Source organism: Bipolaris oryzae, assembly GCF_000523455.1.
Source record: "Bipolaris oryzae ATCC 44560 unplaced genomic scaffold scaffold_7, whole genome shotgun sequence".
Lineage (NCBI taxonomy): Eukaryota > Fungi > Ascomycota > Dothideomycetes > Pleosporales > Pleosporaceae > Bipolaris > Bipolaris oryzae.
The window spans coordinates 1-132,587 of NW_006911283.1; the positions used below are offsets into that span (position 1 = coordinate 1).

The 132,587-nt window shown below is 51.7% G+C and overlaps 49 protein-coding genes across 49 annotated transcripts in view; 26 read left to right on the plus strand and 23 right to left on the minus strand.

Annotated features, from left to right (window-relative positions):
- Positions 1–614: 614 nt before the first annotated feature.
- On the minus strand, positions 615–1,453 carry COCMIDRAFT_48868 (uncharacterized protein; the record flags this gene model as incomplete). Its single annotated transcript, XM_007685105.1, has 2 exons — positions 615–935; positions 995–1,453. Coding segments are annotated over 2 exons (780 nt in total), but the record flags the coding sequence as incomplete, so codon positions are not given.
- A 4,190-nt stretch (positions 1,454–5,643) lies between these two features.
- COCMIDRAFT_82490 (uncharacterized protein) lies at positions 5,644–6,435 on the plus strand (the record flags this gene model as incomplete). Its single annotated transcript, XM_007685106.1, has 1 exon — positions 5,644–6,435. The coding sequence occupies one exon, from the start codon at positions 5,644–5,646 to the stop codon at positions 6,433–6,435; it is 792 nt and encodes a 263-aa protein (XP_007683296.1).
- Positions 6,436–7,260: 825 nt separating this feature from the next.
- COCMIDRAFT_1091 (uncharacterized protein) lies at positions 7,261–9,082 on the minus strand (the record flags this gene model as incomplete). Its single annotated transcript, XM_007685047.1, has 2 exons — positions 7,261–8,371; positions 8,433–9,082. The coding sequence occupies 2 exons, from the start codon at positions 9,080–9,082 to the stop codon at positions 7,261–7,263; spliced, it is 1,761 nt and encodes a 586-aa protein (XP_007683237.1).
- A 334-nt stretch (positions 9,083–9,416) lies between these two features.
- On the plus strand, positions 9,417–9,647 carry COCMIDRAFT_82766 (uncharacterized protein; the record flags this gene model as incomplete). Its single annotated transcript, XM_007685107.1, has 1 exon — positions 9,417–9,647. One exon carries the CDS (start codon positions 9,417–9,419, stop codon positions 9,645–9,647), a length of 231 nt encoding a protein of 76 aa, XP_007683297.1.
- Positions 9,648–10,285: 638 nt separating this feature from the next.
- COCMIDRAFT_82484 (uncharacterized protein) lies at positions 10,286–12,485 on the minus strand (the record flags this gene model as incomplete). Its single annotated transcript, XM_007685108.1, has 5 exons — positions 10,286–10,722; positions 10,774–11,869; positions 11,934–12,123; positions 12,180–12,296; positions 12,361–12,485. 5 exons carry the CDS (start codon positions 12,483–12,485, stop codon positions 10,286–10,288), a joined length of 1,965 nt encoding a protein of 654 aa, XP_007683298.1.
- A 1,204-nt stretch (positions 12,486–13,689) lies between these two features.
- Positions 13,690–15,678, plus strand: COCMIDRAFT_22241 (uncharacterized protein; the record flags this gene model as incomplete). Its single annotated transcript, XM_007685068.1, has 3 exons — positions 13,690–14,130; positions 14,607–14,821; positions 14,874–15,678. 3 exons carry the CDS (start codon positions 13,690–13,692, stop codon positions 15,676–15,678), a joined length of 1,461 nt encoding a protein of 486 aa, XP_007683258.1.
- An 80-nt stretch (positions 15,679–15,758) lies between these two features.
- COCMIDRAFT_82781 (uncharacterized protein) lies at positions 15,759–15,950 on the plus strand (the record flags this gene model as incomplete). The annotated part of the gene is made up of 1 exon (XM_007685109.1): positions 15,759–15,950. One exon carries the CDS (start codon positions 15,759–15,761, stop codon positions 15,948–15,950), a length of 192 nt encoding a protein of 63 aa, XP_007683299.1.
- A 981-nt stretch (positions 15,951–16,931) lies between these two features.
- COCMIDRAFT_82769 (uncharacterized protein) lies at positions 16,932–18,764 on the minus strand (the record flags this gene model as incomplete). Its single annotated transcript, XM_007685110.1, has 1 exon — positions 16,932–18,764. The coding sequence occupies one exon, from the start codon at positions 18,762–18,764 to the stop codon at positions 16,932–16,934; it is 1,833 nt and encodes a 610-aa protein (XP_007683300.1).
- A 370-nt stretch (positions 18,765–19,134) lies between these two features.
- COCMIDRAFT_22243 (uncharacterized protein) lies at positions 19,135–20,270 on the plus strand (the record flags this gene model as incomplete). The annotated part of the gene is made up of 2 exons (XM_007685069.1): positions 19,135–19,605; positions 19,665–20,270. The coding sequence occupies 2 exons, from the start codon at positions 19,135–19,137 to the stop codon at positions 20,268–20,270; spliced, it is 1,077 nt and encodes a 358-aa protein (XP_007683259.1).
- Positions 20,271–21,139: 869 nt separating this feature from the next.
- COCMIDRAFT_1096 (uncharacterized protein) lies at positions 21,140–22,000 on the plus strand (the record flags this gene model as incomplete). The annotated part of the gene is made up of 1 exon (XM_007685048.1): positions 21,140–22,000. The coding sequence occupies one exon, from the start codon at positions 21,140–21,142 to the stop codon at positions 21,998–22,000; it is 861 nt and encodes a 286-aa protein (XP_007683238.1).
- Positions 22,001–22,434: 434 nt separating this feature from the next.
- On the minus strand, positions 22,435–24,486 carry COCMIDRAFT_22245 (uncharacterized protein; the record flags this gene model as incomplete). Its single annotated transcript, XM_007685070.1, has 1 exon — positions 22,435–24,486. One exon carries the CDS (start codon positions 24,484–24,486, stop codon positions 22,435–22,437), a length of 2,052 nt encoding a protein of 683 aa, XP_007683260.1.
- A 601-nt stretch (positions 24,487–25,087) lies between these two features.
- COCMIDRAFT_82736 (uncharacterized protein) lies at positions 25,088–26,425 on the plus strand (the record flags this gene model as incomplete). Its single annotated transcript, XM_007685111.1, has 2 exons — positions 25,088–25,716; positions 26,296–26,425. 2 exons carry the CDS (start codon positions 25,088–25,090, stop codon positions 26,423–26,425), a joined length of 759 nt encoding a protein of 252 aa, XP_007683301.1.
- A 321-nt stretch (positions 26,426–26,746) lies between these two features.
- On the minus strand, positions 26,747–28,994 carry COCMIDRAFT_82797 (uncharacterized protein; the record flags this gene model as incomplete). Its single annotated transcript, XM_007685112.1, has 6 exons — positions 26,747–26,927; positions 27,012–27,918; positions 27,968–28,032; positions 28,246–28,468; positions 28,608–28,636; positions 28,720–28,994. 6 exons carry the CDS (start codon positions 28,992–28,994, stop codon positions 26,747–26,749), a joined length of 1,680 nt encoding a protein of 559 aa, XP_007683302.1.
- A 1,459-nt stretch (positions 28,995–30,453) lies between these two features.
- COCMIDRAFT_82580 (uncharacterized protein) lies at positions 30,454–31,899 on the minus strand (the record flags this gene model as incomplete). The annotated part of the gene is made up of 3 exons (XM_007685113.1): positions 30,454–31,037; positions 31,117–31,431; positions 31,488–31,899. The coding sequence occupies 3 exons, from the start codon at positions 31,897–31,899 to the stop codon at positions 30,454–30,456; spliced, it is 1,311 nt and encodes a 436-aa protein (XP_007683303.1).
- A 1,544-nt stretch (positions 31,900–33,443) lies between these two features.
- Positions 33,444–34,811, plus strand: COCMIDRAFT_82508 (uncharacterized protein; the record flags this gene model as incomplete). The annotated part of the gene is made up of 4 exons (XM_007685114.1): positions 33,444–33,833; positions 33,887–34,421; positions 34,473–34,715; positions 34,768–34,811. 4 exons carry the CDS (start codon positions 33,444–33,446, stop codon positions 34,809–34,811), a joined length of 1,212 nt encoding a protein of 403 aa, XP_007683304.1.
- A 197-nt stretch (positions 34,812–35,008) lies between these two features.
- COCMIDRAFT_1102 (uncharacterized protein) lies at positions 35,009–35,629 on the minus strand (the record flags this gene model as incomplete). Its single annotated transcript, XM_007685049.1, has 2 exons — positions 35,009–35,177; positions 35,226–35,629. The coding sequence occupies 2 exons, from the start codon at positions 35,627–35,629 to the stop codon at positions 35,009–35,011; spliced, it is 573 nt and encodes a 190-aa protein (XP_007683239.1).
- Positions 35,630–36,110: 481 nt separating this feature from the next.
- Positions 36,111–37,944, plus strand: COCMIDRAFT_82756 (uncharacterized protein; the record flags this gene model as incomplete). The annotated part of the gene is made up of 3 exons (XM_007685115.1): positions 36,111–36,250; positions 36,318–37,104; positions 37,153–37,944. The coding sequence occupies 3 exons, from the start codon at positions 36,111–36,113 to the stop codon at positions 37,942–37,944; spliced, it is 1,719 nt and encodes a 572-aa protein (XP_007683305.1).
- Positions 37,945–38,406: 462 nt separating this feature from the next.
- Positions 38,407–39,207, plus strand: COCMIDRAFT_22251 (uncharacterized protein; the record flags this gene model as incomplete). Its single annotated transcript, XM_007685071.1, has 3 exons — positions 38,407–38,414; positions 38,499–38,751; positions 38,842–39,207. The coding sequence occupies 3 exons, from the start codon at positions 38,407–38,409 to the stop codon at positions 39,205–39,207; spliced, it is 627 nt and encodes a 208-aa protein (XP_007683261.1).
- Positions 39,208–42,471: 3,264 nt separating this feature from the next.
- Positions 42,472–43,949, minus strand: COCMIDRAFT_82586 (uncharacterized protein; the record flags this gene model as incomplete). Its single annotated transcript, XM_007685116.1, has 3 exons — positions 42,472–43,291; positions 43,349–43,729; positions 43,900–43,949. 3 exons carry the CDS (start codon positions 43,947–43,949, stop codon positions 42,472–42,474), a joined length of 1,251 nt encoding a protein of 416 aa, XP_007683306.1.
- Positions 43,950–46,133: 2,184 nt separating this feature from the next.
- On the plus strand, positions 46,134–49,087 carry COCMIDRAFT_1105 (uncharacterized protein; the record flags this gene model as incomplete). Its single annotated transcript, XM_007685050.1, has 3 exons — positions 46,134–46,505; positions 46,576–47,595; positions 47,660–49,087. 3 exons carry the CDS (start codon positions 46,134–46,136, stop codon positions 49,085–49,087), a joined length of 2,820 nt encoding a protein of 939 aa, XP_007683240.1.
- Positions 49,088–50,689: 1,602 nt separating this feature from the next.
- Positions 50,690–53,314, plus strand: COCMIDRAFT_82712 (uncharacterized protein; the record flags this gene model as incomplete). The annotated part of the gene is made up of 1 exon (XM_007685117.1): positions 50,690–53,314. One exon carries the CDS (start codon positions 50,690–50,692, stop codon positions 53,312–53,314), a length of 2,625 nt encoding a protein of 874 aa, XP_007683307.1.
- Positions 53,315–58,210: 4,896 nt separating this feature from the next.
- On the plus strand, positions 58,211–63,647 carry COCMIDRAFT_1107 (uncharacterized protein; the record flags this gene model as incomplete). The annotated part of the gene is made up of 5 exons (XM_007685051.1): positions 58,211–58,367; positions 58,429–58,752; positions 58,825–58,997; positions 59,071–63,012; positions 63,060–63,647. 5 exons carry the CDS (start codon positions 58,211–58,213, stop codon positions 63,645–63,647), a joined length of 5,184 nt encoding a protein of 1,727 aa, XP_007683241.1.
- Positions 63,648–69,349: 5,702 nt separating this feature from the next.
- Positions 69,350–69,565, plus strand: COCMIDRAFT_82644 (uncharacterized protein; the record flags this gene model as incomplete). Its single annotated transcript, XM_007685118.1, has 1 exon — positions 69,350–69,565. The coding sequence occupies one exon, from the start codon at positions 69,350–69,352 to the stop codon at positions 69,563–69,565; it is 216 nt and encodes a 71-aa protein (XP_007683308.1).
- Positions 69,566–73,212: 3,647 nt separating this feature from the next.
- On the plus strand, positions 73,213–75,579 carry COCMIDRAFT_32481 (uncharacterized protein; the record flags this gene model as incomplete). The annotated part of the gene is made up of 2 exons (XM_007685086.1): positions 73,213–73,365; positions 73,420–75,579. 2 exons carry the CDS (start codon positions 73,213–73,215, stop codon positions 75,577–75,579), a joined length of 2,313 nt encoding a protein of 770 aa, XP_007683276.1.
- A 3,143-nt stretch (positions 75,580–78,722) lies between these two features.
- Positions 78,723–80,640, minus strand: COCMIDRAFT_22257 (uncharacterized protein; the record flags this gene model as incomplete). The annotated part of the gene is made up of 2 exons (XM_007685072.1): positions 78,723–80,483; positions 80,536–80,640. 2 exons carry the CDS (start codon positions 80,638–80,640, stop codon positions 78,723–78,725), a joined length of 1,866 nt encoding a protein of 621 aa, XP_007683262.1.
- A 1,239-nt stretch (positions 80,641–81,879) lies between these two features.
- On the minus strand, positions 81,880–83,257 carry COCMIDRAFT_32483 (uncharacterized protein; the record flags this gene model as incomplete). The annotated part of the gene is made up of 3 exons (XM_007685087.1): positions 81,880–82,128; positions 82,171–83,055; positions 83,180–83,257. 3 exons carry the CDS (start codon positions 83,255–83,257, stop codon positions 81,880–81,882), a joined length of 1,212 nt encoding a protein of 403 aa, XP_007683277.1.
- A 677-nt stretch (positions 83,258–83,934) lies between these two features.
- Positions 83,935–84,496, plus strand: COCMIDRAFT_22259 (uncharacterized protein; the record flags this gene model as incomplete). Its single annotated transcript, XM_007685073.1, has 2 exons — positions 83,935–83,946; positions 84,011–84,496. 2 exons carry the CDS (start codon positions 83,935–83,937, stop codon positions 84,494–84,496), a joined length of 498 nt encoding a protein of 165 aa, XP_007683263.1.
- Positions 84,497–84,702: 206 nt separating this feature from the next.
- Positions 84,703–86,293, minus strand: COCMIDRAFT_32485 (uncharacterized protein; the record flags this gene model as incomplete). The annotated part of the gene is made up of 3 exons (XM_007685088.1): positions 84,703–85,262; positions 85,314–86,097; positions 86,150–86,293. The coding sequence occupies 3 exons, from the start codon at positions 86,291–86,293 to the stop codon at positions 84,703–84,705; spliced, it is 1,488 nt and encodes a 495-aa protein (XP_007683278.1).
- A 202-nt stretch (positions 86,294–86,495) lies between these two features.
- COCMIDRAFT_82589 (uncharacterized protein) lies at positions 86,496–87,077 on the minus strand (the record flags this gene model as incomplete). Its single annotated transcript, XM_007685119.1, has 1 exon — positions 86,496–87,077. The coding sequence occupies one exon, from the start codon at positions 87,075–87,077 to the stop codon at positions 86,496–86,498; it is 582 nt and encodes a 193-aa protein (XP_007683309.1).
- A 258-nt stretch (positions 87,078–87,335) lies between these two features.
- Positions 87,336–89,054, plus strand: COCMIDRAFT_82585 (uncharacterized protein; the record flags this gene model as incomplete). Its single annotated transcript, XM_007685120.1, has 2 exons — positions 87,336–87,494; positions 87,540–89,054. The coding sequence occupies 2 exons, from the start codon at positions 87,336–87,338 to the stop codon at positions 89,052–89,054; spliced, it is 1,674 nt and encodes a 557-aa protein (XP_007683310.1).
- A 1,910-nt stretch (positions 89,055–90,964) lies between these two features.
- On the plus strand, positions 90,965–91,210 carry COCMIDRAFT_1115 (uncharacterized protein; the record flags this gene model as incomplete). The annotated part of the gene is made up of 2 exons (XM_007685052.1): positions 90,965–91,058; positions 91,110–91,210. The coding sequence occupies 2 exons, from the start codon at positions 90,965–90,967 to the stop codon at positions 91,208–91,210; spliced, it is 195 nt and encodes a 64-aa protein (XP_007683242.1).
- A 1,524-nt stretch (positions 91,211–92,734) lies between these two features.
- On the minus strand, positions 92,735–93,143 carry COCMIDRAFT_32488 (uncharacterized protein; the record flags this gene model as incomplete). The annotated part of the gene is made up of 3 exons (XM_007685089.1): positions 92,735–92,832; positions 92,941–93,033; positions 93,125–93,143. The coding sequence occupies 3 exons, from the start codon at positions 93,141–93,143 to the stop codon at positions 92,735–92,737; spliced, it is 210 nt and encodes a 69-aa protein (XP_007683279.1).
- A 1,335-nt stretch (positions 93,144–94,478) lies between these two features.
- Positions 94,479–96,107, plus strand: COCMIDRAFT_82775 (uncharacterized protein; the record flags this gene model as incomplete). The annotated part of the gene is made up of 3 exons (XM_007685121.1): positions 94,479–94,685; positions 94,739–95,663; positions 95,722–96,107. The coding sequence occupies 3 exons, from the start codon at positions 94,479–94,481 to the stop codon at positions 96,105–96,107; spliced, it is 1,518 nt and encodes a 505-aa protein (XP_007683311.1).
- A 214-nt stretch (positions 96,108–96,321) lies between these two features.
- On the plus strand, positions 96,322–97,125 carry COCMIDRAFT_32490 (uncharacterized protein; the record flags this gene model as incomplete). Its single annotated transcript, XM_007685090.1, has 1 exon — positions 96,322–97,125. One exon carries the CDS (start codon positions 96,322–96,324, stop codon positions 97,123–97,125), a length of 804 nt encoding a protein of 267 aa, XP_007683280.1.
- A 987-nt stretch (positions 97,126–98,112) lies between these two features.
- COCMIDRAFT_82667 (uncharacterized protein) lies at positions 98,113–99,258 on the minus strand (the record flags this gene model as incomplete). Its single annotated transcript, XM_007685122.1, has 1 exon — positions 98,113–99,258. The coding sequence occupies one exon, from the start codon at positions 99,256–99,258 to the stop codon at positions 98,113–98,115; it is 1,146 nt and encodes a 381-aa protein (XP_007683312.1).
- Positions 99,259–99,817: 559 nt separating this feature from the next.
- On the plus strand, positions 99,818–101,023 carry COCMIDRAFT_32492 (uncharacterized protein; the record flags this gene model as incomplete). The annotated part of the gene is made up of 1 exon (XM_007685091.1): positions 99,818–101,023. One exon carries the CDS (start codon positions 99,818–99,820, stop codon positions 101,021–101,023), a length of 1,206 nt encoding a protein of 401 aa, XP_007683281.1.
- Positions 101,024–102,419: 1,396 nt separating this feature from the next.
- COCMIDRAFT_32493 (uncharacterized protein) lies at positions 102,420–103,466 on the minus strand (the record flags this gene model as incomplete). The annotated part of the gene is made up of 1 exon (XM_007685092.1): positions 102,420–103,466. One exon carries the CDS (start codon positions 103,464–103,466, stop codon positions 102,420–102,422), a length of 1,047 nt encoding a protein of 348 aa, XP_007683282.1.
- A 293-nt stretch (positions 103,467–103,759) lies between these two features.
- On the plus strand, positions 103,760–105,605 carry COCMIDRAFT_32494 (uncharacterized protein; the record flags this gene model as incomplete). The annotated part of the gene is made up of 4 exons (XM_007685093.1): positions 103,760–103,846; positions 103,904–103,976; positions 104,027–104,070; positions 104,124–105,605. The coding sequence occupies 4 exons, from the start codon at positions 103,760–103,762 to the stop codon at positions 105,603–105,605; spliced, it is 1,686 nt and encodes a 561-aa protein (XP_007683283.1).
- A 592-nt stretch (positions 105,606–106,197) lies between these two features.
- COCMIDRAFT_32495 (uncharacterized protein) lies at positions 106,198–108,586 on the minus strand (the record flags this gene model as incomplete). The annotated part of the gene is made up of 4 exons (XM_007685094.1): positions 106,198–106,316; positions 106,358–107,180; positions 107,260–107,942; positions 108,055–108,586. The coding sequence occupies 4 exons, from the start codon at positions 108,584–108,586 to the stop codon at positions 106,198–106,200; spliced, it is 2,157 nt and encodes a 718-aa protein (XP_007683284.1).
- A 1,800-nt stretch (positions 108,587–110,386) lies between these two features.
- COCMIDRAFT_22270 (Glucooligosaccharide oxidase) lies at positions 110,387–111,950 on the minus strand (the record flags this gene model as incomplete). Its single annotated transcript, XM_007685074.1, has 2 exons — positions 110,387–110,641; positions 110,697–111,950. The coding sequence occupies 2 exons, from the start codon at positions 111,948–111,950 to the stop codon at positions 110,387–110,389; spliced, it is 1,509 nt and encodes a 502-aa protein (XP_007683264.1).
- An 806-nt stretch (positions 111,951–112,756) lies between these two features.
- Positions 112,757–113,968, minus strand: COCMIDRAFT_32497 (uncharacterized protein; the record flags this gene model as incomplete). Its single annotated transcript, XM_007685095.1, has 3 exons — positions 112,757–113,052; positions 113,106–113,337; positions 113,402–113,968. 3 exons carry the CDS (start codon positions 113,966–113,968, stop codon positions 112,757–112,759), a joined length of 1,095 nt encoding a protein of 364 aa, XP_007683285.1.
- A 403-nt stretch (positions 113,969–114,371) lies between these two features.
- On the plus strand, positions 114,372–116,468 carry COCMIDRAFT_32498 (uncharacterized protein; the record flags this gene model as incomplete). The annotated part of the gene is made up of 5 exons (XM_007685096.1): positions 114,372–114,434; positions 114,488–114,658; positions 114,717–114,953; positions 115,011–115,659; positions 115,708–116,468. The coding sequence occupies 5 exons, from the start codon at positions 114,372–114,374 to the stop codon at positions 116,466–116,468; spliced, it is 1,881 nt and encodes a 626-aa protein (XP_007683286.1).
- A 503-nt stretch (positions 116,469–116,971) lies between these two features.
- Positions 116,972–117,876, minus strand: COCMIDRAFT_82618 (uncharacterized protein; the record flags this gene model as incomplete). Its single annotated transcript, XM_007685123.1, has 2 exons — positions 116,972–117,120; positions 117,195–117,876. 2 exons carry the CDS (start codon positions 117,874–117,876, stop codon positions 116,972–116,974), a joined length of 831 nt encoding a protein of 276 aa, XP_007683313.1.
- A 313-nt stretch (positions 117,877–118,189) lies between these two features.
- On the plus strand, positions 118,190–118,714 carry COCMIDRAFT_32500 (uncharacterized protein; the record flags this gene model as incomplete). Its single annotated transcript, XM_007685097.1, has 4 exons — positions 118,190–118,310; positions 118,377–118,425; positions 118,530–118,663; positions 118,710–118,714. The coding sequence occupies 4 exons, from the start codon at positions 118,190–118,192 to the stop codon at positions 118,712–118,714; spliced, it is 309 nt and encodes a 102-aa protein (XP_007683287.1).
- Positions 118,715–118,993: 279 nt separating this feature from the next.
- COCMIDRAFT_22274 (uncharacterized protein) lies at positions 118,994–121,133 on the minus strand (the record flags this gene model as incomplete). The annotated part of the gene is made up of 4 exons (XM_007685075.1): positions 118,994–119,023; positions 119,174–119,493; positions 119,588–120,795; positions 120,925–121,133. 4 exons carry the CDS (start codon positions 121,131–121,133, stop codon positions 118,994–118,996), a joined length of 1,767 nt encoding a protein of 588 aa, XP_007683265.1.
- Positions 121,134–121,884: 751 nt separating this feature from the next.
- On the plus strand, positions 121,885–123,123 carry COCMIDRAFT_32502 (uncharacterized protein; the record flags this gene model as incomplete). Its single annotated transcript, XM_007685098.1, has 3 exons — positions 121,885–121,930; positions 121,982–122,878; positions 122,933–123,123. 3 exons carry the CDS (start codon positions 121,885–121,887, stop codon positions 123,121–123,123), a joined length of 1,134 nt encoding a protein of 377 aa, XP_007683288.1.
- Positions 123,124–125,810: 2,687 nt separating this feature from the next.
- Positions 125,811–127,888, plus strand: COCMIDRAFT_82636 (uncharacterized protein; the record flags this gene model as incomplete). Its single annotated transcript, XM_007685124.1, has 6 exons — positions 125,811–125,924; positions 126,067–126,131; positions 126,261–126,515; positions 126,577–127,251; positions 127,311–127,554; positions 127,679–127,888. The coding sequence occupies 6 exons, from the start codon at positions 125,811–125,813 to the stop codon at positions 127,886–127,888; spliced, it is 1,563 nt and encodes a 520-aa protein (XP_007683314.1).
- Positions 127,889–128,867: 979 nt separating this feature from the next.
- Positions 128,868–129,980, minus strand: COCMIDRAFT_82648 (uncharacterized protein; the record flags this gene model as incomplete). The annotated part of the gene is made up of 1 exon (XM_007685125.1): positions 128,868–129,980. The coding sequence occupies one exon, from the start codon at positions 129,978–129,980 to the stop codon at positions 128,868–128,870; it is 1,113 nt and encodes a 370-aa protein (XP_007683315.1).
- A 613-nt stretch (positions 129,981–130,593) lies between these two features.
- COCMIDRAFT_82613 (uncharacterized protein) overlaps positions 130,594–132,587 on the minus strand; it is a gene marked incomplete at both ends in the record, with an annotated part of 2,356 nt that continues 362 nt past the window's right edge. Inside the window, 3 exons of the mRNA XM_007685126.1 lie at positions 130,594–131,526; positions 131,580–131,828; positions 131,876–132,587. The exon at positions 131,876–132,587 is cut by the window's right edge and continues 39 nt beyond it. Coding sequence (XP_007683316.1) covers positions 130,594–131,526; positions 131,580–131,828; positions 131,876–132,587 — 1,894 coding nt within the window. The remainder of the gene's footprint in view (positions 131,527–131,579; positions 131,829–131,875) is intronic.

The window sequence follows — 132,587 nt, forward strand, 5'->3', positions numbered from 1 at the left end:
TTCCTTGCCGATCTGTGCTTCCGTGCAAGCACTGATCAGTGTTGGCACGATAAAGGTGTCACGGGGGTGAATCAACTTGCAGCTGCAATACTATGGTGAGGAAGCGGATTGATTGTCTTGTAGCTTCTATCGTGTCGAGTATCTACAGCTCCTACGCGCACGGGCCAATAGGCGGTGACAACGCCTCTGCCAGTGCCCGTGTCGACCAATCAGTGTCGCGGATCAGTAGGACTCAAAGTCGAGTCCTAATTGATTCCAACAAAAGGATTCCGAATCATTTTAACAAAAAAAAATTGAACTAAAACATTTTTTCCGCATTTGCTGGTGTCTAAATCTGGAAATAAAACTACATTAAGGAGGAGGTGAAGAAAAAAAAGAGTATGTGGCCATGTAACAAATGCACACAAACCACAAGAAATCGCCAAAACATTATACCATGTCCTCTCCCTTTGCCTTGCCTTTTTCCCTATCAAGGCTAGCAAAGACCATGGACATTAAATCTTGCGCTTTCGTCTGGTATCAATGACAATCATGAAAAAAAAGGTGTAAAGAATCGAATAACAAAGAAAACCCCGCAATGGAGTGTGGGTAGCCTTTGTTTACAAGGCAAAGATAGCAGCAGCGGCAGCGGCGAAAAGAGCACCTACGCCACCAACAGTCTTGGGAGCAGCACCGGGGAACTCTGCTGGGCTTGAAGATGTGGCCGAAGGCGAGCTAGGGAAGGTGGGCTTGCCAGCAGTAGGCGCGGGAACAGTGCCATTGTAGCCAGCGGCACCAGTGGGGATGCTGTAGCCGGTAGAGGCCAAGGTCGAGGTGGAGCAGTCTTCAGACTTTGGAGGCTCCTCGTTTGACTCGCCGTCGGCGACCTTTTCGAAGTTGGCACATCCAATGCGCGTCTTGTTGGCAAGATGGAGAACAAATGAGAGCGAACCAAACTATTACAATGTTAGTCAATCATGGCCTCTTATAGTCTTGCAAGGTTTGGGTAACTTACGAAAGCAGGATCGGTAGGCAGAGTAGCAGAGTACAAGTCTGTGTACTCGGCGGAAAACTCTTGGGTGCTGAAGTTTCCGTACTTGCCGCTCAAGTCACCAGTCTGGCAGGTCTCGGGGGCGCTGGGGTTGCACGGCTTGGTCTCGCCGTAGTGGTAAGGGTCCAAGTGAGCACCAGTGGCAGTGCAGTTGCCGTCGGCAGGGACGGGCTTAGCATGAAGGTGGTACATGAACGGGCCGCCAGTAGCTGGTAGACCGGCAAAGTGAACGGTAAACCTGACGCCCTTGCCGTCGGTAGCGGTGGTACCCTCAATGGTACCCGAGAGGGGGCTGCCGTCCTTCTGAGGAAGCGTAGCAACGTACTTTGCGCCGATGGGGTTGTTTGCTACTACGGGGGCGTTGGTAGACTGAGCGGTGACGGCGGAAGCCGCGGCCAGGATGGAGATGACGGAGACAAGCATCTTGATTGTGTGTGTATGTAACGGCAGTATGTTGAAGCAGACAAAGCGAGCGACTGACTGTGGAGTGATTTAGTAAAGTGAAGGTGGAAGAGGAAGCAATTTGTAGGCAAAGGGTATGTGAAGGAAATGAAGTGGAGCAGGTGCCAAGTATATGTATATGAAGCGGCACAGCGGGAGTGCGACGAGGAAATTAGGAAAGCGCAACCCTTGTGACAGGAAGGAAACACAAAAGAAAATAGGGAGAAAAAAATCGACGTCATACTGGGGTCGGGGAAGGGAAGGAGCAGAGGAGGCCAAGCAGAGCCGCGGGCAGGCTTACCGATATTAGAGCCTGGAGGGGACAAGTGTGTATACAGTAGTGTAGTACTTATTAGTGTCTACACGAGGCGGCCGAGGGTTGGAAGCAAAAGGGATTGGGAGAGAGAGGAAGCTGTACAGGAACGAGGTGAGGATGGAAAGGGAGATAGACGGGGGCGAAAACTATATAGGCGTGTGTACACAGTAGTATGCTGAGAAGAGGCACGGCAGCAGCATGTCCACGTCGGCGGCAGTACTCTACTGCTAGTAGCAGAGCCAAAAGCAGACGGGCCCTGCCACACGCCGCCTCTGGCGTGCACCCGTCGTAGGTGTACGTGCCTCGAAGCTTCGTCAAGGCGACTGTGGCCTAGCAGCGAGTCGTTTTGGGCGCCGTGGGCGCTGTCATTGGCGCAGTGTGTCGGGGCTGACAGGGCATTGGCTTGAAACCATGTTGTTTGTCGTGGGAGCTTGTGCATATCGACTGGTAGTTTCGAAACATCGAGGCGCATGGGCGCTTTGCCGGCCAATCGTTATGGCGGCGGGCCTGGTTCCTGAGCCCCAGCTAACCCCAGCCAACCTCACCTACGCATACGCAGCCTGCAGGCCCGTCGCCTCCCAGCCAGCTGTGTCTTCAGCCACCCAATGCCTATTACCAACCTTCCTGGAGGCTGGAGTCGGCCAGGTCTCATGCAGCCAGTCCCCCTCTGCTTACTCGTGCTTCTGTCTCTCCTCACAGCTCGCCGTGTCCTTTTTGTCGCACTGCCGTGTCTGCCACTGCTTTTGCGCAAACGTCGCTTGTTTGGTGGTCATCTTCTTGCGCCTGTCGCATCCCACCCGGCTGCGGGGGCCTAAGCTCCGCCAACTGCCGCGCCAGCGCCATGCATCAGCCTTGCAATCAATCCAATTTTAACCCCATACACGGCCAGCGCCTTAGGGAAACACTTTTTTCCTCGCGCTAGCCCCTCGCCCGTTTCGACCACCCAATACACCGTAACACACGCCAAACAGGCGTTCCTCAAGCCAGTGTTGCAAATGCCTTTTTTTCTTGCTCCTCAGTCCTGTTGCTGAGGCACGACCACGGAGAGATCCACGGCACGGCAACAACGGATGTGAGATGAAGCGAGTCACCACAGTATTGCCGGTCAACTGACACCAAGCTTTATCGCCCAGTGTGACTCGCCCAATCACACCGCTTTGCCGCCTACAAATCACGCAGCCTAATATACACCATTGATTGATTGATTCCATCTGCTATACTTCACACCTTAGCGTCCACAAACACACCCCTCTTTCCCAAACAATCCAAGAGAAACACTTACAAGAACAACGCCACGCTCAATTGTGGATGCAGAAGCCACTGCAATAACCCCCCCCCCCCCAGCCCGTGCCACACTGCTTGACACTGATACGCTCTCGTCATCCCATTACAACTAGCCTTCTACCACTTTCCTTGCTGACGACGCACATGTGGCCCTTGTCGTGGCTGGCAGCTGCTACCACATCGTTTCTTGTCAAGATGCTCGATCGCTCCGATAGTATTACGTAGCTAGCTTCCCATGCCTATACGGCCAGCTCTTGACCACTGCCGCGCGAGGGGAAAAAATCCAGTTCCAGTAGAAGCAGCGGTGTACCGGATGGGGAAAGACCTTTGGTTGCTCTCATGGCAAGTGCACAGTTGTGGAGCCAGCGAAGGACAGTAGAGTGGCTAGAGCGTCAAACCCCATAGTTGAGTTGGCTGATCTTGTGAGACTAAATGCTTTGTGAGATACTGAAAAGTTAATTCCTATGACATTGAGCGAGTGGCAGAGACTCATGCTGATGATCGAGAGACCGAGCACAAATATTCGTACATACGTGATGCCATGATCTTTGCTCGATTGTGCATACATGGCATAAGTAGTACACAACCTCTTGCGTGTCCATGAACCTGAGGTCTCTGCTGCTGACGTGAGCAAGACTGGTTCATGCATGAGTCTTCAGAGGAACAGCATCGGAGCGTATTTGGTATCCTTGGCGCCTCCATCCTAGCTTTCGGCCAAATCAAATCTTTTTTTATCGTCTCTTGCCACCAAGGCCGTATGCCCCAGGCCCATTTACGTCAACGTCTATCGTATTCGACTTTGTAGCTGATCTTGGCACCGCACTACTCACCAACGCTTGAACGTACTAGATGCAGTCTGACAGTCCTGACATTCAACTTGCTACTACTTTGGCTCCGGGCTATTCTTTCACTATCAGCGTATGCTTGCCACAAATAACTCGACTTGGCCACTTTTGTCTGTCGGGGCTTCACAGCGGATTGGCATCTATGTTTGTGTGAGAGAGCGTCGAGAGTGCTTTCCCTATGCAGGTAGAGGTATTCTTCTGCTCCGGCTTGGCGTATCCTTGACTCGGTCATACTGGAATTCGATACGAGACTCTCTCAACCAACGGCACTGGAAGAGAGTGTGACACGTGGTCTACGTTATTGTGCTATATTCCAACCATTTTGTGTCTCTGCAATGTCCTGTTTCACTGTTGGCGAATTGACAAAATGTCTGTCAGCGTCACCGATGATTAAGCGGCCCAGAGTCCAATCCTTGTGACTCTTTTGTGCACTTGATTTCAGTGTCATTGTCCTCTTGGAAGGGAAATCATGTTTCTGTTCCATAGTTTCCGAGAATGATGTGTCTGGTTGCCGGGGTCCTGGGTATAATGCGAGGTAGACATGTTCCTGGTTTGGATGGGTGTTGATATCGAAAAAGGGTCCTTCTTCAAGGACTCTAATCTTGGCAAAGTGTCCGTCCATCCAAATAGTAAGCCTCGATGCAGATCCGATTGGCCGATGATATGAAAAATGCTGCTAATCATTGTACGGTAAGTAAAAGAGGGCGATTCAACATATAAGATGCGAAAAGTTCAAATGCGTACTTTGCGTTTATATATGCCTGGGAGATTGATAGCAAGAGATTGGCTCACGCGATTATCACGCGCAAACCTGCTCAAGCCCCAGTACGTACGTACTGCTTACCATGCACATCTAGCTCCACTGCGTATAGCATCTACAAGATCTCCATCTATTGAGATGAGTATTATCAGATCATCTCTGATATGGATTCTTCAGTCTGCTACACTTAGTGGCTCTTACTCAGAATCTCTGGTAAAGACCCTGGTCGGTTTCCTTAGGCGAAGCTTTGACTGGGTAAAAGTAGCTTTCCACACACACACACACGTGCACGGATATAGGATGAAGTCCATAGATCAACTAGTGTGACGACAGAAATAACAATTGATTCTCACGGAGAGTGTTTCGTATCTGAAGCAATGTTGGACGTTGGTGTTTGTGCCTGACAGCGCATGAGGTGGTGCACATGTGGGCGGCGTAATCGGTCTACTGCAAGCAGGCGCAGCGCATCCGCAGCGCATCTTGGCTGTCGCTCGCAGGTTACGACAAAGACAAGTTCGGGGCAAGTTCGTCAGAGTTGCAAGCGTAATGGCGGGCGCAAGTAGGAAAAGATCATCAGGGCCTTGGACGTTGCCATGCACGTGTTGCGGGCCAGAGCCGTCGAATCCAGCGGTGAACCAATCAGGCTTTACGTCACCGTGCCAACGAATCCAAGCTGGGCAGAGACACCACAGCCGCACCGGCCGCGCGCCCATCTACACATCAACCTTGGCCAAACCGCACCACCTACTCTCTCCCGCTACTGTCAATTGTGTGCCACTTAGCGCACCCATTGTTCTGTATTCCCACTGCTCGCCCGCAACTTGTCTTGTGTGCTTGTCCGCTTCCCCAGCCATCTCCATATCGATAAATCGCTCGTTCTCCTGCCACACCGCAGCCTTTACTGGCGCAAGTCGCATCTCTTCTCTCGCACAACGCTCGCTCAGCCCACGACATCACCTCCTCGAAAATGCGTGCCGCCTTCGCCCCGCTGCTACTGGCACCGCTGGCTGCCCTCGCCGCACCCGATCTTGTCGCCGACTTTGAGCCCGCCGTCGAGGGACTACAGAACAAAGTATACGACTCGATGCCCACGGCCCCGGCAAACGTACCAGCCGAACTCCTCAAGAGACAGGGCAACGCATGCGCAAACAACTACTTCGACTGCGCTCGCCTCGGTGCTCCGGGCCTCTGCTGCCCTCGAACGGCAGTGTGCTCCGCCGACCAGGCCGGCCATGTAGCATGCTGTCCTCAGGGCGCTGCATGCACCGGAGCTCTCGCCGCCCCAACAGCCAACCCCACTGCAACTACGTCAGTGCCCTTTGTGATCGCCAGCACAACCACGGGCGGGCCCTTCGTGCAGCAAACGAACGGCGCAAACCACGGAAGCACGGTACAGAACCAATTCTACCCTTTCCCGTACATACCGACGACTTATCAAAACGCAGCTGCCTGCTCGTCCGCTTATACAAGCTGCCAAAGCGATGCTGCAAGCTGTACAAGTGCTCTTGCCAATGGCGCCCCGGGCGTAACCGTTTCCGCTCCCAATGGCGGCGCTACCATTACTGCCATTCCGAGCGTTGGTCTCTCGTCTGCACAGAGCATTTGCTCAAGCTTGAGTAGCTTGGGCTGCTCCCAGTTGACTGTCGAGGCTTGTGCCGCGTTTGACGGTAGTGGAAACGCTGCGTGGAGGGCACCTTGCCGTGATTACCTCATGACTGCCGGAGTTGCCATCGGTATAGCCGGTCAGCTTCTCACATAATTTCCGGTTTTGAGAGCGAGCGAGAGAAATGCAGTCTAGTCACTTTCGATTCTAATGTGGATACATAATGGCTGGAATGTCGAGGTGAAATTTTCCTTTTTCAAAATACTTGTCAACAGACTGGGGACAGAGTTGGTTTCAAAACCCAGCAACTCGTGCTTCGGCACTCGAGGTCATGTGGTTTTTCGCTCTTTGTTTCCGAGTCTGTTTCTCTCTGTCTCCTTACTCGTTCTTTTTTTTGGCATTCTTTTTGGCGTTTTTTACGGAAGCGACTTTCTCCCTCAGCGATGTTTTCATGTGCCAATTGACAGATACGAAGTTCACAAGAGAGTGAGAGAGAATGTAGCTTATGCCTTTGTCGCCGTATATATATATATGTACTGCATGAGTAGTTTTTGTAGATATGTGTGCACAATCAAAATGTTTTATCCATCTACTTTTTACTCAGAACTGGTGATGATGTCATGACAAAGGGTGATTAGGTGATCGGTTTCCGTTTGTGTCATGTTTGATCCGGTCGCGATAACACCAGAGACATGTCCGTATATCATGTATATTGGCCAATAGATGAGAAGAATAGACGTGTATTTTTCAAAAGAAATAGAATGGAGTCAAAGACAGAAAATAGCTACTATGCTGTAAAATTCTACGTACTTTACATAACGGTATCACAATATAAACATCTGGTACTTTTTCCTTCCTTTTCCTACTATATACACCACACCAATGCAAACATCCATAGACTAATCGCAGTATGACCTACATCACCACTTACTTTTTCACATTATCTACTCATACACACACACACACACACACACACGTCCTTCAAAGCCTCTGAACCGGCTCCACCCTACTCCCCGCAACAACCCCATCAATCCTCTCAAAACTACTCTTCCGACTCTCCTCCTCCTCCACCGCCCCAGAATCTTTCTGCTTCAACTCCCAACTCCCAATCCTCTCATGCCCCTTTTTCGCACCCGCGGCACCCTCACTCGTAAGTCTCAAATCGGCATCGGACGCAAGTTTCGCCACACCCTTGAACCCTCCCAATCCCCTCCCTTTACCAGCACCATCACCATTACCATCGACGCTGCTGCGTCGCGGCCGATGCACCCTCACACCCCCGACCACCATGATAATTGCGAAGACAATCGCAGCAACAACGAGCGTGACGACCGCGCCAATGATGCCGCCTACGACGGGGGAAAGCCGGGATTTGAGTTCGCGGATGGAGGAAGGAGAGGACGAAGGTATATCGTCCAGACTCTTTTTTGCTTCGGCGCCCCAGCAGAAGAGACTGCCGCTGTTGCAGGTGCGGCACCAGTCTGCGATGCCGGATACGGCCATGGCGCTGAATTGGCGCGAGAAGTCGGGCCAGGACATGGCTGTGTTGGAGGCGCTGTTGTTGAATAAAGGGTAGGTGACGAGTTGCTCGGCGTCTGCGGTGGCGTTGTGGAAGGAGAAGCGGACGAAGAGGGTGTCTGGGCTGGGGTTTTGGTCGGTGGTTGTGCTGAAGAGTTCGAAGATGAGGGAGGAGGCGTAGGAAGGGATGGATTTGAAGTTTGGGGATCTGGAGTCGAGGTTCAGGAGGGAGATGAGGCCTATCATTGCGTCTTCTTCGCCAAAGTAAAATGTTAGGCGCGGGGATGGAGAGGTCGAGTTACTTGGGCTGGCTCGGTCGGCGATTTGAAGTTGGAAAGAGTTGAGGATGGAGCTAGCGAGTGTCTTGCCTCCGATGGCTTGGTAGTTTGCGTCGGTTGATAGGTTGGATGCGTTACCGTAGAGGTGCCAGGCAACTTCGTCGGCAAGGGAGCCGAGTCGGTCATAAGCACCTGTATAGTCAGAGTCGTTTGCTGAGAGGGCCTTGTAGACGCTAGAATTGTGCGAGTATTGGTAGCGTATGTAGTCGGATATCTCAAGAGCCGAGCGGGCATTACTATCGACACTGTCAGCTTCTCTCTACAGTAGATACGAACTCATTTGATGGGTGAACTTACAAATATGCCTCAGGAAGTGTGCCCTCCAGCCAGTCGATGTTCAATTTCTTGAACAAATCGGCATTCGCCGCCTCCGTTTCCTTAAACTTCTCTGTTTCGAAAAACTTCAATGCAGCTACTTGCGCAAGAGGACAGTTTTGCGATCCAGAAACGAATCTTGAATCTGGGTCTTCCAGCGCAGCAGCTTGGATGCCAACATACTGGTATCCGTTGAGCGGGTAATCAACCTGGGTGCCATCTGCAAGGCGGCTAGTGACTTGTCCGGTTCCGTTGGAATTGCTGTTCGGAGGATATAGACCCTGCATAAACGCTTGTGCAGAAGAGACGAGGTATGATTTTTCCAACGTTTGAACCCTTATTTGGTCATTGTCTATGACATCGACTGACATCCCTGCAACATGCTCTACACCAAGCTTGTTTGGTGAGTCGCCAGCAATATATCTTGTTCTGAAATTTTCTCCGAGCGTGTACATTTGTTGGGCGCCTAGCGCCGTCAGGACCTGGGTATTATTTCGTAGAATGGGCGTCCGCTCTCCAGTTCGAATAAAGGCGAAAGAGGCAAGGGTGTGGTGAGTACTATCATCTGAAGAAGCTTGCGCCACGACAAGCCCGGCCGAAGCCACAGCTATAACAGAAATGCGCATGAGCATGGTGACAGCTTTTGGAATTTGTATAACCTAGCGCCAGGGACAAGCCTGAGCATAGGTACTGGGATTGCATCTTTATTTATTCTTAATGATTGCGGCACAGGCAACTAGCTGCATATCCACCTTCAAGGCAAACCGGCAACTAATTAGGCTACCCGCCAGAAGAATCAAGCCACAGGCTCGAAGCTCCCCAATTACCGCGGTGACTAGTGACCTAAAGAAGAAGTAGCGCAGAATCAAATCCCATCTATTTACGCGCTGCATGTCTGAGTGGGGCGCATTGCGGCGTATTGTCCCGCCCTGCAGTAGTAGTGTTTTCTGTGTCAACAAAAAACCGATGCGTAGACTGACAACTTCAACGGTGCGTAGCTCAACCTCGACGGTTGCACGAGCGAGGACGATGCATGGCGTGGTGTTTATGGGCTTCCATGTCAGCCAGATTGCATGTCAGTATCATGGAAAATGGTATGACTGTTTCGTCTTGAAGGATCCAACTGGGCTGTCAAATATGGTGGGCCGGGGCCGAGTAGCAGTGCAGTGGCTAGTGTCTGCTGGTCCTAAGCTGTGATTGACTGTCCTTATACAAGGCCATGGCCGCCATACCGTATGTGGCTACTTCTCCATGTAAGTGGACGCTTCTTGGCACCATCACCGACCACCGGTCAAAAGAAACACGCCATGTCTTCAGGTACAATTCGAGTCACGACACATGGGAATTACTATTTGTCGCATGTGGACGGGCAGTAACCACAAATGTACACTGCATGCAGCCCGGCCATGGACTATTTGACCCTGCGCAGGACGCCTTTTATGGATCCATGTACATGCGGTGTACTCACCACAAGCTTTACTGACGTGAAATTGGGTGAGTTTAAATGTAAAAGCGGCCCATCTCAGCCTAATTTTTCACACAGTCCAGCTCACAGCTGGGCAAGGCTGGACCTGTCATTGAATTGAGGCCTCCCACTAAGCTCGCCACAGGCTGCCGACCCACCCGGCTTCAAAGAACTCTTTTCGCATAGCAAACTCAGTTACTTGTTTGTTTGATATTAAATAAGATATCTCCGCCAACAATTGGCAGGTATTGCTACAGCGGCCTTGCGATGCACTTCAAGACCTTCGTCCACCGCGCTCAAAACGCCTATTTCGGTCTACTATCAAGCGACTAGAACCGGACATACCCTTGGCTTTTCGTCAAGCACTACTCTACAAGCTAACCTCAACACGGCCCTCGGCACCCGGTGCGCCACCAGACTGCAGCGAGGGCAGCAGGTAGGTGATATCATCCCAAGGATGCCTGTACAGGCCAGTGCGCAGCCTCTTCTGGTCGAGGAAGTGAGCAATCAGACCGATACTTCGGCCGAGAACGAAGAGACCGTTGAGCACACCCATCTTCAGGTAGTCCTCAGCCTCCTCGTTGGAGAAAGCACCACCGTTGCGGACAAGGTCAACAAAGCAGACAGCAATGCAACCGTCAACGTTGAGAATCAGGTTGTCCTTCTTGGACGTTGTGACTGACTCGACGGCAAGAGCATAGTCGAGCAGCTTGGTGCTGGGGAAGTTCTTCTTGACGTACTCCTTGACAAGCTCGACACGAAGATCGGGGTTGTTGCGGGACTTGATCCTGTGGCCAATACCGGGGACTAGGCAACGTTAGCTATTGCACTCACACACATTTTCCCAAAGTCACTTACTCAGCTTGTTCTCCTTCCTCATTGTGTCAACAAAGTCACGGGGGCTGAGACCCTTGTCAAAGGCCTTGCTGAACTCCTCGGCAGCACCGTCGAGCGCACCACCGAAGCGCGATCCAATGGTCAAAAGACCAGAAACCAAGGCACTGATGAGATCCTTGCCGGCACGAGTGGTGATGATGGTGTTCATGGCACCAGAGACGGCGGGACCGTGATCGGCAGTCAACATCAGCACCATCTCGAGGAAACGGCTGGCGTAGTTGGGTAGACGGCGACGGAACCAGAGTAGCGACATGACACCACCGATACCAATCTCCTCCTTGAAGACATCAGAGATGGGCATACCAGCGTAGAGCAGCTCCTGGCCACGGTCATCGGAAATGGTGGAAATGAAAGCAGCAGGCTTTCGGATAAGACCAAGTTCCTGTGCCCATGAGTAGTCAATTGGAATCTTGGGAACAACAGGCTCGGGCTTGGGAACAATGGTTCCGTCCTTGACCAGCTTCTGGTAGACCTGAGCAAGAGTGTTGGGCATGTCCTCAAAGGTCTCTGGCACGTAGATACCAGCCTCCCTCATGGTCTTGTTCTTGGTGGCCGCAGTCTCGAGCTGAGAGTTGGCGAAAGAACCAGCGTGACCGAATTGCACCTCGGTCTTGAGCATACCGGCAACGGTACCAATGGCCCAGGCAACAATGGGCTTGGTGACCTGGCCAGACTTGATGGCCTCAATGACGCGGTATTCCTCAACACCACCGACCTCACCGAGCAGTACAATGATCTTGCAGTCGGGGTCGGACTGGTATCGGAGAACATGGTCAATGAAAGTGGTACCAGGGTACCTGTCACCACCAATGGCAACACCCTCGAGCACACCGTCGGTAGTGTTGGCAATGATGTTGTTCAGCTCGTTGGACATACCTCCAGACTTGGAGACGTATGAGACGGAGCCGGGGCGGTAGAGCTTCGAGGCAACAATGTTGTCCATCATACCACCGGTGTTTCCAATCTTGAACGCACCGGGCTTGATGCCACCAACAGTGGCGGGGCCAATGATGGTAATGCCCTTCTTCTGGGCGACGTGGAGGATCTCGCGGGCACGCTAGCCAATGTCAGTTCTCTCTCTCTTCATTTTCCAAGATGCAATAATTATCCCGGGTACTTACTCGCTCGGGAACACCCTCGGCGATGATGGCAATGCACTTAATCTGGGGGAATTCCATCAACTCCATGGTGGATTGGTAGACGGAACGCGACGAGGCGAAGTTGACGACGGTGTCAACATCGCTGTGCTTGCCAACGGCCTTCTCGACGGTCTGGTATACGGGCAGCAGCGTCTCGCTGGTTCCCCAGTACCTGGCTATTGTCAGACGGGCAGTCACATCAAAGTGGGACAATTGCTTGGCACGCACATTTTGCTGACGAACTGGCCGCCGAATGTGTAGATGATACCGGCGACCGAGGGCTGCTTGCGCTTGCAGATGAAGTCGAAGTCGAGCATGCCCTGGACGGCACGGGGCTGCAGTCCACTGTTTCCAGCATGTTAGAGACGTGCTCTGGTGCATTGGGACAGGGCGGGGTGTGTTTTCTTACTAGACGAAGCATCGTGTCCTCGGGTGGAAGAGGGTATGGGCGGCCGGAGGGCTCAAGGGCCTCGAGGGGGCAGCAAAGCGGCGGATGTTATCGTTGGCCGCCTGGGCGGGCGCTGAGGAGGACATGGTGGCCGTGTGTATGGGAGCGTCACTTGTCGAAGGGAGACTTCGGGGAATTTCTATCGAGGGCAGAGGGTCAGTCGGGCCCAGGCTCTTGTATGTATGAAGTGCAGCCGTGAGCAGGTAGGCGCGGCAATGGCTGGGCGGAGGGGATGGCAGGAGTGAGGTCGCTCAGCGGGAAAAAATGCAGCGGGCAAGGTGTAGGGGCCAGACAGGCACGAGGGGATACGAAGCGGAGCGGAGGGGATCAAGAGGGGAACTGACCTTATGGGTGCAATGCCGGACGAGGAGCAGTGCGGCAGATGCTTGGACAATTTAGGAGAAGGTTGCGAGGAGAGAACAACGGTTGTGGCCAAAAGGGTGGGCGCCTACTCTGTTGGTCTGCTGGGGGTGTTGAGCTGGAGATTGAGCTGCACAAACTAAATCGCTGCGGCGCTAGGCCCAAGACCCGAGCGGTGAACGGGGACCCGAATGTGTTGCTCGATGCCAACGCCGCCCCTCGGAGTCGGGATAACCATTTGCATCAGCCTTTGTCTCCGGCGCCCATTGCCAGAGTCCGCCTCCAAGGGGAAAAGTCCGCCTGTCCGCCTGGCCGCCTGTCTGCCTGTCCGCCTGGTGGGCAAAGTCCGCGCGTGTGCCGTCGGGATTGCGCTGCTTTCGGGTGGTTACCATCTCGTCGAGGGGCACAGACGCCCTCCGCCGTGCCTGCTGCCATGGTGGGGTGGGTCGGCCATGATAGGCCAGCATCCCGCCGAATTGCCTAGCCCTGCATTTGCCTGCACCCTCCCAAGCTCAACACGCAAGGAAAAAACACCGGACCGCCTCGCACGCTTCGTCTGCCCGCCGTCTGACCATTGCCCTTTTTGCCAGCAATTCTTTCTGATTCTTTCTGCTCCTGCTCCCCCCTGTGTCCAACCACCCCCCAACAAATATAGGTGAGTGCCCAAAGCCCCGCCCTGCCAGTTTGCATCTTGTCGTCCCGGCCCCCTCACCATCGTTGTCCGAAGTCGTCTCTGTCGTCGGACATTGCCCAACGCCCCATTTCTCTCCCCGATATTGCTGCCGGCATTGGCTCTGCACCTCTCTTGCTCCTCCTTCCTTGCCATATCTCCTTGCAGTCCCTTGCCTCGCCCGCAACCTGCTCCTGCTCCTCCTCTTTTCTGTCCTACCCATACTCACCACCCCCAGTGCAGTCTGACCCAGCTTCACAATGTCAGCCAAGTCTATCCTCGAGGCCGACGGCAAGGCCATCCTCAACTACCACCTCACCCGCGCCCCAGTCATCAAGCCCACTCCTCTGCCTGCCCAGGCCACACACAACCCTCCCCCCAAGCTTGCGTCGCTGTACTTCCCCGCCGACGAGGATGTCAAGGGCGTCCTCGACCAGGCAGAGGCTACATACCCATGGCTGCTGACCCCCGGCTCCAAGTTTGTTGCAAAGCCAGATCAGCTCATCAAGAGGCGAGGCAAGAGCGGTCTGCTGGCCCTGAACAAGACCTGGCCCGAGGCGCGTGAGTGGATCGAGGCGAGGGCAGGAAAGGAACAGCGTGTCGAGACTGTCGATGGCGTCCTGAGACAGTTCTTGGTCGAGCCATTTGTCCCCCATCCCCAGGACACCGAGTACTACATCAACATCAACTCTGTCCGAGAGGTACGTTCACCGTGTTTCTTGTTTTTCTTCTTCTTTTTCTTTTACTTCATCTCTTTTCTTCATTTCTTTGCTTCGGGTCGTTTCAAGTCGGTTTGTGCAAAAACGCCGCCTGGCACAGTGGCAGGTGTGGAAAGGACATGTTTGGGTGTGCTGAGCGTAATCTGCGCGAGAGTGAGCGGGAGGGCTGGCTCAAGCACACGGGCGTACCGCCTGGTTTTGTTTGAAGGCGGGCCGGACGAAGGGAACACTCACCGACCCACTTCTGCAAAGCACCTACTCCTTTGCGACGCGCACGTCCACTTTCACATGTCAATTCTCTAGGCGCTTCCAGCGTATTACGTCCCTGTACCGGGTTTTGTTATTCCAGGCCCTTGGTGTTGCGGCTCTTTCCATCTGCATTTGTGTGGGCCACTGCACGATCTTGCCAATCCTGTCAATCTTAGCCCGATCTAGCCGCTAACATCTGCACTTAATAGGGCGACTGGATCCTATTCACCCACGAAGGCGGTGTCGACGTTGGTGATGTCGACGAGAAGGCGGAGAAGCTTCTCATTCCCGTCGACCTCAAGGAGTACCCTTCAAATGAGGAGATTGCTGCCACTCTCCTGAAGAAGGTTCCCCAGGGTGTACACAACGTCCTCGTTGACTTCATCTCAAGATTATACGCCGTCTACGTCGACTGCCAGTTCACGTAAGCCACCCGTCTGCAGCGCCTACTACTTGACACTAATGCACTGCTGCAGCTACCTCGAGATTAACCCTCTGGTCGTCATCCCTAACGAGGAGAAGACATCAGCTGAGGTTCACTTCCTTGATCTTGCCGCCAAGCTCGACCAAACTGCTGAGTTCGAGTGCGGTGCCAAGTGGGCTATTGCTCGTAGCGCAAATGCGCTCGGAATAGCTGCTGCTCCTGCAAAGGACGGTAAGACTACTATCGATGTCGGCCCCCCAATGGAGTTCCCTGCTCCTTTCGGTCGTGAGATGAGCAAGGAGGAGGCATACATTGCCGAGATGGACGCAAAGACTGGTGCTTCTCTCAAGCTGACCATTCTCAACGCCACTGGCCGTGTCTGGACCCTAGTTGCTGGTGGTGGTGCCTCCGTCGTCTACGCCGACGCTATCGCCTCTGCTGGCTTTGCTAGTGAGCTTGCCAACTACGGTGAATACTCTGGTGCCCCCACCGAGACCCAGACCTTCCACTACGCCCGCACTGTCCTTGACCTTATGCTCAGGGCACCTCAACACGAGGAGGGCAAGGTCCTCTTCATTGGTGGTGGTATTGCCAACTTCACCAACGTTGCTTCGACCTTCAAGGGTGTCATTCGCGCTCTTAGGGAGGTCGCTCCTCTACTCATTGAGCACAAGGTTCAGATTTGGATCCGTCGTGCTGGTCCCAACTACCAGGAAGGTCTCAAGAACATCAAGAGCGTCGGCCAAGAGCTCGGCCTCAACATGCACGTCTACGGCCCTGAGATGCACGTGTCGGGTATTGTACCTTTGGCTCTGATTCCCGGCAAGACGACGGACATTAAGGAGTTCTCTGGTTAAGCGCGTGCTTTGTATATTAGGGTCGCGGGTGTAAATCGGGAACTGCTAAAGGCTCATGATGATGGCTAGACAAAGAGTTGATGTTTGACAACTGTGCACGGCGTGAAAGAGTGCTGTGGCGAAGCCAGTATTGCTTTGCATGGCGTATATGCCCATGCATATGGTTATTCAACCAAAGGAATATAACATTTAATAACTTCCATTATATGTGTCTCTGTCTCTCTTTCTTTATATTTGCTCCACCTATGATTTGTGATGATGCAAAAATGTAGTCATGATTGATGTGACTTGTAGAATGATAATGTTCTGTCGTCAGGTTAAGTAGGTTAGCTAGTGGTGAATACGGCTGGATTGATTAGCTAGTTTGTTTTATTTGTGAGTATTTATGAATAGTGTATAGTAGTATAGTAGGGGGAGAGAGAGAAGGAGAGAAGGAGTAGAGTGTCCAAAAAAAGACAAAAACAAAAATATCAGTCGATACACCAGCCCGCCAAGCCACATTCCAACCCCAATAAGAGTATTCCAGCGCCGCCGTCCCATGGTGAATACCAGACTGCAGAATTTCTTCCCTCGTCAAGTTGCATTCATTGCTTAGGTCCCTCCAGCATCACTGGTTACCCGAGTGAGTGAATAAAAGGACACCACGAGACTCGAACTGGGCTCCTGCTGAGGTGGAGACAGGAAGGTGGATGGGGATGACGGTGTACCTTCTGATGAAGACCCGTTACAGGTGGCGAGCTGCAAAATTAGTAGTTTTATGAAGATATCTTTTTTAGATGGATGTGATGTGCATCTAGGGAAGAGAAAAAACGGTGGTACAGTAGTGTCCTCCCGATAAGCTGATACTGGAAGCGGGGAAAGCAGAATTGCGGGGGGCGGGGGGCGCTTTACTTAGGGTAGGCTTGAGTGGTTATCTTCCCCCCCGCTCTCCTCTCAACCCCCTCTTGCCCCATGTAACCTACTTTATCTCGCAAGGTCGCCAACATCACACATATTCACTCAAATTATCATGCACGCCGTGTAATCACAATTCTTCAACATGCTCCATATTTCTATGCAAATTATCAAATGAGAGGGGTTAACCAAAAGACCAGACCAGACCCGATGGATACAAATGCACATGACGAGATAAAATCACGCGAGAAATCCAATGAAGCAAAATGACAGAGACAAAAACAAAAACTCCCTTCGCCATGCATAAGACAACAAACAGAGAGGGAAATAGATAAGGGAAATGAGATGTGTCTAGGGTGTTATACAGCAATGCCCTTTCGCTTCCAACCACCAGGGCCTCTCCATGCCCAAAGGAAAAGGCCGATAGCAAACCAAACACTAATAGTCATGGCCCAAAAGGTGGGTGCATAGCACGCCTTGCCGTAGCATAGGACGTCTTCTGGGTCTTTTTCAACACCGGCCTCGGCACTGTTCGCGGCTTTCTGGTACACGGTAGCATACACGGCGCCCCAGAGGGTCGCTCCTGCAGCAGGTGTCATGGCCAGGATGCCCCAATTTGTGCCAAAGTTCTCGACGCCCCAGACGACAGAGACGACGATAGGAGTGAGGGAAAAGACGGCGCCATAGCCTGCGCCGATGAGGGCGGAAACAACGGCGAAGCGAGAGGCGTGGTTCTGGACCCAGCCGGTAGCAAGCAGGAACTGTCCGAGTGAGAGGAGGAAAGCAAATGTTACAAGGAAAGTGATGCGAGACACGGTGAACTTTCGGGATTGTTCAGGAGGCGGGAGGGATGACACAGAGTTTGCGACTGACTCTGGGTTGCGGCGGTGCTGGTGCGATTGTGCAACAGGAGCGAGAATGTCAGAGAGTGTGCCGGTAGCCAAGCGAGCGAGGGTTGAGGTGATGGCGACAATGGAAACGTGGGTGGCTGGTGAGGTATTGGCCGCGACGTTGGCAGGTGTAAGTGTCTCAATAATGGTGCCTAGGTTGTTGATGAAGGCCTCACCGGGTCCAGTCACGAGGAAGAAGCCGGCTGCCAGCCACCACATGGTCGGATCCATGATGAAAAGACGCGTTTCTTCGTTTAGGAGCCACGTCTTCTTGCGGGCTTCCTCTTCTGCCTTGGCTTTCAGACGCTCGGCTTCAGACTGCAGGAAGTCAAAGGTCGAGTCGGATAAGTCCTGCGTCTCCATGGTACCGTAGCCATGGTGCTGTGCAGCTTGGTGGAAGAAGCCGTCACGCTGAAGAAGACCCGATCTTTCGAGCTCGTCAACAGCCTCGTCAATCATCTCTTCTTCGTCGACGATGCGTAGAGCGAAGAAGCCGACAGTGCCAACGCAAAGGAGCAGGATGCCCAAGAAAAGGAAGAAGCGGAAGACGTCGACATCTCCTCTGGTTCCATCGGCGTTCCTCTCGTACAACAAGCGGCTTCCAACCTGGCTTTGCCACATGCCGCTCAGTCCAAATGCGGCAATGGGTACTGCCAGAGCCACACCCTTGCTGTTACCACGGCCAAAGTTCTTTGCACATGTCGTGACTGCAGACAGATACATGCAACTCGTACCCATGCCGACAAAGGCAAAGGCCAGGATCATGACACCAAGGGGCCATCCATGACCGCCAGCTGCAGGTGGCGGGCCGCTCCGGTATGCAAATGCAGCCAGAAAGTAGCCAGCGCCAAAGAGGACACCCGCGAGACCGGCGGGGACGCCAGGGCCCAGACGATCGCAGAGGTATCCAAAGATGGGGACGAGGAGGTACAGGCCGAGCTCGGCCCCAATGGAGACGGCGTTAACCTGAACCTGGGTATAATGCAACTTGGACTGGAACAGATGTCCATAGAGAGAGAAGGCGGTGATGCTGCCGGCGCAGAGGCAGATGACGATGGCCCAGATAAAGCTGAGCCAGCGGAGGACGGCGCGCTGCATCTTGACGCGGTCTTGTTCGTAGATGCCCTCGGCAACCTGCTCAAAGAAGCTTCCGGCGTAGCTGGTGCCCTGGCTGCGTCGTTGCGACTCGGTGTCGCTGTCGGGGGCTAGGAGAGGGCGACGCGCGGGGTTTGAGGGATAGTCGAGCTTGTCGATGGTGGTGATGCCATTACCGCTATGCCGCTTGGAGGCCGGGGGTGACATGGGGGACGCGCGGTACGTGACGGGGTAGCGTATGGCGTGGATCGCAGTGGCATGGCCTCGCCCCGACTGGAATATATGGCGAGCGCCCTTTGTTGGGGCCTCTGGCAAAGGTATAGATAGCACACAAAGGGCAGCCGGCCGTGTTCCGCGAGACCAGCGGTCAGTCGGCGGCACTTGGACTGCACGTTGGTGTTGTCGCGCGAGGTAGCTTGCACGCCATACCGCCCAGGGAGTGACGCTGCAGCCAAACTACCGGGGCCGCTAGCCGTGGGACCGGGGGGTGGCAGCAATTCGCAATTCCAGTGCAAAGAAATACGCACCCAGCAGAGCAACCAGCAAACTCCACGTCGCCCACCACCACCCGCCCCTCATGGCGCCCCAGCACGCCCTCGTCAGCTTCTCCCCCGTAGAGCTGTTCTTTTTGCGCAGGGCCCTGACACAGACGCCCCCCATCCGCCGCGATGTCACCAAAGGGCCCCGCGACTTTCGCTCCATGCGCGCAGAGTATGACGTCTTGCCCACTGCAAACGGAAGTGCGCGCATTGCCCTCGAGGATGGCACAGAAGCCCTTGTCGGCGTCAAGGCCGAAGTGGAAAAGACGAGCCAGCTGCCGACCCTGGGTGAGCCAGAAGATGTGGACATGGGCGACGGTGCCGACGAGAACGCGGCCAAGGGCCAGAATGCGTGGGTCGACATCACCGTCGAGATACCAGGCTTCCGAGAGGATGATGCCCTGCCTGTCTTCCTCGCCTCGATGCTCTCTGAGAGCCTGCTTGCGAGCGGCGAGCTCAAGGACCGGCTCTACATCAACAGGCGCTTTCACTGGAAGCTCTACATCGACGTAAGGAGCCATGCGCACCCCATGACCCCACCACCAGCTTTCCCTCTGACACATGACAGATCCTTATGCTCTCGCCGCCCCTCTCCTACCCGCTTGCCATGCTTTCCATGACCTCCCACCTTGCCCTTCTCACCACACGCCTCCCCGCGCTCAAGTCGGAAAAAGACGAGGACCCGCTCTTCGACGACGACTGGGACGCGGCTGTGCCCCTGTACCCCAAGCAGGCAGGAACAAACAAGACTGCGCCTCAACTAGGGAAGCCACCCGTCATCATACTAGCCATGGCTGTTGGCGCAAACATCATTTTCGATCCCGCCCCAGAGGAGCTAGCAGTCGCAGACGCTGTCCTTGCCGTCGCATGCACAAATTCGACAAACTCCGCTACGGGTGCGCGCATCGTCTCGATACGCACCATTGACCCTCCTTCCCACCTCACACCACCAGGTGTGCCCAACTCGATGAATACTGCCACTGGCGGCACTGCTCCCACGTCGGCTGCCGAAGCCCTTACCCAGCGCGAGCTATTGGCAACATCAGGCGTATGGACACCGCCCCGGGGTGGCATGAAGAGGAGTTTGATTGCGCAGGTGACCAAGATGGTAGTAGAGAATGGCGGGGTTGCTGAAGAGGTCATTGGCGCATTGGCCGCCATTGAAGTTGGCTGAAGAGAGTCGAGTGAACGCTGCGCACAACAACGCCCCACCAACACCTTAGGTGGGGATGATCGCTCAACGACCTCATACCAGCAACAGGACCATGCGTCTGGAAACCAGACTAGGCATCCACATAGCAAGATGTTCCAAAAGTCCGACGTCAAGTTAGTTTCAAGCTGGGTGGGCTTTTTACGTCGCTCGACAATTGCTCGACCAAGCCAAGCCATCCTTGTTACCAGCCCAAGGCATTCGCTATGGCCTTAGTCTTGAGCTGCTATAGTCAGACACGTGTAAATCAGTAGAATCATAGCATATCACCCCGACGGAATTAATCTTGTAACATACGCAAAAGACGGAACGTTGGTGTGTTTTCAATGGACAACATCGGCGAAATAAGTGGCACGTTACCCTGGTAGCGTAGCAGAAGAACAAAGCGCCAACCTCACTTTGTGTCATGCATCACAGAAAACCAAGCAAACATGCTGGTCTCCAAAGTGACCCGACTTTGCTTTTCCGGCATCCCCATGCAGTCCGCAGCGCATCGGCCCCTTTGGGCTAGTGTAAATGCCATGTCAGCCGCATCCACGTCAATGATTGTTTCCTGAAAGCTTCCATATACACCGACTTCGATACAGTAAACTCTCTCTCTTTGGTACGCGTCGACTACCCGTGGGCACAGAAACATCCCGTTCCTTATACGCAAACAAAGCTCGTCGCACAAACCGGCGCATTCCCACCAGCATCCCGAGAGCGGTAGCAGTGACGACATTTCGTGGCTTGGCTGCCTTGTAAGACTAGCCCTTTGAAAGACAGAACATCCCGAAGCACCATTTGAACCCGAAAGCCTTGGACGGGCCAAAGCAAGCGCCAACCAAGCAATCATGATGGACCTACAGCACCAATCCCACGTTTCGGCCTTCAGTCGCTTCTCCGATATGCTCAAAGATACGACTACAGGCCGGCGTAAGCCGAATACCTCGGGGCATTCCATTCGCAACCCCTCCATGACTGGCCTGCCCTCAGACCCCATAGCAATGTTCACGCGATCTCGCGGTGATTCCGATCCTTCGCGAGATATTCGCAGGAGCAGCGTGGGCAACTACGCCGATCGCATGCGCCAACTCTTCCACCCATCCTCCTCGCACCACACGCACCCCCACAAGCGCGGCATCAGCGACCTCCCCGCCGAAGTCTTGCAGCACATCTTCTTCTACCTCGAGTTCTGGGAGCTCGTCCGGTGCCAGCGCGTCTCCAAATCATGGCGCGCCCTGGTCCCAGGCGACTCACCATTGCTGGCCGAGATGCTCTACCTCAAGCCCTCGCGCAGCCTGCAAATCTACAACCTCGTCCCCACGACATTTGAACTCGAAGTCCACGTCACGCCACAAAGCGTCGAGTCAGGGTCTCAGCTGCTTGGCACTCGTATTTCAAAAGGCGTCCGCAACGAGATCTCCCTCTCGAGACGCTGTATAGGTCTCATCCGGACAAGTCAGGAAATCGTGTTTCACCCTCTGATCATGGACTTTAACCATTGGATTACGCGCGAGGGTGTCGCAGGCAATACGCACGGGTCGTGGAGGGATATGCTGGTTTCCATGCCCCCGTTGACAGAGCTGACACTGCGCGATGGCGGCCAAAAGAGGGGTGCTGTCAAGGTGCTTAATGTCAAGGGTCATGACGACGGGGTTAAGCTGGGCCAGCTGTTTGATGTTGTACATGATTGGATGCACAGAAGGATATGAGGAAATGCATGAGGTGTTTGGGTTATTATTATCACGATTTTCTTTGGGCGCATTTTTTTTCTTTTGGAAAGGACACCGGTTGTCCCTGGCTTACCTTCTTCTTCTTCTGCTCACTTCATTTCTAGTAATCAGGCTGTAAATGATAGAATTAGCGTTCGAGTTGGAAACTCGACATGGGGCGTCTCTGGATAATTAGGTATGTGTATACATGAACATAGATAAGGCATATAGTGAGGTACGTAGATAATACAAATGAAACAAATTTTGTACGATTGAATAGCTACAAGAAATAGTGAGAGCAGAGATTCCATCATCCATGCACGAATTCCAACGCTGAAAATATGCCCGTCCATGCTACTACTATTCTACTAGGGTATCTACGCTTCTCGATGCTGCGAAACCAACGCTGTGCATACAAATCAAACAAAATAAGTTTAAGCCTTTAATCTCTGCACTAGCTTCATAATCTCTTCCTTCACCTCATCACAGCTCAAACGCTGTTCTTCATCCCCATTTATCATACCACTAATCAAAGTCTGAACATCCCCGCCGACATCCCCGTGATTCTGCACAAAATCTCCTGGAAAAAGACATCTGCGGAGCTCCGTCAGAGCAGCTATACGTTCCATCCTCGTGCTAAATTTGTGCAGCATCTCAAACGCCACCACACCTAGCGCGAAGACATCGAGTTTCTCGTTGACACCGCTGCTCGCCGATGGCCGATAGAATTCGGTGCCTACTGGCTTGGAAGATGTGTCCGGAACCGTGCAACTCCCGCTCAACGCGGCTACGAGGCCAAAGTCGCCGATGCGGGGCGTCATATGTAGATGATCGCGCTGGGGACACGATTTGCAGCTTGACATGTCGATGGAACCGTATGGTGGGTGACGCGCAGTGGAAAGCGAGAGGAAGACGTTTGCGGGTTTGAGGTCGCGGTGAACGACGCCCTGAGCGTGTAAGTATTCTACCCCTGCCACGATGTTGTTGAGTAACTCGAGGGATACGCAGGAGTGGAAGCAATGTTGTCCGGTTTTCTGTCCAATAGATCCAGACTGTTCGGACGAGAGAAACGAAGCTAGGTTGGTTTCGCAGAGGCTCATTTGCACGTTGAGCATGAGGACTGGTCCGAGAGTTCGCTTTTGCATAAGGTGGTGGGGCACGTCGCTGTTCGAAATCATGCTGTCTGACATTTCGGAGATTGTTTCGTGGGAACACGGCATGTGCGATCTGGGAATGTTTTCAATATCATCATCTTCCTCTTCATCTGCGTCCTCTACGGCGCTCATTCGAGACTTGGTTGATGAGATTGTTGCTATTGTCATCTGACTCGCCTGGCTCCCACGTCGGGTTTTGCGTTTGGTCCGTGTAAAAGTTTCCTTGATAGAGATATTGGCACCTTCACTCTGGAGCTCAGTTGTTCCTTCTCTGGGCTCGCTAAACTCAAAGACAATACCAGCGCTGTTGCTGTTCTCAGTTCGAATATGAGAGTCATCGAAGCTTAGATTATCCAGTCTAGAATGAATGTCGTTGGTTCCTCCAGAGAAGGATGGAAAGGCAGCTCGGTCCTCTAAAAGACGGTCGTCTCGAAGCATTGGGATATCTGGGACGCTGGTGGTTTCAGTGGGTGATGTGGTAAACTCGAGCCACGCGTTATGATATCGAATGATGTTGTTGTGATCAAATCGCGCAAGCGAGCGAACTTCTTCAAGCATGCTTTCCAACTCTTCTGGTCCATGCTCTTGTATTCTTGCAACCTTGGCAGGGCTCACTGGAATCCTTTTGACCGCATAGAATGACCCATCAAGTTTATGTTTGGCTTTGAAAACTTTGCCATATCCTCCTTTACCAACAATCTCCAACTCGGAAAACTCCCGAATATATCGATCAGTCTGAAGATGAGGATATCCCCGAAGTTGAAGTTGAACTGGACCTGATATGCCAGAAAGGACATCGAACCCTAGGGACGGTTGCTGAGGTAGATGTTGGGGCAGCCCATTACCAGGTAGTGCAACCAGAGCTTGTGAAGCTATTTCGGGGATTACAGAGAGCTTGTTTAGATTGCTTCGGGTAAGTCGATTAATTCCTTCGTTTGCCGTAGTCCGATGGTTTTGCATTTCATCACTTGCGTAAGCATCGTCGACGTTGTTGGAAATCTGACGGGCAATTTCTTTGTAGGAGGCTCTACCCAATCGCTGGACTTCAGGGTCCGATGGGTCTTTGCCCAGCTGGGCTGCAACCTCGCGAATAGTTCGCTCCTCCAACAACGAATGTAACAAAAGATCGCGAACGTTTTGCGTTGAGCTTTGCCGTGGATCTAGAGGAGGTCGATGGGGCTGGATGGGCTGGCCTGAGGAAGCGGAATCTAGAGTATTGATCCTTGACAGGACGCTGTCCTGTTTCAGCTGACTCTCTTCTTCATACTCGCTTTCTTCATCAGACGACTCCGAACTGGACGATGAGTCGCCTGGCCTTCGGAACATGGACATGGCAGATGGAAACGGCAGTAGTTTGGAGTCAACAACGGTAACGCAGCCTAGATGCTGCTGGGCAGGGGCCTAGGCGCTGATAACTAGCTTTGAATCATTCAACGATTCTTAGACGAAAGGGGGTAAATGCAATTGTGAGGTAGTCACGCTCGCAGCTATGCGTTGTGCTGTGAAGCTGTAGCGTCGAGCTTATACCAACTCGGTGCCAGCAGCTGAGCACGCAGAACCTCCATGAGTACACGCTGTCTAGGCAAACATCGATTGTCGTAGAACTGGGTGGAAGTGCAACGTGTTAATTTGAGGGCGCAGAGCACAGTACAAGAAGTGCCAGCAGCTAGATTGGAAGGGCGCACAGGCGAGAGTGGGTCTAGCGGAAACCGGAAACGCGTCATAGCACGTGGCCAGGCGGGAGCAAGCCATTCACCTTCGCTCCCATGCGTCCAAAAGGCTTGAAGCACTCACAGAGTGAAGTACTTCCCCAACGGTATTGATCTGGGGCTGCTTTTGGGTAGAGACTCCCACAATGTCGCGTTCAACTACATCGATCAACTCCCACCTTTTGCCGATATCCAGCTGATCCGCCGTCTACCATACAAGCACCATGCCGCGTCGACTTCCATGGGCGAAGAAAGACATAACAGGAGCAAAGGCAACAAACCCACATGCAGATCTTGAATCGCAAATATCTGGTGATGACGATGACTTCTTGGAAAATGTGATAGCGGCCAGCAGTAGCAAAGGAAATCGACAAGCCAGCGAGTCAGATGATGATCTCCCCAATCTGCCACCAGAACCATCAACACCACACACCAAATCCAGAACAAAAGATGCATGGAGAAAAGGACGTGAAGTTTCGTCATCACCTCCACCTCTGGCAGGGGATCTCGAGCAACCGCGTGTTGAATACATGCATGACGCCATCTCCAAATTCGACCTACGCGACGATGAATGGATGATGGTTGAAGACGAGTTTCTCGAGACTGCAAAGCTATTCACTCGACACTTGCACATTGCAGAATACGAGAAACTCAAGGAGATGATTGAGGAAAAGAAGAAAGGTGCTGATGTACCAAGACCGGTCGTTCCTAACGCGAAGATGTCAGATATTGGGACTATGAAAGATAGAGCCAAAGTCCAAGAGCAGAAGCAAAAGAGAGCTCTCCAAGACGTTTTTGCGTCTCAAGAAGATGATGGGACCCAAGAGCAAACCACTTCGCTTTCAACCCATGCGTCACGCAATCCAACTACGCCATCATATGCCACCTCCAAAAGAGCTCTAGGAAGCACAGCAAAGCCGCAACCAGTAGCACGTGCAGTATCAGACAGCGATAGCGAAGATCTCGATACCCTGCGGCCCCCAGCAAAGCCACCCCTCAAAGCCGCCACCACAACGGCCCCATCGAAGATAAGCAGCACCCCAAGCAGACCGATCAGTGCCTTATCTCCCAGCCTCACCACCAAACCCTCACCCCCTACCTTCACTAAACCTGCACCGCCTCCTCCTCCTCCTGCTACCTTCACCAAACCCGCCCCATCCCCAACCCGCGCAAAACCCCGCTCAAGACCCACCCTCGCAAAACCCTTCGACATGCTCGACGACTGGACACCGCGCAAATCGCAACACTCCCAAAAAACCTCCTTGGAGCGTTCTTCCATCCACCCAATTACGTCCCGGACACCAGCTACCAGCAGATCCTCTCGCTCTTTTGATTGCACTGAAACAGTGAGGCGTAGTATGCATGCGCGGTCAGCTAGTTCAGCGGCGGAAATGGGGGCGCGGCAGGTAAGACATGAGGGCAGTGCTACGAGGAGTAAGGAGGTTGCGGAGAGGTTGGCCAAGCGCAAGGCTGAGCGGGAGAGGAATGATGGGGAGGGGAAGAGGAAGAGGGCGATGGGTGGGGATGTGGATGTGGATGATATACCTACATTTTTATTTTGAGGGGTTGGACTGGGAGGATGGTGTGTTAGTAGCGATTTGCGGATTCTCTTCTGCTGGTAGAGGACTAGTTTTTCCAGGGCGGGGAAAAGGTTGTTAAAGTGCATTGATGAGATGGTAGGAGTTTAGTTGTAAATCGTTATTCAGACATTTCTGCCCTCGTTTCCCTTGTAAATCTACATATTCAGTGTAGCCAGATTCTAACTCATTATCTACATCCAGCACAGTATCTGTCCAAAAGAGTGAACAAAGAGGTTTCCCTAAAACATAACCACCCCTCCCCCACCCCAAAGTCAATCCCTTTCCACATGTACTCCCCTCGCTTTACCCAAAAATCTTGTCTAAAAAGCGATTGAATGGGTTCGCCTCAGGTTTCTCGACGAAATCACGATGATACTCCTCAATCTCCGCCAGTCCCGAAATCAGATCCGCCTTGTCGGACGTAACCCACGTCGTCTTCTTAAAAATCTTCCATCCGATGACAAGAACAGGGAAAATAAAGACCCTTTGAAATGAGTTAGCATTAGCCATTTCCCCCCCTGAATACCCCAAAAAAGATATATGAGACTAGAGAGGAGAAAGAACTTACATCAGATACGAAAACAAGAACGAAGGCACATCCCACATGCCCTTCAAAAACACGGTGTAACCCCCCACAAACGTCATGATAAACGTGCACACAAGCCCATACCACGCCGCATACGGTTGCAGAATGCCCTTGTAGGGTAAGGTATCGCGATCGAGCCCCTGAACATGACACGCCTTGTAGAAGCGCAAGAATGTAAAGCACATGACGCTGAAATTGATGAGCTGCGACGCCGTCACCAAGCTAACGAACCAGTTCAGTACGACAGCCGAGTTCTCGCTCAGCTGAAGGAAGGAAAGCAGCGAGATGAGCAAGACGATGAAGACACAGTAGAAGGGCACACCTTGCTTTGTGCACTTCGTCAGGATCTTGGGTGCTTTGCCCTCGAGCGCGAGACCAAAGAGCGAGCGCGAAGCGCAGTAGACGTAGGAATTTCCTGCGGAAAAGGCGGAGGCGAGGACGCCGGCGTTGACGACGTGGGGGAGGCCTTCGATGCGGAGTCTGTTCATTGCAATGACGTAGGGCGAGGCTGCTGCACCGGGTTTACCTAGTTTGAAGGCGCTGATGAGTTCCGGGTCGTTGTAGGGCACGTTTATGCCTACGGCGAGGGAGCCGAGCACGAAGAAGGTGGTTAGGCGGTAGAAGACAGCGTTGTAGGCGCGCGGCATGACTTTGCGCGGGTTTTCGGTTTCGCCGGCGGCCATGGAGACGTAGTCGGGTCCGGCGATGGTGAAGGAGGCCTGGATTAGGCATTGGAGGAAACCGAGGAATCTACCTAGTTCGCCATCGTAATAGAGCTCTGTGAAACTTCCGGGGTTCTTCCAGTAGCGGAAGCCGTAACGGTCTTTTTCCGGGTTTCCGCCTAACATGGAGATGAAGGTGAAGATGAGGAGACCGATGATGAGAAGGACTTTTGAGATTAGCAAATTTTCTTGGGTGTTTCTTTGAAGAATACTCACCTTTTCCAACTGCAGCGTAGAACTCGGTTTCTCCATACCATTTTACAGCCATCATGTTGATGACACTAGCGCTTGGTTAGCCCTGGTTCTCTAACAAACTTCATGGGGTATTCTAGAGCGGATAGGCTTGTTTGATGTGCCTTGAGACCTAGCGTGTAGCCTGGGCATCATTGACCAAAAAACATAGAGGAATGTGTATGGTCTGCGGTTCACAATCTCACACAAAAGGCTCCTTGGTGTCCCGTGTCAAATATCGGGTGGTACATGGGTCTACGTACGCATAGAGCACAAGAACGATTGCGATGATGGCACCAGTGGGCACGGCGTTGCTCCAAAAGCCGATAATGACGTTGCAAGCCACAATTTCAAAGGGCACCAGGGCTGCTTCGAAGACGAAGAAATTCCATCCAGCTGCGAAGCCGAAGGCGTCGTCCACGTAGCGTCCAGCGAAGCGAATGAATGGTGAAGATATTGGGAGGTAAGTAACCATTTCGGCAATGCCTATTGAGGCGCATTAGCTGGGGGGCTCTTCACGATGGTACAAGCGACGGGACAAGTGGCTCTGGGCGGGTCGGAAAGCGCTTGGGCATTGTCGCAATGGGCACAGGTTTTTTTGGGATTGAGGAATTGAGAGTCTCACTAAGCGTCACAGCCAAAATGACGGTACACCTGTTCAAAGTCAGCTCTGGATCCGTTTGTAGCTTTGAGTGTGCCATTGGTCATCTGCGTAAGGACTCCTACGCGGAACTCACCACAACGAAAATGCGATGAATAGGGACGCAGGCCCTCCATTCATGAGGCCTCGACCAATTTGGACATAGAGGGCAGTGCCAATGGTTCCACCGATGCCTATGAGCTGAATGTGTCTGCTTTTGAGCTTGCGATGGGTGTTGTCGCTAACGGCTCTCATTGACCCCACGCTACTGGGGCGAGGATCGTAGTTGTTGTTCTCTTCATCGACATGGTAGCCCTGCTTTTTGGGCTCGTACGAAGTGGCAGGCTCAAAGCCTCTGCCGGTAGAAGTCATGTCTGCTGGAAGCCGAAGACTTGACCTGGGGCTCTCAGAGTATAGTTTTGAGGAGTAGGGCGAAAAATTGCACAACAAAGGCCATGGACCGTTAAGTCGGAGTGGGTGTCGGTTAGTAGACAAACTGCTGGGCTGCCGAGGGTCAAAAGTCGATGAACGGGGAGCGAAGGATACGAGTACATGTGCCGTGCTAATAAATCTTTCAGCAACCCTAGCGTGAGCAGGCAACCCTGCATGTGTTCCACCGTGGTGAAGGCAACGGATTGCACTAGCAATTCTTGGCTCTCCTGGGCGTTTACCAGTATACGTCCGTCTCCCAGTTTGGGGGCAGCAAAGGAACGAATCGCCATTGAGCTCTGTGGTGTCTGCTGCAGTAAGGCTGCCGCAGGCTTTTTTCCCAACTCACACAGCCCTCTGCCAGACGCACAAAGGCTCAGGTGTGGATGGGATCATGCATCCCGTGTCTGGTGTCGTGTGCCCTGTCTGTGGGGTGGAGAAAGATCCGATAACTGCTCTTTGTGGGCAGGGGTCGAGTTATGGAGCCGACTGTACTTACCTAGTCGGAAAATGCGGAGAAGCACCGGCGCGCAGGTGGAGGAGCTCGACACGGCTTTTCCCTTGGGCGGCATGGTGCAATGTCACCCTCTTGCCGTGTGTTGTTTCCTATCGGTCTCCCCGATGTATTCGCGCAAGCCTCCAAGTAGAACCACAACTACTCTGCCCCTCATGTGCATCTTGGCTAGCAAAGCTTCTCCAATGGCTGTGCGAGCAATCGAATCCCAATGGCCAAAGCTAACTTGGCACCACTGGGGGGAGCAGCTAGATTCTAGGCTTGCTTCCCATCTTACTTTTTCTCCGTCGTCCATCCAAGGCTTATCTGCGCTTTGCGTTCACGCCTTAACCCGGGTTGAGGCCACTCCCGAACCCTGCACTCGGCATACTTGACTGCTTTACCGAAACATACGGAGAATGGCACCATGTGAGTGATCTGTCATCAGACAAAAAAGCGCCTTGAGATAGCGTTCTGGTGCCAGCTTGTCAGCCTCGAGGCGTACTGAGAGCTGTTTTGCGCCCCCACAAACTGGCATGGGGATCGTCACCGGTTGACCGGCGCAGATGTTTGTACAAATAACGCACCCCACGTTTTTGCTCGGACTTGGCGCAGATTTCCTGTTCATGCCCACCCAAGACCATGGCTCCGGCAAGCACTAAACTGCGATAATTGCCATGCATTTACTTTCTCCACTTGCAGACGCTGCGCAAAACTTGCACATCTCAATCAATCCAAACAAGGAACCAGCCGTTTGTAGTATACACATGTCTTCAGCATCCACCTGGGACGAGTACCAAACTAAACACTAGTATACAAATAGAAATTACAGCGTCTCAATTGAGAGAATTACAACCACCTGTACCACACCTCGCGGCTCCAATCTACTTTTGATTTGCCCACTGCCCGCTACAGCGAGTCTCTAGCAACAGGCCTTCGCTTGACCGACGGGCTGTTGGGGATTTCAGGCAAGTCGGCCGTGATGTTCTTCATCGTCATAAAATCCTCTTCGTTTGCACCATCTACTTGTCGCTGTAGCTTATCGATGGTTGTCAGCTCTCCCAACCAGCGCTTCCCGGTCTTGTGGTCGAAATGAACTGGCTGCACTATTCCATCGTAATCCGACATGTCTTCCAATGTCGGTGGGTATATAATGGTGGTTTCTCTGCGCTCAAAGCCTTCATCCGTCATGTATGGCTTCCCCTCGATAATTTGCGGCTCGGTCCGCCATTGGAATGGAGCTTCTGGAAGCACCGGTTCCTTTTGCACAATATCCCACCACCTGTTTTTGCCTGTGCGAGAAGGCAGCTCATCAGCAGAAATCTCAATCAGGCCCTCTCCATCGGGATTGGGGATAAAGTGACGAGGTGGAAGAACCTCGGTCTGCATTACAGGCTGCAGTCGGTGGTAGTAGGTATAGTTGTGAATCTCTCGATAGATTTTGTGCTGGACAATTTCATGCTCGTGTGGTTTGACAACTTCATGTGTGACCGCTGTTATAAGTGTTGTCAGGTGACCTTGCGTATGTTGTGTTTGGAAGCTTTGCCAAACGGCAAGACAAGCCTGACTTACCAGGTGCCCACGATGTCTCTCTGTCTGTTTCAACCGTGTCATTCAAATCAATGATGCCATTGAGCATCGATTTCTGCTTGACCTGCCACTCTTCATCACCACCATACACATCGTGCGTATCGCTCGTAGAATCGAACCCCGCAGGCTTGACAGCCATATCCTGGTGTACGTGGTGTTCGCTCCCCAAGCTCTGCGGTGACCTTGCAAGGCCTTCTAGATCGGGTGATTGCGCTCCCCCTACAATACTACCATTGGTAGTGACGGCCCTGCCGACCAGTTTGTCTCGAGCATCGCCTTGGTTGTAGCTGGTGGAACCTGCACACAAGTCAGTTGTCTTATATGTGATAGTATTTCCGCAGCATTGAGCATACTTGGTGTTGGTGGGAGGGGCTTTGATAGATCATTATGAGACGGTACTGAGTGACCGGCATTGGTACCTGCCACTATCGACTGTTTGCTGGGTGCAAGTGCAGAGGGAATGGGTGTGTTTTCATCAGAGGCAGATTTGTCAAGCTGGGTATTATGCACAGATTCAGGCGGCAGGGTAGCTGAGTGAGTGGCTGTGCCGTTTGTGTGAATGGTCTTGGGTTGTTGTGCATGCTCTGTTCGAGGAGAGGCACTCTGAGAAGTCGAAGAACTCCGTCGATGGCTTTGACGGGGAGAGCTAGGAAGATGTTCAGCACGTGGACTAGCCCCTTCAGACTGCTCATATGAGGCACGGGGCGATTGGATTGGTGTTGACCCCTTCCTTCTATGGAGTACGGCCTTGATCTTTTCCTTCATGTTGACTGCAAGGCGAAGTGGAAGCGATATGTGCGGTTGGCTGGATGGACTGTACATGTGCTGGTGACAGTGGGGTGGCAGATTCTAGGCCTGCCTTGTATGACTATTTCTTCATGTGGCAGTGGCTGAAATGTGGCTGAATGACGTATCTATAACGCCTTCCTAAGGTTTAAAACGCTGCACAACTCAGGACACGGCAGCGTCTTAAAAGGCCGCTCTCTACTCCTACAGCAGAAACAACGATGATCAGAAAGCATACGACAGGCAAAGGCTTTGCTGGCTCGAATGGGAAATGTCAATCACCCACCCCTTTTGCTGCAATTTGCTATGTCGAGCCAGATTTGCATCTTGGATGGTGCTCACTCTGTGCTCGCCGATTGAACAGGGCGGGAAACAGCATAGAGTGGCGTTTACAAATGACGTAGGTATCCTCTTTTGTAGAGGTACGTGTCTCTATTCTACAAGTGATGGCTGCTTCCGCGGTGGTGTAGTGGTAGATGGACAGATGGATCCATACACGATGCTTGCACAGACTCAACAGACAGGACTATGATTGCAGAATGGGCATGTCATGGCGGAGATCATGGCGGCATGACGACAACGACGGGAAGGGTGGTTGTGGGCGGCTCTCTCCCCCAGTTGCAGTTGATCAGCACGGCACAGAAGGCGATCACTTTAGCCATGCACATGGCCTTAGCAGTGCGAGCCATGCCCCCGGGACTTCCGAAACAGGCGCAGAGACACCCGCATGCGTACACGTACAGGGAAAAGGCGTCTTGTGCGGGAAGCTCAACAAAGAAATGGCATTATGACGCAGTTTGCAACCAGCGGAGGCAGAGGCGCGTATGCTTGAATACGTCTTGGGGGAGTTGTCGCTTGGATGCTGCACGAATCCCCTGCCCGACAAGGGGTAGCGGGCCATCCTAGCGTCGATCGATCAGATCGCACGCTTTGCTGCATTCATCCATCCAGATATGTAAAGTAATCATTCATCTGCTCGCACACGCACCACCCCGACCAGAGACAACACTGAGCGCGACACAACAAACTTGAGCCTGAGACCAAATTCCTGTTTATATGCAGCAGAGATACGCAGTATGACTACATCGTACCGCGTAGCTCTTCGGTAGGCGTACAACGAACAGCCCCAAGCGTCTCCTAGTGCCAGACGCCGCGGAGAGCGAACGCCATCAGCTGCTGGTAGCGTCCGCCGTGCATGGCCCAATTGGCGCCGCCGGAGACATGGATGGAGAACCAGACCACTGCCATCATCCCGCTATTGCTGTCCTATGATGCGCCATGCTTACCCTGTGGCAATGGCACACATGGCGGGGGCTATTGCTTCCCGATTGACCAGACTCTGAGATGTCAATTACGTCGTTGTGCGTGCTCCCTCCTGCCTCCCTCCATGTATAAAGACACCCGGTGTCAACTTCAAGGAGCGTCATTACAACAACACACCACATTCCAACAAATCAATCCACTCTTCTACACACCAATTCATCCCCTTCTACCACAAACAATCACACCACTACAACTTCAAAATGGACAAAGCAAAGGCAGCCATCACCGAGTTCATGGGCAGGTCCGGCCACCACGACACCACCGTCCACGAGGCAGTTGCTCCCGCTGTACACCACGAGGTTGTCAAGCCCCATGTACACGAGGAGATCAACACTGCCATTGACAAGGAGGTCCACCAAGATCACTACCACCGCACTGTTCAGCCCATCCACGACCGCGAGGTCCTCCCCGAGACACACACTGCCAAGCTCGGAGCAGTCCAGCACCGCGAGTTCGACCACCGTGACACCGATGCCACCAAGAGGACCCTCATTCAAGACCAGGCTCGTTTTGCCGACGAGAGGCGTGTCGAGGAGACCACCCACAGCCAGAGCGTCGCTCCCACCGTTGGCGGAGAGCACGTCCACCACGTAAGTACAGCAAGAACACTTTTTTTCTTGCCTCCAGACCTAACACATCCAAGCACATCCACGAGACTATCCAGCCAGTAGTCCAGAAGGAGACCATCCAACCCAGCGTTGTCCACACCACTGTTCCTATTCACGAGGTACACCACAACAAGGCCACTCACCATGAGACCACTGCTCTGCCCGCCATGACTATGGAGCAATTCAAGGCCAAGGGTGGATCCCTGACTGGCCGTGAGGAGCGCTACGACGAGTTCGAGGGTGTCCCCAAGAACATTGGTGGCGTCAGCGCTCTCGCTGGTGCTGAGGGCCTTCACCACAAGACCACTCACGACCACTCTTCCGCCCGTCACGGTGATCTTCACACCAAGAACCCCTTGGACCGCAACAACGATGGCAGGGTTGATGCTCACGACCTGACCAAGAGCGGCTCTCACAGCTCGCACAACAGCAGCACCGTCGGCACTGGTGCCTACGGAACCACCCATGGAACCACCCACAACCCCATGGACCGTAACAACGACGGCAGGGTCGATGCTCATGATCTATCGGGCAACCGCTCTCACGACTTGGATGACACTTCCCGCAGCAGTATGTCTGATGTTCAACTCCTACACAATAATCTTGCTAACTCTTAACCAGAGCATGTGGGCGCTACAGGTACGCTAGATTCCGCTGGAATGGCGCATGGTGTGAGCGACAGAGGACATTTGGCGCATCGTGCCAACGAGGACGGTGGGTTGCCTAGAGCGCTCACCGAAGATGTGTCCAAAGCTCGTCCTCACACCCAAGCCGAAGAGGAACAAGTAAGACTTTTGCAAGAATCCAGAGGCCAACACTTCGCAGGTAAACACAAGCCCAGCCTGATGGACAAGCTCAACCCTAGTAAGTGCCACCTACGCTTGTATCAAACAACAGGTACTAACCCAACCCACAGAGGTTGATGCAGACGGTGACGGAAAGGCTGGATTCATGAAATAAGTGCAGAGCATTATGGCAACGCGATCAACATGCCTGAAAGCGATATACCAAGGAGACTTTCCTATGACATTGTAATAATAGTAGTTTAGTAATGAACAGCACCTACAGAACTCATCTTTTGACTCGTGCATTGCTTTTATTCGCATTCTCTAAGTTCATAGTGCGTAGTTTTGCAGATACATTACACTGCTGCACCATCAGACCAATCTTTCGGCTATGGGTATCCACTGGTCTATGGGCTTGTCAGTTGGCACCAACACCACTCTCCCGCCTACCCAGCCACTCATCTGGGAGCTTCCTTCAAGCTCGACCTCGAGCATGTCCACGGATGACAACCCCTTTGCGTCTACGGCCGGACAGTCGTGGCTGCAATGCTCAGCACATGCATACTTTTCTTGTTACATTTACACTTACTACATCAGACTCAAATGCGGCATGTAGCTCTCATTCGCCCATTGTTCCGCTTTCTTCTCGTCCGAGAACCCTTCGACATGTCGTCTGCACTGCTCGGCCAGCTTCTTCAACCCGTCGTCGACTTGACACTTAATGTACAATTTGCGAAAAAAGTAGTCCTCGCTATCCAAGTGTTTGAAGTTGACTCGCACATCATTCTTACCCACGTCTAAATCAAGAGAATCCAACCATGCCTGCCCATCTGGGCCATGTGTTGATGGCGATATCTCAGAGGTAAGAGTGACGTGGGGGAGGAACCGATGCGGGGAGCCAAACTGCTTTGATGTCTTGTCGATCAATGCGGGCAAAACTTTAGAGAGAGGGTGGTCCGATGGCGGCAATAGCCAAAGTGAGGATCCCGGCATATTTTCAAAGCAAAAATGCTACAGTATTGGTGTTGCAATGTTGGCAGACGGTGGTGTTGTTAAGCATCAACAAATGCTCCGGATTGAGAGGTGTGGCGTCGTTAGCTGGTGACGCGTCGGCCCGTGACTCCTGCCGGATGGATACGGTTGCGTTGCCGGTACCTGTCGGACGTGGTTTGCATGTGAAAGTCGGCATCGACCCCCACAAGCGTTCCCACTCTCACTCGACCTGCAACTCGTTCCAATAGACGCAACGAATGAACATGTGCCCTTGTCACATTGCGGCCTTGTCAGCCGATCACTTTCTAGGGTAACCCAAAACGCCATGGGCGGTGCGCTGAGCGTCGCGTCTGGGGCGCTATGGAGCTTCTTGCTGTGCTTGTTCGACGTAGCTTTCTTTTGGCAGAGGGTACGTCTTCCCCACCCTGTCCGCCGCCTCAGCTGTCCGGTCGTCTGAAGCGCTTTCGGGCGTAATGCTGACATGTTGAAGAAACTCTACGCGTGGTTCACACAGAAGAGCCAGAGAGATTTGCTGCTTGAGGCCATTGATAATGCAAAGTTGTTTGAGGAATGGGAGGCTGCTGCGTACAAGCTTGATGAGGTCCTCGACTATGACCTGTGGTGAGTCCGTTGTCTGACCCGCAATTGAATATACGCTTGTGCATTTGACTGACCTTGCCATTTACAGGCGACAGGTCGCAAAGAGCAAACACTACGACCATCGCCTCATCAACCAACGTCTCTCTGCTCTCTACGAAGCCCAAGAAGACGACGATATTCTTGGTGTCATCAACCTCCTTCGCAGCGGCCTCGTGCGAAACCTCGGAAACATAACCGCCTCGCGACTCTACAACCGTGCCTACGCTGGGACGAAACTCTTGATCGAAGACTATGTCACGCAGGTTGCTTACGCAATCGAAAACCTTACACAATATCCTACATCGAGAAACTCGGACACCGGGTTGACGAACCAGGCCAAGCTGGATGTTCTCCACGATACGAGACAGGCCTTTGGAAGATCGGTTCTGGTGCTTCAAGGCGGACAAGTCTTTGGCCTGTGCCATCTGGGTGTTGTCAAGGCATTGCATCTGCGCGGTTTACTTCCCCGAATCATTGCTGGAACTGCTACTGGGGCCCTCATAGCGGCATTGGTGGGTGTGCATACTGAAGATGAATTGCTCGAGTTCCTGACGGGGAGGAACATTGATTTGACAGCCTTCTCAAACCGACCATATAGGAATGGCGCTCAGGTTACCACACGGCTCCAGACTATGATACGCCGTGTTAAGAGATGGTGGAATCAAGGCCATTTTCTCGACGTCGGCGTACTCGAACAACTCTTGAGGGCCAATGTCGGCGACCTGACATTTGAGGAAGCATACGCAAAGACAAAGAGGGTGTTGAACATCACAGTCACGACTAGTAGTGGTGGCAGTGTGCCAAACCTGCTCAACTATCTGACTGCTCCCAACGTTGTACGTCTATCCATGCCTATTTGACGTAACAAGTACTAACAAATGCAGCTCATCTGGTCCGCAGCACTTGCCTCCAATGCGACGGCCTCGTCAGCACTCTACCATTCGGTCACGATGATGTGCAAAGACGAAGAAGGCAACATTGTTCCTTGGACTCCAGCATCGAACACCACGTTCCGTCCCTACACGCATGCGTCCTACCGCGACCGCGAATCGCCTTTGCATCGTATCGGCGAGCTCTTCAACGTGAATCACTTCATCGTCTCTCAGGCACGGCCTTATCTTGCCCCTTTTTTGCGTTCTGACCTGCACCATCCCAACCCAAAACAGGACGGCAGATTGCGACTTAGTATGCCGATTCTTCGTCTTGTAGTCCTGGAAGTACAGCACAGGTTGCAACAGCTGGATGAGCTTGGCTTGCTTCCCCTGTCAATCCGACGATTTCTGCTCGATGAAAACATTCCTGGCCCCAGTCTCACACTGGTACCTGAATTCACTCCAAGCGATTTCTTCAAGTTGCTGGAGAACCCGACAAGGGAAGCGATGGATTACTGGATATTAAAGGGCGAGAGAAGTGTGTGGCCAGCAGTCACAGCATTAAAGATTAGGTGTGCTATTGAAGTAGAACTTGATCGAGGGTACCAGCTCGTCAGGCGCAGGAAGCCTTTTGACTTTGCGACTTCTGGAGGTATAGCAGGAGGGGATAGCGGTGGGCCGTTGAGGAAAAATGGAAGCAGGGGTGAGGTGCAGTCCATGTATGGATGGGACGGCGATGCTAGGAGCGCTGAGCTGAGACAAAGGCCGACGAGGGCGGCCAGTTTTGCAGGTGGCATTCCCTAAATATTTACTTTGTTCCAAATCTACTTCGTTCTGCGCGTAGTGCGATTAATCATTTAGGTATAGCCATTTAGGGGGGAAACCTCAATTTCTCCAGGCATAAGCTCATGGAGGCTGTTCATCGTATTCCAAATCTACTACATAATTAAATCGAAAACTTGAGATTGATTCTTGAATTACACGAATGAATAACGTTACTATGCGTAATGTCACTCACCCGCTGTGAGGATTACTTCCCCACGCGTCGAAAGCCTAGCAGCACGTCATTCACGCTAGAGGGATCCAATGTTTCTACTGGGACCAAAGATATTCGTTGGGAAAATCTGATCAGCCGTGTACCCGCGGATTGACACTCTAAAAACACCGATCGCACTCACCAAGATACTTGAACAATCGAACCAAAAACCTCTTACCTCTTCCTTATCGTTCCAAAATTTGACTTTGTCGCGACAATCATCATCGACAATGGCGACGTGAGCTCCCCCTCCCCCACCATACACCTACCCCGCGCCATACAAAAAAGTACGCGCCGAAATCGCTAACCCACGTTCTCACAGCAACATCACATGGCACCCTTCCCTCTCGCGCAGTGAACGCAACAAATTCCGCAAGCAAACCGGTTTCACAATCTGGTTCACTGGCCTCTCTGCGTCCGGTAAATCCACCATTGCCACAGCGCTCGAGCAGCACCTTCTGCACCTGGGCTTCGCCGCGTACAGGCTCGATGGCGACAATGTGCGATTCGGGCTGAATAAAGATCTGGGGTTCTCGGAGAAGGATCGCAATGAGAATATTAGGCGGATAGCTGAGGTACGTGTTTGCGCAATCTTCCATCCCCCCCCCCCAACACCAGCGTTAGAGTGATAAATAAATGGGGTAGGGGCTAACAGAATGTAACAGGTAGCAAAGCTCTTCGCTGACTCCTCTACAATCGCCATAACATCCTTCATCTCCCCTTACAAAGCCGATCGCGAACAAGCCCGCGCTCTGCACGCCGCCACCTCCGATGCTTCGGAAACGCCCCTCGCCTTCATCGAAGTCTACGTCGATATCCCGCTTGAAGTCGCCGAGGCGCGCGACCCCAAGGGTCTGTACAAGAAGGCAAGGGAAGGCAAGATTCCAGAGTTCACGGGTATAAGTGCGCCATATGAGGCGCCTGAGGCACCCGAGATTCATATTCGGAGTGATAAGAAGAGTGTGGAGGAGAGTGTGGTGGAGATTGTGGAGTATTTGAAAGGAAAGGGATTGTTGGATGTAGGGCAGTAAAGGTGTGGGCTGGGATAGGGAATGCTGGTGTATGAGCGATGGAGCTTTGTTTTCCCCCGAGGGTTGAATATAAAGTAAGAGATATACATAGAGAGAAAGAGGGATGAAATGATTACAATAAAAAAATTGCAATTTCCTTGTGCACCATTCAAATGTCCATGCGCACATGTCCAATATTCTTCTCTTTTCTTCCTGCTTGTCCTTGACGAAGAGCCCGCCTAACAGGTACACTAGCAAGACTTCAAGACTGTATAACACAAGACCACCCTAGAAACGAAAACTATACACGTGATCCATCCCCCCCCTCTCTCTCTCTCTCTTCCCATCCTAGCACTTCAACCCTTACAAATCCCCACCCCAAGTACACCCCTCCCATCCCAACGCTCTCCCATTCCCATCCTTACCCTGCCATCACCACACATACCTACCTACCTCCCCGGCTACTCTTTCCCAATATCCCAACCCTTACCCCCTCCCCCCTCCCCCGCTTCCCTACACAAACCCCCTCAACCCGCCCACCTTACTCACATCCTCTCCACACACACACATACATACTTGCAACCCCGCATCCCCCCCCCGGCCCGCTTACTTACAAGGTTCAAAGTAGTAGCACCGTCCAACTCTCCGCGCCGGCTGTCCTTGTATTCTTTCTCTCCCTCTCTCCCCGCCCACTCAAATACACAGAAACAAAAAACCCTACCCCGGTCGATTTGTCGGAGGGGGATATATCCGCGCGTTTCTTTGTCTTATACGTGTTTAACGTTAGTATTCGCCACGAGCGAACGCAGTTGAGGTCCTGGCTACCTTGTTTGTGTTATTTGGAGAGGGGTGGATGTGGGGTGTTTGACGTTGTGGGAGGAATAGTGCGGCTTGGAGGGTAAATGGAAAAAGTGGGATTTGTCTTGTCTTATTGATTTTTTTTGGTTGGGTTGGGTTGGGTTGGGGTAATATACTACATACAAGATGTAACAGGGAAGCGTGATTGTTGGTGAAGTGTAAGGTGTGGTGATGTGATGTGTTTGTGAGAGGATGTAGTACGAGTCTTGGGGTTAGTGTTTTAGGTAAGTAGATAGTTTCGAACAGTGTGTAAGGTGAAGTTGATTGCGCTCGTTTCTTCTTGTGGTTGGAAACAGCAGAAGCAAAGGCCTTTGGTGAACTATTACTTTCAAACGAACCCTCAGAAAAGTCGCATGTATGGTTCTGCTTTTGGCGAACATTCTTTTCTTCCCTTTAAGTATTATTCTTTCTCGGCGCATTTCCGAATGCCAAGGACTTTTTTCATCGTTCTTAATGCCCAGTAAGACTGGTATAAGGATGAACCTAGGAAACAAGAAAACGGTAACAACAACAAAATATAAAGTCTCGTACAACATGTCGAGTCATATATGTGGGCTGATATGATGGGAGGTTTTTCGGGGTGACATACAGTTTCATGCGGAGGAAAGAGAGACAAAAACGTCGCTAACGGCCCCTTGCATGAATTGTAGTAGCATTGTAGCAATCACCTCGGATGAGTGACCGCCCAGCTGCAATAGCGAGTCGGAGTATTAAACGGCTGTGGTTCTGATGGCTTGCTTGTCGCCATGAAAAGAGCGGGGGCTGTGGCGCAACTTGATACACAGTCGAAGTAACGTCTGCTTGTCACGTTTCCTGGGGGGAAGAGGTCTGGATCGCCAGACAACAAGGGCATGATTTGCGATGCGGCGCAGTACGTGCTCTAGCCAGTCGCAGCCGGGGAAAGGGGAATGGCGCCGCAAACCCCAAGCGGTTGCGTACGTAGCAAGCGTCTCTACTGTCGACCGAATGAAGAGAGCAGAGAGAAAGAGAAAAGTGGACATACCCAGTGTATAAGAGCGGCGTCTTAAGATCGCCAAATATATTGGCAGTTGATGATTCTGAAGACAATACAAACAACCGTTTGTTTGCATCCGGAACTTACTTTCCGCATTTGATCTCTTATCGTTGGAAACTTCATATGTGTATAGTGGTATTATCTCCGAAAAGGATAATATGAGAGGGGACCTTGCCCGGTCGGAGCGAAAGCCAAAACAAACCAGAACCAGGTATGTTGCTAAGGGATCGAAGTTAGGGGACTTCGCAATTTAGCAAACTATCGAATTGTTTTGCGCGCAACGTGTTTCGCAAGATCAAGGACAGGCAAAGACCTTGCTTGCGCCTCGGTTATAGACCCGTCTGGGATAGCGGATGGTACTCTACATCGGCATGTAAGATATTGAGGCTGACCACGGCGAAAGAGTGGGCGCACGCGTATGGATACCTGTGACGGAGAAGAAGGCCGAGTAGGATTTGTAGCACCAACTCAATACGCGAAGGGATAAACCTTGTTTGTTTTTGGCGACTTCCCTCCTGACAGTCTGCAACCCCCCGCCCACACACACACACAGGCCTGCTCTTGATCCGCCTTGCACGTTCAATAGTCATGACTTTTTTGTCTGCTCTTCCGCGCGCCGCGACTAGGGTGGCAAACCTATAGACAGGTGCATGTAAGTCATGTACTCAATTGTTTGGCATAGATTAAGGGTTTGGAGAGTCAGTTGGGATTTATTGCCTCCGAGACAGAGTCTGGGGGGGTTTAACGAAAAGTGGAGCGCGCGTAGTACGCTTGCGGCAACCACGAGGCCTTGGGTCGGTACCGGCACGTCCGCCTCCCCGCCAGAGACGGACAAGAAAAGGGTAAGGAGACGGGCGCTGGACGCTTGGAGATGGACTTGCATGAGCACACGTCACGAAGACAGAATTAGGGAAGAAAAGAGATGCTTATGCATGGAGCAAGAGTACTACTGCATAGCAAAAAAAGCAATAAGGTACAGCATAGTCGAAACGTCGGGGCCGTTGGGTGTGACGCCCTTGCGATGTGACGCGACGGGGCGGGAGGCAAGTCCGCGTGTTGGGAGTCGTGCGTGGCTAGTGAGAAAAAAGCAATCAAGCGGACGCCTGGGCCGCGAGTGTAATCCAGCAGTGGGGTATCCTGAACAGTACGCCGTGATGCAAGGTAGACCCTAGTCGACTGCGGGTGGTTTGTTTTTGGAGATTGTAGGCGTGCGCCGAATGCGCATAATGGACTTGATCCATGATGGTGTGGACATGTCAACTCAACCATGATGAGCAACAACAAAAAAAAAGAACATCTTGTTTCTTCAAGCAAGACCTTGATTAATGATTGCGACGAGGACCAGACGCTTCCACGATGTAACAAGTAACCTTTGTTTTAACCAAGCATGGATATGATTGGATCATTTACAATCACAAGCGTCCGCCAAGATCTTGCTTGAGCACATCCAGGATCTTCTTACTGTCAACTTCCTCCTCAGCATTACCTATTCCATTCTTGGCCATGCCATCCTCGCCTTCCTTCAATCTCTTTAGAATCTCCGGGTCAAGTTCTCCCATCAACTCGTCAAACTCCTTTTGTTGCTCACCTTCCAGCTCGGCATACTCTTCCTCTAGCATAAACTCTTCTTTGGGTAACTCATCCATATCTGGGGGAAATACATGTATAGTTGGGAACTCGAGAATGGTCCGACCATGTAGGCTTTCAGCGAGTGTACAAGTGTAATCAAGTGGTATGAGTACGTGGCGGCTCGTGCTCGTGCGAGGTTTCAGTAGAAAAAACCTGGGCTGTCCGCCAGGACCCATGGTATGGGCGCTTGGCTCATCATGACCATTATCGCTAGGGTGTCTGTCTGCCATGTCCGCTTCTCTTTTGGAGGTTTGTTTTTTTTCTGACCGAGGAGGGGTTGCTCCTCCTCCTCCTCCTCGGGCAGGTGAGACGGGCTCCGACTGTGCGTCGCTGATCGGAACGTCCACGTGGATCTGTTGGAGTGACTGTTCTTGATCCTCTGCAACAGGCGCGACATGTTGCTGTGAGTGGATTGATTCAAGATTGGTAGTAGCAGGAATTTCAGTGTTGAGCTTCCGTTTCTTGCTTTTGCTATTGATGTCATAGTGGGCAAAGGGCTGGGCATCTTTTATCTGTTGTACTGACGAGGTCTGAGTAAGCACACGCGTCTTGGACGCACCGTCTATCCACTCAACTGTCCAAACGATATTGCGGGAAGCTTTTCTGGGGATACAGATCAGTAGTGTTACGAACATGTTAAGTTTAGCCGGGGCGACTAACTTTGTGGCTGACATGTGTGACTTGTTCTCCCTCTGTCTGCTCAAACCCTGGGGCGCTCGGATGATGTTGACAGCCGCAGCAGCCTCGAGCTTAGCATAGGGCACACCAGCGCGCTGACGATTTGACAGAGCCTCGGAGGGGGCGGCAGCAGAGGCATGGGCGGCAACCTTATCAGCTTTGTCAAGATTCCGCTCTATTCTGGAGAGGAAGTTGAAATCATGGTCAATGCCAGTAGGTGTTAGCAGCTCTGACTTTTTCACAAATTTGGTGGGATCACGTTTGCCGGAGCACTGGGCCCATTGCTGGTGTTTCTTGTAGCACGGCAGTGAGCAAGTGCGTGCACTGCAACCGGGACAGCGGTATTTGAACTGCGTGGTATTGCTACAGGGAAGGGTCAGCAGTAAATTATCAGGGCCGGCCGTGCCTAGCGGGCGACTGTGACGGGGAACAAAAGTGCAGCGGTGATTGGGGTGGGTGGCCAAGCATTCTAGAGCGTTTCCCGTTGAGCATCAGCGCTACTGGGAGGGGGGGAGTGAATTGTCAGAACGTACCAAACGCTGCACAGCTCGTTGAGCAGCGGTGCACTCGAGGTGTTGTCCATTTCTGGGGGAGGGGGGATTACAGGCAAATGGCAGGCGGGGGGGGGGAGGGAGCAGGGAAAGTGTGGCGCGAGGGCTCAGGTGGCGTGCTGAGAGGATGGACCGTGATGCCGTGGTGCAAAGGCAGAGACGGGCAGAGAGGTGCAGAGCATGCGGAAGTCGCGATGCGGCAGCGATGGTGCCAAGGCCACAAGAACAAGCAGCCAATGGGAGGCGGGCGATGGGGGCAGGTCACAATTTTACACGTCTGCTACTGCGAGTAGTTGAAGGACGACGATGCGACGGGTCCATGGAGGCGTTGATGGGCGCGGATTAGCGCAGGCCGACAGAGTTTGCATCGCGGGCCAAGGGAACTACGGCGGGAGACTTGCAATCTAGCGCAACGCAACAGCTTCCTAGATTACGTATCTATGGCGAGGCGATAGGCGGACAGGCTATAGCAATAGGAAGGATAGTTATTGTGCGCAGACATGGTCGACTGGGCCGAACTATAGGGATGCGGACCAGGAACCCTCTTCCTGGCGCATCTGCATCGGAGCATTCCCCACGCCTGCGCCCAATACTTGGGCTGGCAGGCCCACCTAGCTGCTGATCATACATGGCATGCAGTGGCGACGACCAGCACTGCGACACTGCGACACGGCAACGGCGAGGGCGACCTTCATGCGCTGCTGCACTGCACTGCTCTGCTCTGGCGGTCTGATGGCTGTCAATAGACGGCCGATAGCCAGCGTTTCAGTGAGGGCGTAAATCGAGGCCGGCTTACACCAACGAGAGCAGCAACAGGGCTGGTGCACAAAAGGCGTATCGACGGCGGGCTTGGATCGGAGTGTGGAGCCGATGCAGATGCAACGCGTGCGTATAGGGCCGGCAGGACGCCATTGTTGTGTACTTACTTAGTAGTGGATGTAGGCATAGGCGTAGGGTAAGTATGTATCGGCAGTGCAGTGTACCAGTACAGCACACGGTGCCGTGAGTAAGCATGCCGGCCTATACAGCCACTGGGCAGCAAGCACAAGTAACCAGCTATAGCAGAAGCCATGGCAGCCATAACACGCAAGCCTACAAGCCCACAGCTACTACTACTTACTTACAGCACGTCAAGGGGCATGGACAGGCTGCAGGTGCGGGAACAGGGCTCATGCACGCCACCTGGACGCAGAGGCTTGGTGTGCACGCTGCAGCTGTCTGCGCCTGTCGTGCACAAGACGCACGCCTGATTCGAATCTGGCCCAAATGGGCATTCAGCACAAAGGCCGCTCGACGTGCTCCATGTGCTCGACACTGCACACTATTCTTGCCACCATCCCACCCTTTTGCTGCTGCCATCCCTGGACGGCCCGAGTCACGGCGGACAGGTGGGCAGGTGGGCAGGTGGGCACCACTCCGAGGAGCATGTGTGTGTGCGTGTGCGTGTGCGTGTGCCTGTGTGTGTGGGCAGCCAAGAGGGCGCCGCAATGCTGCTCCCCGTCCTCGCTGTCCGTCCTGTCCCGTCCTGTCCTGTCCTGTCCTGTCCTGCCCACTGCGCCCCAACCACTGCCACCACCACCGCCCTCGCCCTCATCAACACCACGATAATGCCCTAGTGCATACAATGCTCTTGTGCAGCCCAGCGTCAAGATTGGATGGCGGCCCTTGCACCCGTTGCCGCCGGCGTCTCTCGTGAAAACAGGCCAGCCGTTAATCCCACGACCTCCCGCCCCTGACAGCAAGCTGGCCCGTGCCCCCTGAGCGGCCCTGCGCCAGGCAGGGATGAAGCTTCTTTCATTTCCTCCAACCGACGCTTGCGAAAGCCACCCATGTCTAGCTCTCGCGTCCCTCCTACCCCCAGCATCCAGTCCGCGCGCCTTGCCAGGCCGTCCCCAAAAGCCATGTTTCCCCCTGGCTGCCACCCTCCTCTGCTACCCGCAGCAAGCTGGTTTTGACCTCACAAATCCATCCCTCGGTCGCGTAAAGCTGCTCTACGCTTCCGCCCTCGCTCTCTCCACCCAGTCTCTCGTCTTCACCCCCGACGTTGCTGCTCTGCGGTTTCCACTGGCGCAATCTCCCCCAATGTGTTCATCCTAGTCCTTCACTGTCATTATAGTACTGCTGCACTGGTCCCCATCTGCAGCCACTTCCCTCCTTCTCTCTCCTTCTCCGTCCCACGCCCAACTCGAAAGGACCCAACTCTCCACATTCTCGCAATGGCTCCCTCTCTGAGCCTGCGCCCTCGCACCGGCGCCAGCGAGCGCCCCCCAACCAGAGACAATGCCGACCACAGCCTCATCATCCCCAGCCGGACCTCGTCTCTCCACTCGAGAATCACCCAACCACTCCCTTCCACTTTGAACGTCAAGCAGGGCGCTAGAAGCCCCAAGACGCTCACCCATGCCTACATGGTGTGTGGTGTTGGCCGAGAGCCTTCGCAATGGGTCAAGGCTCCCGCTCCCGCACAGGGCAAGATTGGCCACATGAAGGGTGCCGTCGGAACTTTCTGGCTGCCCGAGATCTTGGGAAGCAGTCCCAGGCTCGAGCAGGACAATGAGATTGCCAGGTCTCTGCACTCTGCCATGAGGGTATGTTTGCAAATGCCTCACGATGCCCAACACCCTCATTGTCACTTCAGTCTGCTAATCCACATCGCAGGCATGCTTCCCTCACGATGTTGAGATTTGCACTGGCAGAAGCCAGCCTCACTGTGTACACCACTCGTTCGTTCTGCAGCAGGATTCCTCTCACACTCTGTACGGTATTGCGCTCCGTGTCTGGTCGCGTGCCGACGAGAAGAGGGCCGAGACCATTCGCGACCTGCGAAAGCGAATCGAGCCCGACTTCTACGACAACCCAGAGGAGACTTACTGGATCCCCTACTGCCTCAGCTTCCTCTCTCGCTATCCCTTGTACAACTTGCTCGGCGACTACCTTCGTGGCATGTGGATTCACTGGAACAAGGCCACCAACCTGTTCCACGCTGAGGAGGTGTCTCGCATCCTCAGTTTCCCCGCACCACGCCTGAACGACTTGGTCCGCATCGACATGAAGGACTATGCTCTGTGCTACCAATTCCCTTCCTCACCCACCGGCTTCCAGAACTTTGCCATGTGGCCCCTTTTCACCTGTTTGTCCATTCCCAACATTGTGGGCGTCATCGAGGCTGCCTTGTCACCAACCCGACGCATCATCTTCACGAGCCACTACCCCGCCATGCTCACCGTCGCAGCCGAGACCGTGCGCTTTTGCGTAAGGGTGTACGAATGGAGCGGTCTCTACGTGCCCGTAGTTCATGCGCGTCACGTCAAGGATCTGGTCCAGGAGCCGGGTCCGTACATTCTTGGTGTCACCTCGGAGTGTCGTTCGCTCTTCACAGCCCCAACTGATGCTTTGGTTGTCGATCTAGACCGTAACTTTGTGCTTACATCAAGTCCCCCAACTGCTCTTTCGGCTGGCCAGAGGACCAAGATGATTACTCGCTTGACCCAGGCTCTCAATGGTGAGGTCGCACCAACAGGCGTGCCACAGCATCTGCGGTCAGCCTACGGTGGTGGCAAGCTCATTCCTGCTGGCCAAATTATCGTCATGCGCGGCGAGGTTGAGAGCATCCAAGACCCCGACTGGTGGTCTCAGGATTCCGTCATGTCCGTCATGGACCATGTGTGTGAGAAGCTTGTAAGTACCAAACCATTCAACATCGTCTCACCTGCATCTAACATTACTTTTTTTTTTGTTCAAGGGCCGAAACACTGGAGTCAAGGCAATCTTTGGCGGTTCCGTCAAGAAGCCACTCATGACCAAGGTCTCTATGCGTCACTTGAACGAGATTGTGCGCGAGCGCAACCAATACTCCCGTGACGCTCAAGAGGCTTGGACCGACTTCATCAACCTCAAGCAGCGCATGGACAGCGAGCTTGGCAAGGTCACCAAGCGAAACAACTTCTTGGTCGAGGAGCTGGAGAGCTGGAAGCAGCAATTCCTCAAGTTCCAGGCTTTTGCCGAGCAGCTTACCAAGGAGACCCAGGATCTCAAGGTCAAGATTGAGAATCACAAGCGTGAGAACCGCCGTCTCACCAGCCTCATTGACCAGCAAAAGGACGATGCTGCCAGACTCACTGTCCGCCTATCTGGTACTGAGAAGCAGCGCGATGATGCTCTCGAGGCCCTTGTCCTCCAGCAGGAGATTGCTGAGGAGCTCGAGCGTGAGAGGAAGAAGAACAAGAAGGAGCTCAGCGCTCTTCAGCACACCAACTCTGCTATCCTCCGCCAACGTGACGAGGCACAACGTGTTGTGCTTCATCTCCGTGCTCTCATCGAGGGCCAGACCCACCACATGGAGCACATTGTCAAGTCCCTCAACCAGGACGACATGTCAAACTACATGGAAGCTGGCTTCGATGATGTACCTGAAGAGGACGAGGAGGACCATTTCCAGGATGCCGAGACCAAGTCACAGGCACCTACCCACCGTTCTAACAAGGACAAGTCTGAGGTTGGTACCATCCGTGGCGTAGCTGGTGTCGACAGCCGCCAAGAGTCAAGAGCAAGCACTGCTCAAGGCAAGCACCTCGAGGGCGAGGATGTCTCACCAGACATGGAGCACCGTCTCTTCAATAGCCCTGCACGCAACTCCAAGCGCTTCTCGAACCAGTCCATGGTCGATGTTGCTGACCGTGTCCTCCGTGACAAGACCGATGCTATCGCATACATCATCCGCAACATTTCCGAGCAATGCGCCGCAGCTGTAGAGGGTCTTCAACTCGCCCAGCGCGCTGACATCGAGGAAGACAACCACAGTGATCGTCGCAGCAGCGTTGGACAAATGTCGCACGGCGGCCGCACCCAATCCACCATTGGCAGCGAGTATGGTGACGAGGAGAGCATGCTCCGCCCCGGTCGCGGATCAAGCATCCCCCCCACCCCAGACCTAAGCCATAGGTCCAGCACTTCCATGTCCATGGCCAGCGCCAGCACAACGCCAGACCGGTCAAGCCTACAGCACCGATCTCATGACGTGCCTGTTGTGCCAACACGCATCTTGGAAGACGATGACGATGTCGAAGGCAACGGTAACAACGACCTCCATTCTGACATGGTGCCCGTCTCCAAGTACGCACAGCCGCTTGGACGGCCCAGTGGTAGCATGCGTCACATGTCGTCGCGTTAAGTGAAAAGCGTACAAGAGACAAGGACTCTCTTGGTGTTTTGAATACTTGTTATTTTTCCTTGTTTTTGAACAATCTTGATTTATCATTAGCGATCGAGACGAGGTTAGCATTGATGCCCTTTTCCTATCCTTGAACTGGCGTTGGCGTCCCTTTTTCCTTTCTACTTTCTCCGAGGATGGAGGCCTAGTGCCTTCACATCTCAAAGTTATTTCATTCTCCTTTTGCATCTTCTTTCATCACTATCTTTGAGAGAAGCATCTTTTTACCCTCCATCTTAACGAACCCGGGAATGGGGGCTTATTCCTTATGTACGCTTTTTTTTTATTGCAACGAGTGAGATAGCCGAATCACTCGTTTTGCTTTTTAAACTCTATTTTCTCTCATACCCTTCGGCGAAGAAGAGAGGGAAGGAAAGAGGAGAGCAAAACTCCCAGGGAGGAAATCAGGTTAAAGGTGGTAGGAATGGGTGGTTGGGCTAGAAAAGAGGGAAAGGATGGTGATGGGGGGGGGGTTATAAGGAAAGGAGGTGCAGGGGTCCCATCTTGTACCAAGGCGGAAAACTGGTCTGCAACAGTCAGTCAGTTGCCTTGGCCCACACCTTTTGGGGTTTTTCTCATCACTGGCTTTGGATGAGCTGGTGTTTTGAGATTTTGTGGCGAGGGTGGTTATCTGACCTTGTGTATCTCTTTTTTCTTTCCCTTTTATCTATCCCTTGTTGTCGTTGTGTGGTCGTCGTCTGTTGTTGGCTGTGTTGCTAGGAATAACATACCACCTTTTTCCTTGCGTCTTTAATTCACTTATTTGATGTGTTCGTGTCTCCATACTTTCCTTCTGTCACTCAGTGAGGCGAATATACTTCACCCTAATTCCTTTTAATAGTAGTAATAATACCCTTTTGTAGAATTTGGATAAAAAAAGCTTTGCTTCACATGTTTCATTTTATGTCTATTAGATTACATCACTTAGATTACACTACTGCAAGATAGATTAAGAAAGTCCAGAATTCGATTTAAACACCAAATCCCATGTATGCAAGTAATCTGAACTTTACCATCAAAAAATAAGGTAGAAGCTATGTTTATCTACTACATATACGCATTCTGCTATACGTGCATCCTGCTTTCCGTTTCATCTTCACTCCTATTTTACACAACATACCACCCTTACCACCTCACCATCTCATCACAGTACCAGCTACTCAAACCACCACTTACAAACATTCCTTCACTCCACAAGTCCACAGGTCAAGACATAACATCACTTATTCGCACACCATTATCAAGCATCGTTAGTGATATTTCTATTGCTTGCTTAGGTGTGATTCTTTTACCAAGCCCAGCCTAGGAGACTTAACAGTGTGTATCTGGGTAAGCTATTCTCTTGTTCTTGTACGAAGCAGTGTGTAGTGTTGGTGTTCCTAAGGAGTTGCACTGTCGTGGTAGGGCCGACTGTTTGCTTCCCGCTTCACCGAAAGGTGGGGGTTACAGGGCTGAGCCAGGTCAGCACGTGTGTGCTTTGTGCTTCAAAAGCCTGCCCTCGTAGCCTGCCGCCAGCATCATCACCTCCACACTGCCTTGAATGTGTTTCCTTGTGCTGCAGTCATGCGACTTCTTCATTTTGATCAGTTTGACCGACTCCTCTTAACAGACTTTCACGGGAAACCTATCCCACCATATGCTATTCTTTCACACAGATGGGAGGAATCGGAAATTCTCTTCGAAGACATAGCTGGCGAGACTTATAAAGAGAAAAGGGATGGCTATCGCAAGCTTATGTTTTGCGCTCAACAGGCGGCCCAAGACCAACTCCAGTACTTCTGGATTGACACGTGCTGCATCAAACGATGGGACAGACTTGAGCGCTCGCGAGCGATCAACTCAATGTTTCGTTGGTACAGCAAAGCGGCTAAATGCTATGTGTTCCTATCGGATGTACCCAATGCAACAGACACAATACAGAGCGGCAGCTGGGAGGCATCCTTCAGGGCAAGCGTGTGGTTTACTCGAGGCTGGACACTACAAGAGCTGATTGCGCCAGCATCGGTGGAGTTTTTCTCCTGTAGGGAACAGCGACTAGGGGATAAGAGGTCCCTGGAGCAACTAGTGCATGAAATCACCAAAATTCCGCTCGCAGTATTGCAGAATCATCCCTTGGACCAATTCTCTCTACACGAGCGAATGCATTGGGCCGACAATCGCGTCACCACCGAACAGGAAGACATTGTGTACTGCCTTTTTGGACTTCTAGGTGTAACCATGCAGATCAACTATGGCGAAGGCAAGGATAAAGCATGGAGAAGACTTCAAACGGAAATAGAGGCAACTAACAGCACACCTTCCATCATTCCATTTTCCCGCAACGAGCAATTTGTCGGGCGAGAGTCTCAGCTTGCCACACTACAGGCATATTTGTTTAGCAACGACCATACTACTACTATGACTAGATTGGCTATAGTAGGACTTGGCGGAACAGGGAAATCACAGCTGGCACTAGAACTTGCGTACAGAGTAAGAGAAGAGATCAAGACTTGCTCAGTGTTCTGGTTGGATGCAAGCAACACGGACAGTCTCGAACGGTCGTACGAGAGCATTGCTCAAAGGCTCAATATTCCTGGATGGGACGATGAAAAGGTAGACGCAAAGCAGCTTGTAAAATCTCATCTCGAAAAGGAGGACACAGCACATTGCTTGCTGATTTTTGACAACCTAGAAGATATCACACTACGAGCTGGTGGGATATCGTCAGCAGGGGAAGTGGGTTTGACTGCCTACCTACCTCAATCTACGCGATGCCATGTCGTATTCACAACAACTGAAAGTAGCCTAGCTGAGCAAATGGCGTCGCACGCGCTTATAGAGCTGCAGGAGCTAACACCAGATGCCGCCAAGGAGATGTTGAAGAACTACTTGAATAAAGACAAAAAATTTGATTCAACTGAGGAACAGCACGCAAGGCTTTTGCTGCAAGAGCTTTCACATCTTCCGCTAGCGATTGTCCAAGCGGCAGCTTATATCAATGCCACAGCTATATCGCTTGAGGGTTACCAATCAAAATTGAAGACGCATAATGACTACGATGTCAATCAAGATAGCGGGCCATCAAGTGACAAACTACAGAGGTTGAGAGCAAAGGATCCTGTGGCTACCACGCTATTCATCTCCCTCGACGAGATCCACCGTAGCAATGCGCTTGCAGTAGACTATTTGTTACTTGCAGCCTGCGTGGCCTCCAAGGATATCCCGTTTGATCTCTTCGACGACGAAAATATTCGAGAACGAGAAAATGCTATACATTTGCTCAGTAAATACGGGCTAGTTACTCGGCGGCCCGAAGATTCTGCATTGGACTTGCACCGACTGGTTCATTGTGCATTGCAGGAGTGGCTACAGCAGCAGAATCAGTTCCAGGAACAGATCGATTATGCCATCAGACGGCTACTTCAGATCTTCCCAGAAGACGACTATCAGAATATGAGTAAGTGGAGACGATTGTTTCCGCATACCAAGTACGCTTTGTTGTATAGATCTCCTGAAGCAGAGGATGTTGAATGGGTAGGTCTAGTATCGAAATACGCAAAAGCACTGTACAGGGACGGACATTATAACGAAGCGGAAGTGCTGTTTATACAAGTTACGGATTCGAGAAGGAGGGTACTTGGGGACGAGCATCCTAGTACACTGATTTGTGTAGCGAACCTATCATCGACGTATGCTAAACAAGGGCGGTGGAAGGAGGTTGAAAATCTAGATATGCAAGTACTAGAGATGGCAAAGAGGGTCCTTGGGGACGAGCATCCTAACACGCTGATTTGCATATCAAACCTAGCGTCGACGTATCTATATCAAAAGCGGTGGAAGGAGGCTGAAGAGCTGGAGCAACAAGTAATAGAGATAAGAAAAAGAGTACTCGGGGACGAGCATCCTAACACTCTGATTAGCATGTCAAACCTGGCAGCAACCCACAGTAATCAACAGCGATGGAAGGAGGCTGAAAACCTATTGGTGCAAGTAGCAGAGACATCAAAGAGGATACTTGGGCATGAGCATCCCGAAACACTGGTTAGCATGTCTAATCTTGCCTTTATCCTAAGGGCGCAAGGACGGCACGAAGAAGCCATCTCTCTCATACAGCCATGCTACCAGCTGCGCGAGCGAGTTCTTGGAGCGCATCATCCTGATACAAAATGGGCATTTGCTTTGCTAAACAAGTGTCGGGCAAGGAAGTAGTACAGAGGAGCAGATTTGGTTTACCATCTGCCTTTTTGGTTCTCGCCTACAAAACTCGTAATGTATAATAATCTAATAAACCAGACGAGAATACCAACATGAACGATCCAAGCAGTGTAGTGTTTCCACGAATTTGTATAAATTTTTCTTTCCGAGAGCTCGGGTAAATTTATACTTTGAGGGATATCCTGTTAGGGTAAAGAAGAAGAAGAAGAAGAAGAAGAAGAAAAAAAGGTTATATCGCTAAATGCATATGTTGTGGGATGCCACACACCCAAAAAAAGAAACAAAAAAACAAACTTAAGTCTACCTGACTAAAACATTAAGTTCAGCCCATGTGATCTGCAGTGGGCAAGTGGCGAAGGGTACACCTACACATCGAGAAGAGCACCCCGATTTCCCCTTTTTTTCCCCGTCCTTCCTTCCTTCCTCATACTACATAGCTCCCAGAGAAACGAGAGAGAGAGAGGGAGAGAGAAATATGGAAGATGAAACCCCCCCTCTCTCTCTCCCCCACAAACGTCTGTGCGTATCAACAAGAGCGCAAATAAGATGTCACCTATCAATACCGTGGCCAAAAACAAATTGGTCATATCCCTCTTTCTTTCTCTCTCTCTCTCCCTCTCTCGATCACTTTTGGCCACTCACAAAACACACGCAGATAAGGCGAATACGACATATAATATCATCCTTCACATATAACCCCCCCCCCTTCCCCCCCTTCCCAACCGATCATACGAGAAGGATTTAAACTTTTTTCCCTTTCTTTGCTCTCCAACCCCCCGGCCAAGCGATGTCACTTGCAAGTTTTTTCGAGTCAGGACCGCCGTTTGTCACGCCAAGTTTTTGAGTAAGTAAAAAAAAAAAAAATCAAGCATCATCATCATCATCGGTGCTTAAATCAAGGGTTTATTTTACTATTATGCATGTTACTATTACTGTGTATGAAACAAATGTAGTCCTGAGAAGAAGAAGAGAAGAGAAAAAAAAAGAGAGAGAGAGAGAGACGGAGTTTTGATACGCGGAATCGAATCATAACGCGTGAGTGGTAGGTGGGATTGAGTCATGGCAGACACTTTAAGTAGGTGTTTTCGGCTCGAGTTTCCTTACTTGTCCTGTACGTACGTTACGTACGTATGTACGCGAGAAGCAACGGTTATGGATTGGCTGGTTCTTTTTGTTAATGTCTGGGGTGGGAGGGACGAGAAAGAATGGGCGCGGGGGGTTCCACTTGCCCCCTCCTGATAGCAAAAGTCTCGTTTAGGCATGTGATTGATGTATGTACGCGTCTTTTTTGGGGAGAATGGGGAAGGGAGGGCGGGCGTCTGAGCAAGGTTTGTGTCGAGAGAGAGAGAGAGTATGTGTCCAAAATATCATACTTTTTTTGTCTTTACTACAGTAAGTAAGTAACTTTACGCACAACTTTCCTTGGCGATCCCACGTGCGAAAAGGAAAACTTTGGCAGCTAGCAACAGATTATGCGAGATGCGATTACGTTAGTTTGTCATTCCCCACCCTTGTTACAGTTGAAATGGAAAGATTATGTAACTGAAAGGACTGGGATTGCCAGACAGGAAAAAAAAACCTGACACACAAAGGGGAGAGAGTGTAGCAGGAGGCACGAGTCGTGGCAGATATACTACATTAAACCTTATTTAATGGATAAGGAGGCAAGAGAGAAAAAACGGAGTTTCTATTGTCATGCAAAACCCATTTGAAAAAAAAGAGGGAGAAAGGGCGGAAAACAGAAAAAAGGTGGGGCATGAAAGCGCGAAATTCACGGTAGTTGTGACACAAAAAAAGACGTTTGAATATGGACTTGGGGGTCTGACGATATCCTGCGTCGATCCCGCGACATCACGTCAGTAGGTAAGCTTATTTTTTGCTGTGATAGGTGAAGAGTGGGAGGCCTTGCGACCAGGGGGTGAGTTCGCAGAAATGCACGCTTGCAACGTTGGAAAATGGGTCCTTTTGGAGGGGCAAATGTAGGTCCAAGTCATGACTTTACAGAAAGAGGACATGGTTGAACCGGGGTAAGCTAACCTTTCTACCCCGCACACCCAATGAAGTCGAGGGCAAACGAAGGGCGAGTAGGTGTCTGTGCAGCGGTTGGGGCCTGGATCTCTCGCGCATCTGTTTAATAAATCGGAGGAAGGGGGGGGGTGCGTATTCGTACGTGTGCAGCAGCAAGAACCGGGTAAATCGGAGTGGGCTTCAATCTCCAGATTTTTGCAGGTTTCAAGACGGAGCGTTGTGGGCCGGGGGGGTTGCGGCATGCAGCTTGTGTACATACGTACATGCCGTCAGTAAGGGCGTGTGAGAACTCATGGCCTCTCGTGGCCTGGACAGGCTTCAGACATGGAACGCGGGCGGGGTCCGTCCCGGGTTGGGCTTGGGCTTGCCGAGTCCAGGATAAGGAAGATCGAAGCTTACTGTGTGTGTGTGTGTGTGTGTGTATGGGTGTCTTGTGCCTTTGTGACAATCAGCCTGTACGCGAGAGTTGAAACAAACGGATGCAGTGTTTCGGTCTAGCACTCGGTAGTATTCCGTCGCTCTTGATATGGAACCGTGGCACAGTGCGCGATGTGCAGAAAGCAGGTTGCGGAGTGGATGTCGGTCGACATGGCGCAAGCATGCAAGGACCTATATCAGGCTGGTGTTATTACACTAGGTATCCACACGTACATAATACTGTATGTACAGTGCAGACTTAGGCAGATATCAGGCCAGCGATAAAGCCAAGTCTGGTTAGATACCAGTTGTTGTAAACGGCCGTCTGTCCTAGAGCATGCGGTTCGCTGAAACTAGCTTTTTGTCTGGCCGCAGGTCACATTTAATTTCCACTAGGATGGGGTTTCCGTGCACCGTTGGAGATGGTATGTATATACTTATGTACATACCATGTATGGAGATGTGCTCGGGACGACGCGTCAGTAGGCCGAGTAGCTGCCTTGGGGTTCTACGCAAGGTGAGTTGATTGTGTCCACAAGGCTAAAGGCGTTGGGCTGCAAGAGTTTGATGGTTGCGGGATCAGGTAGCCGTGCGAGGGCGGTAGTTGCCGATGCGAAGTTTGTGGTCGCGATGGTTTTGTCGAGCCGCCGGGCGTCGCTCAGTGGAGCGGGCAGCACGTGGCTGGCAACGCTTACTTAGAGCGCGGGCTTCCCACCGGGGCATAGTGAGACTGCGGCTAGCCACACAGTCACATTATTGCGCCGACTGCACTTCCACTTCTGCAGTCGGACGAGCAGGCGGCGGAGATCTACACGGTAGAGTCGGCCTGGGTTTGGCAGGTTTGGCAGGTTGAGCAGATGCAGTAGAGATTGTTCACGCCATATGCCGGAGAGTAACGATAGGGGTTTAATAGAAAGGGGGGGGATAGCAGCATGACTATCGACGGCACTGGCGCTGGCAGCAGACGCTAGGAACAGGAAAGGGCCAATGGATTTGGACGACGGCTGGTTGCATGAGTGAGGGAGGAAGGGAGTCTTGGGGCGGGCATGGGCAAGGGCACCGGAGGGTTTTTGATTTTGAGGGCGATCGATGTAGTATGTCACTAGAGCAGATGGTTACAGTCCATCCCCCTTCTCTGTGGCACGCAGTGTTCGTACGGAGTTGGCGCAGCCTCGTCACGCAGCTTGGCTAAGCGACAGGAAACGGTTATGTCGGTTGCAATTTGGGTAGGATTGGCCGAGCTGAAACACGCTACTTTTTGATGATTCTACGACTGTACGAGGCTGACAGCGCGCAGACGCGACTCGAGATGCAGGCCAACATCGGCTCGTCCAGCAGGGCGAAGACGACTCTGACAAGATCTGCGCGCGCCGGTCCCGTGTGTGGCCAGGAGGCGCGTACGATGGGCCATGTTTGCTACCGTGTCGGGAGCAGTCGGCCGATGCATGAAGAGCATCTACCTGTGTTATATGCTCGAGCGCCTGGGTGACATGACAATCCGAATAAATGTCAGCGTAGTGGGCTGGGCGCTGGTGCTGGTGCTATGGCTAGTGAGGCGTCGGTTGGAGGCACAAGTATGGGTAGTGGACTCGAGCTAGTTGGCACATGGGAGTCGTGGTGAGAGAGTGCTTGAGTAGTCGTCGTCGGAGCCAATGGCCAGTGTCAGTGCCAGTGTCGAGCCGAGCCGGCGGCAGAGGATAGATGAGGGCGCGGGTAGGAGTAGTGTGTGTAGTATATCGAAGCCCTGCATGGGGTCGGGCAATGGGCAATGCAAATGCAGCAGCAATGCAGGCCGGCGGAGCAAATGGGCCTGGCGGGCTGCAGGAACAACGGCTGCTGGCTGCATTTTGCTGCTTGTAGTAATGCTTATGGACCCGCCGCCGCGCGGGCAGCGGACAAGGCGCATCTGTGTCCACATTCACGCCGAGCAAGCAGGTCAGGGTCCTGGCCTCTTCTACTTCGGGGGCGGGTGCTGTCAAAGGCGCGCGCTCCCCCTGGAAATCATCTGGCGCTAGGGGGGGGCCTTTGTCGCTCTGATGACCCGCGCCGAACCCTACTTGCTTTGCTTTTCTGTCCTCTGGTCTTCACAAGCAGAATAATTCCTTCTTCACTATTTTCCCCGCGGCCCTCGCTCTGCTGCTGCTGCTGCTGCTGCTGTCGCCGCCGCCACTGCTGCTGCTGCCGCTGCTCTGCTCCACAGCCTGCATAGTGTAGTCGCGGCCTGCGCTCCCCCATCGCGCTCCACCTTGACCACCACTCCATCTACCTCTCACCACCCCAAACCTCTACGCGGATGCCGGCCAGGGCCACTACAGCGCCTGTTCTCCCCTCCTCGCTCCGTCCAGTTGCACTCACCCCACAAGTATAAAACAAAACTTCGCCGTCCCGCCATACCGTGCTGTACACCACTCCTTCACTTCTCACGGCGCTGCCGCGGCCGCTCACATGGCCACTTCACCACCAGGCTCGCCCGCCAACGGTGTTACGCGGCCCATGAGCGCCATGTTGCGCTCCAACCGCAGTTCCAGCCGTATGAGTATCAGTAGCAAGCCAGGCGAGAGCAAGGCGTCGGACGAAGACAGCAGGACCGCCGTCAAAGTTGGTAGGTGCCCTCCCCCCACGGTCCGATATGCACGCTGCGTACTAACCACCCTCTAATGCAGCCGTCCGCGTGCGTCCTGCACTTCAGCATGGAGATCCTGGCTACGAACTCATTCCTCAACGATTTCGCAATGCCTTGTGTCACGTCACTTCACCCTCGAGTCTGACTGTAGACGCAGCCGGAGGCAAGAAGGTCTTCATCTTTGACCGTGTCTTTGACCAGGATATTAACCAGGAGGGCATCTTCGAATATGTCGCAGACAGCGTCCATTCTTTCGTCCAGGGCTACAATGTCTCCATTCTTGCCTACGGCCAGTCTGGTGCCGGAAAGTCGTACACAATGGGCACCACAGGCCCACGCGACCAAGCCGATCCCGAAGTTATGGGTATGTTTGACTTGCCAACGCACTCTTGACAAAAAAGAGAGAGAGACAAAGTGATACTGACTGCGCATCTAGGTATTATCCCCCGCGCAGCCGCATTGCTGTTCGACAAACTCGATGGGTCCAACAAAAGCGCCGGCTCTGGCATTCGCGCTCCAAGTCGCTTATCTGGAATTCAGAACTTCACTGCCAAGTCTTCAACATCGCAGGCAAATAGAAACTGGCAACTGAGAGCCACGTATGTAGAGGTAATGACCCACCAGCCGAACAAAAAAGGAAAAAAAGCAAAGTCGAAAAAAAAGCACGCACTGATGCAAGCAGATCTACAATGAGCAACTTCGCGACCTGCTACTACCCGAAAACGTAGCTCACGGCGAGCGACCTCAGGTAAACATCCGAGAGGACCGTGATGGTCGCATTCTCCTCACTGGACTCACCCAAATACCCGTAAACTCGATCGATGATTTGCTCGGTGCTCTCAACTTCGGCTCCTCAATCCGGCAGACTGATGCGACTGCCGTCAACGCAAAATCGTCGCGCTCCCATGCCGTTTTTAGTCTGAACCTAGTACAGAAGAAGTCTTCGCCAACAATAACAACATCAACCCGCGAGAAGCGCCGGTCTGTGCCCATCGAAATGATGTCTGGCTCCAGCGAGAGCTGGGTAACTGTGGATAGCAAGCTCCATTTCGTCGATCTGGCGGGAAGCGAGCGGCTGAAAAATACAGGGGCGCAAGGCGAGCGCGCCAAGGAAGGTATTTCGATCAACGCAGGTCTTGCAAGCTTGGGAAAAGTTATTTCACAACTCTCGGCACGCTCTCACGGGGGCTATGTTTCGTACCGCGACTCCAGGCTTACGCGCCTTCTGCAAGACTCGCTTGGCGGCAACGCTATCACATACATGATCGCTTGCGTCAACCCAGCTGAGTTCCACCTAAGCGAAACCCTCAACACGGTCCAGTACGCGCAGCGCGCCCGTGCTATCCAAGTTAAACCCCAGATTCAGCAGGTCCATGACGACAGTGATAAGCAAGCGGCTATCGACCGGTTGAGAGCCGAAGTTCAATTTCTCCGAGACCAGATACGACTGTCTGAGCGCGCGGATAGAAAGAAGACCGGCCCCCAAGAGCGCGCTGAACGGCAAGAGGAACGTGAAGCCGAGCTTCAGAATCAGCTGCTGGATATTCAGGAAAACTACAACGCCCTAAGCGCGCGTCACGCTAAGCTTATCTCCGAGATCACCAAAGCACGTGATAACAGCGAGACGGAAACGCCTATGCTCAAGGATGCTATTGGCGACTCTGCAGTAGAACGATTGAAGAGATCAAACTCTTTCGCCGAGGCCGTCGAATCTGTTGTCCTGGAATACGAAAAGACTATTCAGACGCTGGAATCATCTCTCTCCAACACGCGATCTACCTTGTCAACCCACGAAAGCGATTTGCTGGAAAAGGAGACTCGCATTGCCATCCTCGAGAGCCAGAATCAGCATTTGCAGTCTCGCCTCCAAAAGGCAATGGAGCGTGACGCCAACAACGAAGAGTACGTCCAGTCGCTCGAGCGCCAAATCGACTCCTCGGTCAATGGCATTGAGAAGAACGACACCGTGATATCTGAATTGCGCGAAAAGCTGCAAAAGGCTCGCGAGAACGAGGCTAGCAGTGAAGAATACATCTCTACATTGGAAGAGCGCCTCGCCGAAAATGAGCAAGAAACTGAGATGATGAGTCGTGAGATTGAGCGACTCAAGCATGTTGTCGAAAGACAACGTAGTGTTGCTAAACTAGACAACTTGCTCTACGAACTCGACAGGACGGACTCAAAAGCCGAGGAAAACCACGTAAATGGTCATTCCAAGACACCTAGTGATCCCTTCATCGACAAGCACACCAACCTCGAGAGGCGAGTGACCACTGACAGCATGCACCAATTTGGTACTCCTATTGATGCCATTCCCGAGGAGGCTGGTAGCGAACGTCCCCAGACCTCCAGCACCGCTGCTCACTATCCTGATGCCGAGGAGCAAAAACCCGATTTTGCTGTCAAGGCCATCTCCAACGATGGAATCCGTGACGATGCCGACGATGGACCATCGAGCCCTGCACAAGTCCGCTTCGTTCACGACAAGCTTGACACTGTCACACAAGAGTTGCTCGATCTCCGTGTAGAACACGAAGGGACACTCCAAGACTACGAGAAGCTTGCCAGCAAGTACCAGGAGGCTTTGCGCACTTTGGCAGCTCTTCAAGACTCTGTCGATGAGGCGCGTCACCATGTTGCTTCATCTGCACCATCTTCTCGACCGACATCTTTTTTATCAAACGCGGGGGTGAATGGCCTCACAGCAGAGGATGGACAACCTTCGTCCTCGCGTACCTTGTCTGCGGAATTGTCCTTAGCGGAGTCTGGCAATACCAGTATTCTAGACGAGGGGACGGAAGTTGGCCATGATGAGGCCACTCCGAAACGAGCTTCAGTCGCCTCTCTGGGCCAAGAGCCCCACATCCCTGAGACTGTCCTTGTTCAGGAATTGAAAGCCTTGAAGATACTACAAAGTGAGAAGGAAGAGCGCATCAATGAGCTCCAGCAGACTTACTCTGAGCTGCAAGAACAACACCAAGACATGCTCGACTACGTCGAAGAGCTCAAATCAGAGATCACCAAGGCTCAGCTGAATCGGCCAGCCTCGCCATCAATGCACATGATCCGTCGAAAGTCGAGTCAAGCAGTCCTTGCAAACGACCGCGCCAACCGTGCCGTTTCCTCTCTTCGAACCCTTGTGCTGGACAGGTTGGACGAGGACGAAGACGCCATACAGAACTTTGAGCTCAACCTCAACACAATCATGTCGGAGATTCAAGTACGCTCAGATCGAGTTCAGGATCTAGAGTTTGAGGTTCAGTCCATACGCAAGGAGATGGAAGGTAAAATGACTTTGATCAGTGGTTTGACAAAGGAACGCTCGAGCTTGAAGGCTGGATCTCCTCTTGACATCTCTATTGTTGCTTCAATGCAGGATCAGATGAAGCAAAATGAGGATCATATCCGAGAGTTGAAGGACTCGCACGCTCAGCGGGAGCAGGAGCTCAAAGCTCAAATCGAGACACTCAAGTCTTCTGTCAAGCTTGGCGCATCATCGGAGGACCTGCTCTCACACCGACAGATGCCAGATACCCCTCGGACAACCAACGGTGATGGCGAGTCAGACGAAGATGCCGCTCACCATAACGAAGTCATTAAGCTTAGTGATGAAGCTGCTCACTGGCACTCCAAGCACCTTGAGGCTATCGAAGCCACCAAGGCCTCGGAGAGGCAGCATCTTGAGACTGTTCGTGAGCTGGAATCTGCCAAGCAACGGCTTGAAGTAAACCACGCTCTACGCTTGTCTGAGATCGAGCAGACAAGAGGTGCTGAAGCCGAAGCCGCTTTGCAACAGGAGCGCGCCAAGCATGCTGCGATGATCGCCGCATTACAAGCCGAGGTAGATGAACACAAGTCTACAGCTTTGAACAACGCTGCTCGCCTTGCCGAGCTTGAGGAGTCACATACCAATATCGTCAGGCAATTCGAGGAAGACTCACAAGCCCGTTCGCTCACCGAGAAAGAACTCGAGACCCATCGATCTCTCGTCACCAACCTGGAAAGACAGATTGAGGAGCACAAGGCAGCAATCGAGTACCATCAACAAGGCATGGACTCTATCCAGAAGACACATGCTGCTGAGCTCGAGAAGCTCACATCAGAGCTTACGACTCACAAGGAGACAGCATCTTCTCTGGAGGCTGATCTTGCTAAGGCGAAGACCGAGATGGAGACGCTACTCCAAGGTGTTTCGGAGGCCTTGGGCGAAGAAACAGACATCGGCACCATCCAGTCTCATATCGAAGCGTTGGTCAAAGAGCGCAAGTCAATTGCCAGTCGACTAGATGAAGCTGTCAAGGACCTTGAATCAGCAAGGACGGAACTTGCAGAGGCTACCAGCACCATCAATAAGCTCAAGGGCAACCTCAAAGAGTTTGAGCTTATCAACGCCGAGACGCTGAAAGAGCTTGAGAGGGTCAGTGAGAAAGAGCTCAAGAGTGCTCGCCTCGTACAAGAACTGGAGGACCAGCTCAACCAGAACTGGGACCAGCATGAGGCCGCCAACAACCGACTCTCTGCTCTGCAAACTGAGCGCTCTCGTGAACTTCAAGACGCTATGACCCACGGCGAGGAACTCGAAAAGGAAGTACAGGAATCACGCATCAAGATTGCGCTCCTAGAGGTAAGCTCAACCATATTCCCACTCATGAACATATCTAACGTGACTAGTCCCAACTTGTTGATGCAAAGCGCAACTCTGCCCGTGTATCCGTGGATCCCCGCGAAGACCTTCAACGATCCAACTCAAACAACTCCACTGCACGCAAGAACGCTGCACACACTTCCTTGCCCTCACCGCCGCCAGCCATTCCTCTTCCCCCTCTTCCTCCTGGCAGCCCGCCACCTCAAACCAATGCACCTTCTCCTCCTACCTCGCGTCACCAAAGCAAGGACATTGCTCATGCTCAGTTGGTCGAGGACCAGGAAGCTCGTATTCGCACCATTGAGAAGCATCTCTTTGCTGAGAAGCAGCTTACAGCTACCTTGGAGGATGCTTTGACTGATCTCGAGGCTTCCAGCACAAAGACCAGGGCTGATCTGGATCAATTCAGGAAGAAGTGCGCCACTCTAGAAGAAGAGCTCAATGTTATGCGCAAGGAGCGCAGCGCAGCACGCCACTCTCTTCAAGCTGTCGAGGAGGAGCGCAACGCCCGTTTACGTGTTGAAGCTGAGCGTGCTCACCTGGAAGCACGCATGGCAGCTCTCAATGACGCCCAAAAGAAGGGCAGGAAAAAGGGTACACTCAACTGCTTCTAAGCTCCTTCATCCACCCATCTCACACCTTTATCCTTCATGTACCTGCTTCTTTACCACCTGCTTCTATCGGCGCACACTGGGAGGGACCATTACAAAACACGCTACATACCCACTGTTACACTTGCTCGACCAAGGTTGCTTCGATATTGTCGACGGTTCTTTTTCTTTTTCTTTACCTTTTTTGAGACGTCGTTATGCTTTCAACGATTTGTAATGCTCGCATCTCTGGCACATACATCGTTGGACGAGTAGTGTCGTTTTGGACATTACCATCTTCCTGCATTGTACCCCTACCTCTTCTTTCTCCCTCTGCATACCCCATACCCTCATACCCTCATACCCTCTCCCCTTTCTTACACCCTCTTCTTCCTCTACTTTCATAATGTATATTCGGAGGCAGTTGAACGGCTCGAACAAGGCCATTTATATAGTCTGGGGAGAGTGTGTTTTCTCTGCACCATTGACGAGCGAGCTTAGATACATGACATAAAATGCAAAGCCCTTTCATACTGTTCTTTAAAGCGAGGAATATTGCAAGTTCAATTACTCTCACACGTGTCTTGTTCAGAATTGCGTGTGTATGTGATAGGAATGTCATTGTGTAGCATCAATGTAGTGAATAGACATGGGTGTTCTGTGTGCAAAGTAGGTTTTGAAATAGTGAATGCCTATGAAATGCAGTTGACCCATGTGATTACTGTTGCTGGAAGAGTAAGCAAGTAAAAGGAAAAAATGACATAGGACATAGGTCGGCCGAATAAGGGCAGGTGCATTATATCGCTTTTCGCATAGCGTTTTTCTCACATAAGGGACGTATGCTCATGACAGCAAAACAACCCAGAACACTTGCATGCAGTACATGCGATACCCTCATATGTCGTGGTTGTTTATTCACCACAAACCTTCTGTGCGTGTAAGCTAACGTATACTACGCGAGTAGCTTATGTGGGATTTATTTGTGTGTTTGGGATGGCAAAAGATCCCTTCCCTGCTTGTCAATGTGACAAGTCAGCAGCATACCGATCTAAGATCAAACTACTTTTGTGCACTCCGAAGCAATCATAGTATATAAGCCTACATGTTAAGAGTTGTTTTGAGGTATAGTCTCCGCACTCGATCAATGCACCGTTTCTATGTTCAGGCGACAGTCTGAAGAAACAATGCATGCGTACAGGTGCAGTCTTGCTAACTTCTAGATCAGATAACTGAAGCCGGCTAATGAAAATGGTTGAAAATTTCGCAAAACGATTACCTGAGACGGGTGGTTTTCTAGACGCTACAGAGCAATTAGGACTGCGCCATGTGGTCGTAGTGATTAAAGCATCAAATGTCGGAAGAAGAGCACTATGACCCTCCCATTAAGATCGACGGTCGGTGTAGATTTTGTAACTTGTAATAAAATCACTAGAGCAATAAAGTAAGCAGACTCTCTTATTCTCCACACTCCATGAACTCATACCAATAGTTTTGTTTTGATTTGGATGAGCGAGGAAAGAGTGGTAGCGCGACTGGTGCATTACATAAGCGGCGCTACGGAAGCTCGGCGCCGAGCTCGAAGCTAAAATTTCTGGAGCTCAAAACCGTTCTCTACATCGTTCCCATCACCAACCACACAACGCGTCTGCTTTGCGCGCTTCTCTATCGTCTTTGATCAGTACTAATGCATCAATCGCACATGCGAACATAGCAGGTAAGCCATTCTCAGCTCCCGCGACTCCTGCAGAAGATTATCACATACGAACAATCCAAATCCTACAGCATCGTGAAGGACTATACAAACTCTAGAATTACAATGATGCATGAAATTACACGCACCTTCTTACAGCTTTCTGTTTGCGCAAATTGCTAACAAAGCTCCAGTGTAGTGACATCCAGGATTGACAGTTATCCATGGCGATACAGTTTCTTTTTCTTCTTAAAGGTAAGGCATCTCCAACTACTCTTTCCCACCATCCGCAGAGTGATGAAAACACGACACGGAAAGGCATTCCTCGACCTGAATATAGAATGTCGACACACTTGCTTTTAGTTTCAGCCTTGTCTGACACTGCTCAAACCTATCGCATTTCGCATAGTTCTTCTTGCAATCAAGGTGCTAACTGGGCCTGAATAGGTACATACTCCCTGCGCTCAAACCCTGTGCATCCCGCGAACACCCCAAGCTTCCTGATGAAACCCTTTGATGCGTCGGGCGGACATAACGTATACCTCAACTGGGCATCCATCAAAAGCAGGCGTACAAACCTGTGGGTGTTTGGAAGAGACATTACTTGTTGATACAAGCATCACTGATTGCCCTACTTTCTCACACATATGACGACATACTCTTGTGGAATGGTTCTAACGGACTCCACAGGTACGGCATTCTCTTTTTCTTAAAAGACAGTCCATCATTGTAATGATGATTCTTGATATTCACACTGTGTGAGTGGCGGCGTTGTAACGAGCGTCCGTCATACTGATCACTACAACCAAATCTGATTTAATGAGGTATGTTGAAGGCCATGAATTATTGTCTGTGCAACTGTCAACTAACTCGCTCCAGGCTGATACTTGATGGACTTGTTCTATTCATCTTATATGGATATCGTTGTCTCTTTATGGACATATACTAACGTGTTCATATTAGCCTTAGCTTTGCGCATTTGATATGCAATTGCTTTCTGCGACTTCGGTAAGTGTCATTGTTTGCTTATTCTCCCCCCTCGCCTTCGTATGATGAAAAACATGATTCGCTGTGTTCTTTCTTAATCACATTGAAGATACAATCACCTTGGAGACCTGAACCCGCACCATATACTATTCACCATGTTGAATATACTTTTGGTTTGACAATCAGCTAACCATTTGCAGTTACTCGAATGCGGGTTAGTTGTTCTAGAGCAGATCTGCGATGTCGATAGAATATATAGTCTCAATACACTTTGCCTTATTCATGATGGTTAATTAGGTTCATGTTAGAGTGAATTTTGCGAATCGCGATGCAACGACGTCGTGATGGAAGCATGAATCGCTTCTACTCGCCTTGGAGAATAGTCCGACGTGACCGCTCTTTTCACCGTATCCCGCAAGTGGTAAAGTCTCAACAAAGGTTGACGAGGCCGCTCAGCCGCGAGCCAGCGTTCCCTGTCAGCATGTACATACTACGTTAGTGGCAGTTTGACAGCACCGTGAGACTTGCATGGATAGGCAGGGTAAGGTAAGCAGAGTAAGTAAGTAGAGGCTAACGTAGGTGTACGACAGAGAGAGAGAGAGAGGGCGAGACTATTTTAGAGTCTGTGCCCACCGGGCTGTTGGCTCGGTGTGGGGGTAGTGGTGTGTGTCTGTGTGTAAGTAGTATGGGCGTGTGGCTTACATTGCGTGCATGAAAAGGCGGTCAGCAGCCCCCATGTTCTTGCCCACTTAACTACTTACTGTTGAACAACAAGAGTAGTTCACTCCGGTACCTGCGCATGGACTAGGCTAGGGAGTGGGGAAGGGGAAGAGGATGGAGGGGACCCAAGTTACGGGCAAGACAGGCCAGATTCCACCCCCCCCCCTCCTCTAGGCCCAGGGCCTGAACTTGACAAGGTAAAGAGAGAGAAAGAACAACAACTGTCGGCCAATCTGATAAAAGTGGTAGTCGGTCAAATGCGGAATTTACGAGGATGTAGATGCAGGTGAGGAACAAAGGTGAGCAAGTTTTTTTTTCGTGTCTCTCTTCTTTCCCCTTGTCTCTGTTTTTGTCTATCTCGGCGGGGGGAGGGGGGGAGTATTTTTTGTTTGTGCTTTTTTTTGCTTTTCCATGACCCTCTTTCTCAATGTGACTGGCTCAAACGGTCTTGCTTTCATTGATTTCATGTTGTTGTTGTTTTCTTTTCTTTCCTTCTTTCGGGGAAGTCACCTTTTTCTCTCGTTTATCTCCCGTGCTTTCCGCTTTTTTTTAGCGTATGTCTTTCTCTCTCTCTTTGCCTCACACCTCCTGTGGCGTCTCTAGGATTCTATGTGTGTCTGGAGGAGAAGAGAAAAAAAGAGACGATAGACGAGCGGTTCAAAGCTGGGGTAGTGAGGGGGAGGGAAGAAAGCGGGGTTAAGATCTAGAGGGTATAAATTTGATGTGTTAAGATATTGACTGATGCTTGTCATGTGGACGGGAAAGGTGGGAGAGGAGGCAAGGGTCCAAACTGTCCCGTTTACTCCTATTCCACTGCTCAAAGTGTGGTTGTGGTGGCGGACGGGTGGAAGGACGGCTGAAGATTAGGGCTGGCGAGTGGTGGTGAGCGGGTGTGATGGCATATGTGTGTGCGCACATGCGGGGATTTTGCATCGTGCGTACTGGCACTGGTTATCGATATCCGCGCATGCTTCTTTTGTTCTTCTTGTTCTTCTTTTTTTCCCTCCCGATCTCATTTACTGTCTTTGCTCAATTATCGTCGGCGATTTCTTTTTTCTCTCAGCTGATCAATAGATGGCCGGTGCATCGCTTGTTCTTTCCACATTTGTTTTATTTTCATCGGCTGGCTGGGTTTCTTAATGTCTCTGTTCAGCTCGGGCTCGGATTTGGATTGACGAATAAATCAATTGGAGCTGCCATTTCACACACTGCGACCAAGATATCAACAACATCAATCATATCAAAATAAACAAGTGAGAAACTAGCTTTAGCAAAGAAATATTGGTTTTGGATGACGTGGTTTGCGTAATGCAGTTGCATGTGGGGTATATGTGGGTGAATGTGTTTTTGCATGCATCTCGTATGGAAAGACGCACATGCATATTGCTGTCAAGCCACGACGTCCGTTTTTGGCGGTGTACATCAAATAAGAGGATTCACTTTGTTGAGACAGGTGAGGCGTGATGAGCAAATGCATGAGAAGGATGATTGGCCTTGTAGAGTTTGGCTACGAAATAATGTTTTTTTTTACAGCTGGCTTCTGTTCAGCTGGGAGTCTGTGTAGCGAGAATCCATTGACATGTTTCTCAGCCCTGGTAGTGTAGCCGACTTAGTATGGTGAAGATAGCGCAGCTAGGCGGACATGCAGCAACTGCCCGGGATCCTTGATCAGACGGACCTTTCCATTGGGATAAGCCAGCGGTGATCGAGAATCGAGATGCTCACGTAACCGTGTATCTGGCGGAACAATCCGAATCGCTCCAACACGAGCAGCCAATAGCTATCGTTCGGTAGTATTATGGCCATATGCTTCGGGCCGGATTCTACATATGCGAATAGACGTTAAGCTGACGTTGGACTAGGTCTACCGAGAAAGGAATTCGGAGAACAAGGGGGAGTGGGAAAGGTGTGTATGTGTGGAGAGACCGTGATCTGACCTTGGAGTCAATAAACCACCGACGAAATGGAGATGAGCGGAATATCAAATCTAATGGCGTGTTTCAATCAAATGCGATGTTATGCCTCGGGTAGCTGAGAGGCTGGGGAACATGAACGCCAACAAAGAGAGGGTGAGATTGCGCGACCTCGCATCAGAAATCCTTCGCACCTACGTCGTTTTGCAGACAGATGCGCCACATTGTGAGAGGTGACCATTGATGGTTTCATCAGCGTGGAACAAACGGGTGGCTCGAGGCTCATCAGTCCGTGCTATCAGATTTGCTTTTCAAGCCGAACATCACTATGCATTTTGCTTGTTCTGCTACCATTTGTGCTTTTGCTTTCGGAACAGCTGCGTCGCGAACAAAGCAAAAGTGGCTGCAGCGGCACAATGACGTTTTTTTCTCCTGGGAATACTTTCGCATTGACGAGCTCGGTGTCGCAAAAGGGCAGAGCAATAAAGAGTTTGTTCAACTTCGCTGTGGGCGCGCATCCGCAACCGGGTTTGTCAAGAAACACGAGAGATTTTCTGGGACCGAGAGTACCGCGCGTGACCGAGGCGTGTCGCGCGGTGGGCTCCTCGTATGTTTGTGCAATGTTTGCGTAAGTAGTCTGCCCACGCCTCGGCTGCTGCTACAAGTGATGGTGCGTGAAAACCGTGACCAAGGTTATGCAGACATGTGTGAAAAGTTAAGCGCGCAACAGAGGGTTGCTTTTCAACAGATGGCATCCGGTGCTGCATACCGTATCCGGTACGGACCATGGTTTGAAAGGCCCCTGCCGTGGTAACAGCTAGTGGGAGATGTTTAGGCTGTGGTGATGGCGGAAACCATTGGTTGGATGCTACTCTAGCTTTGAAATTGGCCGAACGCACGCTCGGGACCCAAAGTTAGGAAGGGACATGGTCAAACAGCGTTGGTTGCCCCGGGAGCAGCCATCGACGATCGGTGCAATAATAGCCGGGAAAGTGCGGTGGTGGGCGAAGCGTGCTAGTCAGCGAAAAAAAACTCGTACGCGTATGGTAAGGTGGAAGCTAGGTTTTTTTCTAACAAGCCGACGGCGCAGCTTCGTGCCCGACAAAGGAGTTGCAGGCTTCGGAGATTCTGTGGACATGAGGCAGGATTAGGGGTGGGCCGCCAATCTATTTGGATGGGCTGTAACACGAGGATAGCACGGGAGAAGGGTTCTGGAAGAATAGGGAGGGGGGGTTCCCGGAGCAAATCCTGCTGGCGGTGGACGACAACAGGTCGCCCAGCAAGGCGACGACTTGGTTGCAGGACGCTTGGGACATTTTCGGTGGGTTGACAGTCAGGGTCTATAGAATGACAGGGCGCACAGGGCCATACAGAGGGGAACTGCAACATTTGGAGTGTGAACGCGCTTCCCCTCAGGGCATAGGGCGCGCACCCACACAGAGAGAGGGAGGGTGTCGGCCCAATTTGGGCCAGCGTGGGCAAAAACTCTGTCAAGGACAAGAATGGGTCTATTGATCGAGAGCAAGCAAGTGCGCCGCGAAGAAGGTTGGCGGGAAAAAATAGAGTTTGGGGCTGGAGCACGCTGCCGTTTGGTCGATCAGAGCGAGGGAGGTTTGACGACGCGTCGGGCAGACCAGCGCAACCCCGCGCGGTGCCCTGCATGTGTCGAGGGCGGCATGGCTTGGGGCTGTGGCGTTGGGATGATGGCATGACGGACATTCAGGACCCCCCTGAGGCGCGAGGGAGCCAGTGTCACAGCGAGCACGAATTGGTGCGCCGCGAGAGGCAGGTGGGCAGCGAGGACAGAGGGGGGATGTGGTCATAATGGCATGCCATGACGATGGGGAGCGCACATCATCAGCGCATCAAGGACGGTCCTTTTACTCGCCTATTCCTTGACTCGGACAGGGGATGGGTTCGACGGCGACAGAGACGGTGGCTGTTCCGGTGTGCCGCGGGAAGGCTAAAGGTACGCCTCGACAACCAAACCACGTTGACGGATGCGCACGACGGCATGGCTAGGCCTGTTGGGGCGAATTGAGTAAGGCTGCATGAGAGTCGGCCAGGAACCTACCACGACAAATCAGGAACCGGGCGCCGGCGGAGCGACAAGGCAAGCACAAGGGATGCGAAACGTGGGCCGCAGTGAAATGACAGCCTGATGCTGGCTTGGTGCCTGTGACGTTCCTGGCGCGCCCTTGGGATGCTGGGTGCTGGGTTGCGGGCGAGCCTGGGCACACGCGACGGGGATGCGCGCCCCAAGTGTGTATACCTTGTGCAACCGCGGGCGGACGGCTGGATCCATGTACGCAAGGCAAGACAGTGACTTGGTGGGTGGAAGGGTGCGGCGTGGTTGTTGCAAGGCGAGCGGCAGCGGGGTGGTGGCAGTGGTGGTGGCGGGCAGCGGGCATGGAGGATGGAGGGTGGCATGTGGTGGGAGAAGCAACGGTGCTTATGCTGGTGGGCGAGGGATTGCGGTGAGGCCAGGGCTGTGCATTGCTGTGCTGTCCTGTGCTGTCCTTGTGCTGGGCTGGGCAATGAGGCGGGGGGTCGGGGGTTGTTTGTTGTGCGGTGAATTATTAGATAGCATGTAAGTGAGTATTGGGTGCGCACTAGATAGTTTGGCCTAGATGTGAATGTACATGCATACTGACACAAAGTAGCGAGGAAATAGGAAATAGGCAGCGTGGATGGCTGGGTACGAGTGCCTGCCTGCACATTGACACGCATCAGCCCCCATGCATTCACACACGCGCACACACGCACACGCACACGCACACGCACTCATACACACAGCACAGAGTAATGCAATGCCTGCACGTGACTGGGCAGCACTTGTCGGGAAAAGGACGCGCAGGGGCCCAATGAAAGGGGGGAAATAAACAGCATTTCGCGGCCACTTTCGCCTGCCCCATGTCGTCTCGCCCCGCTAGCCCGCTTCGGCGCGCCCAACGCTCCTTTCTGCTAAGCTTGGAACAGCCCTCGCGCCGTCCTTCACCACTCGCCCCGATCCCGTCGAACAGTCAGCCACCCACCACCCCTCCCTCCCACACCCACACCCCCCCCAGTGCCCTCATCTCGCGCCATTCATCCTCGCATCCGGCTCCCCCCCAAAACAGACGCCACACTGTGCCCAGCTAAACTAACTCTCGCTCCCTTCGCTCAAAAACCAACAGCCCTGCGCCGTCATGCCTCCTGCTCCCGCCCTGACTGACCGCCATACTGATACCTCTGCCATCATCCCCCGCCTGGTCTCGCCGTGCATCTGCTTCGCGCGTTAGCTAAGCCCACCCCGTCGCGTCTCTCCGCCATCTGCCGCCTCTGCTGCCAACGCACACAGCAGAGACCGCCCTCACCACAGCAACAGACCGGCTCCTGGCCCAGCAGACCGCACTTGCCCCGTCTGGGCGGCGCGATCTTCATTATTACGACTCATAACCCTCTCGGAGCGCCGCTTCCACTCTAATCTCTTGGGTCTAGCCTCGCGACTCGTGCTAACGCCCATTTGCTGCACCCCTTGCTGTCTCTCATTATACACACCCGTCCATCAATCACATCCACGTGTGAGTAGTCTGGCGCGTCTTCGTGTGCTTGCTGCCCATTGCTGCGTCACGTCTCGCTCCCGTTAGACCGTCGTGTCTTCGAACCACGCCCCCCCTCCACTCCCGCCAAATCACCTGCGCCTGGCCAACCTCGCCCTCTTTCACTTGACATTCCATAATCCACATCCCTACTCCCCCGAACGCACAGGCGCGCTCCAATCTCCCAGCCCGATCATTAAGCCAGCCGAGCTATGATCACAGAGTCATTCCGCTTTCATCTTCACTAGAACTTCCTGAGCTACGGAATACTACCCGTCTACCGTGGTCCCGGGCACGTCTCCACACGTCCTCCCAACCGTCGTCTCTCATTTTCTCGACATTCCCGCACCTGCATCAACCTGGACCCTTACAACACCCTCCTATCGCATCTCACCCTTCGATACGCACTGAACTCCCCCTCCCCCTCCAGCTTGTCGACACATCATCCCCTCTACCTCTACTGGACCTTTTCGTCACTCCCACAAACTCGACCCCTCGAATGACATGAACTAAAACCGTCCCGCCATCAAACACCACCATCCAAGGACTTGTTCTACAGGCCAGTCTCACCTCTACCCGTGACATGGTCTCACCTTCTCCTTTCTAACAACCCTACAGTCCTTTTTTCCCCCATCAGGAGCATCTGCTACCAACAGATCTTCCAATACATAATCCACTGACTGCATAATCACATCAACATGCATCCAGAGTCACAAGTCCAGCCTCACGGCTGGGCATCCCTCGAAGAGAGGTATGAAGTGATGAAGGAGATTGGTGACGGCAGCTTCGGCAGTGTCGCACTTGCCCGCGTCCGAACTGCTGGCTCTCACATTGCCCGCCGCGGCACACTAGTAAGTACACGATGACAACAGTGACATTGACCCACAGACTGACGCGCTTTCCAGGTGGCCATCAAGACCATGAAGAAGACATTTGATTCATTCTCAAGCTGCTTAGAGCTACGAGAAGTCATCTTCCTGCGATCACTACCACCACACCCTCACCTGGTACCAGCCCTGGACATTTTCCTGGATCCTTACACCCGTAGGCTCCACATTGCCATGGAGTTCATGGATGGTAATCTGTACCAGCTCATGAAGGCCCGCGAGCACAAGCCCATGGATGCACACAGCGTGAAGAGCATCCTCTTTCAGATCATGTCCGGACTGGAACACATTCACGACCGCGAGTTCTTCCACCGTGACATCAAGCCAGAGAACATCCTCGTTTCCACATCGCAGCAAAACGACACATCGCACCCCTTCCGTCGCTACTCCGCCATGATGACACCGCCATCGACGCCACCAGTATACACGATTAAGATTGCCGACTTTGGACTCGCCAGGGAAACCCACTCCAAGCTTCCTTACACTACTTATGTTTCGACCCGGTGGTACCGCGCTCCCGAGGTCCTATTGCGCGCCGGCCACTACTCAGCACCAGTCGATATTTGGGCCGTTGGCGCTATGGCTGTTGAGATTGCTACATTGAAGCCGCTGTTCCCTGGTGGAAACGAGGTCGATCAGGTATGGAGAGTTTGCGAGATCATGGGCAGTCCCGGAAGCTGGGTCAACAAGAACGGTCAGCGAGTTGGCGGTGGTGAGTGGAAGGACGGAGTCAAGTTGGCACAGAAGCTAGGCTTCTCTTTTCCCAAGATGGCACCGCACTCGCTCGACACGATCCTTCCCTCGCCACAATGGCCAGCTAGTTTGGCCCAGTTTGTCACATGGTGTCTCCTATGGGATCCCCGAGCTAGGCCTACATCCCGACAAGCTCTCGAGCATGAATACTTTCAGGATGCCGTTGATCCCCTACGGCTCAAGTCTTCATCGTCTCGACTGTTGGGCCGCAAGGGCTCTGAACTCTCTGGAAAAGACTCGCCTGAGGCCTCACCTAAGCTCACATCAAAGACATCCTCATGGCTCCGCCGATCGTTGGTCGCTCGCGAGAGTGCCCCAGCAGTGCCTCAGCACAGCACTGTGAAGCCCCCCCTATCACCTGCACAAGCCAGTTCTGGTGATGCGAGTGGGTCGACTAAGCAACGTCCCAATGCCACTAAGCGAGCTACGTGGACAAACGGGGTTTCCAACAATGGCGCGCCTATCCCCATTCTGCCTTCGATTAAGCCAATCTCACCGCTTTCTGCCGAGGTGACTGCACAAGCCAATGTTCGTGCCAACAACGAAGAGCTGGCTGCAAAGAAGATTGGTCGCCAGCTGTCTGTTGCTTCACACGGCAATCACTACGCAGACGTGCACCGCCAAGAGGCCGAGCGGGCACTGAATGGTCACTCCGACGTTGCTTCTCCTGTCAGTGGACACAAGGAAGGTTTCTTCTCACACCTCAGGAAGCGCGCTCGACGCCTGTCAGGTCGGTACCAAACCCCGATGTCGCCGAACTCGGATGACATTGAGGCCAACGCCGGATGTGCACCCTGGGCCACTGCCAGCAGCAGCGCTAGGCAGTCTTTGATCATGGAGCAGTCACCAGCTCCAGCCCCGTCAGCCTCGACCTCGGACTTTTCTGAGTTAGACAAGGCGTTGCAGCATGTAAGAGATAGCGTGGAAGCCCATTCCCAACAGGCTGGCTCAATAAAGAGCGGGCGCGTTGCATCGAATCCCATGCTTAAGCGCCACCACTCGGTCCCACATGGACCTGAGCCACGAAACGGAGAGACGAGTGGCGGTGCTCCTGTCTCGAGCAGGACACGTCGTGCGCTTCAAAACAAGTCCAACCCATCCAATCGGTACGAGACACCAAACGAAGAAGAGGAGCTCCTCAGCGAGGTCCTCGCATCAACCCACAAGGCTACGAAAAAGCTGGACAACGAAAAGTCTGGCCCTGCTGCATCTTACCTGACACCCTCACCGTCGTCAAACCGAAACAGCGTCGGTTTTGGACAGTCGGCGTACGCGACCCCCAGCAAGCCCATGGACATTTCCAAGACTCGCCCCAATGACAACGACTCCGTGTCCAAGTGGCCAACACCACCATCCGATGGCGATCTGGATTGGGCTTCGAGTGTCGCGGCTAGCCTCATGGCTGCCCAAACCCGACACCGATGATATCCAACCGTACGGGACCCGTACTTCCTTTCGCCTTGCCTTCGCTGCATGTTCCTTCATCCGTATAATTGTAATTTGGGTCACCGTACCCGCTCCTTGTCGCTTCCTATACGACCCTACGACCTTGAGCTCTCCCGTCTGGAACGGTGCACGATTACAGAAAGATAGACACAGACGCGATGCGCTACAAAGCCCTCAAAAGCAAGCGCATCTTCTGGGACGGTGTTATAGGCGTCATAACACATCACCATCGTCCTTCGCGCCCCCACCATCATTTGACCTTTTTCGCAACAGGAATAGTTGCCCTTTTCACCCTCATTTCCACATTCGTTCTGTAACAACACAACACATTTCCTTTTATCAATCATCTTCTCGGGTGGCATCTTACTTTCAACATCTGGTGGGCAGTACCCAAATATCGTGTTATTTTGGGGGAAAGTATCGAGACTTCGCACATTTGGCGGACATAGCACACGCCAGTGGCTCCCCATGCAACATGGTTTGTCGGGTTGAGCCCTGGCTTTTCAGTTTCGGAATCTGTTTATTTTTTTTTCGGCGCACGCCCGCGCCATGTTCAAGTAGGCAACGGCGCAGAGCGTCCTCTTTCATTATACCTTACTAGACCGAGTGTTTTTTTCCTTTAACTGTGCTTCATTTCGTTGGCGGATACCCCAATTTGTGTATTTGGCGAGTACCTCACATCACACATTACCTTCTTACTATATATCCTTGTTTGGTTAAATGGGGAGAGGGAAGGGGAAAAGAAGGAAATTGGACTTCTTTGGAATAACTTTGGTCATACACTGGTTGGTTGGTTGGTGGGTTAGTGGTGGGTTGTCGGTGTTTGTTGTAAAGAATAACTTTGAGCGATCAACTGCCTTCTTCCCTCTACATACATTTTCCCTCTCCCAGACTCTCTCTCTCTCTTTCTCTTTCTCCTTGCGTCCTATCTCACAAAAATGCAACACACACTGTCTTGTTGCTTGCGTTTTCTCGTCATCTCCTAGCGTCTCTTTGTTTTTTTGCATCCTTTTTCTTGCGTCCTTTTTTCTCCTCGCCCTTTCCTCGCCCGATAGTGGCTACTCAAAACCTTGTAATATTGTAATACGGACGGACATAGTATATTTTGTATTATAGCCCAGGATGGCTTTTAGTCCAGTTCACATACAGCAAACAAACAAACAAAGAAATATTTGTATGTACCATGTTATTCGGCCTTTTCTCCTAGTACCTTGGCCTCTCTTTGTCTCCTCCCTTGGCTACATGGGGTGGAAAGGGGAGTTTGATACCACCAGCTGCCCTTTCCTATTCCTTCTTTCCTTTTGAACAAGTAGATTTCTCCATTCACTAGAACTACCCATCTCCTCCTGTATACTTGTCATATATCTCGTATGTATCCCCATCCTCCACTCAACTCTAGTTTAGCAACATTCTATCCGCATCTATCTACCCATCTGGTTTAGCCCTTTCTTTACCCCTACCTACTTTATCTATACACAAACATGCACACATTACCAAGCACCATCCTTCGGACCGTCCCAGCCCAACCCTTCTTCCCCCTCCCATGCTCACCAAGCTCACCCTACCCTACCCTGCTCTGCCCTGCCCTGTCCTGCCCCGTCACGCCATCCTGAACCCAAATCCCAGCCCAAACTTCCCTCTCGCCCACTACCCCGGTCCAAATTGCTGACATCTCATGCGTTCTGGGCCGAGACAAAAAAAACCCCTACCATGTCAGTCGACCAACCCTTTGGGCGTTATTCGCACTCATCCATCTGTGCTTTCCCCCCCTCCCTCTCTCTCTCTCTCTCTCGGGCAAGCTAAACTAAGCTAGCTTAGCTTTGCTACGTGAGAGGGCGAATACTTACAACTGTTTACATGGATATGATTTTTTTTCCTAAAACAGTGTGAAACCACGGCGTTGCCGTATGGTCTTTTCTTGGATCTACTTACCCGGGGGATACGAGGGATGAGGCGGTGCCCGAGGGTCCAGTAAGACGCACGCACGTTATGGCCGGTAAGTCGGGTACGGTCGGGTTATGTACATACGTACGTAAGTATGTGTGAGGGGTTTTGGAAAAAAAGAAGGGTCTTTTTTGGGGGGGTGGAGGGGGGGCCGGGGTTAATGGGGACGAAAGGATAGAGAAGGAGGACCCTTTGCTGGTTCGGTAGGTATGTGTGTGTGTGTACCCTGGTTATCTTTTTTTTGGTTTACACACTTTACTCAGCTGCTGTGCATCACACTCCATTCGTCCAAGACAATGGGCTGAGCAAGCAAACTTGGATGTCCGTATCACTCTGGTTTCTTTCCCCATTCACGAATGATAAATCGTATGAAGATGTGTCAATACGGCGTGTTAAACCATCGTTAAACCTAAGCTAGTCCTAATCTGGTTATTTCTCTCTTTGACCTACTCGACGTTCCGGTCAATGATGCAAGTTGTACAAACCTTGAACCATGACGTTTACTACTTCCCTTCCCCCCTCCCTCCTCCTCCTACCTTCTTCCCTGGAGTACCTACCGAATTTAGACTTGTATGTAACTTGTACATACCCACCCCAGTCCCATGTTAGTTTACGCCCCCAAAAAAAAGCTCGTGCACTAAGGTGCGACAAAAGGTGGCCTCCTGCTGAATTGCAACCGTGCACTGTTGATGTCCGTGTGTATGCGCTCGAGTCAGTGTGTGCTGGGAAATAGCCGGGCATCCAGGGTTATCGTTGTCAGAGGGAAAGGAAAAAAAGAGTGTGCGTGTTTGGGCGGGTGGCGTGCGGAATGGGGCGGTTGCGGGCCGTTGTTTTGGGTGTAGTGTAGCCGTAGGAAAGGGAGGGAGGGAAGGGAGCGGACGGACGGGAGATGTGTGGTGATGTGTGAGTAAAGTATATTGGGGGTGGTAAGGGCGATAGAGTTGGGGACGAGTCAGATTATTATTACAGACACACACACACTTGGTTGTGGAGGAATAGAGATGCTGATGTTTTCATATACTTCATGGTCCTTAAACCAGGAACTGTTGTTGTTGTAGATTCAAGATAAACATTCCTTAAATGCAAGCGAGTAAGTTCGTAGATCCCTCGAGATGCTCTAACACCAACCCGTATTCTATAGAACGCCTGTCTATGCTGATCACAGTGGAAAGGAAGAACTACCACCCACCACCAGCCGTGACAGCCAGTCCAGCCACTCGTTCCATATCGCTCTGCTTCTTCTTGCCTACATCGCTTTCGACCTTGATGTACGACGTATATATCAGCTTCTGTTGATCAACACCTGTAATATGTGACCAATGCGCCATCATATCCTTCATATGCGATCTCGATATCCCGTCCACAATATCCTTGGAGGCATGGCCATTTGTACTGGCGGCATTGCCCATTTCGTCTTCCGAGTCTGTACCCGAAAAGTATGCTTCGTCGACTCTTGCCAACCACTCTTTTTGCTCCTTTGGACCAGGCTTAGGTACGGGCGCATCGTCATTTGCTTTCTGTATGCCCTCGTAGACGCGAACCTCTTCAACCTCTTGCACCTTGATCTGTCCACCTCCGTTTGTGCATCCGCCTGGGCAGGCCATGACCTCGACATATGCATAATCTTTTACGCCTTCGCCTGCTGCTCCGGCTCCACCTGGTTTCCTACTGATGCCCGTCTTGCCACCTGGCAGCCTGCTTGCTCTTGCTGGCTTCAGCCTTCGTACCAAGTTTTGGATGTTGCGGAAACCGTAGAATCGTGCTGCCTTGATGATGGTTTCTGAGCCTTGAACCACTGAGTATTCCACCACATCGGCATTGCGACCTCTTACTACTGATATTGAAGACCCTGGATTTCGTGCCTGATATGTTTGTAATATGTGGTATAGGTAACCTCCAGAGGGTCCTGCGGCAACACTCTGATTCTTCCGGCATGAAGAAGGGAATAAGAAAGCATCCAGTTTAGGATCGGGGAATGGTATTCGATCTGATTGAGAAAGTGGGGACCGAGGAAGATTGGCAAAGTTGATACCACGGACGGCGGCAAGATGCAGCAGTTCACGAGCAGTAATGACGCAGTCAGTGTCCCGTATCTTCTCCTCGGACTGGTTGTAGCTCGGTAACCAGGCAGCAGATGTGAGTTCGCCACGACTAGCTTCAAGCTTCTTGTCAAAGCAAGGCATGATTGCTAGATGCCATATCTGCGACGGATGTACGTGGTAGCGTTCGCTGAGGACAGACTTTACCAACGTGCCAGTGAGCGCCTGCGGTGACTTGAGGCGCGAAAGGTGTGGCAGAACGTATGGGTGTGTCTTTTCGGCATAGCATATCCATCCAGGACATGCTGATGTGAGGATAGGTGCCTTTGGTATGGTATCAATTGCGCCTTCAGAGCCGGGTTGTGGTGACGCTTTTGCTGTTGCGGGTGAGAGCGCATTTGTAACCTCGTCTGCTGCTGCTACCAGACAGGCCTCTCTCATGGCGTTTGTATCAATGACCCAGGTAAAGTCACTTCCTTTGTCGCCGCCAGTTCTCAATCCATTTGGTCCGCTGAGAAGCTGTGAGATCATGTTCCCAGCCTCTACTTCGGAAACATTGAAAACGGCTGCCAGGCTCGCGCGCGTCTGCGGTGAAACGCTTGCGACGAATAACTTTCCCTCTGTCTCATTCTGGCTCCTACTTACAGCGCCGTTTGTTCCGTTATGCCTGTACCCGTTTGCGGCGCCATTCGTCCCGTTTTGTGCCTGCCATGGAGCGCGCAGCGATCGGTATTTATCGAGCGTCGTTAGAACTTCTGTATGCGATTGCAACGAGACCAGCACTGCTTCCGCGCTAGTGACACACCCTGAACAAGCGAGACAGTCTGTCAGCGATATCGAAGCGGGTGGTGGCGGTTGCGAGGCAGCGGCCTTTTCTTCCGTCGTGACTTCGTAAGCATTCTAGCAGATTAGTATGCGCCCGACCCTGAACCAATATAAACAAGGAGCCTACCGATGTCTCTTCTTGCTGCACAGGAAGTGTTTCAATAGGTTTTATGCACGCGACACCCGGCGATATGAAGTCGTTTAGGTCATCTGCAGAAAGAATGGCACTCATAGTGCGCGAAAGATTGGCGGGGAGAAACGAGGGGTGGCAAGCGTCGGATATTGCAGTAATTCAAGAAAGAATATAAATTTGACCGTTAGGCGAACAGACAAGAAAGATAGCTGCCTGCGCAAGAGGATATCTGTTGCAAAACAAAAAGGAAAGAGGGACGCAGGCCAAATACATGCAAAGGATTCCTGGCCCGAAGCCGATGTCGCGGAGAATAGGACCCTTTGCGGTCACGTAACGCGCCAGCCTATCGATAAGCTTGCATTTCTAAAAGATTCGAATGACAAACCTCCGCGGCATTCTTGCCACACTGCCGACATTCCCCACTAGTTCTTGGTCTACCCAATCTCACGTGCATGTTCGACAGAAGTTTACAGCTGTGATATTAGGCATGGTTTATAGTTCGGTCCCTGAAAACGAATGATTGAACAAATCGGGGGTCCGAAGGAGGAGTTGTAGGTAACTGATAAAAAGAGTATTATACTGTGTGATCTGAGTGAAATACAGTAGCGTTAATACTATCTTCAACTTCTCTTGCTTCTCTCATCACATAATATATACCTTGTCACTCAAGCACCTCTTGCTCTCCACCTCACACAACCCCACTCCTCACATCGTCAGGCCTGCAAATCTTCATACAACTCAACTTCCCCTCCGGCTCCTGCCCGCTTTCAACCTGAACAAATAACGATTAAACGTTGAAAAGAGAAAGAAACTGAAGGTATCATAATGGCAAAAATGCTGAAGCGGCCGTCCCATTCACCCACGTACCCTCTGTCACCAAACGCCCGACGAAAGAAATATAAACAAAAAAACTCAAGGACTCGACTTATACATTGTACAAGGCCGCTGGGTATAAGGCGTTGCGCCGATCGTATGCTCGAATAGACCAAATGCATGCGGTGGCGGTTTCGGTTTGAGACGGCTCATGGTTATGTCGGAGCAAACGTTGCTTGTAGTTTGTGCTGTACGCCCAATGGTATCTTTGTACCGCACATGGCTATGCACGACTGGGGACTCCCAGGTTTCGAGAGTGGGTGCCGGGAGGGATCCAACAATGCTTCCGCTTCAAAAGAGCCGTTGCTGAAGCAGAGAGGATAACACTAAGCCCGGGTTGTGATAAAACGGAAGGTATTCGCCGTGAACTCCATGCTTGCACACAAGGCGTATGCTAATCGAGTGAAACGGCTTTCCACAAACAACTATATCCTTTCTGAATTCCAACCCTTTTGTGGTGGCTCTTCATTCAATCAATGGTTTTCGTACACCTCCTACAATCGAAATACCAAGAGCGCGTAGGCCTTCAGGGTCGTTGGATCGAATGATAGTGCTAGCAGGGAGCATAGGGTTTTCAGGTGCGACATGTGCGGCGTCCTTGGCGGCTTGTTCAATGGCTTCCATCTCTTGTTTGCAGCCAGCATGATCAAATGGACATACAACGATGGGCTGGCGGAGCAAAATATCTCGCGCTGATGACATTTGTGCCTGCGGCTGGTGAGCAGTTGAAAACAGAGTGTACCTGCCTCGGCTTACCTTTACCGTAAGATAATACTCAATCTTATACAGCGTGCCAGTTGTCGTAAAGCCATTTACAGCATACATTGGAAATTCTTTCTGTCCTCTGGGTATTATTCCTGCATTATCTCGTAAATCCTTTGCCGGGAAAACGAGCCCAAGATTGGTGAAATAGCCCGCTTCAGGCATCTTGACTCCGACTGCCTGTGTTGTTTTCACGAGTGTCTTCACCTTGCGTGTCGGTTCGTCTCCTTCGTGATTGAAAATAATCTCCTCATCTATCCCGACGGTAATCTTTTGTATTGTAACCTTTTTCGCCTTGTTCAGCCAGTCCGGGTTTGGACTCAGCTTGATGTACACGGAAACCGGATCGAGCGGGCCATAACTCCAACGCGGCAAACTTATTCCAAGGGTGACCAGGTGATCCGTCACTCGTTCTGCGCTCTCTGGTCGATTGTACATGCCAAATGTGGAGAGGGTATCATATCGTTGGATTGGTACTGCGAACGGGTATTTTTTCTGCTCCTGCGGTCCTTGCTGAACCGTCACGACGAGTTCGTAGAATGTCTCGGCCGTGCGACTCGGTAACTGTAAGCTTGCAGGCGGGACTCTCCGCGCTACTTCCTCGCCACCGCGTCCGTATGGTATAAAGATGACGAAGGGCAGGTCCATGCACAATACGCTTTCATACTCTTTCCCAGGCGAGCATCGGTATAGGAGCATTTCCTTGCCCACGATATCAGTAATTTCCTTGCGCGGGGCGGCCAAATGCTTCCTGGCGGCCGAATCGGCGGAGGGGTGTATCGTCTCACGACGGTGTAGGGCAATGGTAACGAGCGAGACATTGACGGGCGCCGAGATACCAACGAGTGGGCGGATCTCGACTTTGCCTTCTATTCGGGGCTGAAAAGTGTCAGCATTAGCCAAGTAGTGTTGCGAAAGGGCTGCGCGCCGGGCAGCGGCTCCAGGTGGGCAAATTGGAGTGCCAGATGTCCAATGACGAGGAGAACAGGCTAAGAGCACGTACAAGTGTAGCAGATATTCCAGGATAGCCGATCAGAAAGTTACTGTTTGGCGGTCCTGAGACGCGCACAAAGGCCGACATGTTTGAATCTCACAGCGCAAGCCTGGGACCGCAGCTGGCGCTGCATGAGCGTGACCGTGGCCTTTGAGCACCCAGGCCTCGCGTTGAATATGGTCGCTCGAGGGTGCAGTAAAGTGGGCGACCAAGTAGCTGTGCGGGAGGATGTGCTGGAGCTACTGGTAGGCAGCCTTGAGGGTCGCGGGAGTGTGGGGTTAGGGCAATGTAAGGCGCACGCCTCGAATCTTGAACCAGCGGGGTCTCTCTGGACGGGCGGCAGGGGAGCCCGAGGGTGCGCAGCGGGCCGACCGGCGAGGAGGCGAGGAATATACGAGATGGAGCGAGCGGGTGCGCGGGCAGGCTGGAGCCTGTAGTGGGTTACTATGTCCCAAGACTGGGTAGGGCTCTGGCTGTGTTGAGCGGAGCTGGAGTGGGAGCTTAGAGAGCTGGCGCGCCTAATGACAGAGTGGAGCACCAGACCAGGGCATATACCAGGGGCACGAGAAGGCTAGGGCAATGGCGATGATAGCGAATGCAGGGCGATTGCAACAGTGTACGTAGTGATGGGGCTGACGCACCATGTTCTAGCCGCGGCGAGGGTGGAGATGGTAAGCTCTCCAACCTCGCCGCGTCTGCTCCTACTTACCCATCTGCACGCGCAATCCTTTCCTCTGCCCAACACCACGACTACCACCACCGCCATGTCCGTTACCGTAAGTTCCAGCCAATCTCTTCCTGATGCTTTTTTCCGGAACACAACCTTCTGACCGCGCCAAGCTACATACTACCAAAGGCGACATCAAACTCGAAATCTTCTGCGAAACCGTCCCCAAAACTGCAGAGAACTTTCTCGCTCTCTGCGCGTCTGGCTTCTACAATGGATCGCCTTTCCACCGCATGATTCCCTCATTCATGGTTCAGACTGGCTCGCCCGCCTCCGATCCCAAGTCCAAGACTTCGACCTCCATCTTCGACACACCGAACCAGCTCTTCGAAGACGAAATCAGGCCAGCACTGAGACACAATGCCAGAGGAATCTTGAGTATGGCCAACAAGGGTCCCAACTCCAACGGTTCTCAGTTCTTCATCACTTTTGCGCCTGCCCCGCATCTGGATGGGAAGAATACCGTGTTTGGCAAGGTTCTGGAGGGCTGGGAGGTCTTGGATGATATAGAGCAGGTGCGGGTGGACAAGAAGTCGCGTCCACAGGAAAGGATTGAGATTAAGAATGTCACCATACATGCCAATCCTCTGGCAGGCTGAGCAACAAGTCAGGCAACGGAAACATCACACATGATAACATCACTCACTACGAGTATCGCACAAACACAACCACCGGCCATCAAACTAGGGATTTGGAAACTTTTTTTGTATTCATCGGGGCTGGCGAGGCCCTGGTATCTTCAGAAGCGCCGACCCATTGCAACAAGAGTCAAGGAAATCTACAGCACGTGGAATTGATCGAACCCTTATGCGCCATTGGTAGTCTCGCCATTGGTAGTCTCGCCATTGGTGGTCGCACCGTTCGTCGCCGCATGCTCTTCGTAACCCTCTGTCTTCATGTCCTTGAGACCCAGATCCTCCTCCTCTTCCTCTGTCCGCTCGTAGTCCTCGACCTTAATTTGCGGATCTGGCTCTGGTGCGGTGAAGCTCTGGACATAGCTGCTGGCAAGAGGGTCCTTAAGGATAATGGTGAACTTGTCGTCGCCGTTGATGGCTGCCGAGAGACTGTTGAAGAAGGTGTTCCACTTCTGTTTTGTCTCCGTGTTCATTGAATCACCGCCATCGCCAGCATCGAAAATCGAAGATCTCAAGTCGTCGCGTACTTGGGTAAGGAGACCTTCGATAGTTGTGAATCGGCCACCAAGTGTGCCGGGCTCAACACTGAGGTTGAGTTCAGGGCAGGACATGGCGCACGACTCAGCCTTGAGGATATCTCGCGACAGATCTTCTTTGTTATTGACTGCGACAGTGATAAGACGGCCCTTCTCAGGAACTTCACCACCAGTCTTAACTTCATTGCTGCGGTCTACTGCACGTTAGCGAATGATCATGTCGCATCTCTTAGGTTCCAACCTACATCCGCAATGGTCGCACACGGTGCTCATCAAGACTACTTGCTTGAAGTGAGGAATATTGACCATCTTCATGTTGGTAGTGCATGGCTTGGTGCATCCAGGACAACTGGCAGGGAACGAGTAAACTTGGTTCTCCAGAATGTCATCATCGTCCACGTTGTTCACCATGGGCTGATGAGCCGAAGGCATCTCAGGGTACATTTGCGAAGCGTGGTACTCTGGTCGAATCTCTGTGGCAGGCGCCTCGCCGCTGGTGTCTCCAAGGCCTAGCGCTTCGTTCTGTGCTGCAGTTCGCGCATACTCATTTCGAGAATATTTGCCCGCGGCGAGTACACTTGGAGGCTCAATCGATGAGTTGCCAGCAGGGTCGTCAACCGTCACCTTGAACGGCAATTTCTCTCCGCTGGCCATTTGCTTGATCGTGTTGATCACACCCTGTAGCTGCTCGTAAATCTCCGGTACTACTTCCTTTCTTTCATCCTGCTTTTGCTCCAAGTCTTGTGCGACCATGGTAAGAATTCCTTCAACGTTGGTCAGTTGCCCCCTTCCTGGAGGAATCTCTAGATCGATATCCTCGATTCGAAAGATCGCTGTGTCGCTCTTGATAACCTGTCGGTTGAGGTCGTCGGCGCTGTCGACCTTGAGGGAGAAGCGCACTCCTTTCTGTTGTATCTCACCAGCGGGCTGGACCTCGGAGTTTTTGAAATGGCAGTGCGGGCATGAGAAGGACATGAGGACGATCTCGCGGAAGAAGGGTATCCTGGTGAGGAGCAAACGAGTAGTTCCCTTGAAGAGTGTTAGTTGGTCAGATGAAAATCTTGTCGCTAGCTACACTTACATTTTCATGGCAGTTCATGCACAAACTTTCAATTTCATCGACAACTTTGCTGCCATCTTCAGTGTCTGGCTGGGCGCTGGCCTCCTCGACCTTGCGGCCCATGTCCTCAAAGAGGTCCTTTGCGAGACTTTTGTGCTGTGCCATGTTGAGATGGGGTATTTGATTTTTTTTTTCGCAGAATAAGGTGAAAGAGAGTGAATGCTGGTTTATGTGAGGTGACTATGCAAGTCCCGATGACGAAGGTGCTGGAATTTTTTTGAATCGCCCCGCGTCACATAGCGGGGGTTCGCTAAGCCGCGGCGCATCCTAGCAGCTAGCAAGGTGCGGTTACTCAGCCCTACAGAGTTCACATGGCAAAATCCATAAGGTCGAGGCCGCCACTGGCCGAGTTCTGCGACTTCTTTTTGTCGAGCATTGCCTGCAAGCCACCTTTGCGTGCCTTTTGTCTTTGCTTGCTGCTAGCATTCAGTGTCTTGGGCGCGTTGTCGACTTCTTTTGCCGGTGTTTTTGATGTTGGAATGGGCGCTGCATCTAGTACGGGTGCTGATTTATTATTCTTTCTGCGCGCTTTGTGTCGAAGTGCTTGAACTGTCTCCCGATGGCACATCAAGCAAGTATAGCGGATACTTTTCTCTAACCGTGGTAGCTTCTTGGATCCTTTGTTGTCTTTCCTTGAAGGGCCTTCACCGGGAAGGTGACTTGAGACTTTGCATGACCATCCTGGAATCATGATGTTTCCACAAGCGTTGCAAATGCTGCGTCGATAGGCATCGGCTTCTTTACTTGGAATTTCGATCTCAGCATCTTCGACAAACTTGTGGTGTGCCCTCCCAATAAATGCTGCTGCCGTTGGAGAAGAGACGGCAAGGAGCTGAGCAGCCTCTTGGAGGAATCTCGCCCGCGCATTGATTTCATCGTTTGGTGCCATTGTTGGAGCACCTGTGTGATCTCGGTGCAGAGCTTGGAAAGCTTTCTGCAGGTCCGATATCAGCACGTGCCTGCTTCTTATCATAACGCCGATCTCCGACGCTAGCAGCTGCAGGTCCCCTCTCGCTTGACAACTTTCTGGATTGGAGTGTTTGTTGTTAGCCTAGACCGCGACTGTTTGCGCCTATGTACTACACAAACCTTCAGTCAGTATTTCGGTTGCAGGCTCACTGAAACCTGCTGCTTCGAGACGCCAATCATGGCAGCGCCTGAATTAATCGAACAGCATGGGCTGCGGATAGCAGTCGAGGGTTGCGGTCACGGAGTGCTGCATGAGATCTATGCATCAGTCGCGAAATCATGCGAGATCAAGGGCTGGCCTGACGTGGATCTTCTGATCATCGGTGGAGACTTTCAGGTACGTATATTTCTCACAGTACTCTTACAGTAACCGACTTTGTAGGCTGTTCGAAATGCCTCAGATCTCAAGGCAGTATCAATGCCTTCGAAATACTACGCCATGCACGACTTCCATGAGTACTACTCAGGTGCACGCCTCGCCCCATATCTCACCATATTCATTGGGGGCAATCACGAAGCGAGCAATTACATGTGGGAGCTCTTCTATGGCGGGTGGGCTGCACCAAAGATATACTACATGGGTGCAGCCAATGTGATACGACTAGGTCCGCTGCGTATCGCTGGTCTGTCCGGTATCTGGAAAGGTTACAACTACAAGAAGCCTCACTACGAACGCCTGCCTTATAACAACGACGAGGTGAAGAGTATCTATCATGTTCGGGAGCTTGAAGTGCGCAAGCTTCTCCAAGTACGAACGCAAGTTGATATCGGACTGAGCCACGACTGGCCACGGGGCATGGAATGGAAAGGCAACTTCCGACAACTTTTCAAATGGAAGCCCGACTTTGAACAAGAGGCAAAAGACGGTACCTTGGGAAGTGTCGCTGCCAAAACAGTTTTGGAACGCTTACGACCACCTCACTGGTTTAGTGCTCACATGCATGCCAAGTTTCCTGCTATATGGGAGCACGTGGACATTTCGAACAACACAGAGCAAAGCAACCATACAGAAGGTGCGCCTGCAGCAGTAGTGAACGCAAGTGAGATTGATCTCGATGTGACAGATGCGGATGTGTCAGCACCAAAAAATGAGGCCGAAATCGACCTTGACATGGATGAAGACGAAGCTCCCGCCGCACCCGCCGTGGAGGACAAGGAGAAAGGCAAGCCTACGACGACCGAAAGTGAGTCCGAGATACCGCAGGACATTCGAAGTCTCTTGCCGGAATCTTTTTCGCGTCCGAAACTCGAGCCCGCACCGACGTTACCCTTCCCCAAGGACATCACGAATAAGACTACCAAATTTCTTGCACTGGACAAGTGTTTGCCTAAACGGAACTTCTTACAGCTACTGGAGATTGAGCCACACGCGCCTGGCGAGATACAGCGTCCGTTGGGGTTGCAATATGACAAGGAATGGCTAGCTATCACCCGCGTGTTTGCTGATCATGTGCAGATTGGCGACCCGCATTTCCAAATACCTCGAGACAAAGGAGATGCTTTCTACCGCCCACTTATCGAGAAGGAAATGGAGTGGGTTGAGGAGAACATAGTCAAGGCCAACAAGATGATGGTGCCGGAAGATTTTGCGCAAACGGCGCCTACGTATGATGCAGCATTGGGCATTCATGTGCAAGAGCAACCGAGTGAGTACACCAACCCGCACACCCAAGGATTTTGCGATCTAGTGCAGATTCCAAACGTGTTTCATGCGTCGGAGGAAGAGCGGGCACAGTTAGCATCATGCGGACCAAGGCCGGAACAGCAGCGGGCAAACCGAGGGGGAGGTCGAGGTGGGGGCAGAGGCGGCTGGGGAAAGAGAGGCGGTGGGCGCGGCCAAGGGCATGGAGGGCGTGGACGGGGCGGAAGAGGCGGACGTGGTCGGGGAGGGTGGTGATGAATGACCAGGTGCCAGACAGAAGACAGATGAATCCGGCTCCACGTGATGGCAGATTGGGCTGCTCTGCGCTGCAGAAGCAGACGAGGGCTGAGCTGGCAGCGCATGAGGAGGTTGGTATTTTGCCAGGCCTTGTATAGCTTTGTGGGGATTTGTATCTCGTGGTCAGCGTGAGCAGCACCGGCATATGCAGTCCCCGCATTAGCGATTTTAGCGACCAGAGTCGCAGGCAGGCACAGGGGAGCACATGCTCATGATGATGATGTACATTGATGGTTATATTGAATGCCCCAGAGACTAGCTGAAAGCAGAGTATATTCATGGACGGATGGGGCTAGCGTAAGGTAGTGGGCGTGGTGAGATGCAAACACTGGCCCTATGGGAGGCAGTTGACGTGATGGATGGCGCAAAAGTCTGGAGACTAACGGTTGTTACAGAGTCCGAGGCAGAGTCAGAGGTGCATCAGGGTCTAAGCGCACGACGGTTTGACGGCAGTCCCTGCACGATGATGTAGAAGAGGTGACGGTTTGCGGGACCGCAGCCGGTGCAAACTTCCGTCGCTGAAGAAGAAAAAAAGCGATTGGCCTTTTTGCAGCCGTTCGCCGGCAACAGGATCCGAAGTCGTTGCGCGTATCAGGCCGCTTCCGGACGACGATAATTAATAATAAGACGGTGGCTGTGATATTGGGTTGCGCCCTCGTCCTACGTCACAGACCGGGGAAGACACACAGATAGCCATGTCCTTGCCCTCGTGCCCAGTGGTGTGTGCCCAGTGTGCCCACCGCCCGCAGCGGGGCTAGACGGATACACGACACGACATGCGGAATGCCGTCTGCGGGCAGGCGAGGATTACAACACCACCAACGCGCGCTTCGATCGGAATACACTTTTTGGCCTCGGGCTTGTTTCGTACGCTGCCTGGGGATCGTATTGATCTGCACGCACTTGCTCACAGATTAGCCTTCTTGCTGCTCGTTTAGTCGGACTCGATATTGCACACTACACCTGCACCGCACAGAAAGGACAGCTGGAGGACGAACTTGTGGCAAAAGGATTGCGCGTGCTGCTCAAGAGGCTCCAGGGCTTATCGCTGTTGGGTGCACACCGCCAGGCAACAGGAGGCGACGAGGCGACTTGTGGTGCTGCCCACGGCTGCCGAGACGACGTGTGTGGTCTATGGCGCATCCAGATGGCTTGGGCAACCCTCACAAACGCCGTATTTCTGGCGAGATTGCTATTTTCAGCGCCTTCGTCGCCGGCAATAGTCAGTGACACACAGGTTGGTTGGACGCGGTTACGCCCGCTCTAATGCCAGTTGGCTCGCCCGTCGACAGGCCGTCCAGAACACGCCGGCACGTCATTCCCAGTCGTTAGCCCCGCCGTTATTATGCATCGAGACCATCGCGATCGGCAAGACCCTGAATCCCCGACCCCTGCCGTTACACACACACACACACTTTCGCTCTACAGCCGGTGCCCACCTGCTCATCTTATTTCACTCGCGCCCTGGGTGACCTTAAAAACCTTTCGCTGCCCTTGCATATCGTGCCTTTGTCCCTGCTCCTCGGCTCAATTCGTCTTACCACCCTTTCACCCATTCGCTCGTCATATCCCTCCGCTGCCACACTTCATTTCCGTTCCTCGTTCCTACTTACCATCTTGGTCAATCAATCCCAGACAACGCCACCCTGGATTCTGGAACGTCCTCCCCCCCTCGTTCCTTAGTGGTAAACGCGTGGACCCTGTTTCCTTTGGGAGGTGGATCTTATTATCAATCCAAGTCTATACCATTCAAGTAGACCTATATAGATCCACACGCCTCCCCCCCACACACATACACGCTACCCTTCTTCACAACTACCCACACATACCACTATACTATCCAACCACCAATTCCCACCACTACTACAATGGCATCCCGCTTCGTCGAGAACCTCGAAGAGGTCTCCATCAGCCACCCACACCTTAACGTTTCCCTGGACGACATCCTCGCAGAGGAACGCCGTAAGAGGTCTTCATCCCAATCATCAGGAAGTTCGGAACCTCGCCGCTCAGGAAGCACCTCTGCCGCCATGATGCCAACCTCGCCTACCACCGAAAGCAAAATCAAACGGGCCTTCACCATCGGCGGCAAAAAAGGTCGTCGCTCAACATGAGTGAGCACAGCCTAATGCGTTCCCCTTTGCATCAACGCCTGCCCTTCACACAACCCATCATGCAACCAACAATGGTTATACCACCATGCCGATTCTGTATGCGCCACATGATCTCGACCAAGTGTTGGAAGAGAAATACTAGTCGCACACCTGACGTACCATGGCCTCGTCATCTCTCCTCCCCCCTGTTGGCTCTAGCCAGCATTAAATGTCCGGGAAACGTCATCAATCCCGCCCACTCCCGCAATGTCGGCTACCTTGCCCCACCTGTACTACATCCTTCAACCCCGCTCCAATTGAGGCAACTTTCCTTATCTGAAAAAGAGAGAGAGAGAGAAGGAGAGAAGCCTGGTAATTAGTGTACTCGGCTAAGCATCGTTGTCCTGATTAGGGAAAGTCAATAGGAAGGACGGTGCCGAGGAAAGGAAATTGAGACGGGGGATTTTTTTTCTTTCGCACCTCTTATTTTTCCTCTCTGGACAGATGAAGAGGTTAAAAGTTTTATGATTCTGACAATATACGTACATGCTTAGAAACATGTATCGAATATTATTTATTTTACTCTCTACTCCAATAATTTCAACCGGCGTATCGGTTTGCGCCTCGCTGTGATGGTGTTGTTGTTGTTGTTGTTAATGTGCCACTGCCTGCACTGACATCACTGACATGTAGTACACCTAGGTGCACTGTAGGTCCAACAAACCCACTTTCCACAGGAACATGCCGTAGTACTATTCAACCTTTTTTAGCTATCTATGCAACACCATGACTCGTCATGATGATGGCCAAGTCGGCCTGACAATCCTCATCACTCTACTACCCCACTGACACTTGTATCCTATCTCATCGACGATTCACTACCTTCCTAGTGAAGATAATATATTGTCTTCTCGCCTTGGCCTTGGAACACTGGCTCGTAGCTGCCAATAGGCAAACCACTTGGTGTCTCCCTAGGTATTCGCATATACAGGCGCATAAATAAGGCGCGAATAGTGTATGCTTGCTGCTGGAAGAGATCTCGACCTGCTGGAAGAAAGAGGTGTATATTGGAGTGTTGCATGGGAGGGGCAGATTATTGGAAGATGGAGAAGAGGAAGGAAAAATGGGGTGGTTAAGAAAACTTGGGGTATAAAATCACCGGTTGAGTCTAAATACTTAAAGACGTCGTTGGAACTAAGACGTGTCGCAAGAATAGCGTAGGGAATAATGTAACCGACTTGATTGATCGAGGACTAGTCTGCACAAAATGTCTTCTCAACACTGGATCCGACCACGTCTAGCGGAAACCAACATTAGCGTCCCAGTGCGGCCGCATGCCGTCACGACAGAAACGGCAGTCGTGCAGTTCAACCAAACATGGCCCTTTAAGTCACAAAAGAGACACTGGTGGCTTATCCCATGCATTTATGGTCGTGTATATCAACCCGCCCTCGCCAACAAGCGGCTCTTAGTCCGTGGTATCTCATATCAAATCGTCATGCCCATATCGTCCGTCTTCTCGCTCGTCAGGTTCGAGTCCAGCGCTTATTTCTTGCCAGACTTCTTGATGCCCTGGGATCCCGTGTTAAGGGGACCCTTGCCCTTTCCGACGGTCTTGGCAAGTTCCTCGCGCGCCTTCTTGTCTGTGTATATTGTCAGTCAACTTGTCCATAGGCTGGTTTGTGCGTGTGGTGGTGGCGCTTCAGAAAGCGAAAGCCCGGGTGGAAGGGGATGAGTGGTGGGAAACGTACCGGCAGCGAGCTTGTTCTTGTATGCAATGTCGTCCTCGTCGAGCTCGGCAGCCTTCTTCTTGGGCTTCTTGTTGTGAATGGGGTTGGTGCCCGCTGAGTTGCCGCGTTAGCCTTGTGCGGGAAATATAACGTCGTTTGCTTGACCCCGCATCGTTTGTGCGCAGAGGCTATAGTGTTTACGCACCTCCTTGTCCTGAAGGCATTTTGAGTGTGGGTTGTGTTACGAGATAGGTTTTTGGGGCGAAAGGTTGGAGTGGAAAGTATTCACTGGAGGCGTGGAAAACGAGGGTTGGTTGCGGGCGGTGAGAAAGGGTCTCGGTCTCGAAGCCTAGGAAAAGTGGGATGGTCTGCACCGCCACCGTTTCGTGGCTCATCATCACGTGATTTTACTATCTACCTGGGATGAATCCATCTTAGCGCTGACCGACTTTAGTGGTTGCTAGTACATATCTTGGGTAGACTACAACATGTTGCGCAATACGTGTATTCAACCAGCCACTCAATCCTATATGTGTAACTGTGCTCGTGTTCCTTTGATCTCTCCGAGGACCAATAGGCGACGTATGTATTGGCACTTGCTGGTTTCAGCACGGGGGTCAGCGCGCTCCATCACGCCAGCCCACACGGCTCCACCGCTGGCTATCAAGCCATACCCTCTGGCATGAATCATGGAACTTTTACAATTCAGCCCTATTGTCACGTCTATGATTCCATCGAGCGACTTTGCAACAACCGAGATGGTAACGCTTAAGGGGCGCTACACTCAGACACTGACAAGCACCATGCTGGCAAACCCGAAGTTCTGTTGACGTGAAAATAAGACAGCCCAGCCTGGAGCCAAAAGCTTCCCGCAGCTGTAATTTCCTTGAGTCTGGGCTTGGCCTGCTTGCGGTGAAGCAACTACTACTCATTTGCGACTAAGCAGCCGACAATCTTGACCACTCCGAGGTTAGAGCAAGCACTGATCGCTCTGTCGGCTCTAACCCGAGCTGCAAACCCCCGAAAACAACGGCGCTTCAACGCTTTGTCACATAGTGCCTATTCGTGGAAAATCACCTGCGATGACACCCCAATCCACCAAAGTGGATAGCGTCTCCTTATTACGAGCAAACCATCGAGCCTCGAGGTTCCCCCAGGATTCACTAAATACGGTATGATGGGGTTGAAGGTGCTGAGCGTAGACGCTTTTTGGCACTAGAGCAAGTTGTTGGAGCTTTCCAAGCGAGATGATTCGTGGTGATATGGGGTTCCCGGAGTAGCGGCAGACTACGAAGATTAGGTATGTTGGTATTAGCGTTCCGAGCCCATGGGGTTATATGGGCCTTGCTATATTCAATGATAGCTATTCCCCTATGGGCAGATACGAACGTGCCATGTATGTATATATGGCCAACCCAGTCTCCCCTGTTTGCTCTCCAGTCCTGAGCTCCACGGATCAACCGCTGTATACTCTGCGGAATTCGAGCCGGACACACCCTTTTTGATTGCTTTGTTTGTATCGGTGTTTCGAGAGGTAGATCCAAAGAGTCAACGTCAAGATGGTTTCCGCAACGAGAGCGTACAACTGGTACATCTCACTTGTTGCAGCATCATGCATGGTTCTGTACGGTTACGATGCATCTGTTTTCAACGCGCTTCAGAATTCCGATCATTGGAAGGCTTATTTCAATAAGCCGGGGCCTAATATCATTGGGGCCATTAACACCTCCTATACCGTCGGAGCTGTTGTAGCAGGATTCTTCATGGTGAGTCATTATTGAGGGAGGAATAACATCAAGTATACTAACGTTGTATATAGGGTGGTCCTCTTGCAGATTTTGCTGGTCGAAGAGCGGGTATGGCTGCTGGCGCGATATGTGTTATTATCGCAACGTTGATGCAAACATTCGCGCCCCGTGGTCAAATTGGTGTCTTCATCGTCGGTCGCGTCCTCATCGGTATCGGGCAAGGTCTTGCGCTCACAGCTGGATCCATCTTTATTTCCGAAGTATGCCCGTCTGAGATTCGAGGCAAGATCATGTCTTTCTGGCAAATGTTCTACTCGGTTGGCTCTTTCATCGCCTACTGGATCAGCTTCGGCACATCCAAGAATCCGAAGAAGCTTGGTGAGTGGGACTGGAAGATTGTTGTCATCTTCCAGATGCTCGTTCCCATCGTCATTCTGTCTCAAGTCTTCTTCATACCAGAGTCGCCTCGCTGGTACGTGCAGAAGAGTCGTGACTACGAGAAAGCTCGTCAGTCGCTCCGTCGTATCCGCGACACCGAAGAGGAGGTCGAAGTCGAAATCACGACTATCCGAGAGGCCATTGAATTCGAAGCCGAAGCTATCTCCTCCGGATATTCTGCTCTCTGGAAAGACAAGTCAATCAGGAAACGCATGTACATTGCCATGATTATAAACGGCGGCCAGCAAATCACCGGTCAAGGCACTCTCAACACCTACAGTTCAATCATTTACAAGAAGGTTTTCGAAAGCGCCGACACAATCTCGCTCATCAACGCGCTCAACGCCACCTTCAGCATTCTCTTCACTCTCAACGCAACATGGACCGTCGACCGCTTCGGCCGCAAGTTTCTCTTCATCGTCGGCGGCATCGGCATGGGCCTATGCATGTTGATCGCCGCGACCGTCGAAACTCAAACATCCTCACTCCCCAATGGCGCAAAGTCGCAGCCCGTCGGCATATCCATCGTCTTTATCATGTTCCTGTTCGCCTTTTTCTGTAAGTTTCTTCTTCACCTTCCCTTCAAACCCCAGCTCACGCTAACGACATACAACAGACAAACCCTCCTGGGGCGCAACCGTCTGGATCTTCACGGCGGAAATCTTCTCCATGAACGTACGCGCGCAAGCCGTAGGCATGTGTTCGCAAACCCAAAACGTCGTCAACTCCATTGTCCAGCAGTTCTTCCCCATTTTCCTCAAAAATGAAGGGTTTTACGCCTTCTACATGTTTGCTGCTATCAACATCCTGCTTGCGGCTTTTACGTGGTTTTTTGTTCCAGAGACGAAGCAGGTTAGTCTAGAGGAGATGGATGCTCTGTTTGGCGGAAAGAACCACGTGACGGAGGGTGCTGCAATTGAGAAAGGGGAGCAAAGGGGAGAGAGCGTGGGTGGTGAGAGTGTGAGGGAGAAGGGGGCGACGGATAAGGTTGAGAGGGTTTGATACGGGTGATGTGGAATTCGTGGACGGATACTCTCGTACCAGAGTGTAGCCAATCTGCCATGCTGCATTACGACCTTTTTGCAGCCAAACCATGGTTCTAGCTGTCATGACACTTAATTTTCAACGTGGTTTACGAAACTAATCTACTATATATATATATATATATATATGAAAGGGTGTCTAAAGTAAACTATGTAATGAACAACTCCAAAAGATGGCATTCATCTTCTACTGTTTCCCTAGCCTACTACTCAAACCATACCGACCACCAGTCAAAACGTCCACCACAACTACGACCATCAAACCTACAACTGCCATTATCAAACCACCCACTATCGTCAAACCCACAGTTGCCATCATCGAGCCCATCGCCATCATCATCAACCCCGCAACTCAAAACAAACCACCCTCTCCCCTCAGCAAATGCTCATCAGCCATAACCATCTCCTCTTCCCTAATCCCCAACGGCAGCGACACCGCCACCCACCACATAAACTCATACTGGAACCCCACCTCCACCCGCCCCCTCCGCATCCCCAACAGGCGTTTCTTCTTCTCCCCCTCTTCCTGCCCCTACTCCTGCTGCTCCTTCTCCTCCGAAGACATCCTGTCTCACCTGCCACAGCCACCCGCGGCACGAGTACACCACAGAGACGACAGAATGGAAGATTACTGTGCAGTAGGGGCGCGGGGGTGGGATGTGTTGAGGCTACAGCGGATTAAGGATAGTGAGGCGGAGGTGGGGAGGGTGGATTGGAATTGGGTGGGTAGGGATGAAGGGGAGGGAAGGAGAGAGGTTTCGTTGGTTGATCTGGGGTTTGGGGAGGTGGAGAGGGGGGTGTGGTGTAGGGGGGAAGAGGGTGGGGATGGAGATGAGGAGGGGGAAGAAGAAGAAGAAGAAGAAGAAGAAGAAGAAGAAGAAGAAGAAGAAGAAGAGGGAAGTGCCTGTGTTGAGACGGATACAACATGGGATGGAGAGGTGGAGAGTTCTGGAGCGTCTCATGAGAAGCTGGAGTAAGAGACGAGCTGGATTAAATATGGTGGGCCGTGTATATTTTTTCTGTTGTTGTGCTAACCATGTACCTCGTTGACCGAGGGGTAAGTAGTGTTACTCGCAATATGTAATGTCCCAGTATAGTGAACAGTCTGCTAAGTTGTTGAATGCACGTACAAAGTTTGAATTTCCATCCGTCACAAGAGTTGAATGGTATCTATAGCTTCAATACTGATGTTGAGACGTTCAAAAGCGATTTGGGATTCGTAAATATGATTCATGATGATAGATAAACCCCAGAGTCAAGAGATTTCTTTCCAACAGAAATAATGCGTTAGTATGCCGATTACATGGTGGGCAATATGCTCTGTATGTTTTCTAGAGTTTATGCTAGTGATTGTAGGATAGTTCGGTTGGACTTCCAAAGAGTGATCCACAGTTCAAGCCCCACATGTTAGGACAATAGGATACTGGGATGTTGAGTTTCTCTTGGTAGTATATGACAGAATGAAAATGCTGTTTTCTTGAAGTTTAGCACTTGCTGTTTTTGACAGCTCTCTTCTGGTTGTGCTGCGCCATCCTATTCAAGACTCTTTACAACCGATCAAGATAGTATGCATTCGAGTTAGTACTACGCTAAAGACGCTAGCAGAAACATGGCAAGAAAAAAAACAACAAGATAAAGACAGCATAAATGTTTACTGCACATATAGGGGTGTGGATGCGGTAAACTAGGTCTAGCCATGCACTACTAGGCTTTGGGCCAGGAAAGAGGCATTTACAGCCCATCCCTGACTCAAGAGCCCACATCCGTGGATCCGGATACCCCGGACCCATCTCCACTGGATATAAACGCTCATGACCATGGATGTGATAGCCGCGACCCGCCTTTACAAGGCAGAAGAGATGCACGTCAGATGTATCTGCATTAGTCCAAGGCTCGCATACTGTGTGGATGCTTGGATTTTATAACGTTCTCGTCTCGTGCTATATATTAAGTTGTAGCCTGGTTTACTGTTTCCTTAACTTGTTCAACGCTGCCATCACGCCCTCGCTCATATCATCATCAGGTTCTTTTCTCTTCGCTGGCGTTGCCACTGCTGGTTGGGCCTGGTTGGCCTTTGAAACCTGACCCATCTCTAGCTCGCGCATTGCCTGCTCGTCGTCTTCATTTATATCTTCGGCAAGACGGTGATCAGGCCGCTTGTCGGCATCCGATGCAGACGTTGCAAAAGGAGCAGATCTCTCCAGCTCCCTTGCAAGAGGTACGGCGTCGTCGACCCGTTGACGTGCTGTGTCACCAGCAACCGCCACACTTTGTGCCTGGCCCTCACCTTCTGTCATGGTTGGTGGATCGTTGGCTTGCTGGACAAGGCCGCCCCGCCTTGCAGCCTTGTGCACCCTAAACGGTTCTCGGACGGCATTGCACCATCGCTGGACTTTCTTGTCACCCCAGCCAGCAATCAAGCCGATTTCCTCTGGAGCAGCGTTGATTGCAGTGCGGATGCTTCCAAAGTTGGAGACTAGACCTACAGCGTCTGTTCTGTTGATGCTGCGGGGCACAGTGATGAAGTCGACCATGTTCTCAGCGTAGGAGCCTGCCTGCTGAGCGCGGATACTGGTCGGGGCTGCATTCTCAAACGTCTTGAAGAGCTCGAGATAGCGGCCGGCCTCTTGGGCGCTCCAGCACAGCATGACGGTGACGTTGTTGACCAGCGACGTCTTTGACAGCTCTCGCAGGGGGTCTTCATGGTTTTCAATGTCGACCATGGTCAGCAGGATGCGCAGCGTGTACTGGCCCTTGAGATCACGGATGCGGTTGTAGATGTACTCGGGATGCAGGCGGTGGTACTTTAGGGACAGGAACAGGGCACATGTAGTGGCGCCGACGACATAGTCGGGGGCGATGTCGGAATACTCCCAGGCAACGGCGCGCACATTGTTCAGGATGGGATTGCCCTTTTGGCGGGGCGAGACCAAGATGGAGCTGGGCGCAGATCGTGAGGGCAGTGCCTGGGGCTTCGGCTGCTGGATCTTGGGCACGTTGCTAGGCGCGGGCGGATTGGCAGCCCCGGGGCGGGAGGTTTGCGCAGCAGCATGTGCATTTGCTGGGGGGGCCGGGCCAGAGCCTTGAGCACGCGGCTGATTGTCGTGCATGTTGGAAGAGCAGCACACAAGTGCAAGCAGCAGCAGCAGCTACAGCCGCGACATGGAGTTGTAAGCCTGTGCCTGTGCCTGGATCCAAGTGTTTCGCAAACGGGCGATGGGAGGGTGACACACCCTAGCACCTGGACGCGGTTTTGGATCGCGGCCGCGTGAACCGGGCGTGGGCGGTCACGTGACTGTTCACAGCGCAGCGCTCAGCCCAAACCGCCGGTGCACCCCATCGTCTCCTTCGCATCTTCACATCTCCCGCCGACCAACGACCCTCCTTGACCCACCGCCACCACCACCGCCAACACCCCGAGCTCCATCACGCCCTGCACATCGCCGCCATCCCTCGCCCATCGCTGCCGTCCCCGCCCTCGCATGCGCTTTACTGAGTAGAGCGCCCTCCCTTGCTGCCGCGGTCGACCCGCGCAGAGGCCGCCAAGCGCTTTCAACCAGCCCGACCTCCCGCCTTCACTCTCGCTCTCCTTCACCCGCGCACCCTCTCTGCCGCCCGCCTGCGCTGCCGAGCCCTCGTTCCACGCCCGACCCCCGTGAAGCGGCCTCTATGTCGGATCACAGCGCCAAACGCCAACGCCTGGACTCGATCGGAAGATTCTCACCCGCCAGCCCGCCCTTTGACGTCGCTGCCAAGGCGAGCGGCCAGACGACAAAGACGCTCCCCCATCCGCGCACACCCACCTCACCACCTTACTCCTCGATGAATTCGCAATCCAATGGAGGCTTTTCCACGACAAACACCACGACGTCGTCGGACCGCTCCCCGCAATCCTCAGTCCCCATGGCCCACTCGCTTTCCCAGTCGGCCGCATCGGCATCCAGCCTGCACCCCTTTCCCACCCCGGCGAGCACTGCCGGCTTCTTGTCCAGCGCCAATGTAGATAGCGACGGCGATGCGACGATGGAAGAGAGTGCAGACGATGAAACTCTTCGTTCGCGCTATCACAGGCTGTCCAACCACAACCGGCAAGCCCAGTCACCCTACACGCCCGATGGCCGACTCAAGGCAGCCCAAGGAATCAGCGGCTCCCAATTATTCAAACTTAACACAGACCGGGTCGAAAAGTCGAGGCCGCACGCCTCGCAAAATCTGATCCGTCTGTACAGGCTCGAGCCACTCGCCAGCTCCGTAGCCCGCAATGACCCGGTAACAGGCGAGAAGATTAACAAGCTTCGCAAGTCCTACGAGGGTCACATCAAGCAGATGCAGATTGCCGGCAAGCCAAAAGCAACAAAAATGGATGGCGTTTTTCGCGATCTGTTGATGCTCCCAGAAGAGATTTGGTTGCCCAACCACGTCCAGAACCGAGAGGCCGACAAAACCGCCCTGACGCCAGACGGCACAGGTCTCACCCCGGATTTCAGCCAATTGCTCGACGGCGCGTTTGCAGGCATGGGTCCTGGACCTCTTCCCAACGCAGATGCTGCCAAGTACAAGGCATATCTGGGCACTGACGACACAGTCAAGCCAAAATCTCAGGATGCACCACCACAGCGAACGACACCATACACATCGTCTGCGCCAACACCCAATAATCACATTAATAGGGGTCTAGTCAGGCCAGAACGATCAGGATCGAAGCGTGCATATACCGACGCTGCATTCCAAGGATACGGCGAAGGATTTGGAGACGACTATGCAGACTCAACCGGAGGCGAAGACACACCAGGAGGGAGCCTGGCGAATAAGAGGCGGAAGCTGCAATTCGAGCGAACGTCACATTCGGTGGAAGTAGGCGGCGCACGACGATAGTAGCGTCGACATTTTCTTTCGCACTCATCAGTTTACACAGCATCGGGGGTTTCCGGCTCTCTCCATAATCGGCGTTTTACAGGAAAATTTCGGGTTTACGAAAGCAGCAGGGGTGATATCGAGGGTTGTGCAGCAGGCGGGAGAAACCGTCTATCATTCACATCATCATCATCATCATCATCACTATCACCAACACCGGTACCAGCACCCCTATACACCAACAATAACAACCAAACATCACAACAACAACAACCCACCATTTCCTATTGGCATAATGCGCAGCGAAAAAACGATCGATCGAACGAGGCGAAGCAAACGGTATGACGATCATGATATTCCGATACCTACTTTACATTTCATACATGGGAGGGGGAGAACCAGATTGGGGCGCCAGGATGTCGACTTTGAGTCTAGTTTGGTCTTCCTTTTTGCTTGCTTTTTGTGTCTTTTTGTTTGCTACGCGTGCGCGTGCGTGTGTGCGAGAGTGTGTACGTATGGGAAAGCTTTTTGTTTTATCAGCGGGAAGGGAGACAGGGGTGAGGGAAACTGCTTCATCATTTCCCCTTCTTACCCCCTTTTATTTCCCTCCCTCCCGCTCACTGTTTTCCGCTTTCCTTACCCACCTACCCCCGGCAAAACCACCTATTCAGGGTTTTTTTCCTTTCCTCCGACGCAGGACAAGCCAAAGGGGCGGTTTTTTACACCCACAACACCACCAAATAACCTACTTCGACATTGTGCATATTTTGGGAAAAGGAAAAAAAGGGGAAAGTAACACAACCTTTTTTTCCATACCCTCATGATACCCTTGGGAAATGTCACGGCAAAGCAAATTAAACAAACAACTGTTTGTTTTGTTCTAATGTGCCTTTCCTTATATCCTAGTTTTTAGAAAAATGATATCAAACTAAAGTAAAAAAAAAAGATCTGTTCATCTTAAAACCCGTGAAAAGAATGAAGAGTAAAGGAAAGAGAGGGAAAAACAAAACCTCAACGTGTTTGAAGCGGGCTTGGTATGTTCTGCTTGCATGGATGCTGTGGGTTTCCAAAGGACCAGTCACATTGTTCGCTTTATTCTTCTTTTCTTCTTGGGAAAACAGTTCTTTCTTTGTTTTTTTTTCTTGCGGAGCGGAATGCGACGGGAACAAAAGGGAAAAGGAAAGATGAATGCGGTACAAGATTCAGGTACCCGTCACGCGTGTGTGGTGCAGCAGCAGCAGCAAGATGACTAGTGAAAAAAAAGTAGTACATGTGATATGAACGTTACGAGAACGATTCCTAAACAAAATGTTCACGCAATAGCAAATGTAGATGCGATTCAAAACGTCCGTTCTGTACAAAAAAAGTATTCCTACATTTCGGACCAAGCATACATGTACAGCGTAAAAGTGCTACGCTACTCCTTCTTCTCCTCGGGCCCCTTCTGCTTTTCCTCCATGTCCATCCGTCTCGCCTCAACAGTAAAGTAGAGACTCTTACTCGCGCCCTCAAGCGCATTGGTGAGACTACCCCCAATACCCTGCAGCATGTGGACCAGCTGTGCCCTGAGACCGTCAAGGCCACCGCCGATACCGCCAACCCACTTGGCACCCTCGACATCAAACACCTTGCCCTCGACTCGTGCGCCCAGCAGCATTAGCTTCTGCAATCCAGCCTGCACTGCGGGCTCGTAGTAGTCTGGGTTTGCCTTGCGGCTTGGGGAGGGGAAGTCGGGTTTGGAGGGGGAGAGGATGGAGAGGACCGCTTTCAGATATTCGGGTGTTACGGCGGGGAAGGCTACAACGGCGATGGGGCCGGCGAGGAGAGGTTCCAGTTCTAGCTTTAGTTTACGATTGTTTGCAATCTCGTGGGCTCGTCTTGACAGGCCGTGTGTGAAGCGCTCGTCGTCGGCTTGGTTGCTGGTTTGCGGTATCTGCGCGCTGGTCGCTGTGCGGGGGTCGGTGGGATGCTGTGCGTGGTCCAGAGTGGCTTCCTCTGGGTGGAAGAACTCAACGACCCTCAATGCGCTTGCGAAGATGTTGGTTTGTACGACTTGCATCTTGATTTCGTCGGCCAGCGTTTCCTTGCCATTGGCTGCTCGCTGCGCATCTAGCTTCCTCAGCGCAATGGCGAGCTCCCGTCGTATGCTCATCCATTCCACAGCCTTGACATTGTTGTGTTGGAAAATTAGGATCAAGGGTGACGACTTGAGTAGCGATTGGTATTGTCGGTGCAATTGTGTCTTGCGGACCTCTGGCGGCTTGTGAGAGGGTGGCTGAGTGGGCGGGTACCGTAGCACTGGCGCTGTGGCTTTGTATGTCTGCTGGATTGGCGGGGCGGGGGTAGTTGCTGAGGCTGCGGCAACCGAGGCGTAGGTTGCGATTGCGGAAAGAGAGGTGATGTGGTTGGGGCGTGAGGTGCAGGCGCAGAGGGCCCGTGGCCGTATACGTATCCGTGGAGGCATTCTGGTATTGTTAATGTTTGTCGGGGTAGATATTGTCTCTATAGGCGGGGCTCAGTACTTACATGGGCTGTGGTCGTGTCGCAATGGACGTCGAGTTGTTTGTCCAAATATTTCCATGCCTTCAGGTTCGGAGGTGGTCCGTGCTTGGCATCTCACGACGGCGGCTCATAGCAGTCGCAGGTTGTCTTTGAAGTACATTCAAACTTACTGTACTTCTAGTGTCTAAAGTCATACCGAGGAATTTTCAATTTCTGTTACACCTTCACTTAGGCTAATTCCTCAGCGGTGCGGGCATGGCGACTCAAATGTGGAAAACTCTACGGCAACCCCGAGTATCGAGAACTCTAATTCAGAGCGGCCGAAACACTAGATACATAGCTGTAGGATATTTTGCGTATCATAGGGTTCACATATGTTCAAACTGATCATTTCGCCAGACCGATTCGAGAAATCGACTATCCAAATTCTGGGCACCAACTGGCGGAATCGCACCACAAGATGGGGAGCAAGGCAAGCACGCTTCCGTATCTTATCCAAACATCCATTGACAAGATAATAAGATGAGTCGCATTCGTTGCTCATACGCAGCGGCTTTCTTCGCCAGGTACATCCCGCCATCCCGCGCCCCATCACCAAACCCCAACTTATCACATGTAGGCACATTCAGGAGTCTTCCATCTTCTACCACTAGGTTTACGTGTGCAAAACAAACTTGAGGCACTTATAGACAAGCATATGGGCTCTATAGGCGCCTCGAAACTTTCACTCTCTACTATTACCACTGAAACATTATGGCGGCAATCTGGCCGGTATTCCGTAAACTCGGAACTCCTTCGCATCAAAGACAGGAAAGAATCTGGGTTCTTACTTTCTCCGACCCATGAAGAAGAAATCACATCTCTTGTTGCCAGTATGATACATTCATACAAGGATTTGCCATTGAGGCTGTATCAGATAGGCCGCAAGTACCGTGATGAACGACGGCCGAGACAAGGATTACTTCGAGCAAAAGAGTTCATGATGAAGGATTTGTACACATTCGACCATTCGACGGAAGCCGCTCTGAAGACTTACGAATCTGTCAGAGAGGCATACAAAAACCTCTTCAACGAACTCAAGATTCCTTACCTGGTCGCAGATGCCGACTCTGGAAACATGGGAGGCAAACTAAGTCATGAGTATCATTTTGTGTCACCAAAAGGCGAGGACAACGTATGGTCTTGTGACTCGTGCGACTATGTCGCAAATGAGGAGCTTGTAGAGAAGAAGACTGATAGTACGCCAAATACCAAAGATGCGATCACATTCACAGGCATAAGCACAGACAAAAAGACGGCAATCAACATCCATATCCCACGGCCATCCGATTTAGAAGTGAGCGACACAGGATCCTGGGACACGGCCCCTACATTCATCAACTTCCACGCCGTGAAAAAAGCATTGCCCGCAGACCTAGACATGGACACCGGAATCGAATCATCAACCCTCTCCACCCTCCTCCCCAAAGCCACCAACACAATCGATCTACACGACTGCTCTCTACCCTCTAACTCCTCAAAAATCGACCTCACCATCACCAAACCCGGCGACTCCTGCCCCCGCTGCACCCAAGGCAAACTTGATGTCCAAAAAGCCATAGAAATAGGCCACACCTTCCACCTCGGCACACGCTACAGTGCCCCCCTGAACGCCGTTGTCGCGCTTCCCGACCAATCCCTCTCCTCCCCCATACAAATGGGCTGCCACGGCATCGGCGTCTCGCGTATAATCGGCGCTGTGGCATCACTCCTATCTGACGCCAAAGGACTGAATTGGCCCCGCGCCATCGCTCCCTACGAAGTCGTTGTGCTGAGCTCCCCGGCAGCAGAGGAGAAAGACATTCACGATGTTTACGACAAGTTGGCTGGACGAGCCGGGGAGGGGGCGGTGGACGTAGTGCTAGATGATCGCTCTGGCAAGAACCTAGGTTGGAAAATGAAGGATGCGGATTTGATTGGGTATCCCGTTGTTGTTGTGCTGGGGAAGCGCTGGAAGGAGAGCAGGGAGGTGGAGGTGCAATGTAGGAGGTTGGGAGTTGTGAGGAATGTTGGGGTGGAGGAGCTTAGGGATGAGGTTGTTGGGTTGTTGGAGCAGCTGTAAAACGGGGGGTATGGAAAATGTATAGTTTGTATGAGTATGTGTGGTCTATATGTATCTTCTTTCCAAGAGGTGTTTGAGATAAATGGCTCTGATGTGATACGAGATCGACGATCTGAGGTCATAGCTAACCCTGGTGCCAATCTGATCTACAGTACCCGGTCTCGGGGCCTGATCGACACCCGGGTCCGAGGGTGCTGCTCGGCGGTGGGAGTTGGGGAGCAAGGCACTAGTGATGTTAATGATACTCATTGCGTGCCTCCGCAACAGCTCTGTGTATGCGAAAAAGAGGGTATTAATAAGATGCCGCTTATCAATAAGCGATTCTGGGCACTGAAATGCCGACTGGCAATTGCAAAAAGTGTACTAATATGTATGTTATACAAAGTCCCAAATCCTCATTATTGTGTTCGTAAAAGCCCTAATACATACACGCACTCCACATACAGAAAAGGGGATAATGGAAACAATACATGATGCCCATCACAAGTGAAACGTACACACGACTGAAGCACCTTGAAAATGTATGAACTAAGAATAGCGAAGACCACCCTGACCTCTCTTCCATAACTCCACCATAACTTAGATCCCACGCTCACCAACCTGCACGATCTCTAGACGTCGATTTGTACGGAGAAGGATAGGGCCGAAACCGAATTGAAGTTTTTCCTGGTTTCTGAATGCTCCACATCCGTTCGGGGGGGTTGATGCTGTCTTCCCTCGGAATGGTGACGCAGGCCTCCGAAATCGGGCACGGATTCCAGGACCCATTGAAGGGCTATGGGAGGGCTTCAATGACACACGCTGTGGAGCCTGTTCTGCAGTTTTGTTGGTTGTTTCCCATGCGGCAGCATGCATATCGCTGATGGTTCGCTCTATATCCTCGATGCTCTCCTCAGTTTGCTCTGGATGCTTTACGCTCTCCAAAAAATCCCCAATTTCCTTCTGATGTCTATGGTGAGCAGGCGCCAATCTTTTCTTTTCTTGTTTTTGTCCTTGGCCCTGATTTTGGTCTTGCTCTTTTGCAAGGTTGATTTCTTCTTTTGCAGGTGTTGAAGCCGTAGGTTTTTCAACTTCTAGAGATTCCACTCGCCTGATTTTTCGTACCAGAACCTTTTTCTGAAAACCAGCCAAGCATTTACGTTCCTTGATTACCCTTCTTCTTAGAGATTTTTGTAACATTTCTTCGTACACGGCCAGAGTATTGGTTGATTTGCCTCGGCGCTCGCGACTGTTTGTTTTGTTCAATGCGTTCTTCCATGCGACAAACTTGAGACAGAGTTCTCTATCGGATGGCATTCCTATACCACTCATTTTTTGTGTGTCATGTTGCCTCAGAATTTCGTTTAACTCGGCTATGAGAGCTATGATAGTAATATTGCTATCTTTCGGCAGTACCGAATAAGCTGGTATTACCGGTGATTTTTGTGAAGCTGAGATAGCCAACTTTGGTGTACAATCTGTGCTGTTTTCATTCGGAAAGAGGCAGGTCAGTGAATCTGGCTGCTTTTCCGTTGTTTCTGGAGTGCCATCTTCTACAGGCTCGTCAGGTGGTAGGTTCTCGTTCTTCGAAAGCACCTTGTTAGCTAATGTATACTGAAATAATCTCGAGTATTCAGCAGTTGGTTGGCTTCGAAACTGCTTCATATGCACTTACGATTGAACCAAACTCATCAGTGGTCGTCGCGCCAATAGCAGGCTCCTCAGTCGACTGCTCTTCCACAGTTCCATCAGAGTGGCCCACCCCACTTTGCAGCGCTACTGCCGTTTGGATCATAGCTCTTGCCCTTCTCTTGATATGTATTTTGACTGAACTGCAAGCAACAGAAGCAGGAACTTGACCAATTTCTTTCCATAACTGCCTTGCATTGATTGACAGCTTTGCAGCCTCTCTGCGGATAGCAACCTGCGCTTCGGGGCTGATGTTGGGCTTCGCCCCTGACACACCTGTGATGGAGGATTCGGCATCCCAAAGATCCTTCTGAAGTACTTCTGCCTCGTGCTCTAAAGATCTGATCCTTTCCTCGAACGGTAACTCTTCCTCCCGAAATACCATATGTTGCTTTTCCCCATCCGCTTGGTCAAGATGTGCTTCGGGCTGTGCCTTCAAGGATTCATGTTTATCGAGCTCGACATATTTGATAACCTGCTTTACTGTTTCGAGGTTGTGATCAGAATCCACGTAGACAGCGCCGAGTATGGCTTCCAAGCTCTCGGCGATATGCCTGATCGATGGAATATACATCCCTTCGCCAATTAGGATTTCTCTGTCTATACGAAGTTTGCGGGCTCTCTCGTAAAGCGCAGATGATGTTGCTATCGCGTCATTGATCTTCGTATCTATAGGATAGGTAAGCTTAGATATTGTCTCACATAACGTTGGTAGAAGATCGCCTACAATGAGCTATCAGGAGTGTCAGTGTGAATTATATGAGCTGCGCGTTAAACACACCTGGTGAATTTCCGGTACTATACCATATTTCGCACAAAACCATGCTGAGTACTCGATCACCTAGCAATGCTAAGCGATTGTTGCGTTTGACTTTATGAATCATCCCTTTGAAAAATAGAGGGTAATTCGATGACGTGACCTTCAATGCTTCCACGCATAACATTTTGTTTCTGAAGGTGTACTGAATGCACCCTTCGATGCGTCCGACCCTTGCTACTGCCTCTAACATATCGTGGTGTTCTGATGGGGGGAGCCCGTGCCATTCTAATTGCTGAGTTGCAAGTCTCAAACACATTTCATCTTTCCTCTCGAAGAGATCCGGCATCCGGGATTTTGGTCCGAAGTGTTGTGGCGGCTCACTGCTACCCCATAGAAGCCTCCGTTGTGTACTACTGCAATCTGGGGCAGACTTGACCTGCCTTTTGTTGTGAAATCCCTGAAGATGCCATGGTGTGGAATAGGAACAGTCAGGAAGCCTGTAAGGAAGGCAGCGCCTCAAAGGTACAGATGGCCGACTTCCTTTGAAGATCATTTGGGACTTTCGAGAGGATTATATTATCAAAAACTGCAATAAGTGAGTAACATGAGTTCCTTAGCGGACTGCGTTCTTATTGGATAGTAAAGAGTCCGCAAGGGACGTACCGCCGCATCAAGGAAGCCCAAATCTCACAGGCCAATTACTCAGAGTCGGCCTTTAAGTCATGTTTTCTCGATCAAGGCCAAATCGACTATTGGCTTTGCTAGTATTGTCCGTGCAGATGATGGCGGACCAATGCAAGAGGTTAATGCAAGGGGTTGACCGAAATTTCCTCAGGTTTAGGTTGTGCCCGCACGGACGACGACGCATTTTCGCCACTGTACAAGAACACAAGTTTCACGGTACTGGCCTTCGCCGCTGTGAACCTTTGTATACAAAATCGGAAATTTCAAGACTCTGGATCGTTTCCTTTCAAACATCGGCATTCAGAATGCGGTTGGTTTGCTTCATTTTTTTTAAAAAAAAATTCACGCCTTGAATGCTTGTGCAATACCAACAAGATAACTCTAACACGTGCTTTCGTCGATAAAAAAGGAAGTGTTGCAAGCTAGTACAGATATCTGAATGTTTTACGTCGCTATAGAGAGCGCTTGCAAAAAATCAACATCTATGAGACCTCTTTACGCTGAATCTCATCCCTTTGCGTATTATATGTCGCAACTTGGTACATCCATGATTTGTCATGATTTTTTTAACTGTTAGAGTGGTTTGGTTTAAGATATGACACAAAAACTAACACTCTATCCTTTCTCTTCCAGCAACCATCTCTCTCAGTCGTCATATCACCCAGATGTACGTTGCCTGGGGTGGAAAGGAGGGTATTTTGAAGCTATAGCATCGACATGCGATTTTTCACAAGCCTTCCAAGCATCAATGATACAAAAAACAAGATACTCTTTCCTCCAGCTCCAAAACCGACTGATCATCTTCCAAAATCGCCCAACTGCTATGCCCCCTAAACAATGCTAAATAGACGCTAATGCCCGTGTAACATGCCATTTTCTCGCCAAGCACCACGATCACACAATAAAGCAATCGCAAAACATACCCTAATTCCAAAGATAAAACAAATCCTACACCTTCATCCGCTGCGTAGCATCTCCGGTCCTCCCCCATCTCAAAGTAGTAATCCGCCCTAAGCAAACGTATCCTGCACCTTCCCCCACTCCCTTCAACAACACACAAAACAACACGACGGACAACAATCCGCACGTATCTTCCTGTAACAGAACCAGCTCCAGAAGCAACCTCGACGCGCACAACAACACGGTTCATCCTGTTTTTCTGCCTCTCCGACGGGTATTTGCGCGTTTTGAGTGGGGATCGACTGAGCGGTGTTGTTCATTTGCTAGTGTGGCTTCCACTGGGGATCTGAACTTGGGTAGGGGATTGATTGGTACGGTTATTGGGGATAGATTTGAGGGGTGGGTGGGTATGGTGAAGCCATTGTGAGGAAGGGTTAGGTAGACACAAAGCAGAGAGAAAAGAGAAAGCGCTACTGAGCGAGTGACGAGTGGTTTGATTTTGGGTTGATGGATGATGTTCAATAGCACGATGCGTTTTTATGCCCAGTGATTACTTTCAGCTGAAGAGCAGCCTGTCGGCGCCAAGGAGATAAGAGGCGATACGTATATGTTGTACGACGTTGGCCTTGCATGTATCGGGTATGGTTTCTTGGAAAAATATATTCATGTATAATAGTCATTAGAAGTATGCGTGTAGAAGAGTAAAACCGTGATCCTAGCTTGTAAAACCCAACTTCCTACCAAGCCCCCAAGTTTCCATCCGAGACATTTATACAATCGCCCTTCGCTTGGCCGATCTACCCGCTGGCAGAACACTCTGCGGGTTTCGGAAGACGTTGCGCGGGTCCACTAAAGCCTTGATGTATTGCAGCTTGTTCACATTGCCGTCCCAGTAATAGGTTGCACTGTTGGGACCCAGTGCGGGGTCGACATAGCCAGCGTATACGCCTTGATCGCGGTCTGCTCGCGAGTTGATGACGACGTCGTTAATACCGTTGAGATAGGCGCGACTTGTGTCATTGAGCTGCATGCTGTTAGAAAATCTGTCTATAGTATGAAACGGTGTGGGATGAACTTACCCTGCCCAGTAGGTTGACGGCATATGCTTGGTGGAAGAACAGCGCATCGCGGTGTCCATATGCTGTTGCATCTTTCGCAATGTCGTTGATAGCACCACCCGCAAGATCCCAGATCATAAAAAAAAGCGCACCGCCCTTGTCTGCCGTGTCAATATACTTGAAGACCTTGTCAACCGTAGCATCTGACATGAGATCTTTCTGTGTATAGGCAAGGGATTTGGCATAGAAGTGAGCTGGGATGTTGCCAACAATTTGCAATGCGACCTGCTCCGACCAGTGACCGACAGCACCGAGCCAATCCTTCATCTCAACGGAGCTATTGCTTTGTCTTGTTTGAAGACGGGAAGAGATGTTCAAACTGTCGTACTCTGCCTGGGTACCGAAATAGGTACCAGTGATGACGGCGCCAATAGGTCCAGCAATGATGTACTGGCTGGCAAATTTTCTCGAAAGATGAGGATCGGAGACCAACTTCTGCCACCTCTTGAAAAGATCTGCCTTTGATTGCGTCGAGCCACCTTGGAAAGTGTAAGAGTAAATTACAGCGTTGGGGGGTGCTGCTTGGGTGCGAAACTTGAATTCAGTGGCGATACCAAAGCTGGCGCCGGCTCCCTTCATGGCGAAGAAGAGATCCGGGTGTTGTTTATCCGAAACACGCACGATAGTTGAGTTGGCTAGAACGACCTCGATCTCCTGAACGTGGTCGAGAAGAGCACCCCACATGCGAGAAGCTGGTCCAAGTCCGCCGACAAGTGAGTGTCCTCCGGTACCGACTTGTGGGCATGTTCCATAAGCCATGGCACGGCCACCATTCTCGCCGAGTCGCTTGGTGAGGTCACCAAGGCGGGTTCCGCTGCCAACAGTAGCTTGCCAGGTAGATTTATCGATAGAGAACTTCTGAAAGTGCTTCAAATCGACGACAACAGCACCGTCCCTTCCTCCAATACCGTAGTTGCCAAAGGAATGACCGCCGCTGCGCGATTGTACAGGAAGATTGCACTCAGCAGCGCATTTGACAATTGCAGCAACTTGATCAGCAGTGCTCGGGTAAGTGACTGCGGTGGGAGTGATCTGGATATCGAGATTGTATGGCTTGACATCATTGACTTGGTAGAGGGGGTCGCCTTTGAAGGCGACATTGTTGTCGCCTACGGCCCTGATGAGACATTGGTGGATTGCGGAACCTGCAATACCTGCAGAGCCCCCGGTAACTGTAGAGATTCCCGTCTGGGCAGCACTCACGGTATTGCCCATGGTTTATATTATCTTAATGTATGGTGAGTTGTTGGCTCTCTCTAAGTGATATTAAGTGGAGTACGTACATGAAAGTCTGCACACAATTTTTGAAATGAATGGCAACTAGAACTCTAGAAAGAGCAGCTGAAGAACTAGTGACAAAAAAGAGTGACAAGAATGGGGGTAATGAATGGCTGCGAAATCACACGTATTACCACAGCGTCTGGTCACAAGGACGGATGTAGACGGCAAACATGAGGCAAAAATTAAAGAACAAGGGTGTAAACGCGTGCACTTTCGCGCACAGCCTTCATAATGCAAGTAAGACTTATGGCAGACGATCAAATCGTACCGAAAGTTTACCTTCATTTCATTCTCCCGGCTTCTGTTTCCCATGCCTATGTCCCTACGAGTAACGTTCACAAGTGCACGCCAGTCTTACTCATTACAACCATATATTTTCATAACAAGGATGATCTCCATATGGTCAGCACTAGTATCGGCAAATAATGATTGACCGCAATACGGAACGGGCGCCAAGGCCAGACGGCATTCCCTGGACCGAATTTGGTGCCCAAAGGCAGTCCGTGAAAGCCTGCTCAAAGGTACGGTAATTTGCGGCTTGATGACGGTACGAGCGAGCTTACTTATAAAGTTTAAATGGTGGGGGGCCTTGAAAGGGCAGTGCATATATCACGAGTCAGGACCTTGCTCATGATGTGATGAGAAACTTGCAACCAATCGCTCTTTTGCAAGAGTGTAAGTCAGTGGGGAATACTCTGGGCATCGTTTCATCGGCAATTGCTACTAGACTCAATCGCTTCTCAATACCATATACTTCTTGTCCGGTGGTGCGGGATTACGTCTACCCCTTCCTTCTCTTTTTCCTTGGCCAAATCGTATAGGAAGAAGTCAATGAGAATCGCATTAACTTCCGTATCTGGTTTGAGTTTCTTGATCTCACGGCGGAGAAGCTCCACGGCCCAGATGCTGCACCCGCGTATTTGCATTTCCCAAGTATGCCCGGAATCGATGATTTCAAGACGGCGAATTTTGTTCTCGAGAGGCGGGCAGTACCATATAATGCCTAATGAATGCAGCATCTGCGGTATGCGGTAGTCTGGAAAAGCGTGAATCTTGGGCATCGATGGTGCGGATGAACTGCATACGTACCTGCGAACATGGTGATCTTATCGATATCGTTAAACTCACCATAGCCCTCGCCTTCAAAAGCCGCCCATAAGTCTGCTACGAAGATCTGGGCCCGCTTCAAGAAGCGCACCTTTTTATTTTCAAAAGTGCCCTCATCTCGGAAACAGTTGAACTTTTCTGCGAGTAAATTCACCAGGCCGGCTGCTGAATGATTTGCATCCTCAATGAGGGTGACCACACTACCGTCAAAGTCCTGTTCCGTCAGTCAAAAACTGACTTCACAATTTGGGGTCTTTTTTTTTCACAAACGAACCCACCTCCTCTAAAATCTGTCCAGCCTCTCGCAGACACCGTACCCTTTGCTCAAACATAGGGATCTCCTCATCCGTGCCAGAACTAAAGACGGTGCGCAGCACTTCTTCTGAACATGCCTCTTGGTCAAGCCAGAAATCCGGACTAGTAATGGGGATTTCTTGCTCTAGGGCTCTTTGGAGTATTGCTACTAAGCTCCAATAGCCAGTCCACCTCTTTCCCTTGTAGACTACAGCAAACCGATCTTCATCATCCTTTTCGCTCCAGAAACTGAAGTTCAGCAGGTCCATTGTGAAGATAAAGTTGACAGTATTCTCATCCTTTGATTTTGGATGCAGTTCGTGCTCGGACCATGATTTTGTTGAATACTCGCGCTTTTCCATTTCATCGAGCACAAGCCGAGCCGCGATTTTTGTCGACCGCATGTCCAGGGCAACATCAAGGCTATTGTCGTAGATGAATTGAGAATTTTCGAGCACTCTTGTTTCCGGGGGACCGTCTTCTTTGACACCGCCACCCCAATGCTTCCGCATAAGGTCTAGCAGCTCTAGGTCGACTTCATCGTCGGACATGATGGGGGCAGGAAGAAGCCACTAGCTCTAGTATCGGTAAAGGCAGTGAAGAGGGAGAGAGAGAGATCAAGACAAGAGCCAAGCCGACAATTCAGGTGAATAGCGATGAATGTGCGTCCCTTGGTCTCGAGTGGTATGCTCCACTCATAGGGCGTTCGTTTAAGTGCCAAGATTCAGAGGCTGAGAAGATGGCGGCGCGAACCCGGTGGAGCGGCGCTAAGTATGGGGCAGCACTGACGTCTCTCGTCTCTCGTCTCTCGTCTCTCGTCTCTCGCCTGTCGTCTCTAGTGTCTCTGACCTTCACCTTCACCTGGGAATCGGCGTCGCAGCCCTGTGCTTCGCATGTCGCAACCTCGCCTGTAACACAACCCAACTTCTGCTCCTGTACACGACCGAACCTGCAATGGCTCGCGACAAGTTTGCTCGCCAGAGCCTGGGCGGCGCGCTCCACCAGCGCATCAAAGAGGTACCTATCTGCCTGCGCAATAGAATCCTCATTCGTGGCTGACCAAGTCCAAGTCGCGCGTCTTGATGGTCGGAGCTGGGGGCATCGGCTGCGAGCTCCTCAAGAACCTGGTCCTCACCGGCTTTGGCGAGATCCACATCGTCGACCTCGACACCATCGACCTCAGCAACCTTAACCGCCAATTCCTGTTCCGCACTGAGCACATCAAGAAGTCAAAGGCATTGGTAGGGCAACCACTGCATCCACACACACGTGCTTGGGCATGTGCTGATACCCCGACAGGTTGCGAAAGAGTCGGCTGCCAAGTTCAACCCCAACGTTGACATCATCGCATACCACGACAATATCAAGGATACCCAATTCAACGTCGCGTGGTTTAAGACCTTCCGTCTCGTCTTCAACGCGCTCGACAATGTGGATGCGCGCCGCCATGTCAATAAAATGTGTCTGGCAGCTGCCGTGCCATTGATCGAGAGTGGCACCACGGGCTTCAACGGCCAGGTCCAGGTCATCAAGCGGGTGCGCAGCCAGAAACTCAAGCTTCTTGAGACTACACATGCTGACTATTTTCAATAGGGTGAAACTGAATGCTACGACTGCACGCCCAAAGATGCGCCCAAGTCCTTCCCCGTCTGTACAATCCGAAGTACCCCGTCACAACCTATCCACTGCATCGTCTGGGCAAAATCGTACTTGTTCGCTGAGATTTTCGGCACGTCCGAAGACGAAGCCCCCGAGCTGGATCACAGCGAGGATGCCGATAATGCGGATGAGGTCGCAAACCTGCGCAAGGAGGCACAAGCGTTGAAGCGCATACGCGACTCCATGGGCTCCCAAGATTTTCCCCGGCTAATCTTTGATAAGGTATTCAACGAGGACATTGAGAGGTTGCGGAGCATGGAAGACATGTGGAAGACTAGGAAAGCACCCACAGTTCTGGATTATGAAAAGCTTGTACAAGAGTCGGCGGAGGTAGGTGAATTCATCGCGCAACAGGACCAAATTGTTTGGACCGTTGCCGAGAATTTTGCCGTCTTCATTGATAGTATAAAGCGACTGAGCAACCGGCTGGAGGAAACGCGCGCAAACAATGAGATTGGAAACTCGATGCCCATTCTCAGCTTCGACAAGGACGACGTAGACACTCTCGACTTTGTTGTCGCAAGCGCCAACCTCCGGTCACACATCTTTGGCATCGAAATGCGGTCCAAGTTTGATATCAAACGTAGGGACTCTGACACGGACATTGAGAAACTTTGCTAACAGACTGTAGAAATGGCCGGTAACATCATCCCCGCGATCGCAACCACCAACGCCATGACTGCCAGCCTCTGCGTTCTCCAAGCCTACAAGGTCTTCCGCGAGCAGCTTGACAAGGCAAAAATGGTATTTCTTACCCGCGGTACAGAGCGTGTCATCTCCAGCGAGCCACTCCGGCCACCTAACCCCTACTGCGCAACATGCAGTGTATGCTATGCTACGCTCGCTGTTGATACAAAGCGTGCAAAGTTGAGCGACTTAGTCGACTATATTCTGAAGGAGAATCTTGGATACACTGGAGATTTTAGCATCAAGCGCGATGCGGATATACTTTACGACGTGGACGAGGACATTCATCTTGAAAAGACATTTGAGGAGCTGGGACTCAAGAACGACACTTTCATCACCGTCTCCGACGATGCAGAAGAGAACACCAAGGTTGATGTGGTCTTTTCCATCACTCATCAAGATTTCACCGAGAACGCAAAGCCTCTGAGGCTACCCGATGAAGTCAAGATTGCGACAAAGCCCAAGGCACCCGCTTCAGAGACGAATGGGCATGCTGCTATCAACGGCACCGTTCCAGCCAGCAATGACGCTACGGATGAGGGTGCGAATGGTGCTACGAAGCGAACAGCCACCGAGGCCGGTCTGAATGACGAGCTCATACGCAAGAAGGGCAAAGTCATGGAAGAGCCTCTGAAGCAGGATGGTGATCATATTGTCATTCAAGAGGATCACATCAACGGTGCCATTGTCATTGAAGATGATTGAATAAGCTATCCGCTAAAACGCTTGGTCAACTCTTACAAGTTGGCGCGTCATCTTCTAGGATTGCCCCAGGACCCTAATCCCCATTGCTAGAACCTTGGCCTTGTCTAACCTTTTCCGGTTTCCATACGGTATCACATGCATTACCAGCATGTTTTGCTTGCTGGTCAAGGGCAGCACCGCCCTCGAATCTCCAATTGATTTGTGCGGCAGTCTCAACGCCTGCGAAGCACACATAGATTTCCTACTCTGTACTATAGCAAGTCTGCCATCTAGTCAGTCTTTGAGAAAAAGGCGTTTTCAAAGGCAGCATGGACACGAATATACCTTTTTGCTTCTTTCTTCTTCTTTTCAAGACTTGTTCGGCGGCGAGCGAGCGAGCAGATCAACCTCATAAGTGGGGGAAGTAAAAAATAACGACCGTACCTACGTGGTCACAATGGCAAACATATCATACAATAATGCAAGATATTAGACACCCCACCTTGATCCCAGATGACCTAGAATCAGACGGCAGATAACCCCCCATCCAGATTAATCACACAATTATGCGCATACTGATTTTCCGCAAGAAACAGCGCCGCATGCGCAATTTCCTCCGGCGTCCCAAACCGACCCAGCGGAATCCGCTGTTGGATTTCGGTAGAGTTGAGATCTATATCATTACCACATGTCAGTTTCCAGCTCACTTACCAACCAGCCCTAAGATGCAAAAAGATCACCACATACCTTTTGTCATATCCGTGTCGACATAACCCGGCACAATAGCATTAACCCGCACCTTATGACTCGCATACTCAGTCGCCAGCGCGCGCGTAAAACCCAGCACACCCGCTTTCGACGACGCATAAGCAACTGCACCGTATCCGCCCTGCAGACCCAGCAGCGACGCCACATTGATGATGGTCGGGCTGGGTCCCGAAGTTTCAGACTTGGGGCTGCGCATATAGCCATTGCGAAGCAAGAACTTGGTGCCGTGCATTATGGCGGTTAGGTTGGTGGTGATGAGTTGATCGATGGTGGTTTCGTTGAGCATGACGAAGAGCTTGGCTTGGGTTATGCCGGCGGAGTTTACGACTACGTCGATGTGCGAGGGGTGGGTGGGAGGTGCGTCCCGGGGTGGTTTGGGGAGGTGGGCGCCGAAGGTGTGGGCGGACCAGAAGGATGGGCCGTCGGATATGTTGGCTGCTATGTATCTATGTTGGTATTGGGCGGAGTTTGCGTCTGGTGAGGTTGATTGGGCATGGGGTGTTGTTAGAGGGTGTAATGATGAGATGGCGGTTTGGAGATTTTCCTCTGAGCGTGATATGAGGGTGCATCTATATGCGTTTTTTGCAAATAGCTGGGCGATGGAGAGACCGATGCCGCGACTCCCGCCTGTGACGAGTATGTGCCGCGGTCTCATGGTCATGGTAAAGTTTTTCATTTCTCCAAAGTCGATTGTGAGAAGGTGGAAAATAGCAAGTGATTGTTTTCTCAGTCTCTACTGTTTTCCTATTTTCCCTTCTGCTCGACTGCAGATATGAGGCCAATTGCCAAGGCCTGGCCAATGTAAGGTAGATGGACGGGCTTTGATGGAATTGAAAAAGATGAGATGATGTCAGTGTACAACGTCCATGCTACGCGAGAAAACGTGACTGCGCGACTCGCCAGCTTTCCCCGCAATCCCTACCCTTGCCTCTCACCCCCACGACGAATACCTTTTCCGCCCATTGCCTGCAACCATGGCAGACGAAAAGCCCACCGAGTACGTCACGTTGGTCTCCAACGATGGCTATGAATTCAAGCTGTTGCGTTCTGCAGCATGCATAGCAGGAACAATCAAGAAGGCGCTGGACCCCATGTGTACGCCTCGCAACCTCAGGATCATGTACCACAGTGGGCCCTGCAGCGACTAATGATCTCCTCCAGCTGGCTTCCGAGAAAACGCACAGAATCGCGTCGATCTACCGACCATCAAGTACGTCTAGATATCTGTCGCTACGCCCCGCCAGTGCTGCCTTGATGGCCTCACGCCACTGAGAGCGAAAGGTACATGATGAGCCTGAACTAACTGTCAGTCAGTGGTGTTGTACTCGAGAAGGTCTGTGAGTACCTGTATTACAACCAGAAGCATGCAGAGAGCAAAGACGTCTCGGATATGGATATACCGCCTGAGCTGTGCTTGGAATTGCTGATTGCTGCTGATTACCTCGATGGTACGACCATGTACATGAGAACGGGAACTTGTACTAACGATTCTAGTTTGAAACATTGGACTACCGTATACTGTCATTACACCCATTACACAAGCACCGTGCTGTAAGAATATATGCGCTCGAGCATATACTACCACACTTGAAGACTATGTCAGTCGAGTAGTACGATGAGGGATGCCTAGCGAGCAGTCGAAGTCTAGCCAGGCATAGCGCCTCGCCAACAGAAGACTTCAATGTCAACTCTGACGAACGCTGATCGATCAATCAAACTAGAATACTTTGTGTTGCCACATTCTCTACACTCCCTTGCTGAATCTTAATGCTGAGGTATTACGTAGTGAAGTAAACAATCACGACTACCTATGTATTTCACAGCCAGATCGAACTCCATATCCTCTCACCAAGTTGCATAGCACTCTGCATGGAACCCTGCGCCACAATTCGGCCAAGATACTTCCATTCCCTGAACCCCAACTCATACAGTCTCATCTTCCATATTCCATAACTCACAAGCAGCAGCGCCAGCATCCTCAGCATCCTCGTCATCCTCATCCTAACCAACCCTTCACGTGTATACTCAATATTCCAATCACTCCACTTGACAAACAGGCAGCGATACCAAAAGACGATTTGCGAGTAAGGGTACACAGTCGAGTTCCAACCATTGTCGGTAAAATACCAGCTCGAGCACCCGCTTTTCCAAACGGTATTGTCGATCGCGCGCTGCATCTCGACTGTGTACGCCTTTTCGGCCTCGGGCTTGACGTCGAAAGTGCGGGCGTCGTGGGTGAGGATTAGTCGGATGAAGTTGATGGAGTAGTTGATCATGTCTAAGAGTATTAGTAAAGAAAAAGACAATGGTTGTTTAGCTTGATAGTCTCGAGGGAAATGAGGTTTTATAAGGTTGTGAGTAACCCGACTTACTTTCACTCGCCATGAGTACACTGGAATGTCCAGTTACAGTGTTGGGTCCGAATATCATCATGAAATTCGGGAATCCGTCCATAGCGGTGCCCTGGTACGCCTGTGCGCCTCCCCGCTCCTCCATAACCTCGACGATATCTCTTCCCTCTTTGCCAATGACTTTGAGTGGATGCAGCCATCGTGTTGTGTCGAAACCGTTGGCATGGACGATGATGTCGGCAGGGATCTCACGCTCAGGGTAGTCTTCTTTCTTTGCATTCGCCGGGTACGATGCACCTGGTCCGACAACGACACCCGTCTCCGTGATTCTAGTCAGAGGTTGTGTCGTAAGTTCGATCTTAGGATCATTCAGACTCTTCAGCCAGTAGTGATCATAGATACGGCGTTTACATCCCACACCATAGTCTGGCGTCAGTATGTCCCAGTATTTCTTAGGCGCGGTCTTCCGCATGTGGTTGAGGAGCCACTCCTCGTATTTCTTACGCATGACCAATGAGAAAGGGTTATTGGGGAAGATCTGGAAGAAGGCTTTTTCGGTGTGGAAAAAGATGCTGAAGCGGGCGATTTGTTTGAGGCCGGGTATGTTGCGCATTAGCCAGGGCGCGTTTGCTCTCCACCATTCATTGCCGCCAGGAGGTGGGACGGCGTCGACGACCCAAGGCGGGGATCGCATGATTTGGGTTACTGATTTGGCGTTGTAAGGGGGGTGAGGTAGTGAAGGCACGATTTGTGCGCTGCTGCATCCTGATCCTATCACCACCACGTTTTTATTTGTAAGATCGGCTGTGTCGTCCCATCGTGCGGAATGAAAGACTTTTCCCTTGAAGTTTTCGATGCCCTTGATGTTCTCGGGAAAGTCTTTGGGCTCGACTAGGCCGCCAACACAACTCAGCACCACTTTTGCTTTTATGACTTGGGTTTCGGAATATACTGCCTGCTCGCCCTTTTCTTGAACAATCTTCATGCGGTCCTTGGAAGAGAGGTCGCCCATGCCTACGACCAGACGGCGTAAGGTGACTTCCCAAAAGGCTTCGTTTTCTAGCCATTCGCAGCTCTGGATGTCGGTGTTGAGCTCGAACTTGTCGACGACTTGGTATTTCTCGCATACATCGTGATAGTACTGGGCGATTTCCTTGCCAGGTGGATGAAAGGCACTCCAGTTAGGGTTTTGGGCAAAGGAGAAGGAGTAGAAGAGTGCGGGTATGTCACTGTGTAGTGTCAGCACTAGAGCATATGTTTTGGTGTGTAGTCATATGTGATAAAATGCAGCAAATAGAAGAAGTACGAGGTGCTTATGGTGTTCCTTGCTCAGCACAAACAAATGCATGGAGACATACCAAGCAACGCCAGGATATCGATTGATCCACCAAGTTCCTCCAATTCCAGTCTGGCGGTCAAAGACACGGAACTGATCGAACCCAAGTTGGGCTTTCAACTGACATGCTGCAGCGATGCCAGACGCTCCAGCGCCGACGATTATGACGGGGTAGTATGTGTATGCATTTTTGTCATAGCCGTTTACCCTTTTTATTGACTCTGTGATCATGTTAGCGTCTTTGTGGGGAGAAGATCAAAATGCAGCGTGGAGGGTGGAGAGGAGGTGAAGCAGTGTACAGGAACAAAAAAATGGATAAAGGAGTAACAAAATCTCTCTGATAGAAACCTAAGAGCACTTCTGAGAATGGAAGGCACGGTTTGTGTTTACGTATTTAGTTCTGATGGTCGAATGACAGCTAGGTATTAGATGCTTATATGCAGCGATGAGCCTTGTAATGGTGGCGGTTCTTCAGCTCGGCTCTCTTTGCGTACCATGATCCATAATGTATATGGACAATAAACAGGTAATTCAGTATCCAGGAATGGAATCAATCACTAATGGCAAGGCTATCGATTGAGGTTACTGACACTATCATTGCACCCTGACCCAGCTATGTCAGGGCAATGCTGCCCACTCTATCAACATCATGAGATAACATTGTGTAAAGCGAAAGCCAATAATGAATCTCAGATATCTCTTCGCACGCAAGGATGCTGTAAACTCGTAATTTATGCCATTCCCCACCAGGCCCTTAGACAATGGCGGTGCAGGAACGTCACGTGGCTACGCGGGTGTGGCACGGGCTGCGCGAGCCTTGGCCGCTCGCGAACCTGACCTCATAGTTTGGTTAGAGCCTCAACCTACACGCTCACCACAAAGCTCGAGTGGAACGAGCTCGACGCTCCCGAGAATATCATGAGCAGGCCTTGAACGGAAAATCTGGTCCTTTGCGCCTCTGGTCAGGACCCACATCAACGCCATGAACACCATCGATGGCTCAGACCGTCATATAAAGACGGAAGAAGGCAAGGCGATTTGAACAAGGACCAGCGAACTTACCACTAACATCCCTCCAGCCCCTCCGCCTTCGCTACTAGCCATTGTGCTCGACACAAATCCACATGCCTGGGCACACTTGTCCTCGACACTTTCGCTTTCGACTGCTCTAGCCAACATTCTCGTCTTCATCAACGCGCACTTGGCATCCGGAAATACGAACGAGGTAGCCGTAATAGCATCGCACTCGCACAAGACCACGTTTCTCTATCCGTCGCCTGTAGCACCGCAGACACAACCACGCAATGGCACTGCAAATGGCGATGTGGAAATGAATGGGACTGGGGATGACAAAGGCCAACATGCGGCTGAGAGTGCGAACAAGTACCGGCCGTTTGCTGTGGTGGAGAGCACCATATTGCAGAACTTTGTCAAGCTGCTGAACGAGACCAAAGAAAGTCATCTGGAAGCAACGCCCACGACACTCATTGGCGGCGCCCTCTCCATGGCGCTTACGCACATCAACAAGCAGACTATCTTACATGCTCCTACCGCTGCCTCAGCTGAGAGCGCCTCTCTTGCAGCGCTGGCCGACTCGGAGAATACCCATGTTGACCGCGTGTCTCTCACGTCTCGCATTCTCATCGTATCCGTGTCTGGCGATCTGGCCAACCAATACATACCCGTCATGAACTCCATCTTTGCTGCACAGAGGAAGCGGATACCCATAGATATTCTGAAGCTAGCTGGCGACACAGTTTTGCTACAGCAGGCTAGTGATGCAACTGGCGGAGTGTACATGAAGCCAGAGCGTCCAGAGGGCTTGCTTCAGTATCTGATGATGGCTTTCTTGCCTGATGTAACGGCAAGAGCTAGCTTAGTAGTCCCCAGCGCCGGCGGTGTTGATTTCCGTGCTGCATGCTTCTGTCACCGCAAAGTCGTTGATATTGGCTTTGTTTGCAGTGTGTGCTTAAGCAGTAAGATGAACTTTCTTTGTCTACCCCGCCCACAGATGCCCTAACATCGTATAGTTTTCTGCAGTCCGGATCTCCCGGGTAATCTCTGCCTGACGTGTGGTTCTTATCTGTCGCTACGGAGCGCGATGACCAACCCGCCAGCCCTGATCCCACGGAAGAAGAAAAAGAAGAAGAAGGCGGGGATCGACTCTGCGACGCCAGGCACGAACACTCCGGTAGGATCAGGGACGCCTGCGCATCCCTGAAGTGCGAACCTTGTTGCTGGAATGTCTGCTATCACATGTCGTGGTCTGGTTCGACATTGCCTCGCTGGGCCTGTGCGTGCAGCTACGACAATTTCCGGGCCGTGGGGCGGGCCAGTTCCGCTGAAATATGCGAATTGGCCTGTTCATGGGGAAAGTGGGATGCTTGGCTGTCGGGCAGATTGGGCCACCAGGTAGGCTTTGGTAAAAAGATCAGAAAATAAGCCTATGGATAAGGCGGAGGGGGTTTACGCTGGACTTGATTTGACGCATGAGAACCGATGGTCTTGGTTGAGGTGCTCATTTGAAGCTAAGGACTGCATGCTCGGCAGACATGCACGTAACATGAGTAATAAGGCATTAGGTGCGGGTCCAGCAACCTCTGTGGTTGTTTTGATTTGTGGTTGGTTGCCAAAGACATGGCCATGGATTGCTCTGTCTGCAGCTAGACGAGCGGACACGATTGGCTAGCCTGTGTACATTAAGGAGTAGCTCGTGAAGAAGGGTTGAGACGATGCTCATCAAGGCTCATGATATGAGGGGCCACGCAAGTTGCTCGAAGTGTCTATCCGTAACGGCCTCGTTTCGACACGTCCATGGCCTCAGCCTCTGGCCTAGATAGCCTATCTGACAATAGCCACCTACGTACGCCGGTTAGGTGTTTAAATATACGACGTGATAGTTGAACATGTCGAGTAGCCAGTGACAGGCGGATGTCAGGGATAGGCGAACGGAAGGCGCAAGAAAAAGGAAAAGAGGGCTTATGCAGAGTGGGATGATTGGGGAAGACGAGGCGAGCAGAGCACCCAGCAGCATGGTATGATTCGCAAGCCGGCAGCGCTACTGATGGATGCGGACAGCAGAAACATGTGTGAGATGAGCCCAAGAGGCTGCTGCATGATGCTCGAGTGAATGCGCATAGTGCGTCGCGCAGTGCTGCTGTGTGGCGATGCAGATGCGAGATGTCTGAGAGATAAGGACATGGGTGTTCGCGTAACTACTTGGACACACACACACACACAGTCTCTCTCTCTCTACAGAGCGCTCCGTGTTCCGGAAATTGTGAGGCGGAGGATGCGCAGCCATGAAAAGCGCAGTCTCCTTTTATGCAAACATGCAGCATGGACAAACGAGGATGGGTGTCGCGTGGAGTAGTTGCGCAGGGAACGATGTGCTGCATGGTGGGTATCTCTGATCGCCGCCGTATCCAGGCTAAGGCGGGCGTGTGCCCCATCGTAGTGTAGCACGCCTCGCGCCCGGATACGCACAACAGGGGTGGCCTCGACAGGCTGAGTAGCCCGCCTGGCCTATCAGCCCTACTCACGTTATCACTACCCTTGCTCCAGCTGCTCTCCCAAGCTCTGAGCAATGGCTTTGCATCATTATGCTGATAGCAGAGAGGCTGGCCTGCTGCATGCACATGGCCTGTGTCGACCCGCACACTCGGTCTCATACCTACACTCGACTGGCCCAAGGTGAGTGAGACGGAAGGATTCGCGAGCCAAAGTACGTCCAAATGGGAACAAGATGAAGAAGAGCAAGACATCAAAACAAAACTCACGCCACTCGAACCACTGGTTGCCGCCACCAAAGCCGTCATTCTCACCGCGTCGGCCCAGAAGCTGTCAAAAAACCGACTCTGTGACATCCCGCACGTATGGTTCAAGCCAAAAAGGGTCCGTGGGATCGGCCGAGTGCCAGTGTGGGCGGCACCCTGCAGGTTTGGTTTGGTTTGGTTTGGCAGTGCAGTCGAGCTGTTTTTGCTTTTGCTTTACGAGCCGCCCCCCCGTGGCCGATATTGGCTGACAAGCAATGGGGTATCGCACCAAGTGTCTGTGTGTCCCCCATCATCCCATCCCCCCCCCATCCCGCACACTAGCTATCAAGGCCAACCAGATCCCAGGACCACCCGCTAAAGCGTCCCTCTGATTGACCTGCAACTTGCATCCGGAAACGGGCGGTCCTAGACGAGAGAGCTTTGATCCATAATATCATTCCTGCTACATATACCTACTCCATCCATATAAGCCCACCAAGAAAAAAAAACGGCCTTTCGCACGTAAACCCCTTGGCCTCGCATGCGCGTACATTCTTATTGTAGTATACATTCCAAACTACAGAACCTTGGCCGCCAGTCTTACCCATACATACCGCCGTTCCCACCCTCCGAAACCTTCTCCTTCCTACCCTCCAATCTCAATTTGCGTCCCGGCTTCTTCTTCTTTTCTCACCTGCATTTCCATTCGCGCGTTTCAGCGATCGCGGTTTTTTTGCTTTCTCGGGGCTTAAAAACCCCATCGAGGCCCGATCGCCAAGAAATACGAACCTGGAGGGTGTAGCGATTATCCACCAAACCCAAAGCCCGCTCCACCTCACCTCCATCTTTCTTTTCCCTTTTTGTTTACCCTCGGAAAGCCCTTTTCCACATCCCGAATTCCCTATCCGATCAGCCATCTTCTTCTTTTTTTTTGAACTTCCATTAGAAAAAGATACATATTGGAATTTTTTAAAAATAGTAGCCTTGAAGAACCGTTTTTTTTTGGCGAATAAATTCCGGACCCCGGCCCGTTTGGACGCGGAAAAGACTTGAATCTGGAGGGAAAGAAAGAGCTTGCAATCAATAGCGGTTAGGAAAACTTAGAAAGAGTGTGGTTGTGTTATCTGTGTTGTGGTTACAAAACGACAAAATCATGGATCCAGTCACGTCGGGATTGGACCCCACGGTTCCTCTTGAGACGTTCGCCAACGCCAGTATCCCTACCGGCGGCGATTCACGATTATACAACCTCAATGTCTTCTACAATGTGAGTTCTCTTCTATTCGGAACCCCCCCAATAAAGAGAAGAAAGAAACCCTCAGAAATTGGGAGGTTGGTTCCCGAAAGTTTGGAGTTTCTGGTTGCGGGGAGAAGAACGCGGGGCTAATTCAAAGTGTCAATTATTGTAGCCCGGCGATATCGCATGGATGATTACTTCGACTGCACTTGTGCTGCTTATGATTCCGGGTGTAGGGTTAGTATTTTTCCCAATCTCCTCTTTTTTTCCCTTCCCTCATCAAATCTGACGCTCCTATCCAACGAACATATATATATATATATATATATATATAAAGAGTAACATAGACGTTAACAAAAAAAACAGCTTCTTCTATTCCGGCCTTGCACGCCGAAAATCCGCTTTATCACTGCTATGGCTCTCCATCATGGCGACAGCCGTCGTCTCCTTCCAATGGTTCTTCTGGGGCTACTCACTTGCCTTCTCGCACAAAGCCGGTCGCTACATCGGCACACTGGACAACTTTGGTCTCATGAATGTCCTCGGCGCTCCTTCAGTCGGTAGCCCGCGTATCCCCGATTTACTCTTTGCCGTGTACCAAGGCATGTTTGCTGCCATCACGTACGTTCTTTCTCCTCCTCCCCCGCAAAAGAATCCTAGACTAAAGTTGTGTGTCTTTTAGTGTCGCCCTCGCAGTAGGCGCCGTCGCAGAACGCGGCCGCATGCTCCCCTGCATCATCTACATGTTCATCTGGACAACTGTCATCTACGACCCCATTGCCTGCTGGACCTGGAATCCCTCGGGCTGGGTCTTCAACCTCGGCGGCCTCGACTTCGCCGGCGGAACCCCCGTGCATATCGCATCTGGATGCGCTGCTCTCGGCTACTCGTACATGCTCGGCAAGCGCAGCGGACACGGGACCCAGGAGCTCAACTATCGCCCCCACAACGTCACGCATATTGTTATTGGCACGGTGTTCCTGTGGGTGGGCTGGTTCGGGTTCAATGCGGGTTCGGCCTTGTCCGCTAATCTGCGGGCTATCATGGCGGCTGTGTGCACAAATTTGGCGGCGTGTGTTGGGGGCATTACTTGGTGTCTGGTTGACTACCGTCTCGAGCGCAAATGGTCCACTGTTGGCTTCTGCTCTGGCGTCATTGCAGGACTCGTCTGCATTACTCCTGGTTCTGGATACGTGCCTGCCTGGGCGGCTGTCGTGTTTGGTGTCTGCGGCGGTATCGCTTGCAATTACGCCACCAAGCTCAAGTACTTCTTGCGCTGTGACGATGCTTTGGATATCTTCGCCGTACACGGCGTCGGTGGCTTCATTGGAAACATCCTGACTGCCTTTTTCGCTACGTAAGTCCTTCGTCTTCCCTATCCATCTTCCCATTCCGTATTTCTAACAATCTTGACAGAGACTACATCGCCCACCTCGACGGCTACACCGTCATCAAAGGCGGCTGGCTAAACCAGCACTGGATCCAACTTGGCTACCAACTCGCCGACTCCTTCGCCGGCGGCGCCTACTCCTTCGCCGGCACCTGCCTCATCCTCGGCATCCTGGATTTCCTCGGCCGCTACATCCCCGCACTGCGTCTGCGCGCAACCGAAGAAGAAGAAGCCGCTGGTATCGACGACGTTGAAATCGGAGAATTCGCTGTACGTCACCCCCTCCCCCTCCCCCTCCCCCCTTTTTTCCCACTCGCTTTCAAACAAGAAACACACATGTGTTTTTTTTGTATATGAGTATGACCTTTTTCGCTAACAAGATAACCCCACACAGTACGACTACGTCGAACTCACCCGCGAAATCAAAGTCCCAGACGATGACGACGACGACGACCGCGACGACATCATGGACGAAGGCGTCTCGATGCAAGGCCTTGAGGGCCGTGGCGCCGGAATGCCCATGTCCAGTCATCACCACGAGAAGAACCAGGGATCCGTTGATTCGTCAAATCAGCAGCTTGCAGAGTGGGCTCATGGGCATTGAGTTTCCCCCTTTTTCCCTCTCTCTCACACACACTCTGTCTCTGTCTCTCTAGTCTTGACTTCATTCCCCCTTGTAGAAATTTTATGGCTCGTTATATACCACTTTTCACGTTTTTTTTGTTTTAGTTTTTCTCTCTTTCTCTCTTACATGTATATGCCCCGTGTGTATCCTATGATATGAATATGGTAGTAGCAAAGTTGAATGAAGCATGTAATGTTCCTTTTTTTTCCTTCTTTCTTCTGCGCTTCCTGCTTCTTATAGGTTTGCGTGACAAGATTGGAATGGTAAGTGTTTTAAGCTGAGGAACTTGGTGAATAAAGATGTCGACCTTACACTTACTGAAGGACGTACGTACATACATACGTGCATTGATCAGTTTGGCTTGAGGGGTTCCATTAAGAAACACTCCATCTCACGCTCACAACACTTTCTACAGGAAAGTAACAACAACAACAACAACAATAATAATAATAATAATAATGCCAGTGATTCATTGTCTGTCTTTCGCCTTGTCCTTCCATCCCCACCCTCATGCCTTCAATCCCCAGAATCCAGTCATCAAAAACAAAAGGCACCAGTGACGCAAAAAAACTTTGTTCTTCGTTTACGCGCACACATGCATCCCCCCCCCCTTCATATCATCATAACCGCAAAAGTAAAAATAAAGGGAGAGGGAAGCGAAAAAAAAGAAGAAACAAAATAAAATGAGGATTTCCCTTTAACCTGGGGCTAAGCCCCAACTCCATAACCGACATGATTATCGCATCCCGTCCCATTCACACCCACAGCACAATCGAAAAGGGCCTTGAGGAGGTCTTTCCCTGCCCTTGTCTGCTCAAGCAGGGTTGTCGCTTGTTTTAATTAGACACAAAATCATGGTGACCCTCCCCATTCAGAGTTTTGCCCACCTCATAGAAGACCAAAAAGTTTGGGCGGTGCACAGAAAAAAAGGCGCTTCTCGCTTGACAAAAAGAAGGCTCTAACCCGCCGCCGCTGCAACTCCATTTGTATCCATGGGACTGCCTCCAGCAGCAGCATTTGAGCCATTCGTCGGCCGTCTTCGTGTTCGAATGGCCTTCTTTCTTCGGTCTGCCGGTGTGCCCTTGCCTCCCTCTGCTACGTCAACCATGTTGAGATCGTCGTCGTCCGGCCTGTCGGCATCTTCGTCATGTTCCTCCCAGTACCTCCTCGTCTCATCGAGCTCTGTCACATCTGCAGGTCGCATCCGTAACCACTTCATCCTAGGTCCTGAGCGTGCGCGCTCACTGACTCGGAAGCCGTAGATTCGTGGCTCGTATATGCTGCCCGTGCCAAGACCGGGTGCGAGGTTGTGCGGCGCGACGCCGTTTATCGAAGTGACGTTCGAAGGCGTCGTGTTTCGTGACTTGCCGTCTGCGCTTTGCGATTGCAATTGCTGTAGGGCGTCAATAGTATTGGACGTGTTGTTGCGAAGCCCGCCTCCAATGTCGAGGTCGGTAAAAGTCATAAAGAAAAGTGAAGGGAAGGTGGTGCCGAAGAAGGCGCCATCGACAGTCTGGAAGCGCGAGTTGGGTGGGGTGTATACGTCCAAGCAGGAGGGGCAGTATAGCTTGACCGTTTCGTGGCCAGGGCTGTCATTGAGGCCGACAGGCAGTACCTTGCAGGAGTTGCAGTTTACGCGTGGGCATGTGCCAAAGTGTTGAAGCTCGTACTTCTCGGCCATCTGTTGTATGCCCGGTCGCGACGTGATGTAGCGTTGATGTATGAGTCCGTAGAGCAGCTCCGCAGAGCTTTCTATGACGCTGAGGTCAGATGCTATTCGGAGATGCCTTCGGTCGCCTGCGCGCCGGTAACCTGGAGGCCTCTCGTCGCCCAGTACCTCGTCTTCTTCGTCTTCTTCCTCCTCCTCTTCGTCCTCATCCTCGTCGTCCTCAGGCTCGACATCTAGGATCATCTCCAGTGCCTCCTTATACATGGGCACTTGTGATTGGAGGCCCGTCAGATTAAAGTCATCCTCGATGAAGTCTTCCGAGACCTCTGCAAAGTATTCGTGACCCAGCAGCCCGCAAAAGGATGCGATCCACGACTCGGTGACCTGCGAAGAAGACGACATGGTGGCTGTCGTGTGTATAAGCCAGCACCTCTATCTGGACGTGACTGGTGCTGCTACGCGCAGTCGCAACAGGCGGGTGCGTGTGACGGGACGAGGGGCTCGAAAATGCGAATGTGGGGGTTAAGGGCCTGTTGTAGGTACAAGAACCAACAGTGTGTCGGCGTCAAAACGCTGTTATGAGGCAAAGGGTGTGTATGGCGTCGGAATCTGCGCTTGCAGTCTTGGTTATCGCATGCGTGTTTGTGTTGGGGAGTTCGACAAGGAAGGCGTCGGGGGAGGTCGTGGTGCAGTTGAAGCTGGGTGGGGGAGGGGTCGAATGAGCGCGAAACTCTACGCAAGGAGCGGTCTAGTTCCCCAGACGCTTCTTGCGGTGTGCGATTTATCGGTGCAGTCGATCCCTTGGACACCCCGGGTGCATGAGTGAAGCCGTGGTTTGGCAGGTCGAGATTGATGGCTGCCCTGGCCGCCCGAGCTTAGCGATAGACCACGTGATTTCTCACAAGCCCTCCGCCCTCGTTTCACCGCCTGTCACGTAGCCACTTTCTTGAGCGATTAGAATAAGATGCAAGTCATATTGTTGTAACAATGTCTAAAGACGGGCTAGGCTGAGTCCTCAGAACAAATCCCTCATGATACGCGCCAGCTCGTCATTCTCCTGCCCAAACCCATTCACAAACTCTCCATTGCCATTTGCAATATCATTCGACGACCCCCCAAATCCTTGTAGATTAAAAATCCCGCCAGCCGCCTCAAATAGGGTCGTGAGGTCACTCGCCATTCCGTGCGGTGTATCCAGCATGGTGCCGTTGCGGCCGTTGGAGAACAGTGCTAGTTCGTCCATCGAGTGGCCTGCTAAGCCTGCCATAGCCACTGCAGCAGACGAGTGGGCATCATGAATTTCCTCGTTGCGTACGGCAAGCCCAAGACGTGGCCCGACTTCCTTGATCGTCTTGATCGTCTTCCATAACCGCTTCGAGACGTACGAGTTTGACGAGAGACCTCGCACAAGATCGATCGCCATGTAAAACTCGTCTCGGCATTCTTGATTAAATTCGGCCGGCGCGTGAGCCACAGCAAGAAATAGAACAGCTAGTGCTGAGACGAGGAAGTAGTTGAATGTTATCTGCTGACTTCTGTAAATATCAGATGTCTGGTTCAGGTATGTGAGTATCCGAATCGTGTCCTTGGCCACTTTGACAACGACATGTGCAAATTCCAAATTCTCCATAATGGTGGTTGCTGTGTGCAAGACTGGTCTGTATATGAGAATTCGCATCTGGTTTGCCCGAAGGTACAGTACCACTTGGAGCCGCTGGACTAGACGGGATGGTGCCTCCACTTGTCTACCGCTGTCCGGATGCACAAACCTCAAGGAATCCGGAATGCTACGATGCCAATTCAGTACTTGGAAATCAAGGAAAGATATATCTTCCTTGTTAATCTTGTCCTGTTGGCCCACCTCAGTGATCGATTTCCACACCTTCGAACTAATTATTGAGTACGAGATCATTGCGTGAAGATAGTGGCCAGACTCGTGAGACGATGGCTCCTGGTTGAGTCAGATTCTGAAACACATACACATAGTTGAGCATGACTTACAGGCCTGGGGACGTTGTCAATGTCCGCATCTTGCAAGGCGAATGGCATTCCAGTCCCAAAGCTCCAGCGACGATCGAGAACGTAGATGGTCCAAAACATGCGGATTGCCGACGCTTGATCCTCAGGATTGGGAAAAAGAGTCGCATACGTGTCCCGGCGATGCAACCCCAATTCAAGACATTGCCGCGAAGCCAGCCCACTTATTCGCCAAGCCAGCCCTTCTTCATCATGGTGAAAGTGATACATGGCCTACACTTGTGAGCGTGACTGAAGACTGTACGAGGACTTTGACTCACAACAAGGACTAGTATATTTATGTTATGTAGACTGGCAGGTTCAGACAGTGATTTTTCAACGATGTTATGCACGTTTGCGAAGAGCTTCTCCGCCAACAGATCTTTCCCCCTACCTTCGATTACGAGGGTCAGTGCAAGGACTAACTTAAGTGTACTGATTTGCTCATCCATCATTGCGTCGGAGCCAGGAAGAGCACGTTGCATGAAGCCCGATCTAGTGGCGGCCTCTATAAAAGTAAATAGCATTTCAGTATAGCGCATCAACTTATCCACATCCAGAATTGGGTACATGGCGGCTACTTCGTCCCGCCAGACATGGACTAGGCGTAGAGCGTCGCTCTTTGAGAGGGCCCATATCGGGTCTTTGTCGGCGTGGAATGATCGTTTCGGCGGCATAGCATTGGCTGCAGGAGGCGATTCCCCTGGTGTCTCTTCGCGTGTCAAGAGGTCTTCGTCGTCTTCCTCTTCGCCTGGGTTGATGCCCATGGTTTTGAGACTTGATCTCGCAACGCTGACATTGAATGCGTTTGATGTTGGCCCATGAAAGCGGCGGTGTTTGCTCGATGACTTGGACTGCGATCGCGAAGGATGAGGAGGCAGCATAGGCGTCTGCTGGTAGTCCTGGGTGAAGGGGGTGCCCATGGAGGCATTGCTGTGGACTTCGACTTGGTTTCGGAGGGCGCTGATGTTGTGGAACAGATCATCTACTTGT